The 118,182-nt window shown below is 44.6% G+C and overlaps 3 protein-coding genes across 3 annotated transcripts; 1 reads left to right on the forward strand and 2 right to left on the reverse strand.

The window, feature by feature from the left end:
- Positions 1–53,087: 53,087 nt before the first annotated feature.
- Positions 53,088–103,444, forward strand: DCAF1 (DDB1 and CUL4 associated factor 1). The gene is made up of 23 exons (XM_059823078.1): positions 53,088–53,197; positions 57,967–58,043; positions 58,784–58,857; positions 59,806–59,919; positions 62,048–62,185; positions 63,166–63,669; positions 64,886–64,987; positions 66,185–66,343; positions 68,819–68,998; positions 69,861–70,070; positions 71,264–71,433; positions 73,200–73,324; positions 74,439–75,696; positions 76,611–76,809; positions 77,508–77,590; positions 78,532–78,616; positions 80,046–80,279; positions 80,812–80,905; positions 81,386–81,490; positions 82,284–82,357; positions 83,573–83,677; positions 98,837–99,092; positions 102,835–103,444. The coding sequence occupies exons 1-23, from the start codon at positions 53,088–53,090 to the stop codon at positions 102,891–102,893; spliced, it is 4,515 nt and encodes a 1,504-aa protein (XP_059679061.1). The 3' UTR covers positions 102,894–103,444.
- Positions 103,445–109,186: 5,742 nt separating this feature from the next.
- RBM15B (RNA binding motif protein 15B) lies at positions 109,187–112,312 on the reverse strand. Its single transcript, XM_059823263.1, is given in 3 exon segments — positions 109,187–111,777; positions 111,912–111,987; positions 111,989–112,312. Coding segments are annotated over 3 exon segments (2,643 nt in total). The 3' UTR covers positions 109,187–109,534.
- Positions 112,313–112,888: 576 nt separating this feature from the next.
- Positions 112,889–117,943, reverse strand: MANF (mesencephalic astrocyte derived neurotrophic factor). The gene is made up of 4 exons (XM_059823285.1): positions 117,856–117,943; positions 115,135–115,262; positions 114,182–114,323; positions 112,889–113,073 (listed from the first exon to the last, which is right to left on the reverse strand). The coding sequence occupies exons 1-4, from the start codon at positions 117,941–117,943 to the stop codon at positions 112,889–112,891; spliced, it is 543 nt and encodes a 180-aa protein (XP_059679268.1).
- Positions 117,944–118,182: the final 239 nt, after the last annotated feature.

Here is a 118,182-nt window from a genome sequence, read left to right on the forward strand (position 1 = left end):
CCTTGACATGTACACAGCAGAAAGATTCCTAGTATCAATGTCTGATTATACAAAGATGAAAAAATAAATACATTATGTGAACAATTTCAGAACACTACTGTCCAAACATGGAGCACAGAAAAAAGGATCAGCCTCAGAATCCCATATGGATACCTGTTACCCTGATCCCCAAGCACTGCAAACATCACTACAGTATACAGACTGTGGGTCACAGACAGAAACGACCCTCCTGACTTAGCTGTATCCCCTGCGAAGGTCACCCAGCCACTCATCACAGCCTGTCTAAAGCCTCCATTCCAACCTACAGGACAGAGACAGCGTTACCTTAATAACGGTACGGACAGAAGACAACAAAGATCCAGTTTTTAAAGGTTGTATGTCCCTTTGTAAAGCAGGGTAAGAAGAAAAGTAAACACAAAGGAAGGATAGATCAGACAGAATTTGCATTTCCTTTCTCTAAAGGACAAGAACCTGAGCTGGCTGTGCATAACTCCTCTGTAATGCTACTCCAGTGCATCCCAGCAGAAATCATGGTACAAAACAACAATAAAGCCTAACGAGAGGGCCAGGGCAATCACGAAGTCACAAGTTTATCTGTTCAGATCATGCACTGCCACTTCTGGACAGTGATGGGGACTCCTGGATACTCCTCTTCCATACACGAAGAATTATCATAAAAGAGCTGTGTAAGATGGATGAAAAGAAAGAAACACAGCCAAGAAAGGAAAATAAAGAAGGCATCTTGATCTCAAGGAACTTAAAGGACAGGATGTGTTCAAAAATCAAGCCTCAGAAGAATTACTACCCACACATTCCCCGGAAAACTTGAAAGACAGACAAGGGAAACATTTCCTCGTCAACCATTTGCCACTGCCCCGTACTTACCCCACATTTCCAGTGTAAACTATAAAATGTTTGAGAACTGAGCAGCCATGTAAAAAAAAAAAACCAAAACTTCTAAGTAGATGAGGCAGCATACATAACTACAAACACTTCAAGAAACAGAAAAATTTCATTTTCAGCTGTGTTTCAGCAGTAACTAGATGAGCTCAGAAACTTGAAGGTTAAAGACACAACTCAACACCTCTGTAGCAGGGCTGAAAATCTAACTGTCAAGTACGCTGAATTATTCCAGCTGAAGTCATCAGTTCCTGCTTTGCCTCCCTCAGCTCCTCAATAACATTGAAGAGTGTCTGAAAGAAAATAAACGCAAGGGAAGAACAGGCTTTGCGGAGATTGGTATTGGAATAGGAAGCATTTCACCACTAGGTCCCAGGAGGGCTTTACCACCAGGCAGAGACAACTGAAGTCCCTGCACTATTACAAGTGTCACACAAAAGAAGTTGGCTTAGTCAAGCAGATGGCAGAAAAGGCCAAAATCTAAACTAGCTCCAGTGGAACTGTGCCAGTTTATACAAGCCAAAGAGGTTCATTCAGCTTCTGTGGTCTGCTGGTAGGCAGGTACGGAGCCCTCTCGCTGTCAGCCTGCTGCAAATACGGTGACCCCCGGGCACTGTAAGGTCTGACACCGCTTACTTTGTGACATCAAGGACAGCAGATGCAAAGCAATCTACTATCAAAAGTTTTTCCTGACAAACACTGTGCTGAAGTCTATGTATATTTCAGAACAGCAGCTTATTTTTACTTTTAAATAGCAACAATGTTCCCTTCCAGCTGATATTCAGCCCTAAGGAAAACAAACATTGTTTTACTCTTTACAGGTTGTAGTCAAACCTGTAACTGTAAAGCTCATGTGTTTCCTTACATTTCAGAAGGAGATGGTCAGTAGTGTTACCTTTGTGGCTCTCTGCTGGTCACCTGGGATTTCAAGGGGATTTACTTATCCCATGTTATTCATACTCTGCTATAAAGCACCTCGTGTGCTATCTGCCAGAAACCATGTCAACAGAAGCATATTAAAAAATGTCTGCGTTTTACTATCCCAGCAAGCTAAGCACCAACCAAAAAAACCCAACAAAAAAAAAAAAAAACACCAAAAAAAGAAGAAATACAAACACTACTAAAATGGCAGGAATTAATTCTCATCTACAAAAGGGAAAAGCAGAAGTACTGTAATGCCACTAAATGCTCCAGGTCAAAGAATGACACATGATACAGTTTTTTCCATCAGTATCCTCCTGTGTATCATCTCTCATGTTTCATTGTTTGTTGCAGAACCTTAAAAAAAAACCAAAAAACCACCACAAAACACTTTCTGAAAATTGTTTAACGGAAAGGATATGGGTCTTTGTATTTCTATAAATAAAATCAAACCCAGTGGAGAGCAGCTATCTCTCAGGCCGGAGTACAAAAGGGCTCTAATCTAAGCTTTATTTTTGTTTAGCAGTAAGTACATGTTCTTTACAAGCTAACTCTTGTCACCCGTTCAGCAGCCCCAGCCATACGCAGGAGCCTTAAACAGAAGCTTTCGAAAAGACTTAATTAAATCTTGCAGAAGCTGGGTGAAACAAAGATGGTTAACTCCTCTATGCCTACTGTCATGCTGCTGTCTGGCTTCCTCCCTCCCATCCTCCTCCTCGGCTCTGGCAGCTCCGCAGCTGCTCTCCATTGCATAAGCCGGGGTCCCGGGAGGGCTCCCACCCTGCCTGGTGGCACCGGGAGCACGCAGCAGGGACAGGGCAGGACAGGCAGGTAGGCATTACACAGCCGCGAGACTGCCCTCGTTTCTCACACCGATCTGACCCAGTTCGGAGCCTTCCGCCAAAGGGAATTACACAACAGGGCCAGCTTGTAGCTGCCGCTACTCTTTTATGGCTGAGTTATTCCAGCCTGCCCCATCTCCTGCCTTTGCACACACAGCACACCCTCCTCAACATTTATTCGCTGTAGGAAGGGCGCTTTGCAAGACATAAACAGATTACCTTCAACTAATCAAAATTACCATCTGTCTGGACTTCCTGGCTGTCCCACATTAGATCAACCTGCAAACCTCCTGCCCTGACACAAAGGGAAGGTGCACCCCGAGCGGTATGCCGTAAGGAGGGTTACCAGCACCAAGAAATACAAACCAAACCTGCCGCACCACAGTTTGCAACAGAAAGCCAGAGGTCCATACAGCACAGTGCCCGGTTCAATGCCTGGTGAGGTCGCTGAGAAAACGGGGTGGGGTATTAGGTGAAAACACTTTGAAAAATTCCTTTTGCTTACTCAGGGAGGAGAAAAGAACTGTCATGTTTATCCTACCCAGGAAGTTAAACCCTGCAATCAACTGCACATCGAATTAACATCCAAGACAGCCTCTCTCATGTATTATGTCCCATCTTTCAACAAAGATAAAAATAGTTCAGAAGTTTTTTGGGCTTTGCTTTTTTAAGGTAGAACATTTCAGATAGTAAGTAAATGCCATGTGGTGATGACTGCCTCCTCCTCAGCCTGCACAGAAAGGAAGCCCAGTTCTGGATGAGAAAACTTCAAGGGCTTGCAAATTTGGACACATTTCTGTTGTCCTCGTGTTTTCCTTTCACTCTGCAAAGGTCTAAAATCACCATTTCTTCTTACGTATGAAGTTAGAGAGAAACGTAAAAACGAACTTTTTCCCTTCTAAAGTGATAGTTTTTCACCACAGGGTCACGCATGCTATGAGCCAAACTATTAAGTGAAACAGCAAACATCATGGGATCTGGTAACTTTCCCCATTTCTGTACATCACTGCTTTTATCAGAGGACTCATCAGCACTATTAAAACTAAACTATTATTTAATTAACTCTTACAAATACAAATAAGTAAACAGGAAGGATGCAGGACAGGGCAGACTGGAGTCCTTCCCCACTTAGACAAGGAGGAGCAGGATTCCCCTGTACCTCCAGGAAGCCACAGAAGCCAATGTGGCTTTACAGAAGCTCTTTGCCTGCTATGACACAAGTGATTTAGGCACAGGACATGCTCATTCCTGAGTACACACCCATCCCATACAAATCCCTTCAGAAGGGGCGGGTTTAACACTAATGCTACTACGGTGCTGAATAGTAAAGAGGATTCCATCACCTCCTCAAACTCCAGCCAAGCCCAATATCTAGGACTCATCAAGATTTGTCCCTTAAAGCCTGTTTTGTAACCAAGACTTCACATTGGTCATTGTGGTGCCTGGCCATAGAAACAGAATCAAGCACGCTGGCAAATTGCAAGAGGATTTGCACAGTTTAATAAAACCAGGTATTTCAAAGTCAGTGCTGCATAACGCTCTTCAGTTTCTGCTATACAGTCATGTTTTATGGTAATAATAATTTCCTTAATCTTTTCTGTTTGTTTGGCAGCAAAACGGTTGGTTGGGGACGGAAGATTTCTCTTACACACTAAAACTTCAAACTGGATGCATATGAAGGTAACTGCTGGCTCCTCGGGAGAAATCTCATCTTTATGCTAGATCGCATGCTAGCACGGTTTTGGTACCTTACAGGTAGCCTTCAGTAACCAACAGAAAATTATTATAAAGCATGTAGGTGGATCACTAAAGAAGTCATGAGCTTAAGCTTCTCTGTAAGATAAAAGAATCTTGTAACAGTTTGCAAATAATAACTTGCAATGTTGTTACAAAATAACAATGAACACTTTTCTGTTCAATTTAAAAATCTAACAAGACACAAACCTGAGATCAGTGGGTTTGGACAGTTTGATTCTAACAAACATTAGAACTCTAATTTACATTATGTAATGTATTAACACCTCTATTTTACATTATCATGTAAAAAATGGCAGGGAAGGGGGGAATCACTTAAAAGGATAAATATTTTCTCAAAAAAGAGCCAATAGTGTTACTGACCAATACCAGTATAGCAGATCCCCTGTATGTTTTTAACAAAGCAAACTTAAGTGTTTACTGAAAAATCAACAGGAAGTTCTTTGCCCCAGTGATAACCCCCACAAATTGCATTTAAAGCCATTATTAACTGATTATTTCGTGATTTAAATCCCTTATTCCTTGCAGTCTGAAACTGTTAAGACTCAAGCAATACAGTTTTTCAGCTCTGACTCATGGATAACTGGTGGCCACACACTGCTAGCTGGGAAGGAAGAAAACAGTCCTCCTGCTTCATTTCCTCTTGTTCAAATGGCAACGAAACAACGCAGTGATCCCCTAAGTGATGTGTTTCCTACAGGAATATTAAACTGAAGAAAGGAAAAAGCAGCAGCCTGTAAAACTGCAAATTGGAGGGCATCTGCTTGCCCTGGACCACCCTTCTGAGGAAAGCAAGTGTGCTTCTCCCCAAGCAAACATAGGCACAACACATCTAGTCTTCGCCCACATTTAAGGAGCCCACTGTGATTTGTGGGGAGCAGGAATTGAGAGAAAGAATAACAGAGCGCTTTAAAAAACACTTCCATGTACCAGTTTTGGGAGAGTTGCAGGACCTGCTCTTTCATTCTCTCTAGCTTAACAATTTCCTTCCTAAAAGGCACCACAATACCAAAACCGACTTGAAACTGGTTGGTCCCCGACAACAAAAACAACAAAAGCCGCTGTGAGAAGGGATGGGAGAAAGCAGAAAAACCCCTAAAACCAACCCATAAAGAAAGAAAAGGGAGAGCTAATCCTTCCCCTCTGCTGACATGACAGTGCTGGAACGGAGAGTGTGACAATGAACATTACATAAGGCCTGGCTCCCACTGCGATCCCGAACAAAAAGAGCTAGCACGAGTCAATGGCAGCATCTGCAGATCATTACACAACCCGGACCGGTGGCAGTGGCACACACCAGCATCATCCATCAACTGCTGCGGGAATCTCCTGCCACAGGGACCCTTCTCTCCTGCATTTCAGAAGGGATGCTGGTACACCCTGCTGCCCATAGTGTCAACATTTTGTAACCTTTAAAGAAAAAAACTGAATACTCTTCATAAGATGTCAGCACTCACTTCCACACAGACTTCGTACGGCACTGACAAGCTCTTTACCTCTGGACAGAGCCAGCAGAAACAGGCAAACTATTTTTGTATTTCTATGTATATAATTATTTGCCTAAACAATGTTGCATTGCTTTTAAAAGCGATTTTATTTGATCACATTAAAGTAGAAATTGGTTTCCTGTAAATTAACTCTTTCCTTTGAAATACTCAAAATGTCCTCACCAGTGAACTGCCCCATCTACAAGAGCAGTTTGGTTTGCACTGCATAAAATTTCAGGCTATCTGAGGTAAGAAGCATGTGATCAGTTTTGCTTCCAGTAATTACTGATATTCATCTGGATTAACACCGTCACAAATGAACAGAAATTTTGTCTCTTACTTCACAGAATCCCCATTTATGTTTTTAGCTCTGGCAACTGCTGTATAAATGGCACTTGCATTCCCTGCTAAAGAAAACATAGAGAAAAGGAAAGTTTCCTTGCCCGATCACTGTTTCTGCTTTCAAAGCAAACAGCATTTCAAACACAAAAGCCACTTTCAAGTGCGCTTTTACAGGTTTTGCCCATGGTATTATAGCTGTAGAAAAACAACCAGTACCTGTGAGAGGAATAAAATCCCGAGAAAAGATTTCAAATGATGGAGAAGACTCAATAGTAGGGCATGGTATGTCAAGATTCCAAATTATATTTGATATATTTTATATAGCAGATTAATTTGGGGCACATTTGCCTACTGTACATTTATGGTAACCGTTCTCAAAATCGAAAAGATAGATTTTAAAAGTCAGCTCATGGGAGAGGTATGCCAAGCCCGCTCTTGGTGAGTCCCCAAACTGTGGGAAGAAGTGAGCCAATTCCCACAGGCAAGGAAGATCCAGATAACCGAAAGATCCCTCTAGGAGTTTAAGCTCTTGTTATACATAGGTACCAGAGAAGAAGTTATGTAATAAATCAAGAATAAATTACATAAACAGAAGCAGTGGAACAGAGAGGAGTGAAAAGGCAAAGAGCTAATGCCCTCTCAAGTAAAGATCAGTCACTGCCTCTCTAAGACAACAAGCTATGGCTTTGGTCATTGAGATATGCTAACAGTATGGCTTACGTCCTTGAAAAGTATCCCACAGAAACAGACTGATAAAACTCATGAACAACGTCTTCATCTTTCAGAATGAGGAAAACTGCATATTTTCCCAATGCTGAAAGGCCTAGTTGATCTGTCATGTTTTCTCAGTATCACCCCATCCACACACTCTTCTTTTCTTTGCGTCCCAGAGAAGCACATTTCATTACAGGGGAATGATTCACCACCTTTGACCGTGTCTCTGCTCAGGAAACAAGCTTTCCCATCAGCAGCGGTCCAGGGCAACCCACCATCCCCTATGAGACAGACAGACGCCAGTCACATTGCACACTGTCATCAACAGATCACAAAGTAAACACAACTTAACTCTTCCTTTGGTCAAATTTCTGCATTTCACTGCAAAGAGCTGCAGAGGAATGGGAGTTTGTTTTCAGTGCCTCATCTTTCTTCCTCTTCAGAACTGGACTTAATACCTGGGGTTTCAGTTTATGCAGTTTTTAGAAAAAGGAAGAATTCAACATGGTTTTGTTCCTCTTTATTCCCTACCCCACCTCCAGCAATGATAATTACACTAGCGACGAGAAAGCATTACTTATGCCACCTACAGTTTACCAAAGAAACTTGAGCACAAGCAAAAAAAGAAAGAAGAAAACCAAAAAATCCTGAAGTAGGAGGAAATGGAAATAAACAGTTTTGAACTTGCATGATATGAAGATGAAAATTAGCATATGTTAGACCCAAGTTGTTCCAGTCTGTCAAGCAATCAGACATTAAATTAATTTTTATTGGATTCCACTGTAGATTAAAAATCCATTAAAGGATTAAAAACTGTCAGAAACATGGGTTTCTTTCAGAGTCATTCCCTCCAACAGAACATTCTACTTGCACAGTGCTGGAAGAATTTACAGTAAATGCCACTTATAAAGGTCACTTTTCTGCTAGTTTTGAGAACAAAGTCACCAAAACCTGTAGATCTTTGCCTTTCCCACTAAACAGGTCAAAATAAAACAGTCACACCGATCCTTATCTATTCTACACAAATACATTTGTTTTGATAACATCTAGGATTGACACTATAGGCAGCTCACATGGAAAGCAACTGGATGAAATAGCCTCCCGGGGTTTTGTCCTTAGTAATGGAATCGCCACTTTGGTTGCGTTTCGCTGGCTCAAAACCTCCCAGTGGTTTGGACAGGCCTGCAAGGGAAAAGAATGCAGCTTACTGCCTCTCACCATACAGTACAAACAATCCAACACACTGTTCAGAGGATCATTTGCATACACACACACACAAAAAACACCCCAGTTAGAGATAATAAGTATTATTTCGCAAAAGAAACTGAGCTATGATACACATATTACATTTTTAGCTTGTTAAGATTGTGAGTATATGACTCTACATACTTGAGCTTTTCAAAAAAGCTTTAAAAGCAGCACAATGCAAGTTTGGCTAAGGAAATACGCAAATATTATCAGAAAGATAACATGCCCTGCAGGTCACCATACCCTTTTGGTAAACATACCCAACCGTCCGGTCCCAATGCATGTTAAACAGGACATTAATTACCCTTATGAACGGGCACAAGCATATCCAATGCTAAGACAGAAAGGTGCAATTGGAAAGGGACCTATTAGCAAATTATTAAAGAACACTGTATGGTGAATAAGCACCATGACAGTCATCTACAGAAGTAGCTGCTGTTTACTAGACACAAGTCTTTTAGTGTAAAAATGTCACTATCTCCCAAATGTATAAATTCACTTAACTTTCATAAATGCTCAGGAATGTCTTTTGTAGTACTGGTTCTTACTGAACAGACATTACCCATGCAGAATCCAAATGTTACGTTTCCAAGATTCAGAAGCAGAATGATAAAGAGCATTCAGCTGTGATCTTCAAAAAACCATAACCTTTTGGGTATTCTTTCTCTCAAAGTTAAGTGCAAGTTTCAGACAACTGCTTTCCCCAAGTGACCACTTTTTCTATCAAAGCTCGTTTAGCGTTTGCAAATGCTGCTCGACTGGCTGCTGTACCCAGCGAGCAAGTACAGAAGGAACTGCCGGCAAGCCAGTTCTTCTGGCGTCCTGTTGACATGCTACCATCCCAAGCGAAGGGGACCATATGTTGTAAGAAGTCAACATCCCTACACTCAGCTGCTGATATCTCCCAAAATATAACAGGAATGGAATTTCTTGTCCCATCTCTATTTTTCCTGCTCTCCTCTTGAATTATTAGCTGGATTATTGAATTATTAGTCTTGAATCAAGGTTGCCAAGTCATTTTACTCAAACTACCCATTTGTCCAATCGTAGGAATTCTTGATCTTTATTGGTTTGGGCTGAACTCAGAAATTTGAATAGTAACTATAACTCTTCTTTTGATGGGAGTTCTCCAGTACAATTAATAGCATTCTTTAACAGAGAAAACTAGTTACATGCCACTTCCAGGGCAGACTTACTGGCAATGCTGTAAAATCTCATTCAATCTCATTCATAGTTCTCTCTCTGTTAGGAATGGAGGCAAATGATAAAAGTTAAAGAGTTTGAGTGGATGCACCTTGTCATCACAATAAAAGTACATATATATTCACAAAAAGGTTCCACACCAGCAGCAGAGGCTAACAGCTCTGTATCTTATTCTGTTAAAATAAGCATTTCACTGACCAGAAGTATTGATTTAGTTGAAATATAAGATCTCCTCTCTTGTTTTTCCAAGTGCTATGGTAAGTACAGGAGGAAGAAAAAGGCACCTCTAAACAATTTTTTGTAAAGAGAGAGTCAGAAAAAAACATTTTCTTACAGATCCTGCATGACTAAGCAGTTCACCCATTTCCTCAGTGTTCTCTACTCATTATCTGGGTCTTATTTCTCTCAAGTAGTTAACTATTGTCATTATAGAATAAACAAATTCAGATCACATAATAAAGGCCTTAGCTATTCACATTCCTTGGAGAACAGGATGTGAAGTTACAGTGGACAGAAACTTAAAAATACTGGCTAGGGTAAATCTTACTATGCATTGTCCAGAGTTAAGAGCTTCCCCCTTGCAAAACAACAGCTTCCCCAGGAAATTCTCCTCCAGAGATAACAGGATCACATCCCAGGACTGAGGGTAAAATCAGAAAAAAATCTCTTCTGGGATAACAGCTTTTCCCCAAATATCTCATCTCAAAAGCACCTAACTCCTTCAGCCTCAAGTCTTCTCTATTCTATGCAATAGTCATCTTGCCATCTGGTTTTCAAGGCAACTGCTTTACCCTGTTTAAAGCTTGCAATAGGCTTCATACACTAAGTATGGAAAGGCACTGATTTTGTAGGGTTTATTTTTTGGTCCCATTCCCTCGGTTTGTTGACACCTATGGACAAGAAACTTAAAACTCAACTGATGACACCGCTCCTACAACAACTTATTGATTGAAGAAAATATTTCTTGCTATCTCCCACAGCCCAACATCCCCCGCAAAAACAATCTGGCTTTTCTTATATCCTATGCCTCGAAGCTTGTGTTTGGTTGCTGAGGTGCACTCCATAACCCTGGCTTTTTTTTTTTAAGGAAGGAATATACGACTCTTGCACTACTTCTGGAAAGGAGAAGCCACAGCCAGCCAACTTTTCACGCAAGTGTTAAGTAGCGATGCTGCAAGAGTAATCTAAACCTCTGGACAGTTACATTACACTACGAATGTTGTTTCTCTCGCTTTCATCAGCAAGTAATGCAAATAATAAATGCAAAGACTAAATAAGAGAGGAGAGTGATAAACAGAAGATGGCAACCAAAACCTGATGCTAATCCCACCAATTAGAGAGACAGTGACATGCCTTGACATTGACAGACAGTTTTCAGATTTCACAGGCACCAGAAGGATAATAAACACTTGGCCTTGATTAAATTACCCATTTTCCCTCTTGCTGATTGCAGCTTCTCAGGCCTCGGACACACTCTCCGCAGCAGCCCTGCCTCGGCAGGCTCTGCAGCAGCTTTTCTTTCCCACTAGCACACCACTCCCGTATTGTGCCAGCACAACTGTCTGCGTGGCTGGACAGCAAACCGATTTAGCTGACAACCAACCCAGAAGCAAAATTTACTACAAAGTTGCCTAAACAGCTGTGCAGGCCCAAAGGAAAAAACAGTCAGAGGGTGGGAACAAGCAGCCCTGGGTATGGCCTGACTGAGCTGGCATCACTGTCCACAGGGCCGTGGTCTTAGCAGCCAGAATGCTGCTCCAGTACAGGGGACGGACAGTGTTTTGATTTGAGAAATTAAGATGGTCCTGGTGACAAAGCTTCCTTACCTTTGTTACACACACCAATCAAAAGGATGGTGCACGTATTGGAGGTGAGACATGAATATTTGCAGACTTCATTCTCCAATTGTCTCTGTCTTTCAATAGTCATGGCATCACTATGTGGTTTGCGTGGAGAGGTATCTATTTTGGAAGTTCATTCTGTTGTTTTTTTTAATTGAAAAATCAATGCAATTGCCACTCAAAGGGCAAAAGTACCATAAATTATATCATGCAGTTAGACACCCTTGCAATGCACAATCTCTCTCCCCACAGCAAATATTTTTAAACTGCCCAAAGCAAAATACCAACAGACCTCCTCATGTAAGTCCTTAACATTTAACATATTTAATGATCGCCTCTATGAACACGTCCTTGCAATTGCATGTGGGTACTAGCATTAAAGGGGCAAAGAAAGGTTAAGGCTCTGTTCTGGGGAGCAGGAAGATAAGCTGCCCTGACCTAGAGAAACTGGTAACTAGCACTGACAGAAATTTCTCCAGGTCAGGGCAGCTCCTCTCCTAAAGGCACTCAAGCAGGACTCTGAAAGGAACACCTCTACATGGTGACAAAGGGAAGTGATGCAATCTGCAGCCTGAGAACAAATGGGTAATTTCTTAACCTCATGAAGAGGAATTTGCTTTGGCCATGATGCCCTTTCCTGAGATCAAGGGCTAATTTTTAGTATCTGAATAATAGAAAATCACTTCCTTCAGCCCTCTACCTTTCTTTGTTTTCATGTTCTGTCTTATTATGTCTGGGATAAACAGACATTCCTGAGCTGTCCTGGAACATAGACCTCTTCCTGCAATCTTCTTCAGGGAATCATTATTTTATTCCTGATCTCAGAAACCTTTGCTTTGCTCCTGATCTACACTATACCTTGCTGCCTGCTTAAAAAGCATGGCTCTTGGCATGCACTGCTTCCTCCACTTGAGGACTAACCTACCCACAAGAGCAGAGTGTCATAACCCAACTATTCTGAGGGGTTATGTGTTGGTCAAGGTTCAGGATGCTGCGGAGACAGATCCGGGTTATCACCTACAACCTCGGCCCTATAGCTGAGCTCCTCCTCAGCTGCCTTACTTCTTCCCAACTCTCTAAAATAGGTATATGTGTAATACCAAACCAGTGACCACAAAACAATGTTTGAAAATAAGAGATAAAAGAAAAGTGTCCGCTGGGGCCCCGGAGGAAGAGAAGCAAACCAATCAAACGTCAGGATTGCCAACTTATATACGATTTGTTCAGCAACTATCTATTCATGAATAGAAACTATGTGAGATGTTAACTCTATCCAGATACTCATTGATAAAAGGATACAAGTACCTTATCGAAATTAAAATGATAGCAGTATAAATCAAACTTATAATTGCAATTACGGCATCATACGGTCAAGCATCCTTGGCCAGGAGGATATCACCACACTAGTGAGATCCTCAGCGAGTTCTATCCTAAGTTCAGCTTTCATATAAAAGGTTGCTTTACCTACGTGCAAATACTTGCAGCTATGATCTGAAATCAAACCACAAAAACCACAGGTCAACTGCCTTTTCTGCAAACTACACCATAGGGTATTTCTTCCGATCGGGCACCTTCTGTACTGGGTACTTATGGGCAATTGTGGTTTGTACCTGCAATGCTTGCATGTTTCTGTGAAAAGAGGAAATGGGGACATGGTCATCAGTCATCGGCCACTACACAGGGCCCCCCAACCCACCCTGTGCAACCAAGGGCCAGTGTAGAGTTCTGGCCATAAATACATACTGCTATATATGGCCTCTCATGCATGTTCCCTGCTTGCTTTGTGCTCATTTCACTCAACACTTGAACTTCACCCAAACTGCTCAAGGGGGCATAACCATCTCTGTCATGAAGTCCGAAAAGCCTTCTCTCATCCCTTCTCCTACTGGGAATGAAGTTGTCACTCCAGAAATTGCTACTCTTGGTCTCCATTTTCAGACCCAAGCCACAGGTAACCCCTTCCACATTTTACAACCTCATATTAAAACGTCACAGACACGTGCAGATATGGGTGAGGAGAGAAGAGACAGGTCCCCTCAGCAGCTCTGAGAAAGACACCTGTCTGGTATAGGATGTAGGAGGAGCTCCAGCACAGTAGGACAAAACTAAGTAGAAAAAAATGGAATCTTTATCTCCCGAGCTCTACGATCCTTCCCCCATTCCCAAAATCTCATACAGACTCCTGGACAATTAACTCTGTTCCCTCTCAATCTTCCCTGCCATAAATAATGAGAGAGGTGGAGTTAGCTGATAATACTCATCGGGAGCAGCAGCACGAAACTGATGGGATTTCACAGAGGAACAGCCAAAAGTTGTTTGCTTCCCCTCTGCCCCATCCTTTCTTATTGTGCTTTTTTATTTTCTAAAACAGTAAACACAAATCAAAAAGCCACCCCCGAAGACAACGAAAACTAGAATCTATAAGAGTTCACAAAGCCCTTTAAAGGGTAGGCTTGAGTTTCTTTTGGCTAGCATATAACAAATACAACCTAGCTAACCTGAAACCTAAAGACAGTAAAAAATGAAGGCGAGATAGTAATTTTTTTTTTTTTATTCACGGAAAAGACATCAGAAATTTCAACTTTCAAATCCATTTTCTGTAAGGTAAAGGTGAGGGGTTTTTTACTAAGTTGAAAAAAATACAAGTTGAAGTTTAAAAGGAAGATTCATTATTTCTGGAAGTCTACGAAGAGCATCTGTATTCAAAATTATATTTTTGTACCATTTGGAGTTTCCTTAAGGAAATTGGAAAAAATATCAGCTAAATTGCAGTTTCTTCATTTTCATCTCTCACTCTTCTCCAGTTCTTGTGGTGTAATTTTTCCACAATAATAACAGTTGTCGTTAAAGCAGCAAGTCTTGAAAAACTAGAGAATTCCATTAAAAGTACATGACAGTATATTTTAAGGAAAATCATATTCCAAAATATTTAAAAACTGAAAGAAACCAGCAACAGATGTAGAAACAGAAGGATCATTACTTTCAGAACTATTCTAGTTCACAATGATTACCTTTAAGAAAAAAAAAAAAAGAGAAAGTAGCCTTGAGCTTTGTGTCCTCCCAAGTTTTGTCTGCTGTGGAGGCTGACAGCCCTCCAGAATGACATACAGAGCTCAAAAATGTTGTCTAGACTGTGATTATAACTCATCATTGCTGCCTTGCTCTTGCCAATCACCAAAATCTCAGGGCTACACAATGAGCTGTATTAAGACTCTCCAAAGCTTGCATTGAGGCATGAGACCCCAGGCCAGATGGAAGACTCCACCAGCCCTTCAGTGACGCAACTGCTTACCACAGCCACGGGAAAGGAGAAAAATGCACACGTGGGGAAGGACTTTCTAACTTAAAACACTCCTAGAGCAGAAGCAACTATAAAGAGATCCCTTTTTTTTTTAAAAAAAAAAAAAAAAGATAAAAAATGAGTCATTGTAAGACTGCAAGTAAAGAAACTGTTCACTTATAACCACTTCTGTCTCTCTTTCACTGCCTTCTCTTTGTCAGCAAAATGGGTCAGACAAGATAACAGTAAGGAGAGCGAGAGATACAGTAGGAGAGACACACTCCCTCCAAGAGACAAGGAAATTCGAAGATTAAAATATCAACAGCTTCCCTCAACAAAAGGATTTTATCTCTACGTCTTCTGCATAGGACAGCCCAAGAGTGCAAACAAAAGAATGCAAGATCTTGCCTGTCTTGATGAAATAATAAGATAAGCAATAGAGGGGGAAAGGTAGCACTTGGCTGGAAAATGCTCTGAGGAGGTAAGCACTGTCCAGCAGGACAGTCTCTTTTAGTGGTAAGAAAATCATTTGCTATAGCACCTGCCCTTCCCCAAAAACAGAGCTACTGAACATACATATTACAACTGATGCTTGCTGGAAACATCTTTTCTGCACAATAGCTGTTCGGTGTACGCACACATTCCCTACCGAAGTCGAGGGAGCACCTGGGGAAAAGGCCATCTAGCAGCAATCTGCCACAAGCAAAGCATCCAGCTCCTGAAGGCTGTATTTCCCACGGCCCTTTCTCTGTTCACATGACTGGGCATGCACTTGTCCTGTGATGGGGGAAAAGATCAAGATGTCTGGAAACATGCCTACCAGGAGTTAGCTGCTGTCACGACCGGACTAGCTCCCATCACAGTCCCAAAAGAGTTTAGGAAAACATCCCAAATCAACTGTCCTGATGGGCCACTGAGAACCCACAGGCAATCAATCATCTCCATAATGGCCATGGCAGAGGAGGACTCACAGCTTTTTTTTCCTCTCTATGTCCTTCACCACTTTGGCAGATTTGACACAACAGAGCCCATTCCTTCCGGTGGACAAAAAACACACCAATTTCATACTGGCAGCGAAACACAAGACACTGCATCCTTATGCATTCCCACTGCCACCATGAGCACATGCAATTTCTTCCCCCTGTTAAAAAGTAATTTTTACAGAATGTAATGACTTAGCCCCAACGCTGACAATGTAGTTTACGTCTCACTACTGGTGAGTATACTTCTTAATAGCATGTTATCAGATTTTTGAGGAAAAAGACTGGGGCAGATAATCCAGTTTGTTCAGGAAATGAAACAGCCATCCCTGTCCTTCCCCATAAAGCCTCTTCCTTTCCCCATCATCAAAAGTGACAGTGCTTCCAAAAACAGAGATCACAAACATTTGATTTCATTCAAGTACATGGTTCATACAAGCACATGTATTTACTTGACAGAAAATGTATACTTAATAGATTTAAAACAGTGCTATAAAAGAACAACTATCATAATCAGATTATTTGACTAACTCCAGTTTGGGCAAGAAGGGAGACGTAGTCGGAACAGAACTGGGCGAGGTCTGTTTGGCACGTGCAAATGCTCCTGTTCTTGTGTGGTGGCAGGTACACTCGTACATTTACACGTACATGTGCAAATACTCCTCATGCATATCTTTCAAATGATATTTCATCCTGACTTGATGACTTTGAGAGATGAAGACATCCCAACTTTCCTTAATAGTTACAAGTATCTTCCTAATGCCTTCAATGGTTAATCACATTCATTGTTAACAATCTGTGCCTTTTTCCTAATTTGAAGTAATCTTTTTAACTTCCAGACCATGGCTGCTATCATATCTTTTTCCACTAAATTAAAGAGCCCATTGGTACACAGCCTATTTTGCCCAAAGAAAATGGAGAAACACTTAAATACCTCGCGATAAGCTAAACCAATTGAGCATTTCAAGAAAAGTTTCATAATGAGTGACTTAATCACTCAAGCAACATTGAACACTACAACATCTTTGCTGCTTTTGAACATCTCTTTAAAAACACTAAAATTAAACCTAGTCAAAATATTCCCCAACTGATTTCACCTCTCTCTCCTTATTCAGTATTTCCTGTTATTATGGATGTACATTAGTATTAAAAAAAGTAATTAGCTTATTTTAGTGGCCCTCAGAGCTACAGTGTTACTCTGAGGACTCACATACTGCCATATATCTGCTCTGTTCCTCCCATCCTTTCCAAGGTCACTGGTTTCTGGCAGCACAATTCTTTATTCTACACCTACAGCCTCCAGTCCTTCCCACAACATGCATAATTTTGTGCTCCAGCTCTATAAAAACATATTTGGTCATATTAGACCCAGTTACCCAAACAATTCAGAGGACACTGTACAGCTGCCATTCCTTCTTCATGCTTCACCACTCAGCGCAACCTTTACATAATCCACAAATTTGATCAACTAATTTCATGTTTTCTTCCAGGCCACTGATCAAAATACTACAAAGCACTAGACTACTATAAATCCCTGAAAAATCCTCCTTTCATATTCTGTTTCCCACATCTACTATTTTAATTTAGGTTTTGACTCACTGACCATACATGAAACCATATCTCTTGAACAAGATTTACTTTTCAACAATACCCTCATTGATTAGTATTAGAGGAGGAATAGGAATATAATTATCACACAAATCCTATACGTTAAGTATATGTTTGATACAAGAGCTTTAATTATAATTTTTTTATCTTCCAGAGCATTGACACTCACCAGCCATGTAGTAGTTTCCTTTACTTCACTAATTTTGAGTAAACCCTACCACCAGCCCTCCGTAATCAATTCCTATTTGAGTACTATCCCATTTTCCAGCTGGCTGTGTGAGCGCCTCTACCCCACAATCCCTTTCCAGGCTTTTTCAGGTTCATAGATTTTGTTTGGTTTGGGTTTTGGTTGGATGGTTGTTGTTGTATTAGCCTTTGGGTGCAACACACAGCTAAAGCAATTCACATGAAATCAATATACTTTAACAACCTATTTATTCCAGATTCAACAACTCCAAATATAATAACCCACACTTAATTGATGCTGATATCCTGGATAAGACTTGAGTTTCTCAGAGACTGGAGAAAATCTTTGGTGAATTATCATGTCTCTAAAACATTATTTCCATGGTTCTGATGGGCTAGAAAAGCTTTCTTCACAAGCAAAAAAATTAGGTAAAAATTTTCATTGTCAAGGGAAGAAAGTACAAGTCAAGATTATGGAACAGGTTGCCCAGAGAGGTGGTAGATGCCCCATCCCTGGAAACATTCAAGGTCAGGTTGGATGGGGCTCTGAGCAACCTGATCTAGTTGAAGATGTCCCTGCTCACTCCAGAGGGGTTGGACTAGATGTTTGGAGGTCCCTTCCAACCCAAAACTACTCTATGATTCTATATTACCTCCACCATGTTTCAATTATTTCCCATACTGTGTTTGCCCTACAAACTCTTTGCACCTGATCAGCCATATTGGCTAAGTAACAGAAAGGTTCTGTAGTTTCTGTTAATCAGTTCTGCCCTTGTAGAGCTCCAGTTCTTCGTTAGTTAGATCAAGCTAGCTTTCCACAGAGAATGCCAGAGTAAAGTTATCTGCCTGTAATCTGCCAAATCACTACAAAACCTCTTTAATGGCTTTTGTAAGTTTAGTGCCTCTCTTAAGGCTCTCTTGTTATGTAAAGTGCATTGCTTTGCATGTTAGGCCTCAATCAAAGTCCTCCTCATGTTCAGCGTCAGTTTCCATGTATTTGTAACACAAGAAAGTGTGTGGGTATATTGAGCTTTTCCACCAGCGTAGAACTAGTTACAGTGGCAGAAGAGAGCTTCTGTTAATGTGCTTAATCCTTGGCCAGAAATTTCAGTTATAGCAGTACAAAGTGTTTTGTGCCAGTGTACTGCATATACTAAAGCTTCTACCAGTACCACTGCATGTGCACATGTAGAGGAGGAGGAGGACAGTCACACCAAGTCAGCAAGAAGCTGGTTCATCTCATCAACTCTCCTCCTTTCCAAATAGGTGTTCAAGAACCTAACGGTAACTGCAGTTTGCAGCCCAAAAACTCCTCCTAGGATTTAGGATGGTAGTAGTGGGCACTGTTTATAATAAGGTCTGAACGCTGTACTCCGTGTTTATACTACAAGCCATACTGACAGCATCTAACAGATTTCTTCAGCCGCGTTGCGAAGCAACTGGCTAAAAGTCTTCGCCTTAAGATTTCTGCATCCTTGAATGATATCTTCAGTCATGAAGTTATTCAGTGCTTTTCTCGAGCACAGAATCAATACTTCCTCCAGACAGGTGCATACCAGCCTTTACGACTTTTCTGATAGTTGAATAATCAACTGTCACTAATACCTAAGCTGGTTCATTCTTCCTTTCTTTTTTTCTGCACTCAAACTTGCAGATACACCTGCAGAATAGCAGCTTTGGGACAAGCTGACAGGCCACCATATAGTGATTCAAATCACGGCTCCTACTTGCACATTTTAGAGCATGCCGAAAATGCTGTTATTAAATTTAAATTGAGGTAATACTTCCCCCACCCTTCAAGTGAGTTCTAGTTACCTTCAAAATGCCACAAGATTTTTTGAGATGTCAGACTGACCCCAACTCCAGCATTACCACTGAGCAAGAAGAAGATTTAAATTATCACAGCTGCTCTGAGATTACAATAGCACTGAATCAGTCTCGCTTGCAGGACTAAATTGACATTCTGCTATTCCACTTCAGATATAAAATTGAGTCAATGGTATGTCTGACCTTCAAGAATTTCTAAAAGCCTATTTTCTGTACTTTGAGGTATTTTTTAAAGCAACAATTCTTTATAAGTTTTATGTCTGCATGGCTGAAAGCAATATATACTTGTTCACCTCCTTTTTTTTTCCCCCCACAAAACTTGTTCAACTTCAGATACACTAAGTTTTTTAGCAAATATGTGCAATTAGCATTTGCTGGTTACCACATACAAAATATTGATCAGTAACTTTCTCAGTATTACTTAGAATGAGAAGTCACCAGCTAGCTAGTTTAAAAGAACGATGACTTAAAAAGAAAAAAAAAAAAACACCAACAAAACACCACCACCATCATATTCTCAGAAGTCCAACCAGCTTCTAAAGGTGCCTGTTCAACAATTTTTCCCCTCTCATGGCTACCTGTAATTCCACCTTCCTCCTTCTCACAGTATGTAATGAGACTTGATTTCATCAACTAATTCTGCCCCTTTCTCAATAAACAAATGGTGTTACTTTATCATTCTCCTTCACCTTTAAGATTCTGTTTCTTAATAAGCATAAAACCCTAGAAACTAAACTTAAGGTTTTAAAAGTTAACAAGAAATGAAATTTTCATTCATTGTTTCAGATGACCTAAATATCAGATTCTACACATGCGTTTCTACAAGTCTGAACCGAAATATTGATTTCTACTTCTTCTGTGTTGGTGCAAGTACTTAATAAACACTGATTTGGGGAGCAGGGGGAAACCACAGCTCTCTATAGATTCTTTTATTTTTATATAGCTAAAAATGTTGCTTCAATTCCTGTCTTGCCATGAAGATTCTCTGAAACAAACCCAGCTCTAATTAACTCAACATACTTGACAATCACGAAAATATCATGTAGAAATTATTTTGTGTAAACAGAAAACACACGTCTTAAAATTGTATCTATACCAAGTATCTAGGAATATCAAACGGTACTTAACCTCTGCAGGAACTAAGTTCTCCAGATTAAGTTTAAAATAAGAAACTTTATTAGCAGAGAATATATATCCTGCAGGGTATTATCTCCCCAAAACTTCTAAGGACCTGAAGGAAACAAGTTCAAAGAAATTACACGAACATAATTGCACTTCAACTAACTGCATTCTTAAAAATATGGCATCTAAAGGTTTCATTTAACTCACACCCATAAACAGCACTATTTGAAAACACACTTCCCACATTATTACATTCTGGATTTGAGTTTGATCAAATGGGATTCAACTCAATCCTCACTCCGCTGCCACTCCCTCCCTAGCCTAGTAACCTGGTACATCTCAAAGAGGTATCTGAAACAACGAAATTTTGAGAAACAAAGTCAAGGCAACGCAACAGGCAGAGCTGCTGGCTGGGAGGCACAACCATCAGGGTATGTGCGACAGTAGAAGAGTTCGGAAAGGCCAGGTAGTCACCACTAGCGACAACCGGAACGTGTGGGAAAGGACAGAAAAACTACTGCTCAATGCTGCAGAAGGGGTAATTTGATGCATGTGTGTATACATACACACATATACGTACACACACACACACATTAACAAGGCTCTTTTCAGAGATGCACAGCAGGAGGATGAGAGACGATGGTTGTGTGTGTATACAAATACATACATGCACATACATGTATATGTACACACAAACACAAAACGTAACACATGGTGGACAGCAGGCTAAACATGAGTCAGCAGTGCGCCCTGGCAGTGATGCAAGCTAACAGCACGCTGGGCTGTATCAGCAGGAGCATAGCCTGCCTGATCAAGGGAAGCCATCACTCCCTCTCACTCGGCACTTCTCAGACCCATATGAAACACCGTGTGCAGTTTTGGACACCCCCAGTACAAGAAGGACACAGATAAACCAGAGTGAGTTCAGTGGAGGGCTGCCAAGATGCTCAGGGGGATAGAGCACTTGCTGTGTGAAGAGAGGCTGTGAGAGCTGGGTTGCCCAGGCTGGAGAAGAAAAGGCTTTGGGGAGCTGACAGCAGATCTCCCATACCTGCACGGAGGTTATCCAGAAGACGGGGAGGCTGTGCACGGGCTCTGCACAGAGGCATGCGGCAGTAGGACACGAGACATAAACTGCAACAGCAGAGGTTGTGACCTGACATAAAGAAAAGGTTTTTCCCTGTGAGGACAGTCAAGCACTGGAACAGGGATGCAGAGACTGACGGATCTTTGTCTTTGGAGGGTTTAAGACCTGACTGAACAAAGCTCTGGTCTGAACTTGGTGTTGATCCCACTCTGAGCAGCAGGTTGGACTAGACACCTCCTGAGGCCCTTTCCAACCTGAATTATTCTATGACATCAACTTGGATCCCAGAGAACACTATAAGGGCCTGTTACAATTTTCCATGCCAGCTTATACCTTTCAAGTCTCCACTAAAATGTAACCACTACTGAGATGAGACAGAAAACATGTTGTTTGGTTCTTCTCCTCAAAAGAGCACATGATGTTCCCATCCACGATCTGCAATACTCTCAAATATCAAAATTGGAATTTCAAGAGATTTTAGGGATGCAGAAGTTACCAGTTACACGAGTATAGTACAAGTGGAGTATGGTGGCTAAACATTCAGCTTTTTTGGGGGGAGGAGAAGGTGCTATTCAGTCTCAGGCAGTGTTAACCCAGAAAACATCACACATCCACCACAGCTCTTCCTCAAAGCAGCAGCTGCATTTTTCTTGGAAATTTCACATTCAGCACCTACCGTTAATGAACAACCCCTATATCATGATGCTGATAAGGTCACAGGATAAGAAGCTACTTTGTTTGCTCTGTATATTCAGGATGTATAGCTTCACGCCCAAGGCAAGGAGCCTCAGTTAGCAAACCAAGGCCACCTCAGAGCTCCCGTCAGAAGCACCTGCAATGGTCTAAGCAGGCTCTTTTGTTTTCATGCCTTTGCTAGGCGCTACTGCCCCTAGAGCAGAACTACCAAAACAAAGGCTGTTTATTCTAAACTAATTGATTTTGCATTGAAGCAGAGAGAGAGTGCTCACAAGGTCCATTACTCTAAGTCAGGGAGGGGAGGGGAGTTACCACCTTCAGCCAGGCAGCAGAAACATCTTAAACCAACGCAGAAGTTTCTGCAGCGATTCCCTATAGGCTAAGTGCTTATTCACCAAGCACGATGCTTGGATAACCGTACAAAGAATATTTAACAAAGAATACCCAACGTTAAGAAAGTTAAAAAGACAAGTAAATGTGATCATTAGCATCTTATTAGCATAAAAAGGGGGGAAAAAAGAGCTCCATTATTTCCTTTTAAAGATCTGGTTTTTGCAATAAAAATTCCCCACCTGCATATAGACTAAAGCGATGTACTAAGAACTTTTTAAAGCACCAGTTTTGTACAAATCGATGAAGGAGCAGGAGGGGAAATCAATAGAGTCCACGAGTCTCTTACAAATGTGAGCACCGAAACATCCAGTCACCAATGTAACTACCAGCAAAAGTAGCCCATAAACTATTCCGTGCAGGGAGCAAGTTAAAAAGCAGTGAGACAGGATCAAGCGAGAAGAGGTTAACTGCTCAACAAAGCGAGCCTTCTCCCTCCGAAGCTCACCAACAAGTCTCACGCAGACACCAAATTATTACTTTGTGCCTCTGTTTACCAGTCCTACGGATCACCGCTGTTCGGTCACAGCAGGAGCGTGACAACCACCGTACCCTGGCACAGCCGGACCCGGTCAGGCCCCTCTGGCTCAGCACCCTCCCTCCAGCACCGGCCGACGCCCGAGGAGGCACCACACCCCGCGGGAGGCAGGTGCACCCCCCGGCACCCGCCCACGCCCCCCAAAATCAGGAACTGGCTTAGGCCCCGAAACTCGGCGGGATGCTGAGGGAGCCGAGCCGCGCTGCCCTGCCGGCCCCGAAGCCCGGCCCCGGCGGTCCCCGGGCCTGCCGCCCCGCTCCCACGGCAGCCGGCGGGGCCCGGGTGCAGCCTCAGCCCGACCCTCGCCCCCGGGCTCAGCCCCGGGCCCAGCCCGGCAGCCGCGCAGCCCCCGCCTCCCTCACACCGCCGCGCCGGCACCGGGACCCGCCCCCCCGGGCCCGGCGGCGCTGCCCCGCCGCTCCCCAAGAGCCGGCACCGTTGCCCCGCCGCCCTCCCGCCCCCGGGCCCGTAACACCCCCCGGGCCCCTCAAACTGGGTGGCTATCTCCCCGCCGCCCCCACCCCACCCCCCCGGCCCAGCAGCCGTTGCCCCGCCACCCCCCCAGCCCGGGTGTCCGCTCGCCCACCGCCACAGCCCCCCCGGTCCCGGCGGCCGCCGCCCCACGCCGCTCCCCACACACCCCCGGCGGGGCGGGGCGGGCGGCCGCGGGCCTCCGCCAGCGCGCCCCCGCCAGCGCGCCCCTTCCCGGCTCGCTCCCATTGTGGCGGCGGCGGCGCCCCCCCCACCGCGCCGCCGAGCTCTCACCTCGGCGGGGGGCGGGGGGGCTGCGGGCCGCGGCGGGCCCCGGGCGCTGGCGGCCGCCCGCCCGCCTCCGTCCCGGCCTCGGCGCTCAGCCGCCGCTCGGGGGCCGCATCACCCAGCGTCCGGCCCCCCCCACCCCCCGCCGGAGCAGCCGCAGGATCCCCCGGGCAGCAACAGGCGCCTCCGCCGCAAAGGTTCCGCAGGGCGGAGAAAGGTTCCCCCTGGCCCCAGAGGGCGGGAAGGCAGCGGCAGCGGTGGGGACGGGGCGCCCCGGCCCTGAGGGAGCCCCGCTCCCCTCGGCGGCCGTCAGGGCCCGCTGGCCGCGGGACGGGGCCGCTCTGCACCGCCGGGGCCCGCCCGCCGGAGTCCCGCGGGCCCCATCCGCCGCCCGGGCAGGCCCGGCAGCGGGGCCGGCAGCCCACCTCGGGGCTGGAGCCGCGCCCCGGGGGCTGCGGGGGCCTCCCCGGCCGCCTCGCTCACCGGCGGGAGCCTCGGCTGCTTCTCCCGGTGCCGTCGGCTGTGAGGAGAGTCACGGCATGGAGCGTGGGGGTAACCCCCCGCGAGGCGCTGTTCATCAGCCACAGGGTCCCATGGCGACCGGGGCTGAGGGGCCTCAGGGGGTCTCTCCTCCAGCCTCCCCCTCAAGGCAGGGACAGTGCAGAGCTGGGCTCCGGGCCTTGTCCTGTCAGGTCTGAAAACCCTCCGCGTATGAAATTCCACCAGCCTCTGAGCCCCCACTCCAGCACTGGACTTCTTCTCAGGAGAGAACTTTTCCCTCATATCCAGTCTGAAACAACGCCCATTTGTGTTTACAACCACTGTTTCTCCTTCTCCTGCCATGAACATGGCTCTGCCGCCTCCATACCCTCCCCATCGGCATGGACAACCACGTTGAGTCTGCCCGAACCCTTCTCCAGCTCAACCCACCCTGTTCCCTCAGCCTGTTGCATCCAAACCTTTCACAGCCTCTACCGGACTCGCTTAAACTCTCCTTTTTCACATATTGGGGGGTCCAAAACTGCGCACAGCATTTCAGATATGATCTAATGAGTGCAGAGGAAAAGGGGAGCTCATCGCTCACCTCCACCGGCCGGCAGCGGCCCCACGGACACAGCCCAGCGTGCCGATAGCCTTCATCGCTGCCAGGACATGCTGCTGACACCACACCGAGCGCGTGCTGCTCATCCTGTACGACAGCAGGAGCCTGGTGTTTCCTTTTGTTAAAGGGAAGAAAAAGAACAAGACCAGCAGAGAAAGTGCCTGTCTGGTTCCCCAGGCTGGTACTCAAATATGCAGAGCATGAAAAATAAAAGTGGGAGACTGGTATCTGACTCTGGATATGTAGCGGCAGCCTGGGCATGATCAGTGTAACTCAACCTTTAGTTCTTCAGGGGTCTCCTGGATTTCAGGGAAGCCAGAGCTGATCCAGAATAAAAGGACCATAACACCACAGAGCCATGTCACAAACAGCGAGCCCCTGGGGACTCTGCAAAGGCATGAGGAATCACAGAAAACCTTCACCCTCCTCCCCGCCTAGACACATTCAAATCTTCCATGGGACCTTTTCTGTTAAACCTGACATGAAATTCCAGGTTTTCCTTCCCTGCTCCAGCCTGTCACACAGGGGACACATTCAGAGAAACGGATGACAGCAGAGGCCTCAGAGGCCGAGTAGAACAAGTGCAGGTTAAAGCAGGCAGACGACCCCCCAGCAGAGCAGTGAGGAGTTCTTATTGGCTTTTATTCCACATTATAACATCAATAAAAAAGTCGTGCTTCAGGCATTTGCTCCACAGTAGCATTGACAAACACAGTCCAGCTAAGGATGGCTGCTTCAGGGGCCACTCCTGTAAGCACTCCAGCAGCTAGCACCTTCTTGTTTCTGTGAAGTTAACTAAGGCAGCTAAAACAGACAGAAAATTATCCTTGGCTTCTGTAGGTGTACGACCACTGTCTTTCAAAGACAATGAATCTCTGCCATCAGAACTCCACGTTGTCCGGTGCATGTGTTGGGCTGGGTTTGACACAGGGGAGCTGCCTGCACAGTCCCACTGCAGTGTTTGCCCCCTTCACACAGCTCCACATCACTCGTGCTCTCTCAGCAGGTAGCTCACAGTCCAGCTTCAGGACACCCACAAGCAGCAAGTGTGAGTTATTACTGCTGGTTTGCACAACACTGAGGCTGGAGTTACACCAGCCAGATAGAACTGGGGTAGAAAGCTCAGGTGTTATTCCTCCAGGAAACATAAGTACCCTCAAGTCCCCCCACACCTGGCAGCTCTGGTTCCTTAAACAAGTACCAGTTGTCCTTTACCATCACTGTGGAAGATGAGGTTGAAGGAGTGACCCCTCCCAGAGTAAGCAAATTAAGAAATGGTCTGAAATATTCCAGGTGGGATCAGTGGTTCTCACCCAACTTGAGTGGAGCAGCCATCCACACAACTCTTCAAGTCCCTTCACAGCCTTTCACGCATACGTCAACCATCACCAAAAGTGCTATACAGACAACAGATTGACGTGGTTCCTCTGGCCAGTGGCTGATTGCTCACCACAGTGGTGTGCCCTCTGTCCTTCCCTCACATCCTTTGCCTCAAGTGAATACTACTGGGCACCTGCAGCAGGCTTTGCTCTGAGCTGGGCAGGCACCCAACCATGGGGAAATTCCCTTAGCTGAGTGTTGGGAAACACCAAAGGAAAGGATGTGGAGCACTTCTCCTCCCTGGCCAGACTCCTGCTCTAGCCTGCAGCAGTTATGCCAGTCTCAGGGCTGACACAGAATCCCTGGCTTTTGCAAACCCAGCCAGTGCACAGGCCCAAGCGGAGACCCATAAGATCGGTAGAGCAGTTGATTTTGATCTAGTCTTCTCACGACACAGCTGCACACCAGTTTGTGGGGAACTTTGGCATGCGTGAGCAGCTACAGACCATTTCCCACCAGGGTCCCAGGCTTCTTCCAGCACCCCACTGCACCAGCTCTCCTTTAGAGATCCCTGCACATCCAAGGTTCAGCAGAGTCTCATCTCGAGGGATAAATAGATCTGACTGATATCCTACAACTGGGCCTCAAAAGAGCAAGGCAGATATTACCTTAATACAGGAAAAGCCATCAGATTTCAAAGCAACAGCTTCAACTTCTGTCGCTTTAAATGCTCATATCATTTACAGTCTGAATTGGGTTCCTGGGCAGTATCAGTTACATGGATTAGGAGCTGTAGAGGACATCAGTACAGTTCTTCCTCCTGAGGTTTTTACAGCTTAATGGACAGGAAGTGTTGCTAGTGAGCCTCCAGCTTCTGACACTCCGACCGAAATCTCCCCATCTTCCCTTTGTGCTTTTTTCTGTCCTAGAATCACTCTCAATTAACAGTATAAAAATAAAAACGATGTCATCCATCCCTCCTAAGCTGCACATGCATTATTCATCAACATGTCTTAATTGAGTCTCTCATAACCATGAGCACTTCTGCACTTGGCTACATCATTCTTGTCCAGCAGAGCAAAATTTATGAAGTTTTATGCTACTTGGAAAAAGTGCTTTCCAAGTGTTACCTTTCACAGCTTTTCTCATCAGAGATTCAAGTTAGATCTCAATACATAGAGCCATCAGGCCTCAGTTCCGGGGCCAGACAAAAGTGTGCATCAAGTAACTCCACTGCACTGATGCTCGGTGCTCAGCTGGGAGGTCAGCACTGCTCTAGATACTCTGGGCTCTCTTCCCACACCAGGGTCTTTAAAAGAAGTGAAAGACAGGATTTGGGAAGGTCTTTGCATCTCTGAATAAATGCTCTGAAACGTATAATCCACAGAACACGTAAGGAGCTGAAATGCCCTTGCAAAAACTTCCCATGAAAGCAATAGAAGAGTCCCCTAAACCTGCTCACCCTCCCACAGGGGACAAGGCTCTGTGAAGGTTGTCTCTAGAGCAGGAGAAAAATACATATCCCATGAGGAGGATAATTCAGTTTTACCTTCAGTGCCCTGACACTAGAATACCTCTGGATTCTTCCATCCAAAGCTCTGTCCCAGAGTTCAGGAAACTGAGAGCCTATGACAGGATGCTTGGAAACAGAGCAGATACTATCAAGGTGCAGTCCACAGACACAGTCAAAGGAGCCGGTCTGAATTTCACTCTACAACCCAAGCAGCTGGGAGCCAGCGTATGACACCCCTTTCAAAGCAATTAGTAGATCACTAACCTCATCACTGGCACAAATTTGTTGGTTTTGATGGAATCATGAATCACAGCGATTGTTTCTTAAGTGCTTTAGTGACAGCATTACAACTGCTACAGCATAATTCCTACTGCTGGTGGACATGCCCTTTCTTAGATCCTTATCTTTCAAGTGTTGGGTCTAATCTGTGTTACTTTACCTGACATGGAGGAGGCATAGTCATCAGTGTGCCATGGTAACACTACTTAAGCTTCCTGCAGAGCTTCCCCGGCCAGCAGTGCTACGCAGCACTCAGCATCACACCACCATTACCTGCTTAACCACATCTGTGTTGCCTCCTTTTCCACATGCCTTTACTTGTCTCCGATTTTCCCCATTTCTTCATTTGGTGCTTGCTCTGGATGCTGTTCACTGTTCCCTTTGCTCACTGCTACACCATCTCACTGTGGGAGAAGGGAACGCGCTCCAGCCAGCCCCTCACTCACAGCAGGCGCATCCAAACTGCAGGATGGGAAACCTGCAGGCACTGCCAAGCTCCATCCTGAGAGAAGGACTCAAGCAGTCGTGCAGAGGGAAGGAAAGTGAAAAATCAGAAACAGAAGTTCACGCTATTTTTAACATCACATTTAGTGTAACATTAAGCTTTGTGCTGAAGGACTTGGTCAAGGAGTTACCAGGCAGCCTCATCTCAGTGCAGCCTGGTAATTTTATGGTGGTTCAGCTTCACGGACATTTAACCGGCATCATGGTATTCAACCCCAGATTTCACTTACACCTCAGAACTCAGTCTGCAGCCTTCTCCTTTCCCCACTAGAAGGGGCTAAGAACCAGACGCTGGAGAACAGAAACAAGGGAGTTTCATTATTGACAAGTTAAAGGCAATCCTCATTACATGAAACTGTTTGAACACTTCCTCTGCACTAGCCCAATCCAGGAAAGATTCAGTGTCATTACAGAGCAAGATCTCTCTGCTTGGAGAGCAGGCATTTATTTTGCTTTCTTAACCCTATGGTGAGCTGCTTTGGGAAGGATTACAGTACTGAAATGTTGTAATACCGTTGCATAACTCAGCACAGTTCCCTCGAAACACTCTTCAGCCTTCAACACCCTATTCTCCAACACTAGGTGATAGAGTTGGGTGCAGCCACCCAGAGAAGGCAGGAGAAAGGTAAAACAAGGCACCACCTCTTCTAGAGGAAGATGGGTTTACAATTTCAGGTCAGGAAAGGGAGTAGCAAAGATGTGATGATATACAGAGTAACAGGAGGGAGTGAGAACAAGATAGGATGCTTTACTCATAGAAGAAGCTGTGGTATATTTAAAGAAACAAAAGTAACGAATGCAAGAACTAATGCAAGGCAACACCTTACTAGTAAAGGTCACACAGTTGCTCCCAGCAATCCCCACAGTAGGGTACCTGCCTAAAGCAGGGCTCACCCTGCTTAGCCACCTACAAGGACAAATACTGTGAGGCCAGCAGCAAAACCCACATGCAGAGCCCGAGGAGACCTGCAGTGCTCAGACCTCCCCTGGAGAGGGGCAAAATTAAACCTACAGCTCCAGCACATGTAAATACATCATTGAACTACCTGTGAAGACCTATTAGCAAACTCACAGCAAGGTCAAAAACATTTGGGAGTTATGTAGCTTTCTTCTTGCTCTGCTTAGCCAGAACCACCTACTATGGTACAACTGAGAAGTAAGCAAACAAAATACAGTCTTACAACAAAGCATTACCAGATTCTTGTTTGCTTCTAAGCCCAGCCTGAGAAACCAGACATCTTCACACTTCCTCCTAGGTTCAGCTCACACCTTTTAAGCCCTCCTTCCAAGCCAATTGGTTACAACAGGTGCAGCAAGGTGAGCACAACAACATCCACGCCCACTCCATCCCTAAAATGCACTGACCCGTTCTGGTCAGCATGGGCTTTCTACATCCCAGGGTATTTCATTCACCTAGGACAAGAGGAGGCACAGGGTAAAAAATCACCTCCTCACCTTCCTTAGTGGAAAATAAACCCAGTGGCTGGTCAGTACTGCCCTGCTCCCAGCTGTGCTTTGGAAGCTACAAGGAGAAGGCACCAAGGGGTTATGTCTTTCTAGCAGACAGTTCTTGGCTTGTCCTTATTGGACGTACAGCCAATTTTATGCCACTCCAAAGAGACAAGGCAACCTCCTTCTGCCAAGAGAGGAGGTGGGTCACAGAGCTGGTAGAGGGTAGTGTTTGCTTTGCTTTTGCCTATAGCCAGCTCTACTTTTCTGTCATTAGCTCTGGGGCAGAGAAGATGACACAATCCATGACCAACGTGAATAGGTTTTCACCACCACTCCTCTACCAAGACCTCCTTTCCAATGCTACAGTAAGATTTCTCCTGGGGAATTAACTTTGGTGACAGGCCATACGAGGGGGTTTTCCCCTGTGTGATAACACTGTCTCTGTATTGGGCTGCGGATGCCAGGGCCACAGTGGGCCTTAACAGCCCTGACCAGCCTCACCTGGGGCTTCCACTCACACCCCCCTGCCCATTGGCACAGGGGCTCTATTTAAACTCAAACCTGGGCACTTAGTCCTGGGCTATGTCTGATTTTGGTTGGTATTGTGTTGTGGCTTTGGCCTTGCCTTATCACCAAGAGCTTGTCTGTTGATCTGGGTTCTTGGTTGATGTTGACTGCTGTCCCTCAGCCCGTCTGGCTCATCTGCCTCAGGTATTGTGGTATGAGCACTGAGTGGTGAGACCCCTGCCTTGCTGGTCTTGGGACCCCCCTTGGCTCCTGGTTTCTTGTCCCTTTAAGAGCAGCAAGCATTTGCTACTGAAAAAGAAGTGAGGGACTACTCAATCCCTGTTTTTCTCCTTGTAGTTGAAGTTGTTGGTCTCTACCTTCAGATTGTCTGTTGATGAAGACCCTGGGGCTTTACCATGACTATGGGCTGTGTATGAATAATGCTGATAGGTAGGGTGGCTATGGACCAGCTAGAAACAGCAAGGTTTTTCTGGTTTGCTCATTTCCCAACTGCTCTTTAGTTGTTTATTTTGCCATCCTTACATGTGAGGATATGTTTCAAAGGAAAGAGTTTGTTTTGGGAGGGGGGGAAGGGTATGTGCAATTAAATGGCTAACAATAAAAGGCTTTCTGGTTTTGAGCAGATATATAACAGGCAGAAGGACTATATGTGGATTATCAAGGTTTGGGAAGAGAATTTAGTGCACTTCTCATATTAATGCTGATAAGACCTATGCTTGCTTCTTCATTCTGTAGACTTGTGCAGGGTTTACTATTAATCTGCAGCCATAAAACAAGATAGCTAGCTTTTCTCTTAGCTTTTCAGTATGCTTTCCACTCTCTTTGCTCTTCATGTGGGAGCTAATCTTTTGCTCATTAGAACACCTGTAATCACTGCAAATTCTTTGATTTAAGCAGCCCATATGTGGGGATTAGTGTTGATTTCACTTTTTATTTATTAGCAGTAATTTTTCTTTTCTAGTATCATAATCCTGAGGCAATGCACCATGTGAGACTCCCTGGTCATATACATGACTGCTTGTTCAGGCAATGAAGTGTTAGTGCCACCAGGACCTGCTCCTTTCCTGACACTCCACTGGTATCCATGGTTGCATCCCACCTGGAGCCCTGCAGCCATTGCCCACCACCTGCCATGCAGAGCCAGTTGTACTGGAGGGGTTTCCCCAACCCCCTGTGCACTGCAATTAGCATCTTAACATTTAAAACTCCATACAACTCAATGCAAGCCATAGCATCTCCTGATTTGTACCTGTATTTTCTTTGTTGCTACTCTGATGTCCTCCCCTGTTTTATTACCAGTAGATATTAGTCACATTTCTTGTGATGCCAAAGTATCATTCTAAAACATTTGTGGAGTTGAAAATGAACATAATCTTGCTAATGGCAGAAACTGTGCTTAAAATCCGCAATTCGTTATGCTCTATCATCCCAGCATGTCCTGCCTTTGAGAAGGGATCTTCACAGCAGTTGTTCCTGCTGTGGGAATATACTGGTGTAATTCAATGCTCTCTGCAGTCTCTGTCCTTCTGCAGTGAGTGGTATCTGGATTTTGTAATAACCTAACATCACTGTAGTCTGCTTTTCCCCCCATGATAGGTGATTTCACTCATTTGAAAAACAACCCCTAAACATCAACCATTTAAACTATGTTCACGGAATCATTAAGGTTGGAAAAGACCTGTAAGATCATCAAGTCCAACCATCAACCCAACCCCACCATACCCACTAAACCATGTCCTGCAGTGCCACGTCCACATGTTTTTTGAACACCTCTAGTGAGGGTGACTCCATCACCTCCCTGGGCAGCCTGTTCCAGTGCTTGAACACTATCTCAGTAAAGTAATTTTTCCTAATACCCAGCTTAAACCTCCCCTGGTGCACCTTGAGGCCATTTCCTCTTGTCCTGTCGCTAGTCACTTGGGAGAAGTGACCAACACCCACCTCTCTGCAACCCCCTTTCAGGTAATTGTAGAGAGCAATGAGGTCTCCCCTCAGCCTCCTCTTCTCCAGACTGAACAACCCCAGTTCCCTCAGCCGCTCTTCATCAGACGTGTGCTCCAGACCCCTCACCAGCTTTGTTGCCCTTCTCTGGACACGCTCCAGCACCTCAATGTCCTTCTTGTAGTGAGGGGCCCAAAACTGAACACAGCATTCGGGGTGCGGCCTCACCAGCACCGAGTACAGGGGCACCATCACCCCCCTACTCCTTTTGGCCACACTGTTTCTGATACAGGCCAGGATGCCGTTGGCCTTCTTGGCCACCTGGGCACACTGCTGGCTCATCTTCAGCCGGCTGTCAACCAACACCCCCAGGTCCTTTTCTGTGGGGGAGCTTTCCAGCCACTCTTCCCCAAGCCTGTAGCATTGCGTGGGGTGGTTGTGGCCGAAGTGCAGGACCCAGCACTTGGCCTTGTTGAACCTCATACAATTGGCCTTGGCCCATGGATCCAGCCTGTCCAGATCCCTCTGCAGAGCCTTCCTACCCTCGAGCAGATCAACACTCCCATTCAACTTGGTGTTGTCTGCAAACTTGCTGAGGGAGCACTCGATCCCCTCATCCAGATCATCACCAAATATATTAAACAAGACCGGCCCCAAAACGGAGCCCTGGGGGACTCCGCTTGTGACCGGCCACCAACTGGATTTCACTCCATTCACCACAACTCTCTGGGATCGGCCATCCAGCCACTTTTTTTACCCAGCGAAGGGTGCACCTGTCTAAGCCATGAGCCGCCAGCTTCTCCAGGAGAATGCTGTGGGAGACAGTGTCAAAGGCTTTACTAAAGTCCAGGTAGACAACGTCAACAGCCTTTCCCTCATCCACTACGGGTCACCTGGTCATAGAAGGAGATCAGGTTGGTCAAGCAGGACCTGCCTTTCATGAGCCCATGCTGGCTGGGCCTGATCCCTTGGTTGTCCTGCACATGCCCTGGGAGTGCCCTCAAGATGAACCTCTCCATAATCTTCCCTGGTACCGAGGTCAGGCTGACAGGCCTGTAGTTCCCCGGATCCTCCTTCCAGCCCTTCATGTAGATGGGTGTCACGTTGGCAATCCTCCAGTCACCTGGGAGCTCCCCCGTTAACCAGGACTGTTGATAAATGATGGAGAGTGGCTTGGCAAGCTCCTCCGCCAGCTCCCTCAGCACCCTTGGGTGGATCCCATCAGGCCCCATAGACTTGTGAGTGTCCAGGTGGCATAGCAGGTCATTAACTGCTCCTCCTGGATCATGGGGAATTTGTTCTGCTCTCCATCCTTGTCTTCCAGCTCAGGGAGCTGAATACCCTGAGGATACCTGATCTGGCTATTAAAGACTGAGGCAAAGAAGGCATTAGGTACCTCAGCCTTTCCCCATCCTTGGTGACAATGTTCCCTGCCGCATCCAGTAAAGGACGGAGATTCTCCTTGGCTCTCTTTTTGTTGTTAATATATTTGTAAAAACATTTTTTGTTATCCCTTACGACCGTGGCCAGATTGAGCTCTAGCTGGGCTTTTGCCTTTCTAATTCCCTCTCTGCATGACCTAACGAGAACCTTGTACTCTCCTTCAGTTGCCTGCCCCTTCTTCCAAAGGTGAGAAACTCTCCTTTTTTTCCTGAGTCCCAGCAAAAGCTCCCCGTTCAGCCAGGCCTGTTGTCTTCCCTGCCGGCTCTTCTTATGGCATATGGGGACTGCCTGCTCCTGCACCTTTAAGATTTCCTTCTTGAAGAATGTCCAGCCTTCCTGGACCCCTTTGCCCTTCAGGACCATCTCCCAAGGGACCCTCTTGACCAGTGTCCTGAACAGGCCGAAGTCTGCCCCCTGGAAGTCCATCATAGTGGTATTGCTGAACCCCTCCTTACTTCGCCAAGAATTGAGAATTCAGTCATTTCATGGTCGCTAAGCCCAAGACGGCCTCCAACCTTCTCTTCTCCCACCAGACCCTCTCTGTTTGTAAACAGCAGGTCAAGCAGGACACCTCCCCTGGTAGGCTCGCTTACCAGCTGCGTCAGGAATTTATCTTCCACACATTCCAGGAACCTCCAGGACTGTTTCCTCTCTGCTGTTTTATATTTCCAGCAGACGTCCGGTAAGTTGAAGTCCCCCACAAGAACAAGGGCTTGCGATTGTGAGACTTCTGCCAGTTGTTTGTAGAATGCTTCATCTGTCTCTTCGTCCTGGTTGGGTGGTCTATAACAGACACCCAGCAGGATATCTGCCTTGTTTGCCTTCCCCCTCATCTGTGCTCATAAGCACTCGACCTTGTCATCACAATCATTGAGCTCCATACAATGAAAAAACTCCCTAACATCCAGAGCCACCCCACCGCCTCTCCTTCCTTGCCTATCCCTTCTGAAGAGCTTATAGCCATCCATTGCAGCACTCCAGTCATGCGAGTCGTCCCACCATGTTTCTGTGATGGCGACTACGTCATAGCTGTCCTGCTGCACAATGGCTTCCAGCTCCTCCTGTTTGCTGCCTATGCTGCGTGCATTGGGGTAGATGCACTTGAGCTGGGCTATCGATTTTGCCACCAACATTGGCATGCCAGCCCTAGGCTCATCTCTAGGTAGCCTGGTTTTGTCCCCTTCCCCCTTCAAATCTAGTTTAAAGCCCTCTCAGTGAGACCCACCAACTCATAAGCGAGAATCCTGTTCCCCCCTTGGGGATAGTTGAACTCTATCTGCTGCCAGCAGACCCTGTGCCGCGTAAACCGCTCCGTGGTCAAAAAAACCAAAATTCCACTGATGGCATCAGCCTCTGAGCCACATGTTAACCAGATGTGTTTTCTGTTCCTGTCAGTGTTCCTCTCTGCCACTGAAGGGATTAAGGAAAACACTACCTGTGCTCCTGATCCTTCAACCAGTCACCCCAGTGCTCTGAAGTCCCTTTTAATCGCTTTTAGACTTCTTTGTGCAACCTTGACGCTGCCAACCTGCATAACCAACAGCGAGTAGTAATCAGTGGGCCGTACCAGACCAGGGAGTTTCCTAGTGACATCTCTCACCCGGGCCCCAGGGAGGCAGCAGACTTCCCTGGGGGTTGGGGCTGGTGGGCATATAGGGCCCTCTGTTCCCCTCAGAAGAGAATTGCCTACAACAATTACCCTCCCTTTTGTCTTAGTAGAGGTAGTCGTAATGCATGGGGCTGGCTGACTCACCCTAGGCAACTGCCTGGATGGACTTTGATCTATACCCTCATTAGCCTGGCCCTCAAGTTCCAGAGCCCCACATCTGTTGTGTAAGGGCAGCTGGGAAGGTGAGGGAGGCCTTAAACAGCATTTCTCCTTTCATTGGCTCCTCTGGCTTTACAGAATCACAGAATAATTAAGGTTGGAAAAGACCTATAAGATCATCAAGCCCAACCATTTGGACACAGCCTACTCTACATCTGCAAGTGTTACACCAATGAAATCTCAAAACTGTATAGTTATTTCCTGCATACTAGAATTTTTTTACGCTATTGAACATTTAGAGCTTCATGCTCTCAATTCAAGACTATATTCACCCATTAATCATATACGTGTTTTTATAATTTGTCGGAACTCCCAAAATTTCCTTAGTTTGGCTAAAAACTGTTTTGATTATTCTAAATATTCACAGGTATTAGAACAGCATTACTGGAATCTGACAATTGTTTCTGAGGTTCAGAAGCTTAAGGAAAGATCTCTGTTTCAAAAGCACATTTCCATTCCTGCAAGGCTCTCAATCTCTGGGGCATGATTTAAAAAAATAGTTTTGATGGTGAATGTATTTAAGTAGGGAAATTATGGAATTGTATGTATGAAGGAGGTAATCTTGGGGCTGCTTGTATGCATAAAATGTCCTAATGTATAAAATGGGAAGCAATATTAATGTGTTATTCCTTCCCCTGTATGGCTGGAGCCTGGGCAGGTGAATGACTTCCCCTGCTCAAATGCAACCAGGTCATTGGCAGGAAGGAGGGGAGGGCAATGCAATCAAGAGACTGGGCAATTATTTTTGGAAACTTGCTGTTTACAGATCAGAAAAGCAGTTAAGGTGACAACATACTTGTTGGAAGAGCTTTGGGAACTGTACAGCACTCCCTTTCAGGGACTACTCAAGGGTTATGAAACAGCACATGGTTGCCTTTTAATAGTCCAGGGACTGGGACGTGTTCAGCATATGGGGTAACGGGACTCGGATCCTTCCCTTTCTCCAGCTTCTGGTAGAGGAAGCAGCCTCTGGGATTCCCCTCATCACCCTGTGTGATGACCCAGCACAGGACCTATGTAGATGTCCAAATGTTCCCTTTCTGACTTGCAGTTGTACTGTGCCATTCCTTGCTCCCCTCTACCCACCTTCCTCATCTACACAGCACTGGTGAGAACAAAAGTGGAGAGTAAATTAAGGCATACAATTTACATTACTGTCTGCACCCTGGTCTAGACCACACAAAGGATGGTGTTGAAAAAGATTAATTTGCTGAAGTTAATTGGCACTAGGAGAGGGAAGATATTAGTAACAGTTTTATTTTCAGTTTATTTCCAAGCATCCAAAATAACTATGCAAAAAAGGCAAATTGATCAGCAAAGCGTCCATGCTGCAGCCAAGCTGCACACACCCATGGCGGGGGATTGTTACAGACGGCTGAGCCTGGAAACACTGCATAGCAACCAGAATTATGTGAATTATTAGGTGAAAATTAAAGAAAAAAAACGTAAAAGAAGAGACAGAAGAAGCCAGAGAATGACTGGAACTGTAGCTGCAGAGGGTTAGGAGTCAGCCAAGTAATAGGAGTGAAGATTACCCAGACAAGTTTGCACATACGTGCCAACAGCTTCTATGGACACGGTGACCCTGGTGTGCTTTGACATGGACAAATGGACAGGACATGGGGCAGAGGGCTGCAGCAGGAGCTGACAGCCCTGGTTGCTCCTTTCCACAGCTGCTTGCTCCACAGGAGTAAAAAGTAGTGGGCAGAGAAGGTTTTTCCGCTGATACAGACTCCCGGAAGACCACCAAGCAGTGGAGGTGTTTCTGAATGTGGGTGCCATGCTCTCAGCTCTGCTGGGAGATGCGCTGGAGGCAGGGACTCTGGCTCTCGGGATGCTTCAATGTTATCAGGAGATCTGTGCACCTCTCAGAGCTTTGCAGGAGAATTGCAGAGCTCTTCAGTTGTTTCAGGCTGGAGATATATTCCACAGCACACAGACTTGTTTTTCTTAGTCATCTTTCATTTTCTTAGTCATATTCAACTAGTCCACACCCTGGGTTTAGAATTACCTGCATGCAGTCTGGGTGCAGAGCTGAGGAGGAATGGATTGCTCCCAGCTGGTGCCTGCATGGGAAGGAGACTGCTGACTTCCTAAGAGAGGTTTGGGGCACAAGTGCTCCCAGCAGTTCCCCACCATCAAGCAATCAGAGATGGGATGAGAGGCCCTGAGCAGAACCTGCAGACCTGAATGCTGTGACTGTGGCAGAAGCAGAGGGTGCAGTCAAAGAGTCCTTCCAGAAACCACAGCTCAGGGATGAGGATGCAGCATCTGACACTTACATGGGGAAGAGGGGAGCCACAGCCTTCCCTCTAGCAAACTCCCCTTAGCCAGCTGCAAATCCCTCCTGGGATTATTCCTGACTGAGTGAATTCCCACCATCAGGTACTGTTTCCTGAGGAAGGGAGAGACAAGCTGTGGAGTTTGATAGTGTCTGCAGGGTGACACATTCTCCTACATGCACAGGATAAGGGGTATAACCCTACCGACTACAAAATCCATGTGTTACCAAAGTCTCGGTAAAGGTTCAGCCAGGGAGGACCAAGAGAGAAAAGCAGCATTGGGAATAGGAGCAAAAACTTCTCTAAAAGTGTGGGGAGTCTCTGCGGCCAGTCCAGCGAGCCAAATGGTTTTGTGAACTTGCCTGGCTGCAAGAAAGCCAGTTTCTTCCTCCTCCTCTCCCATTTTGCAAGGCTCTTGGGAGAGCGATGCTGATCAACTCCAGGCACGGAGGGAACTAGTTCAGAATAGCTGGAGCTGTGAGACCTCAGCACTCCCTTTTTAGCTGGTTGCCCTTTGTGAAAGGGAGATGTGGGGAGTTGCATGGTTAGATCTGGAGATGCTGCTCTAAAGCAAACACTAAATATTCATCTCCTGGATGGCGGGTAACCGCAGCTGGTTTGTAAAACTTTCCACAGCAGGGAATGTCGTTCCCTGCAGCTCTCCCTTGGGGATTCATCTTCCAGGAGATTCTCCCAGTGCTCATGGGCAGTTTTCTGTAGCCCAGGAGAACATAACACTAGTTAACAGTAACTAGCTCATCAGGCAGGTAGCATGGCTTGATGCACCTGTCTGCTACAAAACTGGATGGGAACGATCCTAGCCAGCGTGCCAGGAAAGGCTGGGACGGAGATGATTCAAAATGTCTATGGTGAAATCTTGCCTTTAATATCTTAGTCACTAACATCCCACATATTTCAATGAGACGAGCATTTTACTCCCACGATCCAAAGACAAAACAAAATAAACCTTGGTACTCACAGCCACAATGCAAAACTCTGCTTTATGGAAAATAGCATCCGAGCCTCAAAAAGTGGCTAAATACGCCTCCCTCTTCCTTCCTGGCTCAAAACTTTGTATCTGTATTGCTAAAATCTCCTGTGAGTTCTGCTGTCCAAACAGCCTGTAAAAGCCATAAACATCTCTCATCACTTCCTCCCATCTTTTTAACTTCTCTTTGGGCTAAAGCATTGTTTCCCTTCCAGATTAGGCTGAAGATTATTGCCCAGACACTACATTAAATGTCATGCTGTATTATGATAAGCATACAAACATTACATTAAACACAAAACATAGACTGTCAAATAAGGTAACACAGGGAAAACTCTTGTCAGTCCTATCCAGTTATACTGGCGATTTGGTATGTGCAACAGCTCAAAAGGGCCTTCTTGTCTGAAGAAGACTTGAAGCAGAAAGAATCAAGAGAAAACTCTCAAAAAATATAACTAATTATTCTTAGCGGGGAATGCCAAAATTATCCCTCCAGAATGCCCCTATTTCATAATTAGTTGCATTTTATCACAATTTAACAATCATATTGCAGCAGGTAGATACATACACCTAAGAGATGGCAATTAGGCCTGGAGTAACGTACTGCTTCTTAGCTGATATTGTTTGCCAGGTTTGAGGTTTGCCATGCAAATACAACCTGCAATATTGTTGCAAGTCAAGTGTACTCACAGTCTCTGAATTATGTAAATGATCAGTACTAAAATTGGTATTTTTATAGTTTGTTGTTCCTTTGCATCCAGAAGTGGTAAAAATGTGTCTTTCTCAGGAACCTCTTCCATTACAGAGCGAGGTGTGTGTGTGTTACAGAGAATACACTGGGCTTTCAGCTTGAATGATAATGCAGAGCTTTTTTGTTATCATTTGCAGTCGTCACTGGACATCCAAACTTCTCCTAACTCCAGCTCCAGAAGCAGAGAGGATGTTCAGATTTTTTTTGGTTATCATTTACCAATGCTGGTTTTAGAATAAGGATAAGGATCTGCATCCCAAAAGGAATAGACCGCTATATAAAATACCCCGCACTCCTATAAATGCGACTAAATGTTCACAAACAAAGCTCCCTAGAGAGCAAAGCCCATGAGTATGTCTCTGCAGTTGCTAACACAGTGCACCATGCCCTGGGAGGCAGTGGGATTTTTCTCCTTTGTGCGTTGGCACCAGACTGAATTCCTAAAAATTCAGTCATTTTCCCTTCCTCTTCTGCCCTGTCTTCAAGTGCTTCTGTTTTGTTCATGCAAAGAAATTTATGAAACTTCATTCTTGCTATATTCTCTCCCTGCTGATTAGGGCTACAAAACACCTGGAAAAAAGAAGAGACACTGTCATCTGCACGAGGGGGTGAGTGGAAGAGGGAGGGGAAGACCCCTCAAGCCGGTGTTGCCATCTTGACTTGGCATTTTGAGTTCAGCGGCAGAACCAGCAACTTATGAAGTCATCCGCGACGGCGGGGATCTGGGCTTGTTGCCATTAACATCATGCTCTGAGGCCGGCCTGCATTTCCAAGGTATGTGGGCTTGGTGATGCTCAGTGTTTCGGTAAGCTGCCCTGAAATGTCCCTGTCCTGGAGCATTTCTGGGGCCGCAGAGGCCGTGCGGGGTCAGGGCAGCACAAAGAGAGGTGTTACCAGAGGAAGTCATTCCTTTCGGGTGAAAAAACTTGAACTGTTTCAGGGGACTGGGAAACTTAGGGCAAGTATCTTGGGTAAATCCCAGCACAAGCTCCTGCAGCCTGTCCCTCTCCGCAGCTTTACATTACCTCACCTCAGCTGATGATTTTTCTCATGTCAAAAGCTGTTGAATACTCTGTGCTGTCAGGGCAGCTTCAGGGCTTCTTCCTAGGTGTGGCTGAATTTAAGTGAGAGTAAAGTGTCCTGTGTTCAGACTTTACAGTGGTCCAGGCCCAAACGTCTTGGCGATTGCAGTGGTACCATGCACATGTTGCTCCTTGGAGCTGATAACTGCAGAGCTTTGAGAGCTGTAACCACCACCACTGTCAAGCTAAAGATTAGGATAACCAAATACTGAAGAAGCTACGTATGACAAACACCATATAGCTATTACCAAGACCCTTGATGGAATGCTTCAGTGATAAAACAACTCATGAATCCAAACTTAACATGTTTACACAGATCTACAGTGCCTGTAATCATTATAGCTCGCCTTCACCAATTTGCTTATTGTTTCCCCATGCATCAAAACTGTCACATACAGACACTTGACCCAACTAACTCCTGTAGAGAGAATTAATGGAGAGAACAGATATATAATGTGCACTTAAAGCTTGATAATCTCTTTTTAAAAAGAGAAAAAACAAAACAACCTCCTCTCTCCTCTTAAAAAGGATAGTTGTCTTAAAACCATACTTTTTCCTGGTTTTGTTTAGTCTTTGTTTTTTAAAGCTGCTGCTGTTACAAGTAATCCCTAAGATCCTTGTTGCTGGAAAACGTTAGGAGGAATTTGTTTATATTCCCAGTGTGTGTCTTGCAGGCATTTCACAGCATGCTATGTAAAATCTTTTCTTGCTTCCTCCTGTATGAAGAGTTTTCTTTCTGGTTGAGTGGCTGTTTCCTATAGTAACAAAGCAGATAAAAAAGGAAAAACCTTGTTAAACCACAAAAACTAGCAAGGGATTTTGTGTAGCGCCTGAAATGAACTTTTAACTCATTCCCAGTTAGAGAGATCAGTTTAGTCAGAAAACCATGTCTCATTGCCGTAATGCCACTTTCTGCATACTTACTATCCCCTACTTTTTTCACGTTCTCCCTTTTATATTCTGTGTGCATGGTTTATCTCTGCACTTCCACTCCTCCAAAGGCTCTATCCCAATTGCTGGATCACAGCTTCATCCCCCTGGGTAATGCACAGCCCATACATAACAGGATGCATCAATAACCCAACTTTACAGTGATTTGGGAGAGAGGAGAGGTATGAATATCTGCTTAAAGCCACTAGATGCCTGTGAGAAGCTGAGCTTAAAGCTCTAAGCAAGACTCTGTCCAGTACTAGCTACTGTGCAGCATTACTGCAGTGTGGTCAGGATTCAGGTGCCATGCTACTGGAAAGCAAGAGGTTTATGCTAGTGCATGAACCTCTACTTCATGCAACAGTGATCACTTGGTATTATTTAACTTTCCTGTTGACTTTTAGCTTGCGAACACAGATGTGCTGTCATTCAGATGCTCAGCTAGGCAGAGTTATGTGCTTTTGGCATCGGACTGAGTGTCTGAATGGAGGGTTTTGGCACTAGCCTGTTCGGAAGAAAGCTGTTTGCCTGCTCATGTTCTCATTAGTATGTGAGCTGATGAACTACATTCTTCTGCATTTCTATATTCCTAGATATAGATCTGGCTTCTCTCTTCAGTCTGGGCTAAATTCTCAGCCAAACCATTGCTCGGGGGGAGCTGGCGGGTGAGCCTGTGTCTGCACTGCTGAATTCATGCAAACACTTGGAGAGCCTGAGGTGCTCTGTCTGCCTGATGGCAAGTCATGCAGGCCCTGTGAGTGTCCAGAAGAGTTAGCGCAATTGGCCATGATACAGTCCTTGATGCTTTCAAGAGTGAACTGCTTCTACTGATCTACAGTAGCAGAACAATACACAATGGTAGCTGGGCCTCTGCCAAAATGTAGGTCTCTCCCTAGCCCCTCCTCATAAATACCTCAGCTGGTTTTAGCTTGTGTTGCTGTGTTAGCTCCAGCCCAGGGAAAAACCTGCCTCAGAAATTATGCTATCACTCTTGTATCACTCTTTCCTCTCCCAGCAAACCACCACCCTTGAACTCCTTTTGCAGTAGGTAATACCAGCCTGCTGCCATTGTCCCTCACTCTGTCTCCATCTGGGAAGCAGAGAAGTTTCATCGGGTGCAAGAAACTTCTCTTTGCACTTTGCTTGGCCTTTTCTGCTGGAAGGAAAACCCAAATGCTCTTCCACACACAAGAGCAGGCATAACTCTCAGAAGAGGTGGTAACCTCATTCCCTGTAGCCATGTCCACCTCTGCTGCCCTCTGTGCATTGCCTCTTTGCACTCCATTCCTGAGTGGGTCTCCCCCGCCTTACCCACTGTCACTCAGAATTAGCAAAGGAGCACAGGCAGGATTTGACTGAATAAACAAATTTTGTCTGCACTTTTACATTTTATTTCTCTCTTCAGTTGTTGGACGGTTTTGCTCTATGTGTGTGCACACAAATGGCTCTTTCTAAGCACATCAGCCCCGGATGATTGCTTGTTAATTTGAGCTTTGGGCTATTTTGCTCTCTTTCCTCTCCTCCCAAGAGGATGCTGGTCTGGTGTGATGATCCTGGTGTGCCACCTAGTGATTGGACCGTTCCCTTGTCGCACATCATTTATTACGGGCACTGAGTGCACATATTTTGGCCCCATTTGCCCACGGTCACCAGGATTGCAGGTAACCCGTGGCAATGCCTGCAGTCCCTCCGCTGTGCTCAGTCTGTCCAGGCAGGGAGGGTCCCACTGCACCTCTTCCCCTTCTTACTCCCACTTTCTATTTCTTTTCTCCCATCTTTCTACTGCAGTACCTGCCTTCTCTCAGATGTAGGCAAGCAACGGAGCAGACCATTTGCTGATGTGCTGGCTGCCAGCTTGCAGGTTGCCCATGGCCATAAGCTAATGCATCAAGCAATATTTTTGCGCATCATGTGAAAATCTAGTATTATATACATGTCAAACAAGTGCTGTTGGGGAGTCTAGACAGTGTTTAAAGCCCCTGTGGCATGAGGGACAGCATTGCAAGTATTAGCTGCCACAGTACTGCGTCACACCTCATAAAACAACTTCTGAACTATTCGGGCAGATCAAGCTGGAAGAGCAATAGATGGTACCAAGGCTGGAGCTGAGGCCTTCCCAGGAGAGCTTTGTGCCTGCTGCTCACTCCCCAGATACCCACAGGCACTACAGGAGACTAGCAGGGTGGAAGGGAGGAAAGCACTCTGCAGAGGAGCGCATCACAGCCAAATCGGTGCACAGGCAGACTGATGTCCACTGCGCTCCTTGAAAATGTCCTCTGTTCCCAGGTGCAGCTCCCCAGACGTCTGACCTCCCGCCTGGTTTCTGCAGTCCCCTGGGGCATGGGAGTTATAAAGAAACACCCTTCGGTTTACAAGCATCTTAGCAGGGCAGGTTCAGACCCTCCCAAAGGTTTAGCTCCTGGCACTGTACCCTTCTTTAGATGCTGCCAGGGAATCCAACTGGGTGCTGCATGTAGTTGCAGCAGCAGTGTGAGACACGAAAGTGCTGAGAAGGGACTGAACTCTATTACTGGACTTAGTACTCACCTGCTATGAGTCATGCAACAAAATTATGCTGCAGAGGTTAGTAGCTGCTAAGTCAGTAACTACTGTCTCAGCTACCCTACAACAGAAACTCAATTGCAAGTAGAAACATGGTGAAGAGCAAGCTGACTCCCACAAGCAGATGGGGCAATTAATAAAAGGTGAAGTGTAGGAAGTCAATAAACTTTGCCAGTGTAGATCTGTGTTGGAGGTCAAGGTAAGCAATTAACTCTCCTGAAAGCCTGAAGCATCCTTCCTCTCCTTGTAGGGCAGCCACTGGTGAGGAGTCTCTCTGAATGTTGCGAGCTTCCTGATCATAAACCTTTTTCTCATTCTCAGAGCAAAGGTCTGTTCAGGCAGGAAAGTGAAGCTGCTGCCTGGAGGCTGGGTCTGGGGCTCTCTGTCAGCAGCTGTGAGTGGGTGAGGCATCCCAGCAACCTACTTCCACTCTTAGCTGTACTCGAGGCATCCTCTGGAAACACAGCTTGTGTCTCCCTGGGTTCTCTTACCTGTGCCATTCCTCCTTCAATTCTACAATTAATTGTCCTTAAGTCTAGAAGCTTATTAGAGCCTGGTGAAGTGGTTTTATCCTCTCCTTATAAATTGCTGATCTTACCACAGTATTGTGAGGTGATCTGGGATATGACAGCAATGGAGAGAAGAGAAGCGGTTATTTTGTTCAAGGGAGTTCAAGCTTTGATTCAGCCTTAAGTCATCGTTACTATCAGTTGAGCATTGTATCCGAGTATGTTGTCTTTCCGGCTGTGGAGCTCATGGAGGTGAACACGCAGAGATAAACTTTCCTTCCTTGCACACCACAGGTCTCTCTGCCACCTCTCAGCCACAAGATCCTACAGGACAAGAGGTGCAAGCTTATTACTGGCCTCTTGTCTTTATTGCTCTGCATCCAAATCAATGTGTGGTTTTTTTTTTCCTTCAATTGCACTATTAAAGCAAAGTGATGGTGTGAGGGTGGGGGCTTGCTCACTATGTCCAGTGCTCAGAGGGATTTCTGCTGCAGGAATCTCACTGCTGCAGTTGTTATCCTGCAGTTAATCAAGGCTTCACAGTCAAATATTGTAAGTGTGGTAGCAGAATCTGTACCTGTCCAAACACTGCCTGGGGCAGGGGTTTATACAGTTGCAGTGTAAGAAAGGGGGTTAATGTGGGCACTGGGGGGCAGGAAGCATCTCAGCTGGGAACGGTGCGAGCGCTTATGAAGCCTTTCCCTGAGAGGGAGGACCCTCTTTCCTCTTATTTAGTCTTATTTATTCTTTTAAGAGAAGAGCTTCTCCCAGTACCTGGGCAATTACTAGAAGACTGAAGTGCAAGCTGGGGTTTCATTGCTTTTAAAAAGAAGCCAAAATAAAGGAGAGTTCATACGGATTTCGCCCTGCAAAGTGAGCCAGTAGGACTCTCTCCCGCCCTGTGGGGAACAAGGATGTTAGACTGAGTCCTTCCCAAACATCTCCTGAGGCCTGGAAATGCAGGAGCTGAAGGTCTGAGCACTCCAGGCAGCTTGTAGAGGAGACTGTGGCAGAGCTGCCAAGGGGTAGCTGCAAGCTGTCCTCTTCTGACAATGTACCAGGCTCTTGCAATGAAGCAGCAGGCTCCAAGCCTCCCTACCTGCTCAGGCGAGCCTGGAGACTGAACTCCATTTTCTCTGAGAAGTGACCCTATCTCCAGTGCAGCATAGATGTGGCAGGAATTGGAAACCTTAATTTTGCTCTAAGCCTTTTGAAACTGTGAATGAGCAGTGATGAGTGGTGGAATTGGAGAAATTGTGAGCGTGAAGTATGACATGAGAGAAAGTTCAGAGAGATTTATTTGGAAATTCAGCAAATAGATGATGGATGTTGGACCTAGACAGATACTAAGATGAAAGTTGAATGTAGTGCTGCTCAATGGAAGAGAAAGAATAGTGAGGAGGGAAATTTTAAGTGAAAAGAAAGGAAAAGGCTGCCTTTCTCTGACCTAGCAAGGGTTGGGAGTGTGAGAGAAGTGTCCTCTGACAGGGGTGGTGATGAGGAGATAGGAGTGCTAACCTCTGCAGCCTCCTCCTGAACAGCTCTGTGGCTGGCCTAGAGGCTGCCAGGTGCCGTGCAGGGGGAGAAGAAGGTGCAGCTGTGGATGTACTGATCTTCCCTGCATAATAATGCTGCAGGCAGGTCTGATACCTTTGATCCTCCAACCAGCCACGGGGGCACGGGTGAGAAGCGTACCCTTCTAGGTCTTCCTCCCCCTCAGAAATAGTAACTTTGCTGAGAGCTTGTAGATCTTCTCTGTGGGTAACTTAATATGCTGGGGTCAAGAGACAGTGCAGAAAAACTACTTATTACCACTGTAAAAGCACACAGTGCCCCCCGAAGAGCTGGGCTACTTCCACCGCAGAGCCAACAGACAAGGAAAAAAGATCTGAGGTATGGAAGACTTTGCACGCGGAAAGCAAACAGGGATGGGGCTACGCAATGCCGAAGGGTTTCTCTGCATGCAGACTCTCTCATTGCATGCACGCACAGAGCTTCTCCTGGGGGTGTTAGGGGAAAGGACTGGGGAGAGGAGGAACTCCCGCAGCCGGGAGGAAGGGTGGGGATGTGGAAGAGGAGCTTGCCCCAGAGGCCCAGGAGGGCCTGGGAAATGCTTCAGTCCAGCCTCTGCTTCCTGCTGTTGGGCACGGCCCAGGGCAGAGGTGGAGGTGGGTGTTCAGCACCGCTGTGGGGTTCGGCTTCCGCTGCCAAAAACGGTTTAACTGGGCAGAAATAGGACGATGTTCCTGTCTTGCAGATAAGAGGAGAAACCGCTCTGGAGAGGGGGCGAAGGCAGGCATGCTCGTCATCTCAGCTCGTCTTCAAGCTGCCCTCTCACTAAAACACCCCGCCGTCTACCTGGAAGTAACATTAAGCAGGTGAACAACGCACAAGCGAGCACTCAGCCTTGACCTGAGAAGGGAAGAGAACGACACAGCGGGTGGCGGTCCCCGCCCTGCCCGTAGGGGCTGGAGGACGGGACGGCGGCGTGCCCCTTCGCTGTGCCGCTCCCGGGCAGACACCCGGCTACCGGGGCCGGCAGCCGCTGCTCGGTGGCTCCTCAGTGCCAGCCTGGAAAACGCGGAGTGAATAGGATGGCCCCTCTCCCAGGGAAACGCCCCTTCGCCTACGAGCCGCCGCAGCCGCCGTGCTCTGGGCTGGGCTGCGGGGGCGCAATGGCGGCACCCGCCGAGAACTACAACTCCCAGCCTCCTCCGCGGCGCTGCCCTTGGCAGGCGCATGCACAGAGGGCTCACCTCGCGCGAACTCCGTTTCCCGGGAGGCCGAGCGCGAGGCCCTGGCCGCCTCCTCCCCCTCCCTCACCGCTGTCCGCAACGCCGCCTCGCGCGCTGTGACGCGACCCCTAGCGTAGTGACGCGCAAAGTGTGTGCCCGCCATAGCAATCGCGGCCGCCGCGGGGTGTGCGGGGCCGAGCGCAGGGGCCGGGGGCAGCGGCGGCGACCCAGCGGGGCATCGGGCAGGTACGCAGGGCGGGGGGGGGCCGCGCCGCGCTGCCGCCGCGCTTCCGCCGGGCCGGGCCGGGCCGGGCCGGTTGGCGGCTGCGGCCTCCGCGCCGGGCAGGGGGAGGGGGTCGCCTCGGGCCCTGAGGGAGCCGCCGGCGGGGGAGCGGGCGGGTTGGCCTGCCTGCCCGCCCCCGCGCTAGGGGGCGCCCTCCGAAGCGCCGCCGAGGCGAGGGGCGGCGGGGGCCCGGCGGCGCGTTGCGCCTCGTCCCCCCGCGGCCTGTCAGCCTCCCGGCGGCGGGGGAGGGCGGGCCTGCGCCGCGCCGGCCCCGCCCGCCCCGGTCCTCCGCCGGCCGGCCCGCCCCCTCCCCCGGGGCTCTTCTTCCTCCTGCGCCGGGGCCTGCGGAGGCGCTGCTCCGCGCGGGCCTCCGCCGGGCCTGCTGGGGAGGGGAGGGGAGGCTCTCCGGCTTGGGAGTCCCCCCACCCCCCTAGCAACGCCTTAAACATTCGGGTCGAACGGGCAGCGCCGGCGGTTGCTCCCGTTGGGTCCCGGCGAACAGTCCGCTCCTGCACGGCGCGCCGCGGAGCGCCTGCAGGCTGGGGGCGCGCTGCCGTGCTGGGCCCCGCAGGAGCTGTCATTCGCTCGCCAGGTCGAGTCTCGGTGCTCCTCTGGGGAGGTGGGGTCCTCGTGCTTTTCTTTGTAAAGAGGAATTGAGGTTGAAACGGAGCGTTGTTTTGCTACCTTCCTTTGTAGACAGCAGAAGTTTGTTCCTGGTCTTTTTTTTGTGTGTGTGCTTGTCCTGGGAGATCAGCACATAGTTCCAGGTTTGTTTTGTAAAAGCAGGAATTCCAGGAAAGTAAATGAATTTGTGGTTTTCCCTGGCCTTAAAAATATTCCAACTGTAAAAGCTTCCGGATTTTTTAAACAAATACTGAAAGCAATACTAGGAATCTGTTTTGTAGTAACAGTCAAATTGGAGTTCTGTTAGGGGTTAAAGTGGGAAGTTGAACAAACGAGGACTTTCCTCGGAGCTTCACTCACGTATGATACCAAAACATGATTTTATTCTCCATAGATTGTGAAGATTTTGTTAGTTTATGGCATACTTTCTTCCACAAGTGAACTTCAGTGTTGACAGTTCATTATGCTTCAGCATTAACTTTGGCATGGTTGTTTCAGACTCAACAGGTTTAGGCAAATAGCTCTCTGGTATCATCCATTTAAAGAATAAATAACTGTGATGAGAGGGAGTGTTTTTTTAAAAAGTAAAGAATTCTTTGTGTTAAAACATAAATATGGAAAACCATACAGATTTGCTGATCTGCTTGCTATGTATTTGACTAGATTCCAACTCATGAGCTCTTGATTTTTCCCTTACAGATTTATATTATTACATTAGACTTCTCATCTACATTATATCCTCAGCTGTACTTAGAATCATGTTAGGGAACAATATGGAACTTGATTATTTAAGCTAGGTCAAAGTGTACTTACTAGAATTGAAGTTGGCTGTATACATGTGGATTCGGAAATCCTCTTGTAATTTTGGTCCACGTATAAATTTAAATGTGCAGTCTTTCTACAAAGTTGATTAAAATTGTTTGGTTTTTTTTTCCTAAGGTATGATTTTTGTTATGTGGCACTCTCATTTTTAATTTAAAATGCTAAGGTATGGATTTTGCGCTTGTTTCCCAAGTAACCAAACTGTTGGTTTTCAGATTTTACTAACGGAATTATTTTCACCTAAGAGGTTTCATACTTTAAAATGCGTATCTGTATTGAAGTTCAGCGTGTTCGGAACCTCGTAATCCTTTTAATGAACACAACACAAAATCAGTAAGAGAGTGACCTGTAGTAGTGTTGCAGTTGGTGTGACGCTCAAATATGTCAAGGAAAGAAAGGGTGAAGCTGAACTGCTTGAGCTGTACCATGCGCTAATCAAGGTTCGCAGTTAGAGGTCAGCGGGACTTGTATTTCTTCGTTGTTCAGAGTTGTCTAAGTGACTCAAGCAATAAGGTGTCTGAGATCTCAAAAACATATGAGTACTTCTAGGTACCTGTGTCTGCATACTTCTTTGGGTTTCCCTTTTCTGTCAATTTTTTACATCTAAGTTCAGAAGAGTAAAATGCTCACAAAACCTTTGCTATGGTATTGGAATACTCAGTAGTGTTTAATATTAAAGCAATACTGTGTGCTGAAACGTGCATATGTAGATTTTCAGTGGGAGTGTTCACAGTGAGTGATAATTAAGGTTGTAAATATTTGTCTTTCAAAGTCAAATCCTATGAGGAAGTGCTTTATGTTTTGTTTGTATCAGTTCTATTGATTCTAAAGATGGTATTTTGACAATAGTGGTGTTTGGGAAAAAATACTCCATTCCTTAGCTTATCAGGTATTATAATTGGAATCTGCAGTAGGCCATGATTTTCAAAACTTATTTTAAAAAAAATTAAACACGCACACTCCCCAGTGGATTTAAATCCACAATGAGATAGCTGCTCCCTGTTCTGCTAGTTCCTGGAGAGCAATTTAAGATTGAATTTATTCACCAGCTTGTCCAAGGGAAATAGTGAAAGTCAGAGTTGCTCTCACAGGCCTTCCTCTCCAACAGGCTGGGTGTATTTCTGACTGTTACAGTTTAATTCATACCCCTTATGATCTCATCCTTTCTGCAGAATTCTTCACTTTGATTTAAGATGGAATCCTTGAAAAAAGTGAGCGCAGTAGGAATTGCTTTCGTTCTTGTTTAAAAAGTCACTCACCTGCCGTGATAGTCCATCCATATATATTTTACTGCTAACATGCATTAGTATGAGTGGAAGTAGGTGCTTCTGAGGTAATTTTTGTTGTTGCAGCTCTTTGCGGTGCCATCTCAAATAGTCAAATCTCTTTGAATAGGTTGGGAGGGATAAGCATTCAGAATAGATGAGAGGCCTTGGAGAGACGTTTACTTTCATTGCTGCTTACCTATAGAAAGGGTGGCATTTTTACGTTTTAACTTCATCTCAGGAAAATAATTGTGTGTCAGCACCAGTTATTTAGAGCTATAACGTGCTTTAAGTGAGGTAGTACTCCAGGTTTTAGGGACAGCTGGCATTTTTCTATTTTCACTTTGTTATGATATAGCACTGGGTGTCCCAGAGGGCAACGTGAGCAGTTCCAGTGGTCTTTCTGGCTGGAACTTTGTTAACCTGTTGCAGGTATTGCTGGACCTTTCTTATTTTCTAGCTGGAATAATTAAGGATTGTTAGGGGAAGTAAACTATTCTTCAGATTGCAGGAGAGTCCGTACAGGCCTTATACAAGCTCTGGGGCCACAAGACACTTTTTTTTCTGTATCCCTTGGGTATAAAATGAAGCTGGAGATGTCTGAAATGGTTGAATGCAGATACCGTTACAGCACTTGCATTCTGAGGCTCAGAGTAGCTTTGTCTGAATGTTTATCTGTGATATTTAAAAGCTCAGAAGTGCTGCTGGCAAGTGTTGTTCAGTTAATGAAAAAGGGAATAGAGCTTTATGAGCTTGGGATAGTTTTCCTTTTCAAAGGTGTTTCAGGATGTCTGCGTGTGTGTGTGTACAATCTCATTATGTTTTGTTGCCTGCATTTATGTAGTGTTTTTTCCAAAGCGATTTATGCATTTGCATCTAATTTCCCAGTCTAGTTCTGTGATGAATGAATAATTAACACGCTAGATAAAATCATAATTACTTGTCATTTACAAAACATCATCTTTCTTCATGCTTAGGTAGGTTTTTTGTTAGCGTACGCTGATTTCATAGCTTGATAGTACTTATCAAAACGGTGTTCTTCAGACTGGGTGTCTTGTAGTCACAGGTGTATTTTTCCGTAGTCTTTGGGTGATGATTTTTGGGCAGTTCCTGCCAGTTTCATCTTCACCCCGGGTGATCTTCACTTCTTGTCTCCTATTTAACTAACCAGTCACAATACATTAAATTCAGAGGCATCTATGAGACAGGAGGTAGAGCTGTTGGGTTGTTTATCCATTCCTTCAGTGAGAAAAGGTTTTAAACCAGTTAGAGGTATCCAACACTCATGTAAATGTGGTGAAGTTTTGCAGAATCAACTTGGGCTGTAAATGCTTATGTAATCTATCTTGACCTATGTCTCTTTTTATAGGCTGTCATTTGACTGATTCCTGAATACGTATTTCGGGAGTTGATGTGTGTGTCGCTGTCTTAAACATATCTGTATTTAACATTGTTTTGGAAATTTCTGTCTCTGGGTCAGTTATGACAAATGGATATTTAATCTCATGGCAGTTGGATATTGGCCATGTTATGGCTAATGAAATGCTGGAAATTTTTGTGCATTTTTGGATGTGACGGAATTTCTTTTGCTTTGATTTCTCCCCCCACTCCCCGCCTTCATCTCCAATACAAGGTCAATTTATAAATTAGGAGTCTGTCAAATTGGAAACTAAGGGCATGGCAGTATTTTGAGACAGATTGTGTTCTAGTTTGGTCTGTTGATATTTCTAGTAGATTTTTATCAGACTGACAAAAATTGACACCTGGAAATTTAGAGGCTTAAACAGAATCTAGAGTGATAGTTCCCTTCATTAAATGGTACCTTAACAGGTCACTCAGTACTGTAGGGGGATCTCACTTCTGAGGATGGGAAGGTAAGTCTGTCAGCTGCTGTCTTGCAAGTAACGGTTGATCAACCTGAAGTAATTGCTCCAGTGCTCCCTCCTGTGATCATTCTTCCTTCTTACCAGAGCCACTGACTGTTCTTGGAAACCTTGAACAAGTAGCAATGCAGCGACCTGCTCCGTTTCCCAACTACCACTCCTTCCAGTGCCTGCAGCTGCTCAGTGCCACCGCCTTCTGCCTCCTTGGCAGTGTGAAGCTAATATGATTCTTGGCACTTTCACTGCTGTCTGGAGGGTGTTAAACTGGAATAATGACACTGATCATAATCTTGCTGCCCTAGCTTTCTTGTTTCTTGAGTAAATCCCTGAGCAACAGCGAAGGACTAACTCAGGTCTGCTCATGGAATTGAGGTAGAGTTTTGAAAAGCCTCAGTACTGAACACACTTGTGGTTAGGTGTGCATACTTCCCATCATGGTCAGGGTTGTCACACACCAGTTAAGACTTGTGTTTAGAGTGTGCGCATGTTCTTCCTTCTTCAGGCAACGGACCAAAAAGAAACTTCCAACTTTTAAAGTGAAGTTCAGCAGTATTCTGTCACTTAATCTTCTCTTTCTCTCTCCTTGTTGCTGAGTATTTACTTGCCTCTTCTAAATGACTTGTAATCTTGGATTTAAATTATTTCAGTGAATATAGCAAAACTGTGGGATTTCTTGCTTATTTTTCTGCATTTTTTTTTTTTCTCCTTCTCGTTACTTCTGCCTTAGGCTAAGCCATGACTTCAGGATCTGGGCATGTGGACTCCAAGGCTGAGCTCACTGCTTTGCTTGAGCAATGGGAGAAGGAACATGGCAGCGGGCAAGACATGGTCCCTATTCTCACCAGGTAAGATCTAGATCTATTAAATAAATTCCTAAATCTGAATATCTGAAGTGATTTGACAGCAGCTTTTACCATGTTTTGCTTGAGGTTCTTACATACTTGATTACCTGTTGGTAGTTCATTTTCTTGGTCTGGAAGTTGAACTATAACTGTGGTATTTAAATACAGACCATTTTTGGTAAGAAATTTATATTGCAGAGATCTTACACAGACTGTCTCTAAAACATGATTTAATTCTCTGAAATATAGAAGTCAGAGGAATCATTAAATAATTGAAATAACTTTGGTATCTTCACCTGAAGCTTTTAAAACATTGATCAGGATCGAAAGCTATGAGAATGTCCCATCAAAGTGGTGGTGTGGGGTTTGTGAGTGTATTAACATTGGTCAGATTAAATGAAAGGATGAGAGCGACTCCTGGGATGAATCAGGGGGATTATATTGAGAAGATTTTATTGACGCTCATGGGGCATGTTTAAAGTGAAATTGTAAAACTTCATTAATTTTTTTAAACTGGGTGTTGGTTTGCTGGCATAGTATTGTATGTGTGAGGAAAATATTCCCTGGACCAATAAATTATTTTTAGGAGATGTTAGGTACTAGTAACACCATTAATTAATTATAAGACATCTTCTGTTACAAGAGAAATATTAGAATTATCGTTTGCATTTGTGGTTTTCCAAGCCAGGCGTCTCTTGGGTAAACTGACATTACTCTTGCTTGAACAGGAGGTTCACAGAAATTCCACCTAGTTCCTGCTCGCATCTCTGCTGGCAGACCTGTGGCCTGCCTAGTACGTGCAGAAGGACTTACTGCACTTGTACATTAAGAGCAATCCAGGTTTCTCTACTGATCCAGGCTTCTCTCCTGCGCTGCTCTGCATTGTTGGGTCAGACAAGTCAGTGCACAGATTCTGAACTGTCACTGGGTGGAAGTAACAGGAATCTGATGGAGCTTCTTTGCACAGATCTGTGCCATGCCTCACCTGGTGGGCACAACTTTTTTGCAGTTCTTAACTGTGTTTTAAAAATAACAGTGCAGAAGAGGGAAATGAGCAGCAGAAAGCCAATCCTAAACACTTGAAAATGAGGAGGTCTCTTGAAAATCATGAGATATGTTTTGGTGTACCTTTGTGTATTGTCTGATTTGTCTCTTGACGGAAACATACGGTGCTATTTCAAGGCATTTTCTTGCAGGCATAAGCAGCAGAAATTTACTATAATCTAAGAAATTTGAATTAAACATGTATTTTCTTGTGTTTATGGCAGTCTGGCACTTCTTGCTCCCCTTCAGCTCCTTGGGTTCCCTACATTATTTATGCCCAGACAAGTCTGATAACTCTCTTTTTTTGTTTTCCGAGGTTTCTGTGCAGTAGGCAGAGTGGTTATGGATGGTAAAAGCTTGGGTATTTTGGCTTTAGGGGCGATAATACAGATTTATTTAAGGTAGATAGCAAGGGGATCTACTGGCTCTGGCAGAAGTTGGATTTACAGTGCTTCAGGTATCAATGAAAGCCATATGTCAGTTTGGAGTAAAGGGTTTTAGGTACAGCATATGTTTAAAAGAATTTGCTGGAAGAGATGCTAGGAATCCTCACCAACTGGAGCTCGAGTTAGCTGATGTCCTGAGGCAGAGTAGTGCCCTTGCATGTTGTTTTAGACTTAAGGCAGAGGAAGCTGTGGTCATGTTTGTTGATGAGTGACATTTTTCTACTTCCTTCTGCCTTCTAAACTAAATGGAAGAAAACTTCCCTGTGTGGATGGGGGCCTGTTAAATGTGATGCTGAGGCAGCATATGTGAAAGTGCAGTAGTGAGTGTTTCAACAATAATAGGACAAGAGCAGCAGCAGTGTGGCTTATAGGCCACAGCTGAATTGTCACTTCTAAATAAGCTTGTTTTCTGGATTTATGAACTCTGGAGTGTCAGAAGGTATGAATTGAAGAAATTGCTTGGAAAGCATGTCAGCAAACAGCAGATATTAAATATATAAGATTTTAAAAAAAATTGTAAATTGAAATGATCCTGCAAGAGCATTAGTTCATAGTCTGGATGCAAGTCATGTTCAACCATTCTGGCAAATCCTGGGAATCAGATTCTTCACTGCATCTCAAGAGTTTCTTTCATAAAGGGAATAAATCATACTTCATCTCTGCAAACATCATACTTCATCTCCACAAACCAAGCGTGTTGTGATATGGGATCCTAGAGCATCTTACACTGTTGCAATCTGTTGTAAAGCCTCAGGTTGGTCATTAATGCCAAATGATGGCATAGACCAATATTAGGATGGCTTTATATTATGCCAACTAGATCAGTGGGAGTCTTGCAAAGTTGACATACTTTTATGTATACCACTGCCCCTTCCTTTCCCACCCCCAAGGTGAGCTCAGTTTGTGGCAAGTGAAAATAAGGATCTGACTAACTTTCCAAAGACGATCGCAAAGACAGTTGTAGAGAAAAAAAATCAGTCAGAAGTGGGAGGAAAGAACCCCTACTCCCATGTAAAACCTAATCTTGTCTGTAAACTCTGAAGTGGCTAGAGAACCAATATAATGCCAAGTGAATGAAGGAAATCTCAAAACCTGAATAAAAGTTCTGTGTTTTTGTGAACTGACTTTTGTTAAAGCCCTGTGTACCACGTGCCTATGTTATGAGGCAGGAATGAGCTTTGTTAGTTATTTGACTCTCCTGTTGCTTTAACCGAGAATTGACAAAGCTGTTTGTCTAGATTCATCCAAGTCACCTCACAAACCACCTTTGTATGCGTTAGTTAAAAGAAGGGTATTATAAGCAAGCTTGATTATTATTATTTTTTTTCTTTTTGAAAGTCAATTTTAAAGAGGCAGTGTTTTTTTTATTTTGGTCAAACAACTGTGACTAATTGTCTCAAAAAACCCTGTAATTGGTGATTCACGTGTCTGTTTCATCTAGGCTGTGATAATGTTGTTGTCCCTGAAACCACTCAGCAGCTTCAGCTGGCATGCTGTTTGGCTGCCTACCTAAACAGGATGGACTGATGAGAATGTTATGCTCACTTACCATGCTTGCCTGTCAGTCCTTTCTGGCACACAGTCAAAATGCTTATTATCACCTAAAAAGACCTGACAAGTCTAGGGTGCAGCTTCTCAACTCCCTATTTGTCCCAGTTGTCTGTCAGCAGGCATCCCTCAAGCTATTAGCTCTCATGGAAAAAAATCAGGAGCTGCCAGTGGAGTATTTAAGTAACTTTTGCCAGAAATTCATGAGAGCTCAAGCTGTGCCACCTGTTAGCAAGGGATGCAATTTGCATCTCTTCACATTCAGGCTTACTAAAAGTAAATATTAGAACCCCGCAGGATAAACAGTTGGCTGAAAGGTAATTGTCAGACCAGAGACAAGCAGAAAAGTTCTCTGCTCATTCCTGATAAGCTAATTTGCTGTTCCTGCAATTTGGGCAGACTTCATAACATCATCCTCTGTCATACTGGCAAGTCAGTGTAGTTCACAGAGGCAGAACTAAGTACATTTTTGCCTCTAATTGTCCCTGGCAAGACAGGATATTTTCTGGAAAGTAACAGCAATGGAGTAGAATTCAGTGGCATTCTGTAAGGGAGATCCCGCATGAAAGACAAATATTTTTCCAGGGATTACTGCAGCCTTCCAGCAGCTTTCCTTCCCCTGTAATAAACTCTGCCGAGATCACTACCCTGAGGTAGTCAGACCTTGTTTTAAAATGCTCTGCTGCCCATAGATTCTGCACCCCACTCTAGACCTCAGTAGAGGGCAGGGAATGAGGTTTTATACCAAGGAAATAAGATTTCATTTGCTAATGTTTTTTGAATACTGCTCTTTATTTCACCTCAAACTGCATATATTTCTGCTGTAACACTTCATGGAGAAAGACAGTGGATGACTATGGAATTATTTATTGCTTGACCATGAGATAATCTCCCTCTTCTTGATTTTGTTTAAATAAAAATAATAATTCATTCCCTTACTGCTCATTTTAAATGAATTGGAGCATAGGATTTCTCGTGTCTGCTGAGGCTGCTTCCACTTCAGGGGAAGGCATAACTTCAAAACAACCTTCAATTTTTGTCTGATACAGAGGAGCATTTAATGTATTTTGAAGGCCTATGAATAGGGAGCTGGCTGAGTTTCTCCTTGTCTTATCCATTGTGGTAACTGACACATGCTGAAAAGTTGAGCTTCGATGGAGCTGATGGGCTATGCTGAATAGAGATTACGCAATACTTTATTAAATATTTTATAATAATAAAAGTATTTAATATTATTAAAATTTAATATGCAAAAATAACAAAAAATTGTGTAGGCAGCTTGTGTGGCTGCACTGAATAGGAAGGAGGACTAAGTTGCCTCTTCAGGACTTACTCTACTGCAAAAGAAAGACTATGTGATGGTAAGAAGTACTACTCAAGCCCTTTATTTACTCTAGTTCTCCACAGTATGTGTTGTAGAACATCACCAGGACTCTGACATGATTAAATAAAAGGTATTGGCCCCTCCAGACCATCATGCTTGTGCATCACTGGGTTGTGTGGGTTCAGTGCGTTTCGGAGCATGGTGTGGGGGGGTGAGATACTAGAGGCAAGTCTCTTTTCTCATCCCTCTATTGTAAGCAGTCTGAAATCCTCTGGTGGTACTGAATACTGTTCAAAAGAAAGCTGATGAGCTGTGTTATAGTACTTTGACAGATAGGTTGTTGTGAGGAGCTGTGTACTAGGAGAAGACTGAGTGTGAATTCTGTTCATTTGTTGTCGTTCCTTCTGCAGAATGTCCGAGCTCATTGAGAAGGAGACTGAAGAGTACCGCAAAGGAGATCCAGACCCATTTGATGACCGACACCCAGGTAAGATGTCCTGAATGGTTTTGGCAGCACAAACTCTGTCACAACGGATACGTTATAATTCATATTTAAGAATAAGCAATTTTTAGCCTGAATGGGCCCACTGCTGATCAAGGTCTCATACTACTTTTCCAGTGGGTAATTGTGCTCCGTAGTGCTGATATCTGTCAGTTTTGATGTTTGCTGCAAGATTTTGAGGCCCTGGGTAGAGTTTTGGAAGAGTGTTTCACAGGCTGATTTATGACATAAGGGTATGATCATGTTATCAAGTTGTGGTTAATATGAAATAGTAGGTGTTACATGGGCAGAGAAGAGAGTCTGTCTCAGATTATCTTGAATTTGCTGTTGGGTAAGTGCAGTGCTTTAGAATAGCTACATACAGCCACTGATGCTTTTTTATCTTGCTATCCTTAGATTATTTTGATTTTTTTGGAGATGACTTATTTCCAAGTTACTAGAACAGTTTGCTTGGCATCTGCATCTTCACTGTCTGCAAAAATGACAGTTCAATACTATTGGAGCACTAAAATGCGTTGTGCTTTAGCTGGTAGGAATTCTAGGGAGGTAATGCCTACTAGAAAGTGTTAAGTTGGTGAATAATTAATATGATTTCTTCTGTAATTTTCCTTCTGAGAAAGGTCCTGCTAACTAGAGTATTCCACAATCAGTTTGAAGAAAGCAGTTCAGTATTAATCTTGACATCCTGAGGTAGGTAGATAAGTCTTTTTCTGTTTCTCCCACAGGTCGAGCGGACCCAGAATGCATGCTTGGTCACTTGCTGAGGATACTTTTCAAGAATGACGATTTCATGAATGCGGTAGGTTTGCTCTGAGAACTGTATCTGGCAATTCCTGACACCTTCTTATGGTTTTTGTTTACTCTGTGCTGGTTGACCTCAGTACTTGTTTATTATTTATTTTACTGGTGTAGAGACTATCTCTTCCATAGCAGTGGTTTTTAAAATGGGTTTAAGCACGAATCATTTGCCACTGTTAAAGTGACTCAAGGAAAGGGGAGTTCATGAGCTGTTCAGGAGGGCTGGAATATGTGTACTAACAATTTAATTAGTTCTTCTCAAGGTTTATCAGTCTCTTTAAAGAAAATGTAGCTCCTGTAATACAAATTTAAACACATAATTAATTTATGTAATGGAAGTTAATACCACTAATTCCAATGCGTTGTCTCTGACTACTTGGAAATGCTGGACTGCCTGTAGGAGCAGTGGAGTATGTCAGCTCTAGAAGGCTCAGGCAGAGGATTAAGAGGCAGGAGTCTGGCTTTCCTCTTGCATTGCTATACTCTAACATGAGTTAATAGAGTTTTTATTACCCTCACCTCCCTGTCACATTGCTGTAAGGATTCTGACAGATTGCTTGCATGTAGCTTTCTGTCTTAAACTGCAAGTGATAAGCAAACATAGATGCCATTAAAAATGTGCATATTTATGCTAATTTTTTTCAGCTATTACCTTTTCATGTTTACACTGTTACTGAACTGTAATTTTATTTTTTAGGCATTTGTCTTTAAAATTCAGTTCAAGATAGGTATTTAGTCAGTCAACAGCAGATCAGAGGGGAATTCTGTTTCTCTGAGAAGTAATTTCAACTTCTGAGGCACTGGAGGGCTAGTCATCTTTAGATCTAGGGATTACAGACTGACATCTCTTATTTTATCGTTTTGCTGCTGTGGGAATAGTAAGGCTTTCACTGCACTGGTTTTGGTCAGAATTGAATTTCAAACCAATGCTATTCCTGATCTTCTCTAGCTAGTGAATGCTTACGTGATGACAAGCAGAGAACCTCCATTAAACACTGCTGCCTGCCGACTTCTTCTGGATATCATGCCAGGACTGGAAACAGCTGTTGTCTTTCAGGAAAAGGTATCATCTCTACTAAGGCTTGGGTTTTAAGCTTGGTGTATTATGTACTACAACAGTTCTTCCCACAGGAGAAACCAGTAAAAAGCCATATTGAAATCCTGTCTCTGGGAGGCTATTCAGTCTTACTAATGGTTTGGGGCTTTTTGATGCTGTCTCGTTCAACTGATCAAATCTTGGGTATTTTGCAGCTTGTAAGGTATAACAGGACTGATTCAAACAGAGGAGCTGGAACTTAATGAAATGTTTTGGGAAATGTTATACTTTGAATTGTTATTTTATAGGCCTGTGAATGGAGCAGGCTCTATAGAATGCAAAGACTTACTGTAGGAGACTTGCCCAGTAATCCCTAGCTACAGCAGAGCGATAGCATTATTAGAGCTAAGTGATAAGCAAGTCATACTTTAGCTAAGCAGTCTAAAATCCGCATGCTTTGTGGGGATTATCTGGAACTGTGATGGACAGCTGAATCAGACTCCTGTATGTTGACAAGCGTGGTTTTCTGAAGAATGCACAGACGGCTGAAAGTGAGGAAAAGGTTGGTTTCACCCCTGAGCCCCAGTTTCCTCATCTGTAAAAATTAATGTAATATTTTTCTGAAGTTTGGAAATCGGGTAGTGCTTTATATATAAAGTTCCAAATTAGTTTCTTTACTATTGGAAATATGGATATGGACTCTAAAGCATGATAAAAGGAAAGAATAATGTGCTCCCTTTGAAGGTTTGAATTTAATTTGAGATCTTTGTGATCTGTTCAAAGGCTAAGGCTGTGAGGCTTTGATTAAAAAAAAAATGAAACGCAAAACAGTAGTTCCCTATTTGTGGAGGATATAGTTTGTTTTTTTGGGTTTTTTTTGTTTTTTTTTTCCCAGAGACTAAATCTCTCTGTAAATTGAAATTAAATTTTTAAGTTAAGTTTTGCACTTAAGGACTTTCTTTCTTTTTACTTGAGAATATATAGAGTTCTATTATGGCAATTTGGGTTCCTGTATGCTTTAGGATAGCTCACAGATCCGTTTGAAGAGGGTACTGTTCTGGTCATAAAGAGGTCCTCTAGCAGCCAAGGTATTTCATGTCTCATAGGGTTTTTTTTGGTTTTTTTAATGACGTAAGAGCATTTAAATAATAATGTAATTTTCTTTAAATATGTAATAGGCAATTCTTTAATAATCTGTAAGCTGAGGGTTCTCACTGAAATGTATGTCTATTCATTATTAGTTTTAACTGATCTTTTATTGTATTGTACCTATGATTCAAATTATGTGCAAGATTCCTGTCACGGTAATGGTGTGGTATGATATTTCAAAATCCAGTAGTGATTTAGAGGAAAAAATTCCATCTTTCATTCTAAACCATTGTCTTTTTAATTGACTGTTGTAATTTTTAATTAGCGCTTATCCAGCCTTGTTAAGAAAAGTTGCCTCGCAGGCTGTGTTCAAACACTGCTGATTTTGTTACTATTAAAAATATTAACCATATTTAACATTAAGATTTTCATATGTATGGATTGGTATACTTGCATGCATTTCTCTCTTCTCTGAACATTAGGGATTTCTGACTATGTTGAGAATTGTTCTTTTGGTTGGTGAGTAGTCATTAGTGTAACGAGTTCCTCTGGCACCAGGTAGCTTGCTTATTTCAGTGACTTTTCAGTTTAGTCCTAGTAAGCTTTCAGTGAAATGTAAGAAATTTAGCCAAATTCCATTCTACTTGGTGCAAGTTCCACACGGCTTCTTTGAAATCTGCTAAATTGCTGGAGTTTTATATTAGTGAAACTGACAGGAGCTTTGGGCTTGTTTGTTTTGACTAATCACTTTATACCTCTAGTGTTTTGCTGCTTCCTAGGCAGTAAGCCACTGGACTGGCCACTTTAGAAGATTTTTGCAGGTGTGCAAATCCTGATTCCAAATATCTGATGCCTGGGAATAGTTCTATGCAGCTTAAAGTGTTAAATGTTTTTTTTTCCTTCCAGATATTTTAAAATCTTGATTCATTACCTAACTGGTAGGAAATCTAGCCTGCTCATTAGTAGAGATAGGGAGAATTGTTACCAACAGATGATTTCACTGGGACTGAGAAGTTAAAAATTAAATAAAACTGTTGGAATTGCTTTCTTATTTTCTTCATTCTAGGAAGGCATAGTTGAAAATCTCTTTAAGTGGGCCCGAGAGGCTGATCAGCCGCTACGGACGTATGCAACGGGGCTGTTAGGAGGAGCTATGGAAAATCAAGATATTGCTGCAAATTACAGGGACGAGAACTCACAATTGGTAATGATCTCTTGATCACTTCCCTTTTTTAGAGGGCAGATACCTTTACTTTTTTTTTTTATTTGTGGGGAGCTCATGTTCATGAGTTAATATATGGGTCTTACAGTGGTTATAATAATATCTGTAAGAGTCAGTAGCTCATGCTGTCCATCCTTTCGTGACCATGCATTTGCTGAGGCTGTGGCCTGATTATTCTGTTATACCAGTTGTGTTAAAAATGCCAATGGAAACCTAAGAAGGCAAATACTATACTTTTTAATGGGATTCATATTTGTAGCCCCCTTAAAGAAAAATTTTCAGAAGCTTTACATCCGTAACTATTGCATGTTGTGACTTGCATACTGGACAGAGATTTTAAAATGAAAGGTAAATTGTCATGGGGACAACTTAATATGAAATTGCATTCACTTCTGTTGTAAACCTTTCACCAGTTTAGTGCTGATGTTTATCAGCAATTGAGGTGACTTCTGGAAGAAGGTAGGATAGGCAAATTTGTCTCCCAGGACAGTGTACAGTGTGTTGAAACATAGGTGAATTCTAATTCTCGCACAGATAAGGCCTTTAAAAGTAAAAGTGTGGCCTTAGGTTTTGTGGAACTGCAGTTTATCAAAGCTGCTGCTTCAAAAGGGAATTTATTTTATTCTAGGTTAGGCAGAGATGATGGAAGAATGGTGGAAGATGGTGTGTGGTTCTGTTAGCACAAATATAGCTGATCTGCTCTTAATGGCTTTTAAGCCCTTCTTTCTCATTCAGGAGACTAGGTGCTGATATTTTAGAATGCAAGTAGTTGTAGCAAAAAGGACTGGGGTTTTCTTAGTCGCTTTGAAATCATTATTTCTCTGGGCAAATGTACCCCACAGCATGCTTGACACTTAATGCTGTGGAGTTGGTTATATGATAAGAACAAAAAATATGGTCAGTGTGAGATGAGTGACCAAAGCAGGAAGTCTGTTCTCATGCATTCTTCTTTTCTGAAACAGGTGGCTTTGGTGCTTCGACGGCTGCGAGAGTTACAGGTTACTGAAATGACTACAAAACAAGAAAACAAGCGTCCCAGTCCTCGGAAAGTGCCATCAGATCCTCTGCTGCCTCTGGATGAAGAGGCTGTGGATATGGATTATGGGGAGATGGCAGTAGATGGAGAGCAAGAGGAAGTTTCTGGGGATATGGAGATCTCCTTTCATCTTGATTCAAGTCACAAGACAAGTAGCAGGGTAAACTCTGCTACAAAGCTAGATGATGGGGGACTGAGAAAAAGCAAATCAGTGAAACAGCATGAAAGAGACGGCTTCCGGAAGGCCAAGCAAAAGCTGGGCTTCTCCGTTTCAGAACCAGAGCGGATGTTTATTGAACTGTCCAACAGCAGCTGGTCAGAAATGTCCCCGTGGGTGATTGGCACTAATTATACACTTTACCCTTTGACTCCTGCCATAGAGCAGAGGCTAATTCTTCAGTACCTGACTCCCTTAGGGGAGTACCAAGAGGTGAGCATATGAAGATGGGAGGAAGCACTCTGTGCTTGAATTGTCCTGTCAAAACTGAGTGGTATTGTGGGGAAAAATTTGCAGAATTGTTATATTGCTCTCTGATGTTTTCTGATACAATTAAGATCAGTAACCTTTCCTGAGTTGTTGATGACTTTCAAATTGATGAAGTCATTAGTTTGAGTATTACCTGGTAGGTAATACTCAAACCTGAACCTAGCAGGTGTGTGGTCTAGTAGTTGGAGCATGTGACTAGGAATTTTATTCCTGGTTTCTGTTAAATTGTTTACATGACACAGGGCAAGTCACCCTGTTTGAAATACAGACATTTATCCTGTTTCCTTTGGGGGATGTGATAGGTTTCCACAATTAAAAGTCTGAGGAAATAATGAACTTGAAACTCTAAATGAAGTGGTTTGTGTAACCTCTGCAGTAGTTCTGATGAGAAATGGCAGTGCCCATGTTATGCAGATGCTTTTGAGAGCTGTTGTTACTTACATGGACAAAGTAATTGGGCAGTGTCAGATTTACCAAAGTGTGTTTTCTTTTTCCTTTTTTTTTAAACCATGAAGCACAAGTTAGCCTAGGTCTGCAGGCCTCCTTTATCTCTGTCTGATCTTTTTTTAGGTGGTTTAACTTAATTTGAAATAGAACAAAGCAACACAGTTTTGCTTTGTGATACATGTTGTGTGTGTGTGCACGTGTGTGCCTTGCTTCTGTGAGAGCCAAAGAAACCATTATCCCCCTAATACCCTGCATGCTGACTGGATCACTTCATATGCCAGCAGTAATAGGATATAAAAATAGGAATGAATGCTATAAAGCTGTTACACAAAGAATTATGGGAAGGGTTTTGGTTTATTGCCCTGCTCTCCTGTTTTTTCTGTTCAGTTGTTGGGTAGTTGTCTTTGCACAGATGGAAAGTGGAACCTATCGCCAGGGTGGTATCTGTGTGGACTTGCCATAGCCGCACTTGAAGGAGAGTCTTAAGATTTCCGTGTGGCAGCTGTCATGCACCTTGCTGCAGTCAGCAGATGTATTACAAGAGGTCTGTTAACCTTTATTGCTTCCTATGGATGGAGCTGGTTACCACTGACCTCTCACAACAGGTATCTGCCAATAGGGGAAAATTGGGGGTTTGAGAGCGTAAAAACCAAAACAGACCTTGTATTTCCCATGAAACATTCAGCTGGCCTCCCATTTTTATTCTTCTCAGCTACTACCCATCTTTATGCAACTGGGATCAAGGGAGCTGATGATGTACTACATCGATTTGAAGCGAACCAATGATGTGCTGCTCACTTTTGAAGCCCTTAAGGTAAATTACTTTCATAATGCATAAAACATAGCATAAACATTGTAAAAGCACTGAATATCTGTCTGCTGCACACATCAAAGGCAAATGCTCGCCTTCTTTAGGCCTGTGTATCCTGCAGCATTCCCTGGGATTGGAATTGGCTTTCACTCAACTGGAATGCATTGCAGTTTTGTTTTTATAACTCTCAAGTATTTAAAATTATCCCCCCCCCTTTTTTTTTCAAGATCTTAATTGTGCAGGAAGTGCCATTAATTTCACCTGCCATCTGCCTAGCTGAAGGTGATAAAAATTCCTTTTTTTGTCAAATGCTTGTGTTCCTGCTGCCCTTAGATGGCGTTCCTGAGTTGTTCCACTGCCTGCCATCTCAAGAGACATTTGTGAGGGGTAAGAAGCATAAGCGTCTTACTCCCAGAAGCCCCAGCATGACATCTCTGAGCTTAATGTTTGAAATACAATAGTTTTTGTGTGTGTAGTCTTCAGGTTACCTCCTGAGCTACAAAACCACACAAAATAACCTTGTTCAAGACAAACCTGCAGTGCAGCAGCTCAATTTATACTTTTCTGTGCGTTCTTTCCCTCTTTCACAATAACTTCTCTGCCTCTGGCCCTCCAGTGTCATCTTTCTCTCCGTTTCATTGTCATTTGAGAATTTATTTCCAAGGAGCAATGTTCCTACAAAAGGTGTAGGTTACCTTAGTTGGGAGCGGCGTGGGGTTTACAATGGTTCGTACTGTTTTCTCTTAAGGTCTTGGTAATACAGAAAAGTAAAGTGTAGTAAACTTCAGTGCAGCTGCAGACTTCAGTTTTAACAATAGCCCTTAAATGTAAAATTCTTCTTGCCAGCAATATGGCATGTACAAAGTTTGAATGCAAATTCAAATATTTCTTAGTGATAATAGAAAGTGTTAAGATGAAAAGAATAGGAAGACTTTATGTGGCCTATTGGATAATTTCTGAGTTGCTCTGCTTTTCTTGTATTTCTTTTGCAAGATGTGTAAAACAAAGTGATAATGCCTTTTTTGCTTTTGGCATTGGGATAACTACTACATTCTGCAGTTAAACATAACGGGAGGAGGAAATAATGTGGACAAAGCACGGAGTGCTTGTTTTTCTGCCCTCTGTTTTTCTATAGGGCGAGGGATGGAATTGATGACAGTTTGAAGAATTCCAGTCTAATCTGCTTTTATTCTTCCTTAGCATTTGGCATCATTGCTGCTGCACAACAAGTTTGCAACGGAGTTTGTTGCTCATGGAGGAGTGCAAAAGTTGCTGGAAATTCCTCGTCCTTCCATGGCAGCAACAGGGGTCTCCATGTGCTTATATTATTTGTCTTACAATCAAGATGCCATGGAGAGGGTAAGAGGCATTCTTTTAAATTCCTGTCGTTTCTTAGTGTTTCTACCTGTGGTCAAACAGTGAATAAACATCTTCTAAGCTAAAAAGCAAATTTATATAGAAGACTGCTATGTGCAGAGCCCATAGGAACTATTTAAATAATGATGTATTTGAGTGTTTTGTTTCAAGGGTGTGGATTTCAGTTCCTAGGGAATTAAACAGAGGAAGACCTCTGTTTTGTCTCAATACTTGCATCACCCTTTTCATCCTATTACTCCTTCTTTCCCTCAAAAACAACAAAAAAAGGAAAAAGTCCTCCATTCTTGTTTGTCTTTCCGTTCCCGTCTGTTCCAATGGACTTCTATACCTGAGATTGTTTTTTCCATGCACAGTCCCAGTCCTCAGTCAGATTCCAGACAGCAGCGCAACTTCTGTGGTGGTGTTAGAGTGCAGCAGAAGGCTAATGCAGGTGTGGTCTGCATTGTGCAGAAAATCAAATTAAATGACTCTAAGGGTTCTCTGTGGCCTGAGCTTATAAATATTACAACAGCTGATAATGAAGCTGAAGTTCCTCACCTCATATTTTAACACAGAAGAATAATTCTTAAAAGAAATCCTCTTCTCAGTTCAGTAGCATTCCTCCAGCAAGCATCCCTTCAGACAGGTTGATATGGCAGTCCACCCTTAAGCTTCGGTTTCCCAGGTACTTTTAAACAGTGATTCTATTTCCTTTTTTTGTACTGGCAGGGGCACGTGTGTACTGAGCCAGATCTAGGAACTGATCCAGTTTATTCTAAAGTTGCTACCATTCAAGAAAAAAAAAGAACTTTCAGCTTGTGAGCATTAGTACTGGCATATGGGAGCATCCTGCTCTAAGATTCGTGCAAAGCAACTGCAAAGTTGTAGCCTTAAGCCTTCTAACTGGGCTCTGCTTTGAGTGATGGCTTTTGATTCCTGGCCTGTCCCTGGCGTTATCTACTATTGTAATTTTTTTTTTTTTTTTTGCTGAAAATGGAAGCAGTTAAACTATAACTGTATATTTCTACTTATTCTTTCCTAGTTTTTGATGCTGTCTGAATGTGTGTTGTGATTTAACATGCTTAACACTCCTGAGCGTGTAGAGGCTGGGCTGGTAGTGGTTGTTTAAAGCCTTATCTGTATGGATTCTGCTGGCATTTGTGTTCTGCAGACATTTGTATGAGCAAGTTCAAAAACCTTTTGGTAATCACAGCTGTCTGCGCCCTGTATTACATCTCCCTTATGAGGGCAGGAAAGGTGAAATGGGCATAAAATGTTCCTCCACTTCTTTTTGCCCATTATGTCAGAAAGATGGACCCCGGCTGCCTATGACCTGCTTTGGTGTTTCTCTGAACTATGCAATGAGAAAACTCTCTACACTGCCTTTTTTTTTTTTTCCTTCTTTTTTTCCCCCGGATCCCACTTGCTGCTTGCATGATTATTCAAAAGGAAAACCAAAAGCCATGACAGGGTGCTGCATGAGGATTCCTTCTGCTTGACATCCTCAAGCCATGTCATAAAATCATGCAGCTGTTTTGTAGTGACATTGTCTTATCTGCCAGATGTTACCCCCAATACCTACAGATACCAGGTAGAGCAGGGTTCTGTGGTACATTCCTCTCTTGTCTTTGGTTTTCAGAGGAAGTCAGTTTCAAGGGGCAGTCCCTGGTCACTTAGTCCATGCCAAGCTTCAGGTCTTGGGGTAGAAGCAAGGCTGGAGCTGCTAGCACTGTATTCTCTGAGTATGTCCAACACCAGCAGAGAAGAGACGAAAAAATCTGCTAACTTGGCATATAGGAGCTGGTGCCAGTGCTTCAGCTCCCTGTGCTGTTCCTCTTGGCGCTGACCCTGGCAGAGGGTTCTGAGTTCCTCATCATTAGAAGCTAACAAATGTATGCAAAAGTGCAGCTCTGGGCACATGGTCTGCACGTCTCGGAGGCAGGGTCTGAGAAAAGAAGACCAGCAGCTCAGTTGTCAAGCTTTAGATTTAAAGTCAAGCTTTAGATTTGCATTTGATGATCCTTGCAATTCCCTTAGACTTCACTGCTACCAGAGTTTGCTAGAACTTCAACCTAGCATATGATACTGTTACACTGAGAAGAATTTGTTTCTTCAGTGGAAACTTCTCTTCCTTTTCTGCCTCTAGCAAAGCATTCTTTGGATAGCTTGAAGTGGTATGGAGGAGGACTCTGGAATTATACTATATTAAGACTGCCGTATTTATTGTGTTTAGGTCTGGGAATGGACTGATTGCTAGTCCTACATTGCCATGTCATGGCCTTTATTAGTCTCACTGGGGTTTTCTTTTATTGGTCTGGAAATGGGACTTTTTATTTCACATTTCAGATGTCCCAAGTCAAGCTGGGAGTAACTGGTATTTGTCTGTTTGCCTCTCAAAGAACCCTCATTCTCCTTGGACAAATCCTCTTCAGCAATCTGTTTGAAGTCCTTCTCAAGAATGCTCTTCTTGCTTTCTAGGTGTGCATGCACCCCCATAACGTGCTTTCAGATGTAGTAAACTACACCTTATGGCTAATGGAGTGCTCCCATGCCTCAGGCTGCTGCCATGCTACCATGTTCTTCTCCATTTGCTTCTCCTTCCGTGCTGTCCTGGAGCTCTTTGACAGGCATGATGGTCTTCGACGTCTGGTTAACCTGGTAAGGCTTGTAGTTTTATGTGGTGAATGGGGTTTTATTGTGAAGTTTTTGCACCCTTTACAGTGCAACTGTGGAGAATTCCATTCTTTTTTTTTGTTTTTGTTTGTTGGGTGGTTTTCCTCCTAAATTCCCAAGAGATGGAGAGGTGGAGTGAGTTTTCTAAGCAACAGAGATGTGGGTCCCTTCATCTTTATTCTTATTATTATGATCATTGTCCAGAGACTTGCTACCCTTTGAGAGCTTTTTGGTGCAACGCTTTGGTTACGTGGCACTTACTCCCACAGTGATAGGCCTTAGTGATAGGTAAAATGTTTCTCGCCATTCCACGCGTGTGTGATGTTGCCATGTACCCTTTTAGATGCAGATGCATCCAGTCTTGTTCCAGGAGAGGTACAGCTGTGTTTGTGCTGTAGTAATCGCAGTCCCTTATGAGCACAAATTATACTGTTAATGTACGAAAGCTGGTGTTGCTGTGCAGTCTTAATAGATTGGGTTTGTACTAACTCAGGGACATCAACACTGCGGGGTGTCAGCACACTTTCTGTTGTGTGAGATAATGCCTAATAGTATTAGGCACAACATTGCCTCCAGATCTACATTGATGTAACTTCTGGATTTCTTTCTTCATAGATAGTGAAAGAGAGGGAATGATTCTTTTTACAGTTAACTATTTATTCACACAGATAGCCTTTTCTGTTCAGACAGCTTTCGTCAGCTGTCAGAGAGTGTGCTCGGATGTCTTGTATAGCAAAGTAAGTTTGTTTGAGTTTAGTACAAGAGCAGCTGAAAACTGTAGGTGCTTTTTTTTCCTGAAGAGTGAGTTGATGAAACTTTTTTTCCCCTACCCACCCTCTTTCTGAAGATAAGCACGCTCGAGATCTTAAACCTGGAAGACCAAGGAGCCCTCTTGAGTGATGATGAGATCTTTGCCAGTCGCCAGACTGGGAAACACACCTGCATGGCCTTGCGTAGATACTTTGAGGCTCACCTTGCTATCAAACTTGAACAGGTGAAGCAGTCACTCCAGCGCACTGAAGGTGGCATTCTGGTCCATCCGCAGCCCCCTTACAAGGTGAGCAGCATGTTGCAAGCGTTTAACGTGGTCGTCGCATTTTTCAAGGGAATCCAAGCTGCAGGAATATGTGGATGTCCTTTGAAGCCAGTGGAATAACTAGGCAGCATGCAATTTGTAGAGATAGGGATTTTTTTATTTGTACTCTTTTTCTGCCTAGTGGAATGACACTGCAATAGAAAAATACAGAAGAGCCTTTGAGGTTCATCTGAACTACATTTGATTAAGGTTCCTGCTCATCTGCTGTGGTTCCCCTTCCATCTCTCAAAAACTTAAGTTAAAGGCAGGTTATTTTTGAAACTCAAGGGTTTTTCCTATGCTTTTAATCTCTGAAAGGACAAAATCTGTATGTATAGAAAAGAAAGTGCATAATGTTGGAAAACTTGGAAATAAGTTTGATTTGATAATGACAACTGAAATGTGTCTTTCGGAAACCATATATTTTAGGAATGACCTGGGATATTCTTATGTTGGCCATGATTATTTTTTTTCCCTACTTTCTCCCTGCAAAGTGATATTTTTTATTTTTTTTTAAAACTGAATTTTATGGCTGCTTGTTTTGAGGGAGCACATTCACCTGTGGTTTCTGGTTTAATGTATGATGGTTTTCTAGAGGACCTGAAATAAGAAAACATAAGGGTTTTCTTTTCTTCTGCAGAAATGGCTTATTTTCAGTAAATAAAGAAATGTGTATAAGCTGTTGCTGCCTTGTGTAATATAAAAAAATATATTGAAAGGCAAGCTTGTTAGAAATTCCCTTTTTTCTTTAGTATGTTTTATAGTCAGAATTTAGAAACTGTAATTGAATATTTTTGCAGCCTTTTTTAATACTTCAGCATAAATTTATTTTGAATGATGGTCTAGTAACTACTAGATTAGTAGCTTAAAAGCAGAGTAGAATTTTAATTTAATGTAACTTTTTTCTTCTTAAATTGTCCTAAGCCTTCTAGGACTGCAGAGGAACTTAAAGGATATTATTCTTAAGCTTATTATTGTATATTACAGTGACAATTGCTGTATTCTTTTACAGTTGGGGAATGAAACAGAAAGCAAATACTTAATCTGCTAGGAACAGTGGTAGTCTAATCTTTGTGGATGCAGTTTTCAGTTAAATCCCAACAGTGGGGGACTTGATGTGCAAGTTTGTAACCCTTGTGATATCTTTTTAATGCTTCCAACTCACTTCCCTGCAGGCCTGTTCATACACTCATGAGCAGATTGTAGAGATGATGGAGTTCCTGATTGAGTATGGCCCAGCACAGCTGTACTGGGAGCCAGCAGAGGTTTTTCTCAAATTGTCTTGTGTCCAGCTCATGCTTCAGCTCATTTCAATAGCATGCAACTGGAAGACATACTATGCAAGGTGAGCTGTTTGCTGTAGTACTGTATTTTAGTGCAGTAAGTTGCGACTCTTGGGCAGCACATTACACTTCTAGATTTTTCTATCCCTCTGATAGCATGTAAAACAGGCACATACTGGTTAGTGCTGTTAGGGCTTGTGCTGTGGCTACACAGTGCTTATGAAAGCAGGACTAAAATCTTGAGGTAGAGAGAGGGATGTCATCAGATTTCTGAAGAGCCAAAATGCCTCAGGCCTTTGATTTCAGAGAAATCAGCATCATAGTAGAGCTTAATTACAATTCTGTGCCACTTTCTGTCTGTCTCAAAATGTGTTTACCTTTTTGTTAGAGAAAGGCTGGAAAACCTTCAAAGTAGAGGGTGAAATCAAGACATATCTTAATCCTGGAAAGAGGTGGAATATCTGTTTGGATGTAGTAAATTTAGCTGACTCAAGAGAGGACACTGTGTATCATGTTGTTGATTTGTTGGTATTTGAAGCTTACTGAGCAGATATAACTGTGCAGAGGAGTTGTGTGAATATGCAACAAGCCAGCATTTGAGCGAGGAAAAAGACTGAAGATTGCTCAGGTTCATGTCCCTAGACAATACACCACCAGCTGTTAAACTCAACATGTTGGTAGAGGGGCTCACTTTGTGATGCCACTTTTAGGTGTCTCCCTTGTCTTGGCCACAGACAAGCTGTGGGGGCACCATGATACTCTGTTATCTTTCTGTGGTACCTCTTCCCTCCACCTACCCACCCAAAAAAATCTGCAGCATCCTTACTGTTACAAAAGAAGGGGAACTGCCACCAGGCTCTTATAGGATACCATTAGGATCCTGTCCCCAGTTCAAAAGAAGCATGGGTGCAAAGTTCCAGCCTCTGCTTATACTAATGACCGTCTGCTCCCCAGAGTGAAGCTGTAGTCCTCTCTAGAGATATGTTTACTGGTGAGTCACTCTGTGCTGTAACTAGTTGTCATCAGCTGTATTCGTGTCACCAGGTTTCCCTCCTCCTTATTTCTGCTGCCTGCAGGAGCTCCTTGCCTAACTTAACTTGAAAGAACTTTGAAATCTGTTTTGTTTCTGCAATCCCCTGCCTCCCTCTCTCTTTCTCAGGTTGCACTCTCCTGGGTAGTTCTGTTCTCCTGTTTCTTACTCTCTGCAGCTGTTTCCTAATTGCTAGCTGGGTTAACTCCTACCTTTCCATACAGGCTTACAGACCTTCCCCTCTTCTCTTGCATTGTTGTGCTCTTCCACCTCCTGCTTAATAGCCCTTTTCTTCTGCCACACACCTGTGCCTCTCTTAAACTGGTGCCTGAGTTGATGCCTTTTTCCCCTATCACAATTGTCTGTTTTACTGCTAAACACTTTCCCTTCACTTCAGAGAAACTTCCTTTCTAGTTGATGGGTGACAGAGTATTTTCGACAGCCAGTGTTTCCCAACTAAGATGTAGGGTTAGATTAGATTGAGAAGCTTAATTTAGAATGCTTTTGTGAATAAGTCTTAACAGTCTTATTTTTATAAATACAAAATTACAGTGCTTTTGGGAGTCTGTGGGCAGGCTGGGATACATGTTGACAGACTGCAGGCAATGGTGTGCATGTGAACACTGGCTTCTGTGGAGACCTTTGAGTGGAACATTCTAAAATCAAAAGGCACCATGAAATACATCAGATGTGACTGATTAACTCCTATTTGTTGAGTAGAGTAGATTGAATACTATTTTATGTTATTGAAACAACTCTGTATCTATACCTCTAAGATGTTCTTCTGTTGTCTTCCAGGAATGACACAGTACGGTATGCTTTGGACGTACTAGCCATCCTGACTGTGGTTCCTAAAATCCAGTTGCAGCTGGCAGAACCTGTGGATGTGTTAGATGAAGCTGGATCTACTGTTTCCACTGTGGGTAAGCTGAATATGGTCCTGATGACTTAAACACTTATCAATTGTTGTCTGCTACATGTTTTTTCAGCTACATGTTTCTCATTTACAGTGAGACAAGGGTTAAAATAATTCATCTATTTAGAGTTATTGTCAGGGATGTAAATAAATGGAAGCGTAGACTGTGGTTAAAATTGTGTCATGATTAGCACTGTGGTTGGATTACAAATTTGAAGGCATGGTCTTTGACGTGCACTTGTTTTCAAGAGCTCATTAAATACAGATGGAGGCAAATCTACTTTTGTAATGGGACTATTAGGTTCCCTCAGCTTCTCAGAAATGTAGGTCTCCTGGGGATATATTTAAGAATATGGGAGAGGAACAATTATTGCTATTTATTTGAGCTATGCTCTAACTGGCTACCTGCAGATTCAGTATGCAAATGAACAAGATGTACCTGGATCAGATCTAAGGCTTATATATTAAATGGGGCCTGACTTTTTTTTTAGAAAAGAAAAATAAAAGGTGGGCACAGTACTCGTTATAGGCGAAAGACAATTTCTTTTGCACAAAACCTTTCTCTAGACAAAACACCAATTCTTTCTTGAGTGAGGGTTTTGATCTTCTGAAGTGGACATGAAACTAACAGGAACTCTGTCTAGGGGGGGAAAACCAAATCCAAAGTTTCATTTTTGCCTGACTCCTTTTGGAAGCTGTGATATGATTTATTTTTCTCCCTTCATAATACGGCCCCTTTCCTTCCTCTCTGTTTCCACTTTGTTAGTATTTATACAAGAGAGTTGCATTCTGCAGTAAAAATCAGAGGCATGCCTGTGCATCTTTGTGCTGGCTATCTCAGATTTTGCATTCCTGGGCCATGCCTGATCACCTTCTCTGAAAGATTTTTTTTAACTCCCTACTTACTGATGATGAAGTGGAGGAGCATCAGTGTAGGAAAATGTTTTGCCAGGGAGGTAGAAGAATATGTCTTACACTAGTTAGCAGAACTTCAGAAATTCCCAGAATGGAGAGAATTATCTATTTTCCTGAAGTTTGTTGAAGACTCCCTTGCTTGTCCAATGAACTGTGTAAGACACATTTTTCAGAGTACTAAAGAAACAATTTCTTTCCCTCACTAGGTATTAGTATCATCCTTGGAGTTGCTGAGGGTGAATTTTTCATCCATGATGCTGAGATTCAGAAATCAGCCCTTCAGATCATCATCAATTGTGTATGTGGCCCAGATAATCGGATCTCCAGTATTGGCAAATTCATCTCTGGAACTCCTCGGCGAAAGCTTCCTCAGGCCAAGAGCAGTGAGCACACATTAGCTAAGATGTGGAATGTGGTACAGTCCAACAATGGCATCAAAGTGCTGCTGTCTTTGCTGTCGATAAAGATGCCGATCACGGACGCAGATCAGATCCGAGCATTAGCCTGCAAAGCCTTGGTGGGGCTCTCACGCAGCAGTACTGTCCGGCAGATTATCAGCAAGCTCCCCCTCTTCAGTAGCTGTCAAATTCAGCAGCTGATGAAAGAGCCGGTGCTTCAGGACAAGCGCAGCGAGCATGTGAAGTTCTGCAAATACGCTGCTGAGCTGATAGAGCGTGTCTCGGGGAAGCCATTGCTGATTGGCACAGATGTCTCTCTGGCTCGGTTACAGAAAGCGGATGTGGTGGCCCAGTCAAGGATCACATTTCCTGAGAAGGAGCTGCTACTCCTGATTCGTAACCATCTCATCTCTAAGGGCCTAGGAGAAACTGCATCTGTCCTTACTAAAGAGGCTGACCTACCCATGACTGCAGCATCTCATTCATCTGCCTTCACCCCTGTTGCGGCTGCTGCCTCTCCTGTGACTCTGCCTCGCACTCCTCGCATAGCTAACGGCATCTCAGCCCGTTTGAGTAGCCACACTTCTGTAGGTTCCACTGCCACCTCTGTCCATGCTCAGGCAAGGCCGTCTGCATCCCAAGCTCCACTTGCCCTTCCAGGCCCTTCTTATGCCAGCAACTCTCCTCTGATTGGCAGGATTAGCTTTGTCAGGGAGAGGCCATCTCCCTGCAACGGCAGAAAAATCAGAGTGTTGCGACAAAAATCGGACCATGGCGCCTACAGCCAGAGCCCAGCTATCAAAAAGCAGCTGGACAGACACCTTCCTTCCCCACCCACGCTGGACAGTATAATCACAGAGTACCTTAGGGAGCAGCACGCCCGCTGCAAGAACCCTGTTGCCACCTGTCCCCCATTCTCTCTCTTTACTCCCCATCAGTGTCCTGAGCCAAAACAGAGGCGCCAAGCGCCAACTAACTTTACCTCACGGCTGACCCGCAGGGCAGCCTTTCCGAAGTACGGAGGGGTGGATGGTGGCTGCTTTGATAGACACCTTATATTTAGCAGGTAAGGAAGAAAAATGTTTCTTGATCCCTCTCAGGATGTACCCTGTGCCAAAAAGCCTTACCTGGATTCAGGCTGTGCAGTCCCACAGTGGAGTAACCTTGGACAGACAAGTGTTTTAATTCAACGGTGACAAGTGGGAGAGCTTTGAAAGGCATTTTAGAAGTTGTTCTGTTTCTCTTGTCCTTAGTACTGACCGTTGGTACTTAAAGCACACTTTATTTTCATGTTAATTCATTAGCAACACTGACTAATGAAGCTCATAGCTCTTTGTTCTCCTTTGGAAGGTAAGTATGGAATGCCAGTTTTACTTGAGAATGTAGCATAGCCTTGAGGTTGGTTGACTGACAAGTGCAGGACAGCAGAATCCATTTTTTTGCTCTTGCAGCTGAATCTGCAGCCCTGCAAGTTGCTAGCCTTTTTATGTGGCCGTTCTTTGCTGAGGTTAAATTGGAAGATGACGTAAAGTTTATAAAAATAAACATCTTTGCAGTGAAACCAATATCACCGTGGGAAATTATAATGACAGGAGGTTATTTGGCTGATGTGCCATGCCTTGTTGTGTTGAGTGTTTCAGAACTGTTAGAAAATTTTCGTAGCTGTCTGTACTCACCCAGATGACGGCAATTCACGTTTTCCATCAATCCAACTTTGAAGACGGACTCCAAGTGCTTCAACTTGATGTGCTTTAACATAAATACTTAATAATGCAAAACAAGCCCTGAGATGTTGCAAACACTGTTGTAACGTACTTGCTTGAGCACTAGTCTTATAATTGACACTTAGCTTGTCCTAGAAGAAAGCTGTAACTTTTACCTATGTGATTTTTAAGGACTGGATTTAATATCCTCACGCAGCATTTCAGTTTTGCTTTTCTTCTCTCTTTTGGGGGACCCTTGTATTTACACCTTCTCTAGGTTCCGTCCGATTTCTGTGTTCAGGGAAGCAAATGAGGATGAGAGTGGCTTTACCTGTTGCGCGTTTTCTGCAAGAGAGCGATTCTTAATGCTGGGTACTTGCACGGGGCAGTTGAAACTCTATAATGTATTCAGTGGACAGGAAGAGGCCAGTTACAACTGCCATAACTCTGCCATCACGCACCTTGAGCCATCCAGGGTAAGTAATTAAAGACTGTCCTCAGTTTTAGAAGTTCTCACAGCCTAAGCCCTGGTATGTTTTGGGCCTGTCTGGATATGTAAATCTAAAATGCGCCTACTGGCTAGCCTGCAATGCCCCTCATTAAAGTACTTGTAGTAGTTACATACACCCTCTCTGTGAGTTCTACAATTATTTTTTTCTTCCCAAGATAATAGAGAAGATGCAGAGTGGCTGTGTGCCTTCATAAGTAATGAATATGTATGTCTGGAAATGGAAAAATGCTTAAACTGACTATGTATTTAAGGTAAATGTGAGATAAGATATCAGAGTTTATATAACCTCCCTTTGTTGGAGAAAGAAATCTTTTGGGGTATGATTCTAGGAAGAAATAAAAGGTAACTGATTTATCAGCAGAATGAACTCCACTCCCAGGACAGCAAAGTTCAGGCATGGATTATCCTGATTTTATCTGCTATTAACATCATAGATTGTTCCCATTGTGATCTGTAATGTTTTTCTTTGTCTGCCAAGGGCTATTTATGACATAGTATTAGATACCTAGACTTTATCCCCATAGGAGTAGTTTTGTAAGCACAAAATCTGCTATAGTTCCTAAATTCATCTTGTAAGTTAAAGTGTACAGGTAAAATGATAACCTCTGTTTTCCCTGGTATTCTTTTCCCTTCCTCCCCCTCCACTCCCATCTGGAAATACAGGATGGATCTTTATTGCTGACATCTGCTACGTGGAGCCAACCTCTGTCTGCATTGTGGGGAATGAAGTCTGTCTTTGATATGAAGTAGGTATACTCTGACCCAGCTGTGGGCTATGTTGCAGTTAAAAGAACCATTCAATATAGGCAGAAATGTTAAGAACAAACTGTATGAAAGAACTGTACAGCAAAGCTCTCACCATGTCTCCTGTGAAAAATAAAATGTGCTCCCTTCTTATATTTAGTATCTTCCCTATTTTATTTGGTACAGACAGCTTTGCTTAATTCTAACTACCTAAAGTCCTATTTAATGCAAGATAGATCAGTAAAATCACTGTTGTCCCTGAAGGCAAAGAAATATGTTTGTATTTTTATTCTCATGTTTTTAAATTATCTTGACAATCTTTCTGTAGCCATTTACGGAACTTTGCTAGCATGGTGATTTGGATGGTGGAATTTTCAGACCTGGATACAAGCTATTTCAGATCTGGATAAAGCTATTTAAAATTGATTTCAGTATTTACAATTGTTCCTTCCCGTAAAAAAGGCTCTTCATTTTTAAAAGGTTTGACTGTTGTCTACCTTAGTTGTAAGCAGCAGTTTCGGTGTGACCTGTTTTAGGTCAGCTAGAGGACATTCTTCAGGTAAAAAGTTTAACATGCCTCAGGCCTGCATGTGTGTTTGAACGTTCACAATGCCATTCATTGCTCACTCCTCTAAATAGCGTTATGTTTATGGCAGATCCTGTTGCAGTAGTAATTTGATGACAAGTCTGTGAATTTGTTGCTTGTTTTTTTTCCAATGGTCTGCTGTAAAGGCTGTGTCTGTAACAATATTTTCCTGCAAGTGCCAGTGGAGTATTTTAGGATTGTAGTATGCCATGGTCAATGGCAAAGGAAAGTCTTTTCTACATTTTTTTAGTTTTCTGCATTGTTCAAACCTCTGCTGGAGGTGTTGGGGTGGTGTTTGGTTCATACAGGTGGTTTGCATCTGCAGTTCCTTGACTTCTTCACTGACTCTATCTACAGGCATTCCTTCCCTGATGACCACTATGTGGAGTTCAGCAAGCACTCTCAGGATAGGGTCATTGGCACAAAAGGAGACATTGCCCATGTAAGTACCAGTAAAGGTCATGGTTGAGAAGCTGTGACAAGAATATAATTCTTCACAGGGTGTTTATTACAGATCTGGGTGCTATGATGCTCTGTGTAACTGAGCTAAGAGGCTTTAGAGGAAGGCTTTGAAAGTGGCAAATAACTTCTCCCTGTGTCTAACGGTATAAACTTGACCGTTCCAAACCACCTGTAGCGCAAGCAGTGTGCAATGTGTTGCCTCTGTGGTTAGTATTCTGGGCAATTGTAGAATCTGCTTTGTTTTGTTCACTTGAGAGAGATTGTGCAGGACTCTTTTTGGGTTTTGGGGTTTTTTTGTTTGTTTTTTCCCCTGAAGTTGCCTCCTTTGCCTTATTTTTCAGTAATAGTAGTAATAAAAGTTCCACTGTAAACAATAGTTCAGTCAACAGCTCTGGGAAATGACCTATTAGAAGTGTCCTCCTTTTGCCACCCCAAATTTGTGGTTTGCTTTTGGGTAATTTAATCTTACCAATATATTTTCAGAGAATGCTGTTGCAGTGTTTTGTATGAATACCTGCAAATTTGACAGGTGCAGGCTTCAGAGTGCTTCTGCTTCTTTTCAGTGTGATCTGCATTCATTATAGGCACTGTTTCTTTTGAAAGAGTATTTGCATTAAAAATTGTCATGAAACATAACTTATTCAAATTATTTATGATTTTACCTACTGCTCTTGATTTGTTTAAGCAAACTATCCATTCCTGCACAGTTTTTAACTTGGGTTTATCTGGAAGTCAGATCAGTTTGTATATTGTATTTATCTGGTAAACAGATGTGTTTTCCAATACTAGAGAATTTTTTCCTCTCTAAGTTTGAAGAAGAGGGTCTATAGGATGTTACAGATCAAATTTATCTGAGAAGATGGTCATAAACCCTTCGTACTTATTAAAGCCCTTTCTATATTCCAACAGTTTGTTGGGTCAAAGCTCAGAAAGTTTCCCTTCCATGTCAATGCCAGGAGTTTTAACCCCTTTTCCATAGTTTCTGGCTTTTTTCCCCTCACTGTGTGCTGTGGAGTTTTTACGTTTGTAAATACCATCTGCTCTGAAAGCAGTTCCATTTCTGAAACAGTTTCTGGCTAAGTGGTACCTTGTGACTGCAGCTTCCCAGCTGACTTTTCATAATGGGGTTAGTTTCTTTGGAACTAATCCTGATCCTATTGAAATATGTCAGTGAAGCTGCAGTAAGCTAAGTACTGGCCAAAATGTGTTTTGAGACTTGGTTCCAGCTGTAAAAGCTATTAAAGGACTGACAGGAAGGGTCATCTTTGGAATGCTCTCACTTGAAATGAACAAGCAAAATGGGAAATGTGATTCTGGAAACAATCTAGAAGGGGGAACGTGGGGTGATCTTAGGCACAGGTACATTACAAATTGTGACTAATCTTTCTTTTTTCTTTTTAATCTAAAAGATCTATGATATTCAGACTGGCAACAAGCTATTGACTCTGTTTAACCCAGATCTTGCCAACAACTACAAGAAGAACTGTGCCACCTTTAACCCCACTGATGACCTTGTCCTAAATGATGGTGTCCTCTGGGATGTCAGATCGGCACAAGCCATCCATAAGTTTGACAAATTCAACATGACAATCAGTGGTGTTTTCCATCCCAATGGGCTAGAGGTCATAGTCAACACAGAAATTGTATCCTTTGGCCACTGTGGTAACTGATGTGCTGGGACCTAGAGAATTTGTACTGATAAAACAAGCAGCTGTTTGCAGAAGTTGTATTAATGGTCTGCTGTGTTACAGGATATGTATGGTAACTTCATCTGTGAATCAAGTCAGTAGCGAGTGTCAGACAGCTAGCTCATTTAAATCTAGATTCTGCCTCTGATATGGCCTAGAGGAAATACTTAACACACAGAGAGAGCAAGAGATTTTCTTTTCTAATATACTCTGTGGGTACCTCTGCTGTCTTCCCATCCCTTACCAAGATCAACCTTGAAGCTACTGCAGTAACATCTCATGACTGGGAATGACATTTTGAGTAAGAGCTTTTTAATTTTGAACACATGGAAGGGATCGTGGTGCTAGAATCTGACTCTGGTTCTGTCACATTTGCAAGAGGGTGGCAATGAGGTTTCTTGAATGCAATTAATCAGTTGTTTGCCACTGTTGAAAAGGAAATGGAAACTTTGAATTGTTTGTTGCTCCTTAGCCTGTATTTTTTCAGTGGGACCTCCGAACTTTCCATTTGCTACACACAGTACCTGCACTGGATCAGTGTCGTGTGGTCTTCAACTACACTGGCACAGTTATGTATGGAGGTAGGACTTCTCGGTCTTGTATTACTCTCCTTGGTCACCTCTGGTTTGAGATAAGTAGATGCTTGTTCAGTGAAACTGGAACCTTCAGAGAGTCTGTTTTCATTCCAGGCCTTACTGACATGTGTGAACTGGAATTTTTTTCAGGATGTTTATGCTACGTGTATTGCTGACAAAGACAGTTTTCTCAAACATCAGCAATATTGCAACTCATTTGTGAGATTAAAAATCAACCTATTGAAAAAGAAAATGTGTATAACGGCAGATCTGATGGTGCCTGAGAAAATAATTTTGTCCTCTGTATTAAGTTTCAGCGATCTGCAGTATTAATAAAGGTAGCTCTGGAAGAGTAGATATTAAATGGGTCTTGCCAAGGTATTAAATAAAAAGAAAATTCATGTCAGAGTCTGATTTGATCTTAAGTTGATTAATGATAGTGACAAATGGAAGGTGGATTTGTAGAATAATCTTTCCTTGTATCAGCTATGTTGCAGGCAGATGATGAAGATGACCTTCTGGAGGAGAGAATGAGAAGTCCCTTTGGCTCTTCTTTCAGGACATTTAATGCAACTGATTATAAACCTATAGGTAAGAGTACGAGAGGAGCAAATAGCTTGGTCTGGAGGTTTGAAAGTTTACTTGAAAGTTCTGCTTAGTAACGTTCGTTTCCTCCTCTCCTTTGTATGTGTGACAAAACAAATTCTGCTACAGCCTGATTGAAGCAAGAGAGTTGGGTTTAACACTGAAATAGGTTCAAGTATATCCTGTTCAGTGAGTGATTGCCTTGCTAGCTACCGTTCAGCACTTCTGGCTTTATTTTCCTTTCCCTTTTCCAAGTAGGGCACAATCTGAGTTAGTAGGTCATTTGGCCAAGATGTCATTGGTCTCATTTCAGAAAGGGCCTTCCCCCGCAACAGCATTTCCCTATGCTGGTAGTTCAAAATGCTGTCAGTTTGGCCTTCAGCTTGCAAAGCTCCTGGAGCTAAGCTAATTGCTGCTATAGACGTAAACAAAATGTGGCTTTTACTATTGAAGAGAGACATGGCTCACAACTCAGTCCCTTGGTTGCCACCTATCCTGGAAGATTATCTGTTGTTTACTGTACTTAGAGAAGCCAGTAAATATATTATCAAGGGAGGAAGCACTGTGCAGAGCAGGTTAAGAACTTATCTGGCTATTTTTTATGACAGTCTCCAACATTTCTATTCTTTATTACAGATTGAATTAGTTGCAAATGTTCATTTCACTTTTATTTCAGCTGTTGTTTCTTGTCCCAACCTTTTATTATCTGCTTTTAGACGTATATTGTTAGATATTTTCTTTCAGCGAGCATTAAGTAATGTGCAGTTAACCACTGAGTTTGTTTTGTGATGTTTTCCAGCTACCATAGATGTAAAGCGGAATATCTTTGACTTGTGCACAGACAGCAAGGACTGCTATCTGGCTGTCATTGAGGTAAAGGAGCTAAGAATAAACTCTGGTCTCTCTAGCTGTGGCTTGAGTGCAATACTTTCATTTCTTTTTAAAACCTTCAGAACTGATGATTCTGGAGTTCCTGCTGTTAAATTCATGTCCTAAGCGGTGGTGGTGGTTTGATGGTGGTAAAGATGCTGTTAGTTTTTGTTGTCCACCCACAGCAGTCTTGCTTTTCTGCCTCTGATTCCTTAAACTTCCAAACACATTTGCCTCTCTACTTCAAACACTTCCCACTTTAAAGTGTGCAGAGGTTTTCCTTCTCATAAGCATAGAGAGAAATCCATTGTTTTCCTGTTTATAGCAATAACTTCCTATTAAAATTTGCACTGTATCGAATAACTGGGAAATGCCATCTTGCTGGGGCTTCCCATGGAGCTTTTCTGTGACTCACTCTTATTGTTCCTTTTTCACTTGTCTTCCTAGCAAAATCCCAGAAGCTAAGGATTTGAAGCAAAAATTACTGAGCGAAACTTCTGGTTTGTTAGGGGAGGGAATTCAAATTAAACTAATGGCTCCAGTTTTTTGTCCAATAATACGTTGTCAGTACCCAGTTTCTTGAACCTGACTGTGTAGTGACTAATTTAAAATCCTGTTGACTTAATACTCTGTGAACCACTGATCTTTACAGACCAAAAAAAAGCAAATCAAGAATTTGTAATGGGGCAAGCTTCATGTTTAACTACTCAAGTTGGACTTGTCAAGGTTTTGAGGCCAAGATATGAAAATTTGCTTTTATAGGAATAACTGGAAATGTTACTTTGGGGCATGTGGCAGCAGTGGTTGCTGGGGTGTCTGACTGCTGTCTTCTGGAACTCTTGCTATATGACAGCTTTTAGCATTCTCTCAAGGCATATGGTTCAATGATATGATAGGGAGGCAAATTTGAAAGGAAGTGGTGTGTGGTTAGGTGAGAACTAAGCCAAAGCATGGTAAGGAGCCAGTAAAGGTTTTGTTAAGTCTACTAGTAAGAGTGTAACTTGTGGATGACAGAAGCAGAAAGTAGATATTTAAATCACTCCTGGGCTGGTCCTTCAAACCAAAAAGATGTGGTTTTAGTGCTAATTGTATTGCTGCTAGTAAATGAAAGGGAATGATTTTGGTAATGTTTCTGTAATTGAGATCAGTTATAGCACTGAATATGAATGCTGAGCTTAATCCCTGGGGCTAACTGCTGTGTGGGCATCTCCTCTTCAGAATCAAGGGAGCATGGATGCCATGAACATGGATACAGTTTGCAGACTGTATGAAGTGGGCAGGCAGCGTTTGGCAGAAGATGAAGAGGATGAAGAAGAAGATCAGGTGAGAACTATAGCATTAACCTGGTTTTTCAAGAGCCATCCACATGTGAGAGGCCACAGGTGTTCATTTATTACTCATAAAGTACAGCTGCCTCATTTGGTCTCACCTAATGTGAAGTAGATGGCTCTACTGTCAGTGTAAGCTAAGACTATCTATGCAGAACCTGTGTGAACAGTAACTTTGTGCACTGTAAATCGACATGATAATTTATAGTTTATTTATTTCCCTAAGTGTTTCAATCTTGATCAGAAACTTTGCTGTTTATTCTGCTTGGGTTTTTTTGAATATTTTGACATCCAGTAGAGACAGTAGTGTTTGAGGTTTTCGGTTTTTTTCAGTTCCAAGTCTCATATTTGGGCATAACTTGTCACCAATTTCTGAATGAGACACAACTTGCGACTAATGCGGTGAAACTGCACAGTACTTCTACATAGCAAAATATTTTAAGAACTTTAAAGGAAGCTGTAGTCTTGCATTGGGATGTGTTTGGTTTTCCTTCTCAGATCAGCCATTTGGTCTCTGGCAACTTGACAAAAGAGCTAAGAACTGTAATAAGTGCTCCTCAGGGTGCAATTGGTAGAATACACAGTAGTACAGAGTACTTACTACAGTACAATGATAATGAAAGACAAATTTGTAGCTTTTTGGGTGTCAGGTGGGGTTTGGGTTTTTGTGGGTTTTTTTGAACAGGCAAAGACCTTATGCTTCAATTTTCTAAAGATTTTAAATGCATTATTCTCTGCTCTTTGGTGTCTGCATTCTAGTAAATCATGTATTTTTTATCTCCTGTAAGAAAAGTTGACTTCACCTTTTTCCAAAGAATGCCAGAAGGTAATATTTTGGTGGGTTGTTTTTTTTTCCAGACTATGTGGAAAGCTGCATTTCTGATACTCTTTCTGTCTCTGAATGTTCCTGTTGCTAGGTTAAAACTTTCTAGTTCAGAAGACTGGATAGCAGATCCCAGGAAAGAGTAATTTTCTTTGCAGTTAGTTGTTGTTGTTACTGTAATTCTGAAGATAAAGCAGTAGTTCTGGTTTGCATGCAGTTTGCTGTCCTGTCTTCTCAATGCGCTACAAGGTTGCAGTTGAAGTCTTGGCATTCTTATGAAATCATTGGTCATTGTTTCTATCCCTAGATTGGATGGATTCAGTTTAGGAACTTTCAGGATGGGTGAAGAATAGAATTCCTTGGGAAGCAATGAAGGGGGGGAAATTATTATTCCTTCCAAAGTGTTTCTACTTTCTAGACATCCAGCGCTTGCCTCGGGCAATAGTTTCTATTTTTGTCTCTGCTTCCACTGTTTTTGTTCATGTTCAGTATATTTTAGTACGCTTATTCACATTTTCTTTATAAAATCTCAAAAAAACAGTTTGTAGCAGAAACTGATTTTGCATTGTACAATGATTAACTAGCAGTCATCAGGACACCATTTTGTGGTATCGCTGGTAAGTGTTGACTTAAGTGGAGATCTGTATTTGTATAAGAGGATGCAGTCTGAATGCTGTTGGTTCCAGGCTGTAACACTAGGTACCAAGCAGAAATAAGGTATCTATCATCCATCAGATGTGACTGGGGATGCTTCCTGTCCTATAAATGGAGGTGGCCCCAGGCAGAATTTAAGTGTGCTAAAAGCTCTTCTGTAAAGCTTATGGAGTATTCAAACAAAGCTGCTCCGGGATCGATTTGCAAGCTAAGAGTGACTAGTTGATACTGCATAATTGCTGCTTTTTATGGTCTTCATTTCTGGGGTGTATAGATGTTTCCCAGACAGTAACTTTTAGGGATGGTTACAAATCAAGTTTCTTTAGTAAGAGAGATTTGGTTTCAATATAAACAACACTTATGAACCCAAATACAATTCAATCTATATATATTTAGCAAAACATAAACTAAACCCCTTGCTGTCTGTCCCGTAGCTGTTCACTGCTGTTCCTCCAGGTTTGTTCCAGCCTTAGGCTTAAAAAAATACAGCTTTTGTCTCCATAGTGACATCCAATATTGAACTAGAATGAGTAGAGGTTTTCCAGAATAAAGACAGAATCTCTCTGGCACACTTGTCTGTTAAGGCCAACAAGAGTAATTTGTTTCCTGATGAGCAGGAGTTTTCTGTGTATACATATGATCACACATATGTAGGTGTTGTACTACTTGCCTAGTTAGTTTCTGTGATTTAGGCTTTTTAAAACTGGAAATAAACTTTCAAACTTATTGGGACTTCTCACAGATATTCTAAAACACCTTCTGGATAAAAGAAGATGCTTTTTGGTCTTTTTCATTAAAATGGTGTGAGGAGGAAATCCATGTGAATTAACATTAATCTGATACCTCTTTGGTCAGGATTTTTAGAGCAGATATTAATCTGTTTGGCCCCTGTATCTTCACACCTTGACTTTATGCATGCATGTATGTATTTTTGTATATGATCTACATGAGTCCACAAGTACAGTGTTCTGCCTGTACAGAAAGTAGTTAAGTACTCAAATAGAAGCATGTTTGATGGGCAAGCCTTGCTTGGAAGTCATGTGATGTAGAATAAAATTGCTTTAAAAATGGTGCTTGAGGCAAGATAAGATAAGAACTGTGGAGAAAAAATATCTGCCTGACATTTTTTACTTTAAATTTTGGTGCCTCATGATGTCAGTTTTGACAAGTGTCAGCTGATAGCTTTGTGTGAGATTTTTGAAAAGCAAAAGATTGAGAGTCGATAAAATGACCCTAGCAGGGGTATTTGGCCTATAGATATTTTTCAATTTCTTCTCTTATTTAAGTGAAGAAACAAAACAACTATATTACTCCCCCTTTCTCAAACCAGACCTTGTAAAATCAACTGACCTGTTACATAAATTACTCTCAAATTAAATAATCAGGCTGACTTAGTTGGCTTGTGTATGGTACCGCTGCAGTAAATATTTATGGTTTTGTTTAAGATTCTCAAGAATAGCACCACTGCAGCTGGATTCTTCCTTGGCTGTTATATTAGCCTTTCATGTGAGATCTCTGGAAAGCTGCCTTTTCCTAATTATGGCCAGTAATACAGAGTTGTCAAGCCTTGTTAAACAGAACAAATGCTAAATGGATGTTGATGCTCTGTGCTCTGTACTTACTACAAGAACTAAGGAAAAGTGAAGATGTAACACGCTTACCAAGAGCTGGTTTGTGAGCTTTTTTTTTGTTGGATGTTTTACTCCAAAAATACTAGTCTTTCTGCCTTGAATGTTCATGAGTTTTGTGTGTTATTTCACTGCTGGGTGAGTATCTAAACGGGTCCATCAGTGACCAACAGTCTCACTCACAAGTGTTGCAAAACTACGTTCAGTCTGTGGGGAAATAGTTTCCTATTCTTCAGACCTGCAGCAAGGTCCTTCTCTTCTTCCTCCTGTATTTGCCACTGTTTTGATACTCTCCTTCAGAGTCAGACTTGGCAAAAATAAGAAGGGTATCTGAGCTACTGGTACAGATGCTGGACCATCTTTTGGTTGTTAGCTTGCTTAATTCTTATTTATTTCCCTTTCTTGGCTGATTAGTATGCCCTGTTTCACTCAGTAATCTACTGTCTTCTGTAGTGAGGCAGACCAGGAATTTCAGAGAATATGGTGCAAAGGAAAGTGAATGCACTGATCTGGCCTAGAAATGGCGCATGGCAGTTGTTACAGGCTAGAAAAGGAGACTTCAGAAATACTAAGCGATCAGAAAAGCTAAACCCAAGGGAACTGGCTGACCACAGAGTAGACTCAAAACTGTGAAACTTAAGTCTGGATGATATGATCTTCTGAGTGGGTTACAGGATTTTCAGTCTGTGCATTTTTACTTCTCTATTTTATAGTTTTTCTTTCCATATTAGTGCTTTAAGGCCTATTTTTCTCTCTGTGGTACGTGATGTGGATGATGTTGCATCTGTGAGGCTCAAGTAGTATTCTCAGTTATTGTCATGTTCAGAGAGATTTATGGCTTCAGCAGCAGATTGCTTCACCTAGCTGTCCCTGTCCTATAAAGTGTGTTCTACTTCTTTTGCCAGAACTGAAGAACTGTTAATTATCCTGCAGTGCTTCTGGGCTATCGAAATGGTGATGGTAGGTGTGTAATTTGTCTTTTTGCATTGGTTTAGAAAATTCTAGGTGATGTGAAATGAAAGCTTTGGAGATAAGGCACTAAAGGCTCAAAACACAATCAGTATTCTAACATGTGGTTTTGCCAGGATGGAGAATGTTTTTCCTCAGCTTTCTATGTGGTCTTTGTGGTCCCAGTTTCTACTTCTAGTTTAGGACTCTTCCCCTATCTGCCTGCAACAGCAATTCCAGTACTTTTATTGATGATGGTTTGATATAGGTTTGCGTTCGTACAGATACTTATTTGATGGGGAAAAACCCTACAAACCTTAATCCATATTGGCACATATATTTGAGAACTATCAGACCATGGTGGTGCTTTGTCACTACAAGCTGCCTAGAATGATTTATGTTATCAGGCACCCTTAGTTTTTCAGGAGCTATTCCTGTAACATTTGAAGTTATGCTTTGTTTTGAAATCATGCTCGAGATGAAATAGTTTACAGGATAATAGCTGGGAACAAGTATTTTCAGACAAATATCTCAACTGATAATAATATACATGTGTTTGTTGCACACATTAATAGGAATCTTTGAACTTAATTGCAGCTGGGGAGGTTAAGTAAAGAGTGGTTTCCATCAAAGACATGTTTACATAACACACACACATCTTTTGAGCAGGCATCCTCCAAAACAGATACTTTAAAAAAAAAAAAAAAATGTTTTCCCAGTACCTGTACTTCTTACCACATTTTTAGGTAGTAGCAAATAACTGTCACTGTTTCAGAATCTCGTTTCACTAGCTGTCAGTTAGTGCAAACGGAGGAAATTCTTGGAAAGAAAAAATTAATTGGTGTTTTCAGAAGGCTAGACCTAGTATTATGGAGTAAATCAGAGATAAAAGCATATTCTGCCTGTTCAGTGACAGAAATCAAAGATGGACTTCCTCTCACCTAACACATCTTTCTAGAATTCCCAGAGTAGTTGAGAGCCAAGAAAATAAAAGCTGCCTCAATTGTGATGAGAAATGTCAGTCGGAAGCTTGAGAAAATAAAGGAACAAATTCTCGTCCATAGAGGGAGAGTTCATTTACCTGCCAAATTTTGAAATTCCTTTACACGCTATTGTTTTTCATCATGCAATTAAAGGAATTGGATTATTTTTGTAAGTGAGAGTGTGAGATCAGTGAGAGGAAGGAAGAGAAGCGGATTCAGAAATTGCAACTCATTCTGGACTCCTTATATTTATTTCTGAGCCCTACAGCACAGAGAATATAATAGTCACATTAGAACACGTTTATCCCTAGCATTAAGGAATAGATCAACTGTGAAATGATGACTTGCACATGCCTCAAAGAGGACAGTGACTCTGGAGTTAAACTGATTATCATCAGGTACATATAGTCATGTTACAATGAAAACATTTCATAAGCAAAATCAGAGTATTGGTCAAAAGAGTCCCAAATGAACCTGCCAATCCAACGCTGGCTCAGTTAGTTTAAAGTTTTTATTTATCTGTGCTATGGATGCTTTTTCATTCATCACAGGTAAGTAGTCATTGTTAGACAAGCTAAACCTACTTACGTAGACTAAGAGAATAACTGCTTTTTTATTTCTTCACTCCATGTTTTGCCTCTGTGACATACTGTATGCTGTGTGCTGTTTCCTGTAGTAAATCTGCACATACCTACATCTGCATAGAAGCCTATGGTAAGATTCCTTGCTTGTTACATGTAGTAACTTCTGTGCATAGGCTTCTACGTTTTTAGCTCTGTGACCTCATTAATGGCTGTGAAGAAGTAGAAATTCTAACACTGAAGTAGCCAAGAAAGTAGAAGTAGGTGCAGCCTTGTAGTGTGAAGGAGATGAATACTTAAAAATAATTTAATGGTATGATAATAGGAAGTGAGTTTGGGCTTGCTAGCTGAGGGGAAGGATGGAAACTAGGTAATCTAGGATGTAAAATTCCTTACGTGCTTGACCCCCTAGAATGACTGTTGGCTGTATTTAAGCTTTTTCCACTGTGCATTGTTCAGGGAGTGTTAAGAAGTGGGTGGGGGAGGAATTGGATAGAAACTCTTAAGTGGCTGAAAACCAGACATTGTTACTTTGTCACTTCCGAGAATTGCATAGTAAAGGATCATAAAGTACCAATATGCTATACAGATGCTTTGGAAGCATCATGTCGGAAGATATGACGAGGGGATTGTCTGTTGAGAAAGATAAATTACTAAAACAAGGAGAGACTTACTCCCTCTGGAGCAAAACATTCTTTGGTGAACTTGCACTTGAACAATGATTGTATGTTTTTTATGAAAGCAAAGCCCCTTCCCATGCTGGAAACAGGTAGTAATTAAAATAATACTGATAATTTGGAAGAGACCAGATTACTAAAAATGAGTTTGCTTTTTCTCTAGGAGAAACTTGGGGGAGGAGGGTGAAAGAGAGGGAGAAGTAAACTAGTAGGTGGCTGCTTAAAAAGCAAATAAATTGACAAAAATAATGGGACTCTGGGAAATATGAATTTCTTAAAAAAAAAAAAAAAAAAAAAAAGACTAGAGAAAATAAACAGTTTATAGAAGCAGATGCTTACCAGCAGATGCTTAGACTTAGCTACAAATAGCCAGAAGTGAATTAAATAGGAGCTGAAAGATTTGAAAAAGTGGGAAAAGCTTCACTGACATTTGATTAACTGTTTTGCAGGTAGAGAAAAGGCAGCCTCATAGGTGAAAATAAGAATAGTTAGAGTAATACCATATAGCATGATTCAAACTGAGAGGTGCAATAAGGATTGTGTTTTCAGAGGAAGGGGCTGTTGCTGGAAAGCATCCGCAGGTGAGAGGTGTTGACTTGGAAGTGATGATAGGAGGTGAGCATGAGGCTGGGGAAGGAGCAGCCGTAAGATGATGCCAGTTGAACAGTTCATAGAGCAGTAACAGAGGAAGTTGGGCAGAGAACTATTCATGTAATACTTGTTTTGGACTGTGAATCAACTCTTGGTAGAGGAAGAAAAAGTGGATGAAGTGTTTAAAAGAAAAGATGAAGCTTTTTGTAACAGCTGAGACCATGTCAAATAAGCAAAAAATCAGTGACCTGCAGATCTCAAAACTGAGTTAAGATTTCCAAACCTAATATTGACAATCAAGAGACCTGTGGGATCTTCTCTTGGCAGCTAACAGCCAGCCTAATGTAAATTTGAGAGATTATGTAATCTGCAGTTGAGAAGTCTCAAATTCTGTTCATCTGGTCATAAAAAATTTTTGGATTCAAGAAACGTAAGAAAACTCTAAAACGCCTTAAGAGTGCTTATAAAGCAAACTGGTATATTTTTATGCACTGCAGATCTGCAGTGCTGTAAGCCATACTTCCTGAAATCACTTTGTACATACACTGATTTAATGTTAAAATACAGTGCAGAAATGTTAAAATGAAAAAATCAAAGTTCTGCCTAGTTAACATGTATTTTGCATCAGAGTTTGAATAAGTGAAAGACTGGGGTTTTCCTGACGCTTTGAATGTTTTTTGAGATGAACACCAGTGAGTATGTTAAATATCCATAACCTGTACTACCCAAAAAGACAAATTTTGTGAATTTTGTACGTGCAAAATGAATGGGTAGAGAGGAACAGTAAGAAAGTCTGTGATGATCATGAAAGTCTATGAAGTGTGTGCAAACGTACATCAAAGAACAATACGGAAGAAAATACATAACGCTTGAACAAAAGCAGAGGGTATTTACTAAGCTCTGAATGGGCTGTAGATACTGGCAACGCAAAGAATTAGGTCCAGCATATTTTTGTTATAGCGCTGCCACCCCGATATATGCCATTCCTTTAGGGGATGTTGTTTAGTTTTTTCTTTTGTAGTTATAAATGATAAATTAATTGACCCAAATCTACTTGGCTTTCTGAATCTTTATGTAAGATTGCAAACTGGTAGTAGAGTTAAGTTACCAGTAATTTGCTTTTAGATGGTCTTGAAATAGTCCTTTGCTATGTAATCAACTTTTTTGATTCTGTAAGTTAATGTCCAGCTTTTCTTGTACAACTGCATCTCTGTAAATCTGCCTGTATACAGGCATGTTAAAAAGCTGATGTAAATCACTTTTGCCTTCTTAATCATTCTCAAAGTAGTTCCAGGGTCACAGACTGTGTGTTGAAGTTATTTATGCGTTACTGTATAAGTGAATTATTGAATTTTGGTGAATTAGTGAGTGTTGAGAGATTTCTCTAAGATGTACAGTTAAATTAATTGTCCCATTTGGCAACGTTATCCTAGAAGAACTGATAGTTCCGGCATCCTTCATACTTGTCTAAAGTGTATAACTGATCATGCTATACGTTATTGACTTACATTCTTAAGACTTCTTAAGTTAAACTGATACAAACCCTTTGTATAGATGGTCTTTTTCAGCCTAAACTAGTTTTTATTAGTTGAGTCAAATTAACTCTTTAGTTCAGTCAAACAATTTCTAAGTTAAACAGGGGTCTGCCCCTATGTGGATATCCTACTTACATCTGCGGATAGCTATTCTCCACTAAAGTTGTAGCCTCCTTCTTTGCTATCTCCTTATAATTATAACTGGGGTTTTGTTTTGTTCTCTTGTTCATTTTAACTTGTCAGCTTTGTCTTTGTTCATTGCCTTATTTTTGCAGTCTTCTTGCTTTAACTGGGGTGAAGTCAGCGCCGTAAGTATTTATGCGGAGAAGTGGCGCCAGGAAGCCATTTTGTGTATGAAACGGGGTGGGTGTTTCGTACATTAAAACTCCTTTATTATAATTGCAATACTGTGTTTTTGAAGAGTAGAAAGAGTTGGCCATCCAGCTATGTTGATACTATAATGCCTTCTGCATTGCAGCTACTATGTAGTGTCATCTGTGTATGCTGGAGATGAAGAAGAGTAACGCTGGTACAGTATTGTGAAGATAGCACAGAAAACCCCTAGTATTTGTATTCACTATATAATAATAAAATTAATACTTATCTATATAATTGCAAATTTGAGTCTCATTGGAGTCAATGGATACTCTGCTTGAAACTTCTACACTTGGCATCTCTCAAGGTAAAGCTCCCTTAAGTTAATACTAAATTTAAGTATCTACAAGCAAGTATCAACAAGACAGATATAATGCTGGGGGTCTGTTATAGACCACCCAACCAGGATGAAGAAGCTGATGAAGCATTCTACAAACAACTGGCAGAAGTCTCGCAGTCGCAAGCCCTTGTTCTTGTGGGGGACTTCAACTTACCGGACGTCTGCTGGAAATATAAAACAGCAGAGAGGAAACAGTCCCGGAGGTTCCTGGAGTGTGTGGAAGATAAATTCCTGACGCAGCTGGTAAGCGAGCCTACCAGGGGAAGTGTCCTGCTTGACCTGCTGTTTACAAACAGAGAGGGTCTGGTGGGAGAAGAGAAGGTTGGAGGCCGTCTTGGGCTTAGCGACCGTGAAATGACTGAATTCTCAATTCTTGGCGAAGTAAGGAGGGGGTTCAGCAATACCACTACGATGGACTTCCAGGGGGCAGACTTCGGCCTGTTCAGGACACTGGTCAAGAGGGTCCCTTGGGAGACGGTCCTGAAGGGCAAAGGGGTCCAGGAAGGCTGGACATTCTTCAAGAAGGAAATCTTAAAGGTGCAGGAGCAGGCAGTCCCCATATGCCATAAGAAGAGCCGGCAGGGAAGACAACAGGCCTGGCTGAACGGGGAGCTTTTGCTGGGACTCAGGAAAAAAAGGAGAGTTTCTCACCTTTGGAAGAAGGGGCAGGCAACTGAAGGAGAGTACAAGGTTCTCGTTAGGTCATGCAGAGAGGGAATTAGAAAGGCAAAAGCCCAGCTAGAGCTCAATCTGGCCACGGTCGTAAGGGATAACAAAAAATGTTTTTACAAATATATTAACAACAAAAAGAGAGCCAAGGAGAATCTCCATCCTTTACTGGATGCGGCGGGGAACATTGTCACCAAGGATGAGGAAAAGGCTCAGGTACCTAATGCCTTCTTTGCCTCAGTCTTTAATAGCCAGATCAGGTATCCTCAGGGTATTCAGCTCCCTGAGCTGGAAGACAAGGATGGAGAGCAGAACAAATTCCCCATGATCCAGGAGGAGCAGTTAATGACCTGCTATGCCACCTGGACACTCACAAGTCTATGGGGCCTGATGGGATCCACCCAAGGGTGCTGAGGGAGCTGGCGGAGGAGCTTGCCAAGCCACTCTCCATCATTTATCAACAGTCCTGGTTACCGGGGGAGCTCCCAGGTGACTGGAGGATTGCCAACGTGACACCCATCTACATGAAGGGCTGGAAGGAGGATCCGAGGAACTACAGGCCTGTCAGCCTGACCTCGGTACCAGGGAAGATTATGGAGAGGTTCGTCTTGAGGGTACTCCCAGGGCACGTGCAGGACCACCAAAGGATCAGGCCCAGCCAGCATGGGCTCATGAAAGGCAGGTCCTGCTTGACCAACCTGATCTCCTTCTATGACCAGGTGACCCGCGTAGTGGATGAGGGAAAGGCTGTTGACGTTGTCTACCTGGACTTTAGTAAAGCCTTTGACACTGTCTCCCACAGCATTCTCCTGGAGAAGCTGGCGGCTCATGGCTTAGACAGGTGCACCCTTCGCTGGGTAAAAAACTGGCTGGATGGCCGATCCCAGAGAGTTGTGGTGAGTGGAGTGAAATCCAGTTGGTGGCCGGTCACAAGCGGAGTCCCCCAGGGCTCCGTTTTGGGGCCGGTCTTGTTTAATATATTTGGTGATGATCTGGATGAGGGGATCGAGTGCTCCCTCAGCAAGTTTGCAGACAACACCAAGTTGGGTGGGAGTGTTGATCTGCTCGAGGGTAGGAAGGCTCTGCAGAGGGATCTGGACAGGCTGGATCCATGGGCCAAGGCCAGTTGTATGAGGTTCAACAAGGCCAAGTGCTGGGTCCTGCACTTGAGTCACAACAACCCCATGCAACGCTACAGGCTTGGGGAGGAGTGGCTGGAAAGCTCCCCCACAGAAAAGGACCTGGGGGTGTTGGTTGACAGCCGGCTGAAGATGAGCCAGCAGTGTGCCCAGGTGGCCAAGAAGGCCAACGGCATCCTGGCCTGTATCAGAAACAGTGTGGCCAGCGGGAGTAGGGAGGTGATGGTGCCCCTGTACTCGGCGCTGGTGAGGCCGCACCCCGAATGCTGTGTTCAGTTTTGGGCCCCTCACTACAAGAAGGACATTGAGGTGCTGGAGCGTGTCCAGAGAAGGGCAATGAAGCTGGTGAGGGGTCTGGAGCACAAGTCTGATGAGGAGCGGCTGAGGGAACTGGGGTTGTTCCATCTGGAGAAGAGGAGGCTGAGGGGAGACCTCATTGCTCTCTACAACTACCTGAAAGGGGGTTGCAGAGAGGTGGGTGTTGGTCTCTTCTCCCAAGTGACTAGCGACAGGACAAGAGGAAACGGCCTCAAGTTGCACCAGGGGAGGTTTAGACTGGATATTAGGAAAAATTTCTTTCCTGAGATAGTGGTGAAACATTGGAAGAGGCTGCCCAGGGAGGTGGTGGAGTCACCCTCACTGGAGGTGTTCAAAAAATGTGTGGACATGGCACTGCGGGACATGGTTTAGTGGGTATGGTGGGGTTGGGTTGATGGTTGGACTTGATGATCTTGCAGGTCTTTTCCAACCTTAGTGATTCTGTGGTAATACTACCCTCACGCCTTCTGTAAAGATAACTGGCAGCTTTGAAGTGGCTTCTGTTGGAGAGGGAAGAGAATATTCTCAAAGGAAGCAGAGAAGGAATGTGAGGACTCCATGAACAGCTGAAGTTCTGATCTAAGCAGCTTTTACAGAGAACAACCCAAACAGAAGAATATCTTTAGAAATCTAAAGGAGGTAGTGATAGCTAAACCAATTCCTTGATATTGTTTGAGTCATACGGAGTGTACTGGTCCATGGGTTCTGTGGATCACTTTATTCCAATGAGGCAGATAAGCACAGGTGCATGCTTGTTTTGCATAGATGTGCATGCTGATTCTTTTTTCTAGCAGCACCTTTGTCACTACCCAAAGCTCTTGGGAACTACTGATGAGTAGGTAGGAGCTTGCTTTTGCAGGTTTTTCCTTCACAAATCCAGATACGGTTTGGAGTAACTGTTCTGCCTATCTTCCCTCGTGACATTGTACAGGGATTTTTTTTTTCACTGCTCTTTCTCAGTATGCTTGTATGACTCGCTGGGGAAGGCACGACAGTTTTTAGCCATATGTGGATCCCTTACGCGAGACAGTTGTGGTATCTGATGAGAATACATCCTAGATATCCATTAACAGACTGGATATCACTTACATATGATGGTGTTAGGTGTGACGAAATACCAGGTGGAGTCTTACTCAGCTATATGTCCCATGGAATGGTTTTGGGTGCAGAAGCTCAGTGTGCTTTCCTAAGAGAGGTCTCACCATACACATGCAAGCCTTGTGTTTCCAGATCGGAGTATTGCAGTGTGCCTGCAGAGGTTTGTGATTGGAGATTGTTCAGAAGCTAATGCAGAATTAATTTGCCTGTTAATTAGCAGAAGCACCACAGTTCCCAGGTTTTTGTTTGTGTTCTTTAAAACACGACAAGATAAGGGTTTCTTGGTAATTAAGATCATTTCTCTTGAACTGTGTTCTCTGTCTCTCATTCAGCTTGGTAAGGATGCACATTGAGCACGTCACGCTGTCTCTGTCACATGCACACGTGACTTATTGTAGCGTGGTTTTCACACTGTTTTCTGGTTTACCAAGGACAGGTATAATTTAGATCCCATCTTACTGTTCTTAAGTGTTTTCTAAATGAGTGTGGCCTGATTCTAATTGCCTACTTCAGATTAAGTAACTTAAACTGGAAAGGTGGAAACATTGATTTCAGTTCTCTAGTATTCTGTTGCTGTTTACATTTTCACAAAGGATTTTTTCCTCACTGGTTGGTATAATTCATCAAAGCTAATTTACAGCTAAATATTCCCCCTTTCTGTGTAATTTGGTGCTTATTGTTGTCAGCCAGAAGAAATCTTTAACTTTACACAACTATATTTCATTTAATCCTGTATTTGAAGGATGATACTCCTATATATGCCTTGCTTTAAGCTTAAATGAAAATGTTGATAAAATAGTATTTCAATTTCCAATAAATACATTAAATGTGAAACATAATCAAATTCACTAGTTTTGGCATTTTCTTTAAAGTCATTGTGGGCTAGATATTTAGGAAAAAAAATGCTTTCAGAAATTACACAGATGTGGAAACTAAGAGGTTACCTAACTCATTTTAGAATCCTTTACATTTCAACTACACAGACTCTAAATCTTGTAGACAATATACTTTTTTCCTAACGTCTACAGTTGTATATCTATCTCCAGACACTGAAAAACTTGACTTAATTTTTCCAAGCTTTTAAAATAAATTGATCCCCTCCTTTTCAGCTTCAGAGTTGTTTAGAAAATGAAAAAGCAAAATAAACTCTCCTGCCTTTTCAGTTTTTAATCAGTTTTTCAATTCTGAATAGAGTAATAAAGTTTAAGACATTGGTCTCTCTGCAGATACTGCGTAGACCAAAAGTAAAAGTTATTAAGGCAAAAGCTTTTCTACTCAATTCAATGTATTTTATGGAAAATTATACTTGATATGGCACTGCAGTTCAAAACTGTGAACTGCAAGTAAGATATTTCCTCTCCCAGTGTATATACAATTCAAAAAACAACGTCCGTTTATTTGAGGAGTCGTTGACTCAAAGTAAAGTTTATAAATGCCTAAAATAAGCATAGGCTTTAATACAGCTTGTTTTAATTTTACACTTAATATAAGCTCTTTCAGAAAGAAAACTGTATGTAGCAAAGCAATGCTTTTGTACTGTAATCTCCATTTAAATAAAACAGCACTTCTAGTCAGTAGAGGAGACTTGGCTGCCTTTTGCAAGTGAAGAAACAATAACATTTGCCCAGGCTTTTTTTGCATTCCTTGTTTCTTTTGCCTATGACAGATGTTGGATTTGTGTAGGTGTGGTGTGGTTTTGTTTTTATAGCACTGACTGAAGAAAAAGTAGGTTGGGGAGATGACAGTGAGGTCTCTTTCCTCTGTCCTTCTAGATCTGAAAACGCACCAGTCTAAACAGCGCAGTGTGAGTGTGGTGAGCTTGAGGACCAAACTAACCCTTAAGTGGGTTGTTAGATCTGTCTTTCTTAACTGCTTCATAATTTTGCAAAATGCGTTCAGTCCCAAAACAAAGTGACAATTAAGACTGAATGACTTGAGAGCTGCCTTCCTGCCACACGAAAGCATTCTGTTAGAGAAAAAGGGTGTGACTGAGGAGATGCGCAGGTATAATGAACCTTTTCTTTGAGTCTTGAAGAATTCCTGGAGCTTGGCTTGTGATGGCACGTTTTGGCCTCTTGTTTGTCTGGAAGAACGATAGGACTGTAACAGCTTCTTCCCACTCAGTTTTATGTGCTAGACATGGATTTCTGGATTTGATCTGTACAATGAGAAATTCAGTTGCTTTATTGAATGCAAATTCTTATGGTTTGTTAGAGAAGGATCTTGATCCACAGATAGATGCCAAAGATGAGACTTCTGAGCTGCTTTGAACAGTTCTGTCATCTGAAGCTTTGTGATTCAGGGATTGGTTAAGGCTAATAGTATCTTTCCCTACATTTTATATCTCATCTAAATCAGGAATGACTAAGACTGAACATTCTATGCTGCATGCTGTTTGATGCAAAGTAGAGATTTTGGTCCAGTTGAAACTAAAGCAGTTTGTACAAGACTAGCAACAAAGCCACGGATTTAACGGGTCTTACTGCATGTCCTTCTCAAGAGTGCATTGTGGTGACACATGTTGGTGGCCAGTGTTGGAGAGGAGCTTGGTACCTATGTTGCCCCAGCATTTTGCAGATAAGACTTTGCAGGCCTGCAAATGATCTAGCATGTGTCGTGTTCTGTAGCTGTGGAGAGAAAGTGTTTATAAACACTTTCCCATCACCCGTATAATGTGTGATGTCTGGCTATGGGGAGAGGTGAAAACTATAGGTATGTTTTTCTTCAATTATTCTTATTCCATTTTACATTTGTTTTAATGTCTGCAAAATGGACTATTTTTGCGGTCTTTATAGGAGGAAGAAGAGCAAGAGGAAGAAGATGATGATGAAGATGATGACGATACAGATGACCTTGACGAACTAGATACAGACCAGCTGCTGGAGGCGGAGCTGGAGGAGGATGAGAACAATGAGAATGCTGGTGAGGATGGAGAAAACGACTTTTCTCCCTCCGATGATGAGGAGCTTGCCAACCTCCTGGAAGAGGGAGATGAGGGTGAAGATGAAGATTCTGATGCTGATGAGGAAGTCGAGCTGATTCTTGGAGATAGTAAGTGTGTGCCCAGCTTGGTAACCACAGGTGACCTTGCCCTCTGTTTAATGTCCTGACAAATATACAACATCTAAGTCTTCCCTGAAATTACTTAGCTGACTTTCCCCCTCACTGGTATGAAAGGCACAAATCATCATGCTTGTTCACCTGTGGCCTCTCAAAGCAATCTATAGGTAAGAACAGCTCTTATCTGAGAGAACAAGTGTGAGTTCTGGAAAGGAAGGTATCTCCTTTCTTCAAGTGCTCCCAGGTGTGTGTGTGAGAACTTAAAGGCAGGCCAAGAAACTCCATGTGAAGAAGCCTTGTCTGATTGCTTGCCTGTCCTGCCCTTCAAGGGGACACTGGTTGAACTGTTACCTCACCTGTCTTCTCTGCCTTGTTTGTACCTGTAAAGACGGAAAAGCATTTTTGCTCCTTGGTGCTATTCTTTCTCTTTGTAATTGCTTGAAGTGCAAAACCAACATGGCATTTCTGGTTTCACTTCCTTTTTAAGACTGTTCTGAAGCTAACATAACTTTTGGGATAAAATTTAAATTGTTCTCTTTCTGACATTCCACAGATACAGAGACTTGAAAAGATAACAAAGTGTGTGTGTGTGTGTGTATGTGTGCGTATAAGAAAGGTCTGAATTTTTTATATAGCAATCAATTTGGAAAAAGGCTTCACAAGAAAGAGAAGGTGAGTAGCATAGCATCAAGCTTGGGATATGTGACACCAGATTCTGTTCACTTTTTTGGAGCACAATTTTGGAGTATGCATGGCCAAGCCACTTACTTCTTTTTAATTTCCAAGCTGTAAAATGGGGATAATGTAGTTACATTAAGTTAAAAGATTGGTAAGGGTGAGTAATTACAATGTGCAAGGTGTCTGAAGTCCTGCAGTGATAGGAGATTAATTTGAGACCTGAGGTGGGAATCAATCTCCTCTGCCAATGTGCTGGAGGATTAAGCATGCCAGGCCTCTGTTTTGGCACTAATGAGGCTGGCAGACTCCTTCATTCATATGTCTCTTTTCTGTTAGAATGCAGCTTGGTCACTTTTAAGGATGCGGCCACATCAGATTGCCAGAGTTATTCTGTGGGGTCAGTCTGCTGTTGTCTTGAAGGTAGCAGGTATACAATGCAGGGCCATATAGGACATTTACGTAGTTCAAATGCATTAGTAGCCTATTGCAGTTCAACATTTTGGGATTTCAGATAACTTCTGCCTGTCCTAGTAGCTGGCAGGTCCTTCTTGACACAACTCCACTTCTGTTTCCTCAGGGGGTGCAGGGCCAGAAGCTATTAAGAGAGCACCCAGAGTGCTGTAATTTGAATTGTCCAAGGGGCAGAATGGAGGGGAAGTTCAGGCCATTTCAATAACTATTCCTGTAACAAAACTAGGTGCTACTTGACAGTTACTTCAGGTGTGCTCTGCAGAGAAGTGCATATCATGAAATGGCCACATCTGTACACCATTTATGGATAGAACCACTTGATCAGAACTTTGATCTGGTATCTCTGTGGAGCTGCAGCCAGCCCATCCTGTGGCTGTTAGGTTGCTTGGCAGCATCTTTGGGAAATTAAAGCAGGGACTGCAGCTCATCCTTGCACAGGGTTTGATGAGTGGGGTTCTGTGGCTGCTTCTCTGTGACTTCAACTTCATCTGGCTTGCTTTTGTTTCTCACCCAGCAAAAGGAATTAAAATTTCCCTCTCCTTTGCTTATGCTGTGTTCCAGAATTAAAAGTTGTAAGGGCACTGACACTGTTGCAAAGTACAGATCTGAGGCATGGTGATGTATTTAGAGTGCTTCCTACTGCAGACCCTTGCTGTGTTTTGGATGAACCTCCATAACGTACAGTGGGTGTGCTTCAAAACAAAATAATTCAAAGAACGGTTGAAACAGGGGACTGAACTTTGGTTCCTTGTGCTTTAGAAGAGGTTTTGTCTCCTTTTCAGGAATAATCCGTGGAGAACCTTTTTAAGTATAAATTTGTCTTCCTCCTACTTTGTCACCACCTTGGGGAGGGTGGATCTGTTTGTCTTGTCCAAAGCAGTTTATGCATTGTGCAGATCTTTCAAGAGCTTGTTCCTGGGCCACTGGGGTGTCCCTTTTGAAATGCACGTGTGACATAGGATGGAAGAAGTATGTGGAATTCTTACCAGCAGCATGGCTGACTCTTGTTGCCTCTTTTCTTCTGTAATTGAAAATGGCAATTTCCAGGCAGGTCTATAAGCTTCTGCCAAGCAGTTAACTGCAATCAGGTTTGCTTGCAGACATGGAGCTCAAAATTGAAAGGTTGTGCGGTAGAGTGGAGAATAAAGAGTTAGGAGATTGCTTTTTGAAGCTTTCCTCTAGTGTTTTTAAAACAAAAAAAAGCAACTTTTTCAGCTTCTGTTCTTCTCCAGAGTTTCTGGGTTGTTCTCTTTCTTGTGCTTCTTTCCTTCTTACTGCGTAAGTGTAGCTGCTGCAGCACCGGCTGGTGTTTTCCAACTCCCCTTACATGGCTGTAGCTGTTCTGGGAGCACTGATGACCCCTCAGCTTAGGCTCAGTCTGATCGATGGTGAGATTGGAGCATCCCTCGCTGATGGCAGTGGAAAGGCAGCTGGCTGTTCTGCAGGGAGGTGGGTTGGTGGGGAAAGGGTTTGTGGCCTCTACTGCTTGCCTGTGACTTTTTTTTTCCCTGAGGAAAGCATCTGGGAAGGGGTGAACCTTCCAGAAGGTCTTGCTTAACTTGACAGGCATTTTAGAGATCCAGTATAACTGAGATGGCTAAGAGGAAGTCTGGTGTCTTTTTTTTTTTTTAACTATTTTTAACACCTAGTTAACTGCAGCATCCAATGAATTCCCATAAGAAAAAGAACCAACGGTCACCTCTAAGGTAAGGCAGGAGACTTCTTGCTGCCAGAGCTGCTATCACTTCTCTCTTGTGCAATTGAGGGAGGAAAGATCGTATTTTTTAAGATAAAAAGCAAATGTGTGTGTGTGTGTGTGACTGCTTTTGGCAAATCCTTTCATGTCTTCATTTGGTACCACAATGAAGAAAACCAGGAAAAGCGTAATTTTCAGATCACCTTTAATGAGTGCTATGTAGTTAAATTCATTACAGAAACCTTTGGCTTGCTAGAGGAAGGTTCTAGTTGTGAGTGTACGGATTGCTTCCCCCTCAATGAGGAGACCTCCCCACTGTGTGCAGAGGGGAGTGACAGGCCAGTAAGAACCTAATGCTGAGAAAGTCTGGGTCTAACTTACTGCCTAATGAGTTAGCCCCATGCACATTATACAGAGGCTGCATTTCACCACATCAGGTTGGTGGAACTATCAAACTTGCTTTCAAATAACAGCCATGAGGAATGACTGCCAGATCTGTCCAGCCCCCAGCGTGAAGAGCTATTGCACTTAGATGTGCACAGTAAGTTCTGCAGGCAGCTCACAGGCAGGTAACTTCCTGCTGGTGTCCTTCTCCCCATCTTGTCATGAGAAAAAAACCTGCCAGCTAAAAGAAACTGCACTTGCTAAAGCTGCTCTCGATCCTCTGTTTTAACCAGAGAAAGCAAGCTCTGGTGCAGATTTGCTAACTGCTTTTGATTGATTTGACATGCACTAATGGTGCTAGCTGCCTCCGTCATTGCTGGGGAGTTGCTGGTCTCAAGCAGGTGGTGGCCATCTCTTGTAACTATGAATGTGTTGCCTTGCTTAGCAGCCCTGACAGCTGTGTTCTTCCGCAAACCAAACATAACCTACATGTCTCCTTTTCAGCCGACAGCTCAGATAACTCTGACTTGGAGGACGACATAATCCTGTCTCTGAATGAGTGAGGAGTGACTGCCAGGCGGGGTGTTGGCAGGAGGAGACGCTCCCTTCCCAGAAGAAGACCGGAGACCAAATTGGAAACCGATTCTGAGCACCCCAACCCTTTTTCTCCTGGGAAAACCTGAGGAACTCCAGCTGATCCGCTGTGTTGGTTTGAGTCAGTTTGAGGCTCGGGGCTACATCCGAGGCTCTACAATAAAGAGACCTGGGGTTAGGCCTCTTTTTCTCTCTGCCTTTTTTTTTTTTATTTTTTATTTTAGGCTGAGATGACTCTCCTCTTCAAGGAAACTTCTGAAGATATTTCACAATATATTTTCTTTGTATAAAGTTCTTTCCTAAAGAACAGAAATAGTTTTATATAAAACAAAAAAAAAAAAAAAGGCAGGTGTTCTAGTAAAGAGGGGATGAAATTTGTATTCCTGTAGTACCTGTTACCATGGGGTAGGTTGGGGGGAGAAAAATTGTTTAAAATTAAAAGAAGAGGAATTTTTATGCAACTACTAAATGAAATAAGAGGATCATGGTTTCTAAAATTGTTGAGGAGTGAGAATATTTTTATTTTAAATGATTTTATTTTTAAAAAAAAAAAGCAACAGGTGTTAACACCTGCTAGTGCGCCAGTGTGTTTCAGATGCTTTTGGCCTCCAGGGAAGAGCCCCGGGGGTGTTTGGTAACTGAACTACAGGCTGTTTAAAGCAGAGATGCTCGATGTCATACCAGCTATAGTGGGAGGCTGAAATCCTGGCTTGGCCTAGTCAGAGCCTGGTATTCCTGAAGACGTGGGGATCTGGGATAGAAGTTTGAGCTCTCTTTCTCCCCTCTGCCCTTTGTGGTTCGAGTTTTTTTTAATCTTTTTTTTTTTCTCCCTCTTGCCCTCTGTGTGGAAACTGCAAATTGAAGGCCTTTTTTCTTTAATGTAAAGTGTATTTATTAAAAAACTAAATACAAATCCTGTCTCTGTTTATGGCTGTGAATTGTAGCCATGCATTCCTCTGCCACCTGTGCAGAAGCGCTGCTCTGAACACCTGAGGAGCGCAGCCCTGTGCAGGAGAGCAGTTAGGTGTAGCTGGTGGCCTGGCTGCAATAAGGAAGGGCAAAGTAAACGAGGGGTGAGACTTCTGAGAGTGCAGGCTCCACCCGCCGCTCCAGTCTGCCGGGACTCCCAGAGCTGCATGACACTTCACAGTGCCTGTGGGTTCAAATCTGACTTGTTGCTGTTGCCTGACAGCCGTGAATTCTCAGTGGGGTTGTGTGCAGCACGGCACCGCATCCTCACTGCGCTGTGTGGGAGCTGGAAGGTGGAGCTCATGCTAGGCTGAGATTTCGTTTAAAGATGCACCAGAATATCCACCCTGCGGTTCAGCTACAGGAAGTGCGGTGAGCTTCAGGGAACTCTCGCTGCCTTGCTGGTGTGTGTCAGAAGGCGGGAGCAGCATTGGGTCTCCTCATCCCGCGTGTGGTTTGGCAGTACGTAGGCTGCCTTGTAGCTATACTGGCAGAAGGCAAATTAAGTGCTCCGGTTTGTACACGGCAAGAGGCCCTGCCCTTTAGAAGGGGATGAAAAAAATTGCAGTTGAGTGTTTGATTTCACTGTACAGCACACAACTGTACAGCTTAGTTCTGGGAGTCAGAACTGGAAGGTAAGTCTGCTCATTGCTTGCTTGGACAAGGCCACTGACTGTGTTGTTTATTCCCAGGTGTTCAGGTAACATCCACTCAACTTTTTACCCTTTCTCTGTTTTGGCCGCTTTCAGAATAAGATTTGAGGCAGAACAGGGAGCTGGAGGCTTCTCACTCCTTGACACTACAGCAAGTTTTCCACCCAGAACTGTGCTCATTTCAACTAAGGCTGAAGGTTTCATTGCTTGAAGAGGAAGGATTTTCTTTTTAACCAAGAGAAAGGATAGCTTTTCTTCCCTCCAGCATTGCATCTACTTAATGTGCTTACCCAGGGCTGCTTGTTAATAATTAAAAAGAAAGGTTCTGCTGCAACTTATAATGGATAATTGCACCCTACAGAGTTGATAAAGATGAACGAGTTGCAATTTACTACAGCATTTAAGACCAGCGATTGGAGCAGCATTCTGATTAAATGAGGGGATTGAAAATCCTATATGCCATCCAGCAGCTTTGGAAGTCAGTCTCTGCCTTATCAAAAAACATCTTGTGCAACTTTACCTTAGAAAATGTGCTGCTCAGGAGGAGGAAAAAAAAATACAAAGCATGTACTGGACTACTAATAACAGAGGGAGCTACTGTGCCAGATGTCTGTATCTAGTTCTGGTGTTCTACCACAGCTATAAGCAGCTGCATCTGTTGCTGGTTTGGGCCTGGCTATCTCAGAGAAATTTACTAGCTAGTTTTGTGAGAGAGAACCAAAACATCGAGGAAAAAAACCAAACCCAGAGCTGCTGAAGGTAAATACACCACAACCATGGGGGGGGGGGGGGCTACCTCCTTTTGTTCTTGTAGGGCATCATTTAAGTGCTGGAGAATAGGGTGACTGTAACAGGTTGGGTGTAAAATGGGGATTCAGGACTGAGGACTAGCAGGGACTTGTTTGTTTTTGTCAGGCTGTAATTCTGTAACTAGTTGGAATGGGGGGAATCTCAGTGTTTGGAAAAATCACTGTTTCTCCCAGCATCATGATTTAATCTACTTAAAAGGATGGTGTTTGGAAAAAGGCCTGTAATCTTCCTGAAAACACACAGCACATTGTTGATGTGATGCCATAGAGTATTTCTTCTCCTCTGCAGGTGTGACAGACCTTGGCTTAGGTGGTGGAAGGGGCATTTAAATGTCCTGCCAGCTGGCTAAGACATATACCTACCTCTCTGCAAGGGAGGGGAGCCTTTGCAGGAAGGGTGCTGCCTTTCCTCCCATGATGTCAGCAGAGACTAGCCCAGCCTGCGCCCTCATAGCGGCATGGTTCTCTTCACTCTTGTGATCAGACCATGAGTAACTGCTCAGCCCATTTGCTATACTGCAACACAGTTCCATGGAGTACAGGCTGCGTAGCCATCATGCCAGCACCCTGGGAGGCTGTGTGCCTATTCCTGCAGTGCAGTGGTTCAAAAAAATCTCATGTAGCAGGTAGAAAACTCGGGGCTGGTCAGTAATTTAACCTGCGTGGTAGCGAAGGGTAGTAATCAAAGGGTAGTAATCAAGGTATGATCAGCTCATCAGCACTGGTCATATGCACATGATGGGCACCTGGGGCTGCCTAGGGCTAACCCTCTTGTCCATGTTTCTGTTGTAGTAAAGATGGCCAAAAACTGATGTTAAAAAGAGGCTTTGTAAGACAGAATATTTACTGAATGGGTGTTTTAAAAAAATAAAAATGGAGGAACTCAGTCTAAACACTAATGCTCTCAGACCATGAAAGCTACCCTCCCACACCCTAGTCCCACTTTGAGTATCAGATCACCCCAAGGAGACAGAGACCATTACCCTCTTGTGATTACCTTACTGCCACTGCTGTACCGGGCTGAAAGATGCCCCCCTACCCACTGCCAAACCACCCCCCCAGCACTGTCATACCCGCCGTCTTCCAACATCACTGAGGGTCTTAGGCCTCCCAACTAGGGCCATGGTGTTCTTCCCACCTCACCCCTCCCAGTTCCCCAGAACTGCATCCCATCCCAATTCAAGGGCCAAGTCTTGCAAGTGTAAGATACAGGTGTAGTGTTATTTTGCTGTAACAATTTATCTACCCCTTTTCAGCCTGGATGCATGCGTGAGGGGATGGGGGACAGGACTACAGGGGCCTTGGGCCTCAGCACAGTCTGTTCAAGCAACATCTGTGGCTCACTTGCATCCTGGGGAGCTGAGAGGCTCAGGTCATCAGGTTGGAGGGCTGATGCTGCTTCTCTCCCAGGTATTTTTTTTCCTTAAACTCTGATTTTTCATTTATGCCTGTGAATGTGTTTGCAGGAAGGAGATTTGTTGGTTTCCGCCATTCATGCACGCATGCTCACAACTGTCAGCCACCTCACTGGGAAGAGAAAGCCCATCATTAAAAATCTTACCCAACCCAAAGCATGACAATGTTTGTCTTCTAAAAAACACTACATCATTATTATTTATTTGCCTCAAAAGGCAAGTGGGAGATGGGGGATTTCTAGTGGTTCCCTGGCTTTGCCATCAAGCAGTTGCAGCTTTTATCATGTATTGATTTTTTTTCTGATTCCTCACGCTCACACACCATAACGCACACATGCGCACACACGCACACACTCCCCCCACACAACCCCCCAGGCCACTCCACAGCAGCACAAGCTGCAGCTCCCTGCCCGCAGGAAGCCAGCCAGGCATTTGTTACTGCACCACCACGCACTCTGCCTCAGACTGAACAGACATCTCCAACATGTAGGATACTCTGACAAAAAGCTCTAATCACTCTATGACTCTGGCCATAAGGGGTATTTAATAGCACTTGGTTTCAGATAACACTCAACGGTTACAATTGTTGACATTTGGCACTGTCTACATTACAACAGCATCAGGGGACTCGGTCACAAGGTTAAAAGTCGGTGTCCCTGTAACCGTGTAAAACCAGGGGCACTCCAGCTACCCTACGCCGTGCAGCCACGGTGTCATGAAGGGTACCTCTGCACTGCCCAGTGCAACCCAGTGCAGTGAGCCTGCAGACATGGCTTGGCTGCCGGGAGCAGCCGTGTTGCTCCTCTGCTCCCATAGCATAAATCAGTTTTCCCAGAGCCCTGCCACTCCCAGCAGACGAGCCAGCTCACCTCTCACTGAACCGTGCCCGCACACCATGGTCAAACCCCTCCGTGGCCTTGTAGCTATACTCGGGCCCTTACGGACAGAATTATGTTTCTGGGGTACAGAAGATGCATCATCACGTGAAATACTAACCCCCTCGTGATCACACTAACTCATTAGATTTAATATAATCACAGTATTAAATGTTTAAAAAAAAACCAAACACCAAAACAAACCAATCCATACTTGTTGATATCAATACATTATTAAATTAAGCAACTGCTCATACATCATCAGCTGATGATGTCCCTACTGTGAAATTGTAGGGTTAAAAAACAAAGAATAAAAGAATCATTAGACTGAGTTATGCCCCCTGCTATATAGGTTTTGATACCAATCATACCTGAGAGCAGAGTTTTAAAAGGGCCTTTGGCAGCCGTCAGCAGGTGGGTCTGCTCGGTCACAGAGACTGGTGCAAGGAAGACTCTGGTTCTCCCAGGATTTTGTTCCTTGCTTACCACCGAAACAAAACAAAAAACCCCCTGCAAATTTAAAGAAACTTTAAAATTTAATGTTTTTAATCCCACAAAATTTTCTGTAAGTCTCCTAAAATCTACAGGCATAATTTTAAAACATAAAAATATCCCCAAACTGAACAGTGTGGATTTTAACTGAAATTTGAACTAGTTACCGCATCCTTACGTTACTGAGCAATCAGAGGTGCAGATGTCCTGTCTTCTCTCCTGAACAACTGTCTCATACCACAGACAGAAAAGGTGATGGAACCGTCCCATCTTAAATTTCAAATTTTGATCTCCAGAGTTTCCTACTACAGTCATAGGTTACCTGCGATAACGTAACACATTTTCAGACAGCCAGACATGTTTATCTCTTTTTTTGTAAGCCTGCAAACAAGTTTCAACTTTAGCAAAAAAAAAAAATTTTGCCGTTCGTCTTTCAATAAAGGATTTCAGATAGTGCAACATGATCGACTACGCAAACGGGCACCTACGGTTCAGCGAAACCTTTGTGCCCTTTATTTGCTTGACTACATCTAATACAGGCCCAAGAGGGTTCCCCCTTAAATGACTTCTTTTTTCTCCTGCTTGTTTTTTTTTTTTTCCTTTTATAACAACTGGGAATGTCAAGCCTCATTTTTGTTTTACCCAGGAACTTCCATCTGACTGAGACGACACGTATTGGGTGCTCTCAAACCTCACAGAATTGAATACAGTTGACTCCTCAGTAGCAAACTTTTTGTCAACTATTATCAACTGTATTTTTTTTGTTGCGTACAAAAACCACTTCAATTCTTGATCAGGATTTGCTTCCTTGGTAGCTGGCTTCCTGGGAACCTTCTAGCCTCAAACAGAGAATCGATAGCAATGCATTCAGACTCAAATTTATGAAATTAAAAAAAAGCAAACAGGACAAAAAAAAAAAAAAAGATACAGAACCAACCTTTCAGTCTCTCATGCAGCACAAAGACGACCCTCCCTTCCCCCTCCCACCTTGCAGGACACGTATAAAGAGACGGAGGAGGTGCAGGAGGCTGGGGGCTGAGAAACTGAAACGGGCTGGGACCATCACCTTCCAGCTCTTGACAGCACAGGGAACCAGCCCTTCCTGGGCCATAAAAACTAGGATACTGCACAAGTTTAGAAATCCATCAGTGAACAAGGCTTTACTGACAACTTTTCATACAGTTAAAAAATAAAAATACAGAACAACAGCGGACAGTGTCACATATTAAAAACGAATAAAATGGGCTCTATTTAAATGGTATTAAAATTAATTAGAAACTAAAAATCTTACCACTTTGGTCAAGGTGTTTTGAGCCTCCACCAAAATGATCGGCCTTAAAAACAACTGGGTTGTGTGACACACAAAGAAAACATGGAATTTGAAAAGACAGTGTGGGCTAGGCAGTGTCTTTGACTATAACTATCACCATATGTTCTTCTTCTAACTTTCCCAATGTCCTTAGTGCTGACTGGAGGTACTGCTGAGAGAATTCACAAGGAGGGAACGCGTAAAGCATGCCTGTGCTGTCTCTGCCCTTCGCCCCTCCCACGGGCAGGCTGATAACCCCAGCAGCCTGCTTCTGTTTCAAGTAGGAGACCAGATTCCTGAGAAGCCGTCGCTGCAAGCCAGGCTCTACAACAGGGAAGGTCCCCTCAGCCCCTGCCCCTGCCGGGGTGGATTGGGTCGCCAGGAGCACAGCGTAGCCATTGGGGCTGCCTTGTTTGATACGGCGAGTTACTTCATCCAGCTTGGGCTGGTCGAGCCGAAGTCTCTGAGCGATTTTGAGCTGCGTTAGCTTCCCGCCGGATGAATGGTCTTTAAGGAGTCCGTTGATGACACCGAGGTCTCCCTCCAGGATGTGCATAGAGGTGGGGAAGCAGCTGTTTTTTAGCACAAGAAGCCCATTCCAAGCAAGCTGCAGTGTCTGAGCATATTCTGATAAATTCTTTAGCTTTTTGGTCTCAGATTTTGGCTCCTCGTGAGTTTTTGATTCCGATTCACCAGTTCGATGATTGCGTTCGCTGTCCCTTTTTTTAGGCTGGGGAGCATCGGATGCCTCACGATGGGGTTTCTCCTCAGTCGCATGACGATTGTTCTGAAGGGAGTTACTCTGCTCTTTCTCGGCCCCGGATTCTGTAGTGTGATTCTCCTTGCGAGCCCTGTCTGGGCTGCGGTCTAAAGCTGGCCCACTGGCCTTTGTCCTGCTTCTGTCCTCGTAAGGCGAATGAGTAGTCCTCCCGCGGTCACTGGAAAGACTCCGGCGTTTCCGCCGCTCTTCCCACGGTTTGGGCACGCTGCGATCGCTGTCGCTGCCCCAGCGCTCTCCGCTCCGGCTACGCACCGACCGGCTGTAGCTTTCCAAGTTGTTTCTGCGTTCAGCGTTTTTGGCAGGGCTGGCCCAGTCTGCCTCTGCAAAGCTCCTGTCTCTGTCCGAGTACAGGAGATGTGGAGGAGTCCTGTCTCGCACCCTCAAGTCTTGCTCTAGGCTTCTGTGTCTGCTGTACCCATCAGCTAGCAGTTCGTAGTGCACGGGGAGCGGTGCAGGCTGATACTGCTGCGGGTATCTCGTCTCTTCTGCTTTGGCAAAATCCACTCGGAGTCTCCTCTCCGGTCCGCCCAAAGGAAAGCCCCTCATCTGCGCGCAGGCAGCCTGGGCAGCGTCCAAGCTTTCGTACTGGATATAAGCGAAGCTGTCTCCCTTCACGTAGTCAATAGTCCTGATGCTGCCGAAGCGGTCGAACTCCCTCGCCAGGGCAGCCAAGGAAGTACTTGGACCAAGACCACCCACCCACAGCCTGGTAGTAGGGTTGGCTTTCCCGTAGCCAATTTTGATAGGGTTCCTGCCGACAACGCGGCCCGACATGGCGACCTTGGCCCGATGCGCCATGTCCAAGTTTTGGAACTTGAGGAAGGCGTAAGCCCCGCCTTGGCCTCGGGCAGGGCGCTTGATCACCACTTCTTCGATGATGCCGTACTTCTCAAAGGCACGTCTCAGCTCCACCTCCGAGACGTTGTGGTCCAGGTTGCCGATAAAGAGGTTGCGGGTTGCTCTCTGATCGTCCTCCGGCATCAGGTCCTCCTCAGCCACGATGGGGTAACTGTAAGGGCGGCCGCGCTCGTCGTACAGCCCGTAGTAATCCAGGGCCCTCTCCCGCTCCCGGGAGAGCCCGATGGCGGCCGCTTCCAAAGCGAAGGCGGCGGCCGCAGCGTGCGCGTGCCTGGGCCGCGGCTCCCGCAGCAAGGGGCTGGTGACAGGAGAGAGCGATCTCTGCTTGTACTGGTAGGTGCTGTGGATGGGCGGCAGGTACCCCAGGGGCTCCGGAGAGGGCGCGGGGGGCGGCGTGCGGCTCCTCCGGCCCCCGCGCAGATATACGGGCTCCACCTTCAGGGGCCGATCGTAGAGGAGCAGCTGCCGGGCCCGGGCGTGCCGGCGGGCGTCGCGGGCGTCCCCGGGGTGTCGGAAGTTGACGTAGGCGACGCGGCCGAGCTCGGGCGTGTGGGAGAGTTTGACACTGATGTCCCCGGCGCCCCCCCCCGCGAAGCGCTGGAAGAGGCGGAACAGGCCGTCCTCCAGCAGCTGGTCGGGCAGGGCCGCGCTCAGCCCGCTCACCAGCAGCGTCTTGTACTCACAGGAGCCGGGCGGCTCCCCGGCCAGGCCCGCCGAGCCCCCCAGCGGCGCCAGCAGCAGCGAGGGCGCGGCGCCCGGCGGCGGCCCGGCCAGCAGCAGCGAGGGGGCCACCACGGCGCCCGGCAGGGCCTTGGCCTTGGGCACGCCGAGCGCCCGGGACGAGGAGGAGGAGGAGGAGGAGGAGGAGGAGGGGGCGGCCTGGCTGCCGCCGCGGGCGCCCGAGGCCGAGCCGCTCCCCGCCGGGCGGTGGTTCGAGTCGCCGCCGCCGCCGCCGCCGCTGCCGCCGGCGCGCTCATCGCCGCGGTGGCTGCGGGAGCTGGAGCCGCCTCCGCCGCTGCCGCCGCCGCTGGTGGTGCCGCCGCCGCCGCCGCTGCCGCCGCCGCCGGGCGTGGACTTGTCCCGGCTGCTGCGGGAGGCGCCCGAGCTCCGGTGCGGGCCGCGCCGGCTGCTGCTCTCGCGCTCGCGCTCGCGGGGCCGCTTGGCGGCGGCGGCGCGGCCTCCCCCAGCCCCCGGCGGGCTGGAGTCCCGTTCGCTGCCCCGCTTCATGGCGCCGGGGCCCGCGGCTCAGGAGACGCCTCCGGCGGCCGCCGCCATCTTGGACAAAAGGGAACGAAGGCGGCTCCGGCCGCCGCGCCGCGCGGGCTCTACGTCATCGCCCCGCGTCCCGCCGCATGGCGGCGTCAGGGGCGCGATGGCGCCGCACAGCGACGTGACGCAGGAGCGCCTCCCGCCTCCGGGACGGCCGGCCGCACGTGACGGCGGGCGACCAATCGCGAGGGGCGGCGGCGCGCGCCCGGCACCATCCCGCCCCCTGCTGAGTGGCGGGCGCGCGCGCGCGTGGGGCCGCCCCCGCCGGAGAGGCGGCCGGGGGGTGGGGGGGGGGGGTGGGGGGGGTGTGCGGTGCGGGGGGCGCGCGCGCGTCTCGTGGGGATTGGGGGGGCCTGGGGGCGGTGTGCGCGCGCCCCGCAATGACGTCACACGGCACGCGTCCGCCCGGTAGAGACCGTTGTACTTTAATGAACGTCCCGTACAGCGCGCGCCGCCTCAGCTACCGCCGCCGGGGGCGCGCGCCTCGGCCGCCTCAGCGCCGGGCCCGCCTCGGCCCGTCCCGGCCGCCGCCCCTCAGAGGTCCGCGCGGGCGCCGGCGGCCCGCGGCGCGTACTTGGGCATCAGTTCGTGGATCCTGCGGATGAAGTCGGACTTCTCGGCGCAGCCCTTGCACGCCTCGCCCCAGTCGTCGAGGATCCGCCGCAGCTCCCTGACGCGCAGCTTGCGCAGGTCGGCGGTGCTCAGGTCGATCTGCTTGTCTGCGGGGAGAGCAGAGCCGCGCTCAGCGGGGCGGGGGGGGGGCCCGGGGGCCGCCGCCGCCTCCGCCCGGGGGTGGGGGGGGGGAGCCCGCTGCGCCTGCGTGCGGAGAGGGACCCGGCGGCGGGGGGGTCCGGCGGCCGCTGCTGCGGAGGCTGGTGCGGGAGGCGAGGAAGCCGGGCGCCCGGGGGGCGGGCGGAACGCCCAGGTTAGGCTTTGACAGCAGGCAAGGTTTTTAACGCGGGAGAAGGCAGGAGGGTCGGCCGCAGCTTAGCTGTAGGGGTTCCACGCTAGCCCTGAAAGCCCCTGCATTCTATCAGCAGCAGGGCTTTAATTCTCTCTTCCACTGGATAAATGAAAGGCAGCAGAGTGATTTCGGCGGAAAGATAAGCAAGTGACAACAACAGAAAGCTTAGGAAGCAACGGGACATTAGTACGAGAAATGAGAACTACAAAGACCCACAATCCAAGGGGTGTCTCCAGGGAACGTAAAGGCAGAGGTAGAGGAAAGCAGGCAGAAGGAGGCATTTCCGAGAGCGTTCTTCAGGTTAGTCTTCTCAGGAAGAGTACGTCATCTAGGAACGCCAGAGTTCAGGGCAGGTGGTAAGACACAGAGTGCTGAACGCTCTGAGCAGACACCAGCGGAGGCGAGAAAGAAGTGTTTTATCAGCCCGCTACTGGCAAACCAAAGAGCCGCTAGGGCTACGGAGCTTGGCTAACGGCTCGAACCCTGCGTATGAGGGGCATCATCCCAGGCCGTGGGACACTCCTGGCTGCTCCCCAGGACAAGCCTTACTGCACGCTCTTCTAAATGTGGTATTCCAAATAGTGATTTGAGCACAGCAGTGCTGATACGCCCGGGAGTTACTTATTTCAAGGCAGATCAGCGGCTCTGCAGAAGCTATAAAGGGTTAGTAGCCGACAATCTTACCTGAGCATCTCCATAAAGCTCTCTGGGATATTCATGGAGAGCAACCCAGGTTGTGCAACCTAATTAGGCTCGCAATCTCGCTATAGAATTAGGACTGAGTAGTTTGAGCATGCTGGTTTACCCCCAGTGATCCATACCCCGGAAAAGCATGGGCATTTCCCCTTACGCTGGCAACTCACCGTATTTTAGTTCACAGATCTGACTGTCTTTCTTCTTTAGTTTCTCACAGATCTTTTCCACGGGGATGTGATGACTCATGGGCTTTGATACCTCGTTAATGATTTTGGTGGCTGCATCACTTGTGGCCCCAACATAATAGCACTAGAGGGAAGAAAAGAATGAGGTGGGGATGCATGGAAAAACACTTCTAAGAGGAGAGCTTTCTATCCGTCTTCTCTCCTCACTTGGTTTTGCAGCTAGATGTTTACTGTTACAGAACCTTTCCAAGTGACTGCCACAGACAGGCAAAAGGAAGCCTCACTCTGAGCCCAGGGTACCGAGCAGACGTTTCCCATCGCACCGCTTTTAAAGCTATTGAGGCTGGTTGTCTTGTTTCTCAACTTCTTAAAAAACTGAATTGGATTAAGAATAAAGTCTTCTTCATTCAAGGAGAAAGACTTTCTGAAGCGTTCCCCCTGCGCATTTCTGATGGTGCCTCTCCGCAGTTTTCTTCTTAGGAGAGTTCAGGGCCTTTTCCTTGGGGCTCTCCATTTGAGGATTGCCTTCTGCTGTTAATTAGGGTAATTTGGTTTTCCTTTATTTAGTTTTCAGCTAAACAGCATAAATATTTTAACAGCTTATATAGCACCCCAAATATAATTTAAGGGACAAGGAAGTCCTACAGCAAATAAAAGCTTTGTAATCCCCAATGCTTCCGTAACAGGCAGAAACAAGGTCAGCCAGTAAGATGTCTGTTGACAGGTTGGCTTTTTTCTTTTTTTTTTCTTAAGGTGAAGAGGCCGTACTCCTCAAGTCCTTTCTTATAAGAAAAAAACAGGACCAACTGTGGCCACAGAGCTAGGAAGAACAACTCCTGGGAAAGCCACATCACACAAACTCAGAAGCTCATTTGCCAAGTATTCTACAACTTACTCCCTTCAAGAGGCAAGCAGCATCAACTACTACTACTTACCAGGCGGTTCTCTTTGCCTTTTGCTTCTTTGCAGGATTTCAAGAGCTCCTTTTCAATACTGGCAGGTGTGAACTCAACGTCGTTGTCCTTTAGACTCTGGTAGAACCTTCCCAGGAACGTAACACACACTGGAAGGGAAGACGGATGGAGTTATCTGCCACTGCAGTAATCTTGTGGCAGCTCTTAGAGGGCACTTGGAGGGAAACAGAGTAAGGGATTTGGAGAACAGAACTTCTAGAAGCTGCATTAGCAGTCAGTGACTTCACACATATTTCAATAAGTCTTTCGGAGCACATGTGAATCAACAATATGCCCCAATATTTTTGGTGGGTTTTTGACAATCTGAGAAACTAGATCCATGGAAGTGTCCAGTGGCTTCTATACACTGTCCTGAGTGAGCAGCAGGATTCAGCTGAGGGATACAACACAAAACAGTGCCCGTGCAAAAACGTTAACTTAATTTTCTGTCTTATTCTTGCTGCTTTGGGAAGCAACTTGTCAGAGCACAGGCTTCAAAACCAGTTCTGATGGAAAACCAACTCTCTCTACATAATCCCGTTACAGACTCCACGTGTGCTGTTTTTGGTAATACGGTATCACTGATTATCAGGTTGGTTCAGTTCATAGGCAAGTTATTTCCAAGAGAAAAAGAAATTATGTGATCACACGCTATGTCCACTTGGCGTGTTTCTCCTCTCTTCGTTCCCACAAGCTTCTGAATCGGTTTCAGATCAAAAGAGGGAGGAGTCTTAAAGAGAATGAAACTCGCACCAGCAGTTGAGAGGACAGATCCAAGTCGCTGCCTGCGGGGAGGGCACGTACAACTTAGTCCTTACGCTTTCCCTCTGGCAGCAGTCACTCCACACATGCTCCAACCTAAGCAGAGCACACCCGCCTGTCGCTGGGGAGGAGGGCAGCCAGCTGCGGTTACGGCAGCACGCAGGATCTGTGCGACAGGGTGACTGGGGGAAACACTGCAAGTTGGCCGAGTGTCAAGATTTCGCTCATCCTGCTGCTCGCACATCGCCTGGACCCAGAGCTCTGCGGCCCCACCGGTTCCTGCAGCGGGACCTCTGGATTCTCAGGACTTCCAAGTGTGAGACAAGTGTGAGACAAGTGCCAGGCACTGGCCTGCCTCTAGAGGAAAGGCACAAGTTACGTCTTTTATATGATTTGCTTACCCCAACAGGAGAGGATTGACAAATATTATCGTCATTAGTAACTTGCATTCAACTCTGAACACAAGCCATGGCACAGGAAATGGGCAAGTACAGGAAATCGAGTATGACTGCCGCAAAGCCAAATAGAAATTTACTCTTGTTATATTAAAACTAGACGTAATTATAAGCTGGGCCATTTAGGAAAACATTTTTTTGTATGCATAGAACACAGTCATTTACCTCACATCAGTTTGTCCCCAGTCACAGACACACACTGATGTCCACTGTGCGCTGTTTGGAAGTGAAAACCTTTGGAAAGAATAAAGATGCTGCAGGCAGTGGTACCGATGACTACCGTACAGTAGAAACAAGCTTCCGACCTAGTGCTGGGACAGCAGCCGAAAGTTTTGATTTACTACGTTCCCTCCCCCTCCTTCTGCTTTACTGTTTCTCTCCCTACAAAAAGGAGGAAGGGGTGAGCATTAGTACTACAAACTCCCAACCAGTTGCTGCTATAGCCCCACTGCAAGTCTTTCTTGCTTCGCCTGGGGAAGCTGTTCTGTTCCACCATGCAAGAGCAGTTTAATTTGCTGCGCAGCTCAACAGCTTCCACCCCAGAGGCTTTTGTATTTAGGTAGTACAGAAAGCGCCCAGTTCGGTTTAGACCAGCTGAACACCGCTTCTGGCTTTACGCGTTGACGAGAGGACACCCAATCCTCCAGCAGTCAGTGGACAAAGCTGAGGCAAACGTAACACTGCGATGAGTAAGGGGGGGAGTCCAGGGGAGTAAGCGCGCTGCCTTCCTCCCGTCTGCTGCCTCGCAGCAGCTCCCTGCTCCAGCCACCCTCGCCCGGCCGGGAAAGGGGACGGGCCCGGCTGGCGGCCCCCCGCCCCGGCTCGCACACGCCGAGCTGCGGGAGACGCGGAGCCGATGGCCCCAGCCGGAGGAGGAGACGATCCCGTCTCCCGGGGTCGCCGCCTTCCTTCCCCGTGGGAGCTGCGCGCTACCGCTAAGGCGGTTGAGAAGAGACCGGCAACTTCCCGAGACGGCTGCAGCACCTCCCGCGGGAGGCCCCGGCCCCCTCCCGCGGGGCGGACGGGCCCCAGCCCGGGGGAGAGGGGCACGGCGGGCGGCCCCGCCCCGCGCCTCCCGGGGCCGGGGCTGCTCCCCCGCGGGCCGCCAGCTCCCCGAGCCGCTCAGCCGCCGCCCGCGTACCGCCCCGGTGGGCCGGCGCAGGGACGGGCCACCGCCGAGCGGCGCTCCCGGCCCGGCCCGCCGGCACTTGGGCGGACTTCCCAGACTTTTCCTGCCCCGGGAGGAACGGCTCCCGCCGGCCCGGCCCCGGCGGCGCAGGGCTGCCACTGCCCTCCGTCGGCGGGCCGGGGGGCGACCGGAGCCCAGCCCCGAGGCCCGCCGCGGGGCTGCTCCTCGCCCTGGCCCCTCACACCAGCGGGCGGGCCAGGCTGCGGGAGGCGGCGGCGGCGGCAGGAGCGGCCTCACCTCGCCGGGCCCGGGGGCCGCCAGCCGGGCCCGCCCCCCCTCCGGCCCGGCCCCACTCACCCTCGCACTCCCCGTCGCGCAGGGCCCGGCTGCCGGCCGGCAGCAGGAGCAGGGCCAGCGCCGCCCAGAGCCCGTGGGCCGCCTGCATCCCGCCTCGCTCGGCAGCCCGCGCGCACTGCGCCCGCCGCACCGGCACCGGCACCGCCGCCACCGCCCCCGCGCCGGCTCCCCCCTCCGCTGTCGCCCCATTGGCCCACTCCCCGCCCGGCTTCCACGTTGCCCCCTCCCATTGGCCGCTCTGCGGCCTCCACGGGAGAGTTGGCGGCCGCTGATTGGGGGAGACGGCGGAACGCCGGCGCGCGGCGAGCTTCCCCGCCTCCCTTAGCC

The sequence above is a fragment of the Gavia stellata genome, chromosome 12, assembly GCF_030936135.1.
Source record: "Gavia stellata isolate bGavSte3 chromosome 12, bGavSte3.hap2, whole genome shotgun sequence".
NCBI lineage: Eukaryota > Metazoa > Chordata > Aves > Gaviiformes > Gaviidae > Gavia > Gavia stellata.

Bases quoted from the DNA above. Each gene is read 5' to 3' on its own strand.
- DCAF1 (XM_059823078.1), top strand. From the start codon at position 53,088: ATGACTTCAGGATCTGGGCATGTGGACTCCAAGGCTGAGCTCACTGCT. The intron at 71,434-73,199 runs GTGAGCTGTTTG...GTTGTCTTCCAG, and splicing joins TGGAAGACATACTATGCAAG to GAATGACACAGTACGGTATG. The intron at 78,617-80,045 runs GTAAGTACCAGT...TTAATCTAAAAG, and splicing joins CAAAAGGAGACATTGCCCAT to ATCTATGATATTCAGACTGG.
- MANF (XM_059823285.1), bottom strand. From the start codon at position 117,943: ATGCAGGCGGCCCACGGGCTCTGGGCGGCGCTGGCCCTGCTCCTGCTG. The intron at 115,263-117,855 runs GTGAGTGGGGCC...CTTCCCTTCCAG, and splicing joins GCGCGACGGGGAGTGCGAGG to TGTGTGTTACGTTCCTGGGA. The intron at 114,324-115,134 runs GTAAGTAGTAGT...TCTTCCCTCTAG, and splicing joins AAGGCAAAGAGAACCGCCTG to TGCTATTATGTTGGGGCCAC.